The following is a 126,284-nucleotide window of genomic DNA, read 5'->3' as shown; positions in this document are numbered from 1 at the left end:
CAGAATGGGAGAAAAGATTTGCAAATCAGGTATCTGAGAAGGGCCTACTATCCACAGTACACAAAAGACTCATACAACTCAACGATAAAAAAAGATAGAAACCCGATTTTGAAATGGGCAAAGGACTTGAATAGGCTTTTCTCTAATGAAGATGCACAAAAAGCCAATGAGCACACAAAAGGAACTGAACATCATTAGCCATTAGGAAAATGCACACCCAGACCACAAGATACCACTTCATACCCTTAGTGTGACTATAAAAGTGTTTTTCTTAATGGAAAAGGACAAGTGTTGGCGAGGATGTGGAGAAATCAGAACCTTGTATATTGCTGGTGAGAATGTAAGATGGCGCAGCATCAACAATCCCAAAGGTTTGAGAGATAACTAGGAGCTTGGGCCCGGCTGAACAACGCAGTCCATCTCCTCCATGAGACAACTCCCTGAAGACTGGGGGACGTGGCCCCTTTCTCTAGGGCATAGAAACTAATAAAAGGAGTCAAGGGAATTGAAGTCTCCACACTGGCCCTTGGACAGCTGGAAATCGCTCTTCCACATCCGTAGGCAGCTCCCATCTGGGCAGACCCACTTTCCCTCCAACCTCTGGCTCACCAGACAAATGCTGAGACCCACTCTGCAGTCCCCTTCCTTCCTTTCTTTAGGGTCTCCCAGTGGTGAGGTAAGCGGTAAGCACTGGGAATAGCAGGAAGCCATGCTGTGGCTGCCCCTGGGAGGCCCTCTTCCCTGCTATTAGAGCCTGAGATTCAACCTCCACTGGCACCCCCTCCCCCTGATTACACAGTAACCTCTTCCTGTGGTCTTTTTTGAGAAATAAATGATGAGGGCTGAAATCTTAGAGTAATTTAATAGACTGAGCAGTCCCCCTAGACACCGGTAATTTAGGAGCATGACAGACATGGGGTGACGGGAAACCTCAAACAGGGAAGAGGCTTCCTAGACAGACTTGGATGACCTCATGACTCTGCTGTCTATGCACCAGTCCCATTGCTCTGTTCCAAGGAAGCTCCAAGCAGGTCAAAGCCCCGGGATGAGCCACTTTGAGTGTTGTGGGAAAAACACTGGTCTGGAAGTTATTTCTAGTCTTAGTTCTGCCCCCTCACTTGCTGGGTGACCTCAGGCACATAGCTTTCCCTCTCTGAGCTTCAGTTATTTGCTTTTGTTTTTCATTGAACTTGAGAGGGTTGGATGCAAAGGGCCATACTAGCCCCGCCTTTATGGGATCTGAATATATCAACTCCTTTACTAAGAATAAAATTAAAAAAAAAAAAAGAATAAAATTAACTTATTTTGAAAAAAAATTAATAGGAAAGAAATTCTATTTGAGTAAAGTTGACTCCCTCCCCCCACCCCACCCGCCTCGTTTTTACTGAGAAGTCATTGACATCCATCACTGTATAAGTTTAAGGTGTATAGCATGATGGTTTGATTTACATATATTGTGAAATGATTACCACAATTGGTTTAGTAAATATCCATCTTCCAGAGATAGAATAAAAAGAAAAAAATTTCTCCTTGTAATGAGAACTCTTAGGATCTACTCTCTCTACAACTTCCTTATACGTCACACGTGGTGTTAGCTGTAGCCTCGTGCTGTCCATTACATCCCTAGTGCTAATTTATCTTGTAACTGGAAGTTTGCACCTTTGGACTGTCCCTTTCCAATTGCCCGTCCTCCCCATCCCCACCTCTTGTATCCACAAGTCTCACCTCTTTTTAACGAGTTTGTGAGGGTTGTTTGTTTTTTAGATTTTACATGTAATTGAATATAAGTATTTGTCTTTCTCTGAAGTTGACCTTTTAAAATTTAACTTTCAGAGAGTTGGCTTCCTGCTGTGGGTGTGGGGTGGGAAGCAGAAGATGAAAGGTGGGGATGGGCGAGCAAAGAACCCCATGCCTCTCTCCCCCTGTTCCCTGGGGACAGAAGGAAGAAGGCAGGCTGGGTTGCAGAAGAACATTGGCACCAGAGCTCCTTAGAGTGTAGGCCAGAGCCAATGCCTGACCTGCAGGCCTGGCAAATAAAAAGATACCGTAAGTGGTGACCATGATTCATGTTTTTAAACATTCTACGTTTCAGGCTCAGTAGCAAATACTTATATGCATTCTCTCACTTTCCCATTAGCAGCCCCTAGGGGGAGCTTCCTATTTTCCCCATTCTGCAAAAACAGTTTAGCTTCAAGAGGTTCAAGGATTATAGAAATTCTCTGGGTAAATAAGTCGGAGTAACTCATATTATTAAACACTACCAATAACTAGTTATAAAATAGCAAAAAAACTTCCTATTCAACATTTTCAAAAATTTTTTTAAGTTTTTTTTTTTTTTTTAAGAGATCTTATTTATTTATTCATGATAGACAGAGAGAAAGAGAGAGGGGGGCAGAGACACAGGAAGAGGGAGAAGCAGGCTCCATGTAGGGAGCCAGACATGGGACTCGATCCCGGGACTCCAGGATCACACCCTGGGCCGAAGGCAGGCGCTAAACTGCTGAGCCACCCAGGGATCCCCAACATTTTCAAAATCTATAAAATACCTACAAATAAACTCACCTAGAGTATACAGAAATTCACTTCAGCTAGAAGTGTACAGAAATTTTCTGGGGGAAAAAAACTACAAAACTTTACTACATGTGTGGGACCCAGGAAATTTAACAAAAATCCCCTAGCCCTGGACAAGCAGAGCAGGACTAACTCCATTTTGTGCTACACCCGCCACCTCCCGTATGACCCCCACATGACCTGCTTATTGCTCAAGGCGCGGCCCCACCCTAGTCAAGCCGCTGGGCACACCCTAATCGGAAATCGGCTCATAACGATGTAACCCTGCTTTGTGCCCTCCAAAACTGTGCTCAGATTCTGACCAAAGTAATAGGGCAGCTCAAATGGATACTATAGGGTAAGATGTAATTCAATTGGCCACCTGCGTGTGGACCGACATGACTGTGCAACTTTCTGCGTATCCCATGGGCCACTGGCCCCTATAAAGCTGCTACGCTTCTTAGTCTCGGGGTCCAAGTCCCTGCTCCGCTGTGTTGGGTACACTTGGACCCAAGCTCGAGCTTGTAATAAACCCTCGTGTGTTTGCATGCGTGTCGGCTCCTTGGTGGTTTCTTGGATTCGCAATCTTGGGCACAACACATGACATTAAAAAAAAGATCTAGATACACTGTTTGAAATTTTCCCTAATAAAAAAAAGATTTTTTAAAAATATGCTCTTCCCCAAATGGGAAGCCTCCACAAGTTAAGGATGTCTATCCTGGCTAACATAATTTATATCTTAAATATAATCAGAATCAAAACTCGATGGGTTTCTGCAATCCCTAGCGAAATCATTGATTCAGGCGATTATCATTCACAGTTTCTGAAATCATGAGATGGTTTGACTGGGACCAGACGTTTATAGGGTGCCTAACCATCACCCCACAGTCTATTCACTGTTTGTAAGTAGGGCAGCACAACTTTTGAGTGGCATGTAAGGAGACCCCTCCTACAATACACTGACCTATTTTCACCACACTAAATGTGGTTAATGAGGCCTGTGTTCCTCCTGAGGTGATGTGACAGGAAGCACACAGCATCACCTACCAGATGACCTTGACAGTTGAATGTGAACCCCATGAAGCCTCTAGAGCTAATGTCCATCTCTGGGAAATAACACAGGATAGAGAAGTATATTAAAAGATATCATGGGGGATCCCTGGGTGGCCCACTGGTTTGGCACCTGCCTTTGGCCCGGGGCGTGATTCTGGGGTCCCAGAATCAAGTCCTGCTTTGGGCTCCCAGCATGGAGCCTGCTTCTCCCTCTGTCTGTGTCTCTGCCTCTCTCTCTCTCTCTCTCTCTATGTCTATCATGAATAAATTAATTTTAAAAGTCTTTAAAAAAATATCGTGGGCTAGTGATGTGGGACACACTAGAGAACACTTCATCTGTTTTGTTCAACAAATAAATAGGATGAAGAAGGAGGAGGAGAAAGAGAAGAAAGAGGAGAAACAGGAGTTGGAAGGAATGCTCTACATTAAAACAAACTTAGGAGACATTAAAACCAATACGACATGTGCACCTTGCTTGCATTCTGATTTAAACAAATCAGCCATAAAAGTTATGTTTGAGATAAGAAAAATAGGATACAAATAGAATATTAGATGTTAAGAAATTACTGTTAATTTTGTTAGATATGACAACAGTATTGAGATTATGTGGAAAAATGTCCTTATTTCTTTTGAGATACATACTCAAGTATTTAGGGGTAAAATGTGACATGCATTTGGATTTACATTAAAGATGTTTTTTTTATTTGAGAGAGAGAGAGAGCATGTGCAAGCGCGTGCACATGGTGGGAGGGAGAGAAAATCTCCAGCAGACTCCCCGCTGAGCGCAGAGCCCCATGTGGGGCTCCACCCCACACAACCTATGAGATCACAGCTTGAACTGAAATCACCATTCAGAGGCTCAAACGAGCGACCCAAGCGCCCCTTACATTGGATTTACTTAAAAATGTGTCAACCAGAAAAAGGATGGGGGTATACAGGAAGGAAGTGTTGGACAATGTTAATTGTTGGGACTTTTCATGTATAATATGAATAAGTTCCAGGGATCTAATGTACAGCATGGTGACAACACCTAACAATAGTGTATTGTATACTCGAAAGTTGCTAAGAGATTAGAGCTTTTTTTTTCTTGCTGAATTCTGCTCACTCTCCCCCTGCCCAAGTTCTATTGGCATGCAGCACAATATAAGTTTATGCTGTTGGCATAATGATTTACCTTAAATATATCATGAAATGATGACCACAATAAGTTTAGTTAACATCCACCATCTCATATAGATACAAAAAAAAAAAAAAAAGAAAATGAAAAAAAATGTAATGTTCTCACCATAACAACCACCACAGAATTGTAATTGTGTGAGATAGAGGATGTGTTAACTAATCTTATCTTGGTAAACATTTTGTAATATATATCACATATTGTGATGTATCAAATCATCATATTGGGCATCTCAAGCTTACACAGTGTTATAGGTCAATTATATCTCAACAAAGCTGGGGAAAAGTGTTAATTGTTGAATCTGGGTGATGGGTATACAAGGCTTCATAAAAGTACTTACTATTCTTAAAATATTTCATTTATTTATTTGAGAAAGAGAGGGAGAACATGAGTGAGCTGGAATGGGAGGAGAGGCAGAGGGAGAGGGAGAGGCAGGCTCCCCACTGAGCAGGCAGCCCGATGTTGGACCCCATCCCAGGACCCTGAGATCACAACCTGAGCCAAAGGCAGATGCTTAACAGACTGAGACACCCAGGCGCCCCAGTACTTACTGTTCTTTTGTGTAGTTTTGAAATTTTTATGATAAAATATTTAACAAAAAGCAACAAATTTGTTCTTGAAACTTAAAAAAAGATTATTACATTCGTCGGGAAGAATGGAATCCTTGTGCCATGGACAACTGAAAATGTAGATTAGCAAGGGGTGATGAACACTACTAGTCACTAAGATGTATTGTGAAATTTTACTTACAAAAGTAGTATTGGCAAAGGAATAAATAACCAAGGAGGAAAAAAAAAAAACAGAAAACCTGGAAACTGCCCCTGTTACAAATAAGACTTCAGTTTTTTATAAAGTTCTGAATTCCAAGCAATGCCAAAGTTTGAATTACTCACTAAGCCATACCAGGGCAGCTGCTTAGTAACTTCGAAAAAAGGTATTTCTATATGTCACACTCGCTATCCCAACATAAATGTCAGATGGATTAAAGAATTAACATGTTTTTCAAAAACACAAAAGAATTATAGGTAAATACAGTGAATATTTATCTGACATCAGAGTCAAAAAGACTTTTTTCAGCATAAAAGCCAAGGAAGGAAATATAAAAGAGTGGTTTGACAATTCCCCAAATTTAAAACTTTGGTACAAAGCAAAAACAAGGAAACTGATATTTGTAGGATGGGATTAAAATAAGCATTTATCAAGCTCATCTCATTCAATCCCCAGAACAATTCTATAAAATAAGTATTATCTCTATTTTGTAGATAAATAGATTGAAGTTAAAAAAAAGTTAAGTGACCTGTCCAAAGTCACACAGCTAGAACCTGGTGGCATTAGGATTCAAACTCAGGTCTGCCTGACTCCAGTTTACATCTGCTAACCATTTTACCATACTGCCTCTTGTGTATGACAAGTTAGTATCCCTAATATATAAACAGCTCTTACAACTCAACAATAAAAGTATCCCCAATAAAAATGGGCAAAGTGCAAAAACAGGCAATTCAAAAACAAAATACAGCTGTTCAGTATAAACAGATGAAGAAATGCTCTTTCACTAATTTCAGAGAAAGGCAAATTAAAATGAGATACTTTTCCATTGGCAAAGACTTTATATACTTCTCTTTTAATATCCTGTCTTGCTTTGGTGAGTGTATCTGTTAAGGATCTTTGGTTGCAAGCAGCAGCAACTGAATTTCAGACTGTTCTCTTTATAGCCTCCTGCCTCCTAGGTTTGGGATTTGCATGGAGGAGTGGGCTGGTGAGAGAAGAGTCCAGTTATTCAAACCTGAGTCAAGTGCCTTCACTTGTGACAGGAGAAGTACTTGGTGATTGGCAGCCAACCAGAATTACAGGACTCAGGAGCAATGACTTCACAAAGGGAAGAGATATTTGGCAGACAAAGGCAAGAGACGTCTGCTGCAGGTAGAGGTAGGTAGAGGCTCTCATACACTCATTTACTTCCTTTCTGAAATGCAATTTGACCAGATATTCAAAACCTGAAAAGCAATCGCTCCTTTTGACCTAGCATTTCTTTTTATTTGTGTGGGTTTTTATTTTATTATTTTTGAAAATATTTTGTTTTTAAGTAATCTCTCCACTCAATGTGGGGCTCAAACCCACAACTTCAAGACCAAGAGTCACACACTCTACCAGCTGAGCCAGCCAGGTACCCTTGTTTGGGTTTCTAAAAATTGATTTTTAGTTTTGAGTTTTCTTATTGAGATAGAATTGACATATAACATTGTATTCATTTCCAATGTACACATAATGATTTGATATTTGTATATATTGTGAAATGCTCACCAAAATAAATTTGGTTAACATCCATCACCACATAGAGTTATCAACTTTGTTTGTGTGTGATGAGAGCTTTTAAGATCTATTCTCTTAGCTACTTCCAAATATGCAATACAGTATTATTAATGGTAGCCTCCACTCTGTCCATTACATCCCTAGGACTTATTTTTTTGTAACTGGAAGTTTGTACCTTTTGACTGACCTACCATTTCTACTTTGACAAATTTGAACTAAGAAAATAGAGATGTGACCCAAAATGTATATACAAAGATTGTTGTCACAGTTTTATTTGAGTGAGAAACAAACTGGAAACCTATGTTTCATAATTGGAAACTTTATGTTTTAGCATATCAGTCCTACAAAATACCATGTAATCATTAAAAATGATGGTATTGTAGGATACTTCAAGACACAGGAAAACGTCTACAAAATCATCTCAGTTGAAAAAGCATTTATTCAATATACATGTATAGTTTGTAGTCAGGAAAACTACATAAAACTCTCCTCCTATTGCAAAAGAAACATCAGATTATAGAATATAGGGTCCCTCCTTTCCTGAGAGCTTAGAAGACAGCACAAGGGATTCTGGTTAAACCCAGTGAAGAACTTTCCGACTGTGAGGATTGTCCTGGAACAGAAACCCCTCCTTTCTTAGGGTCAGATGAAGTAATGCCTTGCTTCCAAGACCCAGTAATTAATAAGGATCATGGGGAGGCAATGATAGAAGTTCCAACTTAGTTGGGAATCAGCTGTGGGTCCTTGAGCCAGTCCCCTCCCACCTCTGGCCTATTGTTTCCCCATCTTTCAAGTGCGAGGGTGGCAAGGATGGTCTTGACCTCCTGCAGTCTTGGTAAGGTACTATGGTTCAGTGGGGATCTCTGTTTGGGGCCCCCTACGACCCTGAGCCCCAATACCTCATCCACCAAATGCAGGAGCCAGATGATGTGAAATCTAAGCTGCAGCCCTTGCCTGCGGTGACTTTTTTTCAGGATCTCTTAGGGCCAGGGAAGGGGTCCCAAAAGCCACCTACATCTGCTGCGACTGGAACCTCAGCCAGACAAACAACCACCCTGACAGCTGAGCCAGTCCTAGGCAAGGGGAGGTTCTATGATGCCACAGGAGGTGATTCACCAAAGGCAGGGCGGTCTCTCTCCCCCATCCACAGAAGTCCTGGAGGAGAGGCCATAGTCGGCCCCACTCACAGGGCCTGCCTGGACCCACATTCTCCAGCAGGGAGCTCTGACTTTAACCCTACTGCCTCCTAGGCATCTGGGACTCCGCCACCCCCTCCTTGCCATTCACAGCTGACTTCTGTCCCTTGCCTAAACCATTGCTGGGGCTTCAAGACCTTAGAGAGTCAGGAAAGGGATTATCTGTCCCAACAACCTTCATTCTTTATTCAGAGAAGAAAAACTGAGGCCCGAGGAAGGAGCAGACTACCTGAGATCAGAGCCTAAGTCAACAATACAGGCCGAACCGGATCCCACCCCCCGACACCCAGCACCTGCTCCCACCCCTCGTCAGTTCTTGCACAAGCACACTTGCACTGAGGCTCCTGGTCGGGGGTGGGGCCAGGATGAGGCAAACATGCACCATTCCATCCACCTCTTCTTCCTCCCCTGACTCAGCTACTCTAGCCTCCCTGGAGCTGCAGGTGTTAATTTAGGGGCCCCTGGGCCCTGGCCTCATTAAGAGCCAGCGGCAGAAACATGAGGGCCTGGAGCCTTCTCCTCTTGGTGGCCCTCCTGGTTGTGGGGAGCTGGCTGCCTGCGGCCTCAGCTAGGAGGAAGGGAGGTGAGTGTGGCTAGTTTCCTCTGATCCAAGGACTGGGTGGGGGTTTGGGGAAGGCAGGCCATGCAGTGTGATGTCTGTGTGTGTGTAGCTGGAGGCCTGCTTCGTGATGCTTCCAGCAGCTTACACAGGTCTGGGCTGCCAGCCTGTCCTGTCTGTAGCTGTGGATGTGTTCATGCCAGCTTCTTGGTGCTCATCTGTACATCTGAATGTGGATTGTGTGTGCATGTGTGTACGTGTGTATCTTTGTGTCTGCTTGTCTGTATGAACCTGTGTCTGCAGACATCGGTTTAGGCGTGGCTGCACACGTGTGTGTCTGTGTGCCCGTACCTGTGTGTCTCTACAGGAGGAGGGGGGAGCAAACCTGTCCACACCTGCTCTTCCGTTGTTATCTCCATGGATTATTAGGATCTGTGGGCCCCCATGACAGCAAGATGAGCCTTCCTGTCATCTTCTGTTGCTAACAAGGCTGTGTCTGGTCTGCCCCTGTCCATCTGCTTTCTGTCTTTCTCTGGTCCTTCCCATCCCAGAGACCAATCTGTGCAAGGTTCTCCCAAACAGGATAGGGGGTGTGGTTGCCTGTTGGGAGGCAGCTTCACCCCTACCTCTCCTCTCCCAAGCCTCCTCAAAAAGCTGGGGCTGACCTATCAATAGGTGGGGGGAGAGGATGGGGCTGCTGAGAAGCTACACGGTGACTCCCCTCCTGGGCAAGGCCTCTCTTCCTGCCTTTTTGGGGCTAGAACACTGTGACCCACACACACCCGGCCTACATACACCTGTGCATTCCTGGCTATGCCCTGCGGGAAGGGGACAGTAATGGGGACAGGCTCCCTCCTCCACAGGCGCTGGGAGTAGTTCTGTGCATCCTCTCTGCCCCCTCTTACCTAACCTATGCCTTCCTCAGAGGCTGGGCTCTCATTCCCTGGGGTGTGAGCTGGTTTGGACAGGAGAGTGTTGAGGCCTAGGCTGAGGAGAAAAGGATACTGGCAAGTTCCAGGGCCAGAGCCCTACTGGGTATGATTCAGGTGCCCTCACTGCATTCCTCCTCACTGAGATGCTCTGAGATTGGTACCACTATTATCCTATTTTGCAGGTGAGAAAACTGAGCCACTTGAAATGCCAGTTCTGACTCTCTTCCTGTCTGTCTATTCCTCAAGGCTCAGCTCCCAGCCCCTCCACCCAGAAGCTCTCCCGGTTGTATGACCAGGTCCCCAACACACCACCCAAGCCCACAGGGAGGTGCCTCTTTGACTCAGGCAACTCCTCTCGGCTCACTCCCTGAGGCCCGAGCAGCTTTGAGCACCTTCGAGCACCTTCGGCCAGGGCTACCCTGCTGGATCTCGGAGCCTTCCCAGGGTCCCCCCTACCTCCAGCCTGTGGAGGAGGGGCTCCTCCTCCCAGGTGGCTCCTTCCCAGACTAGCTGCTCTTTCTCCAGCAGGGGGCAGCAATTCAGTTTAAAACAACCCAGTCAAACGGGTGAAGCTGGTTTTGAGTGCTTATTGCATGAGTAAGGTGCCTACTATGTGCGTGGCCAGCGTCCAGTCAGGAGCCAGAGAGGGAAGGTAGACACCAGGTAAAGTCATAACATGTATCCAGCTGCTGCTGCGGGCTCTAGAAACTTCACTCAGATGCTAAAGTGAAGGCCTGGGACCAGCCTCCACCCTCCCCAGGGCTCTGGTGGCCAGAGCAGAGGGGCTGGAGGTCAGAGGACTCAGAGTCCTAGCCTAGGCCCCTGTGGGTCTGGACATTAACTGTCCTTCCAACCTTTGACTTCTCGCTCTAACTGGAAGAAGATTCAAGCCTTCTGCATGAAATCTGGAAATGGCCCAAAATTCTAACAAGAAAAATGGCTAGATAAGCTCCGGAACAGAACATTCTAGAGCTGTCAGAGGACCACCTCAAAGATCGAATTACTACAGATCCCTGACACAAAGGCCACTTGCAGCAGGACGAGCACACAGTGCAAGTGTGGCTCATAGTGCACCAGGCTTGTGATGCTGGATTACCCTTCAAAATCCTTTCTTTCAAAGAGTCGTTGAGCTGCTGGTGTTTTGCATCAAGGACTGTGCATCAGCCTAATGGTGAGAGAAGCAGGTGGGGGGAAGCCTATTCTCATAGCCTCCAGCCAAGGGAGAGAAACAGACAAATAGATGCAGAGTCACAAACTCTGAAGGCAAGAGTGCGAGGAGGGGTGGGGGCCAACCTAGTTAGCCTGAGGTCAGAGAGGTAGGGTCTCCCAAGGATGCGGTGTTTCCACTGAGACCTGGTAAATGGGGTGGAGAAGAGAGCACCAGGCGAAGCACACAGCAAAAGCAAGTCCCCACGAAGAGAAGCAGCTGAAAGCAGAGCAGGAGCTCCAAATGGAAAAGATGTTGATAAAAACAGAGAGGTGGGCAGCCCCAGACCAGGCATGTCCTGCTGGCCCAGGTACAGATGTTGAACTTCATTTTTTGCTATCCTTCATGTCATCGGAATCTCAAACCAGCCCCGGGAGATCGGAGTCCAGCTTCTCATTCCACAGAGAGAAAACTGAGGCTTTCAGTCAAAAAAAAAAAAAAAAAAAAAAGGCCAGCCATTTGCAACGACATGGATGGACTTTGAAGATGTTACACTGAGGGAAATAAATCAGCCAGACAAAGACAAATACTGTATGATCTCACACTGGATTTTTTAAAAAATCAAAACAAAACAAAAAACAAGCTCATAGATACAGAGAACAGATTGCTGGTTGCCAGGGGGCGTGGGTGGGAGGTGGGAGAGGTAGGTGAAGGGAGTCAAAGGAACAAACTTCCAGTTGTAAGAGACATAAGTCCTGAGGATGTAATGTACAGCATGGCAGCTCTAGGTAGTAATACTATATTGCAGACTTGAAACTTGCTAAGAGAAAAGATCTTAAAGTACTAGACACAAGAAAAAAATTTGTAACTATGTATAGGGACAGATGTTAACTAGACTTGTGGTGATCCTTTCCCAATATATAGAAATACCAAATCATATTGTTGCACACCTGAAGCTAACATAATGTTAGGTCAATTATACCTGAATAAAAAATATAAATGAGGGGATCCCTGGGTGGCGCAGCGTTTTGGCGCCTGCCTTTGGCCCAGGGCGCGATCCTGGAGACCCGGGATCAAATCCCACGTCGGGCTCCCGGTGCATGGAGCCTGCTTCTCCCTCTGCCTGTGTCTCTGCCTCTTTCTCTCTCTCTATGTCTATCATGAATAAATAAAAAAATATATATATAAATGAAAGTAAATAAATAAAAGCAACTCCAGGCCCCCCAGAAAACAAAAACAAAGAAACTGGCCAAAGGACAAGCAAGAAGTAAGGGGTAGAGAATTCAGATCTTGTGATTCCCAGATTGGTGCTTATTACATGAGTCGGAACTGCCTCCAGCTGCAAGATTTGGGGGTTCTCTTACAGAGAAATTTGGGGGCTGCCCGCCGGACGATGGGCCCTGCCTCCTTTCGGTGCCTGACCACTGCATGGATGACAGCCAGTGTCCTGCAAGAATGAAGTGCTGCTCCAAAGCTTGCTTCCGCCAGTGTGTCCCTATGATTTCTGGTGAGTATCCCTGTCACCCCTGCTGAGCACCCAAGCCCCGAGCCCCAGGGCTGGACACAGACAGGGCTCACCAGGCTCCTGTGTTGCAGTAAAGCCGGGCAGCTGCCCCGAGGACCGCCTGCAGTGCCTCAGCCCCGTGCAGCATCTGTGCCACAAGGACGCAGACTGCAGGGGCTCCAGTCGTTGCTGCCTTGGCGCCTGCGGCCGAGACTGTCGCAACCCCATCCAAGGTATGGTTCCTATGCACCTCGGGGCAGGTTCTTTCCTCTCTTAGCCCTGGCATTAGACTCCTTCCAGTTCAATAAACCTAACAGGACACCTGCCTTCCCAGGAGCCTGGGGCTGCCCATGTCAGGCCTGGGGAAGAGGTTGGGGTAGGAGCGTTGGAGGAACCGTGGAGGAACTGGCGATCCTCCTTTCTCTTGCTGAACTTGCTATGTCACCTGGACCACAGCCCTCCACTGCCCTGAGCTTCAGCTGGCCCTTGTGAAGCAGGCCGGGCCATCCTGTCTTACTGGGCACCAGGGCTGGGTTGATGTGGTAGACGGGGATCAAAGTTTCTCAAGAACCCAGAGCCCTGTGATGGGGGTGTAATCCTTTCCTTCTCTCTCCCCAGGCTAATTCTGGCTTCAGATCTTCAGGAGGGGTTCCTAGCAGGAAGAGATGATGATGGGGGCCTGGGACCCTGCCACCCAGATAGCACTATCTCTACCCGAGGCAGTTTCAACCTTCTGATGAATACCGATCTGCTGTCACTTCCCTTGCCACCCATCCATCCACCCCTGGTTTCTCCTCCTGGGAGTCAAGGTGCACAGATAGACTCCTATCACCCTGTGCCATAGCCACATCTCTTTGTCTATGTGTTTCTCCACCTAAAATGCCCAATTCGGGTAGGCCTCTCTTTGTGGGGTCCAAACCCCTCCATCAGGCAGCCCAGCCACCTTGAAGGTACGTTCTAGCAGAGTTTTCCAGACGTGATCTGTTCGCATACTCCTTTCCACCATTTTTACCACACCCTCAAAACAGCATCACAATATCTTGCTTACTGCCTATACTACTGTTTATCTAATGTTTTTCTTTAAACGGAATCACTTTTGTATATAAATAAATCTATTTCAAAAGAAAATCTTGATATCATCAGTATAAATGCATATGCAGGATCACTTGCCATGAATAAAATGTAATGGTAAAAGCAAATGCAACAAAAACAGCGAAGGGCTGTTAAAGGAGATGTGTCAGATTAAACAATATTAAATAATAGTATTAAATTCTACCTGGATGCTGCCACCTGCCAACACTGGGAACCTACCTGAAGGCTGCTCTCTGACTCTGGTAATAAACGAAGATTAGCAAGGGTTAAAGACTTGTTAAAGACACAGTTCTCAAAACCGTGGCCTCCTTCCTGGGATAATCAGAAGGACCGAGGAGAGAACTTTCTCAAGAGTCAATGTTGTATAATTTTGCATCCAGGTACACCCTAAGATGATTTCAGATTGCTCCACATGTGGGGAATGTTGCTTGAACAGTTGGGATAGCTTTATTTATGGGAGAGTCTGTCTCCCATTGGGTGATACCTCATTCACCTGGATTTCTCAAGGAGCAGTCTGTAGTCAGGGCCTGAGAGGGCGGGGAAGGGGTCAGTGAGGGAATGACAGCCATCCTAAGGGACATTCCTGGACCCAGAGTGCTGGATTCCTGACTGTCCCATTCATCTAGGACTCAGCTTTGGGGAGGGGCAGGATCCAGGCAGATTCCTCCCTGCTTTATATGCTGGGTTTCCTCTCATGTCCCAGTAGAATCTGGGGCTGGGCAGTCCACCAAGCAGGTTAAGTTGGGAATCCTGGGTCTTCTGTCCTTGTTCCCTTGACCTGGCAGTATGGTCACAGGCGAGTCACCACTCAGGGATTCTGTTTGCCCTGGTGGAATATGGAAAGAATTCACTGCCATAGTCCTTCTCATGGGGTTCAAGTGGTTGAACTCAAAGCAGCAGGTGCTAATTGTAAGGATACATGCTGAGCCCTAATTGAGGAGGGACAGGAGAATAATCTGTGAGTCACTGACTCCCTGCTAGTCTCCCATCTATAAACTCAGGTGGTCGACACAGATAATAGGGTACATTGTACTGTTTGCCCAGAGATACCCCTTCCCTCCCCACTGTTATTATGGCTTCCCTGGGGGAGAGCACACATTCCCTTGCCCAGGGATTTAGGGCTTGGCCCTGGGACTTATGAAATGTGGGTGCAAGTGACAGTGTGCCAGTTTCAAGGCAAGGCACCAGCCTTCTTGGAGCTTCTGCAATGAGAAGCGCTTGCCCAGAAGCCACTGGTCTTGGGATAAAGGATATCTGGGGCAGGCCAAAAATTGAGCTGCCAATCCTTTAACTTGAAAGAGCAAAATAAATGTTTGTGATAGGAAGCCAGTGAGATTGGGGGTGGGGTGGGCATTTGTTATAGATTTATGGCAGTGAGAGCTTGTTGAATTCAGATGATTGCTACTCTTTAGTGAATGCCCGTTCTGTGCTTCACACTCTAAAACATCATTTCACTCATCCATCCTATAACTCTGAGAGAGATGGGCATTCTTATTCCCATTTGACAAGAACTTTTGATATAAGTGACTTGCCCAAGACTCTTGGTTAAGACGTGAAGAAGCCAGGATTCAGCCATACTGTATTCCACTTTAGCAACTAATAAAGTCAACAACAGCTGAAATGAAAGCACTGATCCTGTCCAGCTGTCACTTTAATTACTTTACACATATAATCTCATTACATCCTTACAACCTCACCATGTAGGCTTTGTCATTTGACCCCATTGCACATATGAGGAAAACTAAGGCATGATGAGGTTGATTTGGCCAAGATTGTACAGCTGATAAGTAGTGGAGCTGGGATTCAATGCCAAGCAGTGGTGTGCCAAAGCTGACATCCTTACTGGCTACACTAGTTACACCTCATCTTCGAAAGTTCCTTCCAGCTCTCAAGACTGAGTTTGCACGCCTGAGACATGGGGATCAGAAAGAGCCAAGAAGGTTAAGTGACCAGCCTCAGTTCCATGCAGCTGGAACCCAGAGCATTGCCTTGTGTTTCTTTCCTGAAAGGCGTTAGGAGGAAAATTAGGGGACCTCAGGACAAGGATCCCAGGTGAGCGGGTTAGAAGGCTGCTTAGGGCCCCATGGTTGTCCTGAGGCCCTGAGGCCCTGAGGCCTGAGCTAGGATCCTGGAGCAACAGGAGGTGGCAGGTCATAGACCATGGCTTCTCTGCTACAGGTGGCAGCATCTACACAGTTTCTTCTGGAGTTGCCTGCTCAGCTTATTGGCCAACTGACTACCTGCTCCATCAGGTCTGGGCACCGGGCTTTGCAGTGCCAACTCTGTCCTCAGCCACCAAAGCCCAGCCCATCCAGCTCCATCTCCACTGCCTGTCTCCACCACCCTTCTGGAAAGTCTCCTGGGAGGCTGGACACCTATGTCCAGGAGCCTGAGTCTTCAACCTCTAATCTATTTTTTTTCCCCTCACTCACTCAGTTTGCTGAGCGCTTAGTATAGGCTCTACTTGGTATCATCACAAAGCTTGTGCACTGGAGGACAAGTGAGGACACTGGAGGACAAGATGAAGCCCCAGCTACAGAATTTCATGACGTGCTTCTAAGGGAGAAAGCCAGGAAACTATGGGAGGCCAGGGGAGACCTAACTCAGCCTGGAAACCAGAGAAGATTTCCTGAAGGAGGTGATATTTGAATATTGAATATTTGATATCGAATTTAAGTAAGAGCCAAGCATGACACTGCTAGTCACCCATTCTCCCCTTCTTCCATACCAACAGCAATGTCCCTACTTGGAAACATCCAGCCACCCCCCCAGGGTACTGGGATGCTGGTGCCAGTCTATATCTTGACTTGGGTGACAGTCACATGGATACATACACTTGTAAAAACTTAATTCATTTGTAATTTAAGATTTACTATAAGACCATTATGCTCCAGTTTTTAAAAGTAAAAATTAATCTTTTAAAAAATGTGTTTCCCTTGCAGCTAGGGATGACCATGCAACCCAGGACTGACCAGTCAGAAGTTTGGGGAAGTCTACTGGGGGTGAAGGGGGAGGCGGTTTCTCAGGAAGCCCTTGTTGTCCTAATGGATGAGACAGATCAGTCTTTTGCCCATCATCCATTTGCACTTAGTTCTTCTGGAACATGAATACTGCAGCTAGAACAGCTATCTGGTGACCTTGAGGATTATCTTGGGTGGGTTCCCTGGAATCAAATCTTAATTTTTTAAAAAAGATTTTATTTATCTATTTGACAGAGAGAGCACAAGTAGGCAGAGTGGCAGGCAGGGGGAGAGGGAGAAGCAGGTTTCTGGCCGAGCGGAGAGCCCAACTCTGGCTCGATCCCAGAGTTCCAGGATCATGACCTGAACCGCAGGCAGATGCTCAACCCCCTGAGCCGTCCGACACCCTGGAAGCAAATCTTTAGATGAAGATTCCTAAGATGGTGATGATTTGGAAATGATCTGGAAAAATGGGTCTGGCAGTGAAGTATACCAGAAAGAGGGGGAGGCCAGTAGGGGTGTGACAACAAGCAAAGTCCCACGGTGGGGGGGTTCCAGACATAAGAGTAGGTGACTCTTCAGAGTTGTCCCATGGAGCAAGAGAGCTGGAGCATTGATATCTCTGTACCCCCTCAGTCATCAGTTAATGACTCCTGGATGGAGGACATAAATCCCCAGGCACTTCAGGCTCTCCCTGTAAACAAACAGATGCACATCGCTGGCAGGAGAGAAAGCATCCCAGGAGCCAGTGCACACAAAAGTGGCAAAGGGATCTGCGGGGCCATGGGCAACGCACGAGCCTCCGCTGCTGCAGGGGTGAGAGCCACACAAGAGCAGCAGAGGAGGAAAAGACAGGGAGCCTGGATTTTCGGCACCATTCCTGGGCAGCTGTGCCCACACTGCCGGAAAAAGTCACTTCCTCTCCATTCAGGCCACCGGCTCACTGTGTGTTATTGTAACTAAATTGAATCTTAACGGATATGCTGGGTAAAGAAACGGCAGAAAGAGTTGTTCATGGAGAGGGAACAGCTTGTGCTACTTCTCACCACAGTTCTGAAAGGGAGGCGTTGTTCCCATTTTACAGATGAGGCACATACGAATCCACAAGGAGGCATCACTTGAATCATGATCCCACAGCAACTTAGTGGTAAAGGCAGGATGCAAACCCAGTGTATGTATTCTCTATTATTGTGTAGCAACTTACTGTGCATGTAGTGGCTTAAAACAACACACATTTACTATTTCATAGTTCCTGTGGGTCAAGAATCCAGGCACAACTTTGTTGGGTCCCTACTTCAGGGGTTCGCAAAGCTGAAATAAAGTTCAGCTAGGGCTGAACTCATATGGTTGTTGGCAGAGTTTCAGTTCCGTGAGGGTTGTAGGACTGATCTCCTCAGTTTCTAACTCACTGTTGGCCAGAAGTTGCCCTCAGGGCCTTGGCTTGCCAGCATGGCAACTTGCTTCAACAAAACCAGCAGGAAGTCCATCTTATGTTACCTAATCCTGGAAGCAACATCCTCTCCCCTTTGCCATAGTCTGCTCATTAGAGGCACATCAGTAAATCCTGCCCATGCTCAAGGGGAAGAGATTACACAAGGACATGAATACCAGGAGGCAGGCATCACCGGGACACACTCTAGAAACGGCCCACCACACCTAGTCTACTTATTAACAAAAATGTCTGTACTTTATGCAACATCAAGCTTACTCTTTAGGGTAGAACCTCATGGATTCAGATGGCCATTTCTGGCCAGGGACTGAAGGAGAATTTGGGGTACAGCTCATCCAAGGCACATAAAGGTTATGGATCCCCCTTTAGCCTAAGAGGTCCATAATGGCCCTTTCCCCATTTCTATAACTCATGAATTAATAAATGAGGTGAGGACTATAGGATACTAGGCCCAAGGCAAGGTCTCAATAAATGCTGGTTGTTATCACTATTAATGATTATTTAAATACAATTATTAATGATTAATGATTAATTAAATAAATTAATATTTGTGAAGTAGGAATTCTTTCTTGTATCCAGGTCCTGGTCTCCAGCACATTCTATCCAGTCTGACACACAGTAGGCACTCAATAAATGCTTGTGGATTAAGTAAACTTTTTTTTTAAAGATTTTATTTTTAAGTAATCTCTATACCCAACATGGAACTTGAACTCACAACCCTGAGATCAAGAGTCAGATGTAATCCAGTCCCCCCTAGATTACATAAAACCCTTGAAAAAACTCTTTGATGCAGTTGTCCCTTACCATCCCAAAGCACTGGGAAGGCAGAAATCAGGGACCCATGGCCAGGCGGGGAGACAGATCTTCTGAGGGGGCGAAATATCTGCTTCACGCTTCACAGCCCAGGGGGCTCTCGGGAAATGAGGCCATCTCCTCCAGCTCCCTAATGCAGATCTCCACCAGCAGTCCTGGAAGGCACGAGTTGCAATCCCAAGTCCACAGCACCAAGCTAAGTGACCTGTGCAGGTGACTAAGCCTCATCTGTCCCCATCAAGTCTGCAGCAGGAATAACTTGGATAAGTCCCCTGAGGTGAAGTACCTGGCACATACTAAGGACGCAATTAAGGAAGGTATTATTACAGCCGTTATTGTTGCTTTGTCAGCAATGCTCTGGCTAAAATCCTTCTCTCACTGGACCCCCTTCCCCTAAACGACCGCTCGTCCACTGGTCCCTGACTGGGGAGGATGTCCTGGCTCTCGGGCCCAGTCTCCAGACACCACCCCCACCCAATTGAGGAGTCAGGAATAGAAATCACAGCCTCCGGCAGCCTGCGGTCTCCCTCCCTCCCTGGCAGCAGCGATCGATCGATGTGGCCTCCGCTGCGGGGGACAGAGGAAGACAGGGAAGGAGGGGGCGGCAGGGCCTCCAGCAGCAGCGAGGCTCTGCGGGGCAGCAGGGGCAGAGACGAGCCCGCTGGCCAGCAGCTCCGCAGCCTCAGTGCCTTCGGGGACAGGGGACAGAGAGCCTGGCCCGAGCCCTGGAGGGGCCCTGACAGGTAAGGGACCTCTCTCGGGGAGGGGGGGTGGTGGCCCAGGAAGTGGTGGGGGCTGCAGAGTGGGTTCCTGCTCATGCCCCCTTGGTGAGACCACCCCCCACCCACCTGCCCACCCAGGAGGGAGCACTGTGAGGTGACTGAGTTCTAGGGTCAGTCCTGCTGGTTCATCCGTAAAATGGGATTAGAAAACCTCCCTGGCAGGGTTGGTGTAGGCATTAAACTGAGTGAAGTGTATGTGGAGCCCTGGGAAGTGACTAGTACTTAGTAGTTGTTCAAAATAAGTGTGTGGAGAGAGCCTTGGATGGAAAAGCCTAGTTTCCAACCTTAACTGTGCTGTGGACTAGCTGGGTAACATTGAGCAAGTCATTTAATCTTTCTTACTGAGATTCAGATTCTTGTTGGGGAAGGTTTGTGGAATTAATTATCCCAATTAACAGAGCAAGAGGGTGAGTCTCAGAAAGAGAAAGGGATTTGCCCACAGTCATGCAGCTAAGGGATGATGCAAGCGGGTTGGACGTTTCATCTTTTGACACTAAGTGCGGAGGAGAAGGTGGGAGCGGAGCTGCATCCCACCCGTACCCCAGGTGTTTACTGCACACGGAGTATGTACCGGGGGCCAGCGTGCTGCCTTAGTTAATCCTCATAACCTCTTGAGGAAAGCGTGATGCCCCCAGTTTACAGATGGGGAAACTGAAGCTCAGAATGGATCCTCTCAAGGCCACCAGTAAGAGACAGACTCAGAATTTGAACCCAGGTCTGACCAGAAGACAGTGCAAAGGATTGGCATTTATTGAGCACCTTACCATGTTCTAGGGGCTTTGCACACACACTCATAGTGTGTGCACCTTCCACCCCAAGTGTTATTCTCCCTCTTCTACAGATAAAAGAGCCAAAGCCCAGAGTGGGAGGAGACCGGCCTGAGGACACAGAAGTGACAGAGCTGAGGACACGACCCTTATCCTGACCAGCTTAACTCCAAGCCCAAGGTAAGTGAAGGGCACCTCACTGACTCCCTGCCAGGCACGGGGCCAGCTGCTTGATGTACACCGAATCCCCCATCACCCTGGGAAGCAGGCATTACTGATGGGATGGTGCAGATGGGCTCACCCAGGATCAGGAGGTGAGTCACTAGCCCTCAGCTCCAGCAGAGCTTGGAGACGTGGGCAGGGGAGGGATCTGACATTTTCTGGTATCAACAAGGCCAAGCACTTTCCACAAGCTACTTTAGTTCTCCAGCCTGCCTTGAGGGTAGGTGCTGTTGTCTGCGTAGGAAACGGGGACCTGGAGAAAAGCATCTTCTTCAAGGCCCCAGGTGCATCCAGGGTGGAGATAAGCGCCAGGTTTGGCTGACTCCAGGAGACAGTGAAACAGATGGATAATTTACTGAACCCTTTCTGAGAGCCAGGCCCCATAAATACAATAGTTCATTTATTCTTTTTAACCACACTCGGAGGTGGCTATTTTTATCTCCACTTGACAGAAGTTCAGGGAGGTGACATGAGTTGCCTCTCTGGTCACAGAAGAAAGTCAATGTCCCATCGGACTCCGCAGATGCCTTAAATGGTCTAAGCCAGTGACTCTCAAACTTGACCATGCAGCAGAGTCACCCTCCACCTTTGCCGAGCTCCGTCCCCACAATTTCAGTAGGTCTAGAGCAAGCTGAGAATCGGCATCTTTGACAAATTCCCAGGTGGCACTGATGCTGCCAGTGCAGGGGACACACTTTAAGAACTACTACTTTGTATCGATGCTTTTGACACCCCTGGAGGGTCAGCATCACTACCCCCATTTTGCAGAGGAGGAAACCGAGGTTCAGAGTGCCGGCATGTGCAAGATCCCATTGGAAGGCCCTGGCATATGAAAATCCAAGTTTGGGGGCAGCCTGGGTGGCTCGGCGGTTTAGCACCTGCCTGCAGCCCAGGGCGTGACCCTGGAGACCTGGGAATGGAGTCTCACGTCGGGCTCCCTGCATGGAGCCTGCTTCTCCCTCTGCCTGTGCCTCTGCCTCTCTCTCTCTCTGTGCCTCTCATGAATAAATAAATAAAAACTGAAAAAAAAAAAAAAAAAAAAGAAAATCCAAGTTTGGGAAAGGGTGATATCCTAGCTGAGCACTCCCCATCCCCGTCGGGGGTGTCAGCCTCTCCCGCCAGTCACTTTCATAATTGCCCCCAGTTTGTTGTGTGCAAATGAAACAGGAAAGGGTGATATCCTAGCTGAGCACCCCCACCCCCCTCGGGGGGTGTCAGCCTCTCCCGCCAGTCCCTTTCATAATTGCCCCCAATTTGTGCAAATGAAACGGGGGTGCGAAGGCTCTGTGATTTGGCGGGTCGGGGAGCGAGGGGCAGGCCCCGGGCCGCCCCCCACCCCCCGCGCCCGCGGCCGCGCCCCCTCCGCTGAGCATCCCTCCCCGTCGGCCCACAGGCCATGGTGAGCGAGTCCCCGGAGCCCGGCGCGCGTGCGCCCTGGCGGCGGAGCGGCGAGGCGCTGCGCGTGAACGTGGGCGGCGTGCGGCGGCGGCTGAGCGCACGCGCCCTGGCGCGCTTCCCGGGCACGCGGCTGGGCCGGCTGCAGGCGGCGGGGTCGGAGGAGCAGGCGCGGCGGCTGTGCGACGACTACGACGCGGCGGCGCGCGAGTTCTACTTCGACCGGCACCCGGGCTTCTTCCTGGGGCTGCTGCACTTCTACCGCACCGGCCGCCTGCACGTGCTCGACGAGCTGTGCGTCTTCGCCTTCGGCCAGGAGGCCGACTACTGGGGCCTGGGCGAGGGCGCGCTGGCCGCCTGCTGCCGCGCACGCTACCTGGAGCGGCGGGTGGCGCGGCCGCGCGACTGGGACGAGGACAGCGACACGCCGAGCAGCGTGGACCCGTGCCCCGACGAGATCTCCGACGTGCAGCGCGAGCTGGCGCGCTACGGGGCCGCGCGCTGCGGCCGCCTGCGCCGCCGCCTGTGGCTCACCATGGAGAACCCCGGCTACTCGCTGCCCAGCAAGCTCTTCAGCTGCGTCTCCATCGGCGTGGTGCTCGCCTCCATCGCCGCCATGTGCATCCACAGCCTGCCCGAGTACCAGCCCCGCGAGGCGGCGGCCGCCGTGGCCGCGGTGGCCGCGGGCCGCGGCGCGGAGGGCGTGCGCGACGACCCGGTGCTGCGGCACCTCGAGTACTTCTGCATCGCCTGGTTCAGCTTCGAGGTGTCGTCGCGCCTCCTGCTGGCGCCCAGCACCCGCAACTTCTTCTGCCACCCCCTCAACCTCATTGACATCGTGTCGGTGCTGCCCTTCTACCTCACGCTGCTGGCCGGCGTGGCGCTGGGCGACCGGGGCGGCGCGGGCGGCGAGGACCTCGGCGACCTGGGCAAGGTGGTGCAGGTGTTCCGACTGATGCGCATCTTCCGCGTGCTCAAGCTGGCGCGCCACTCCACGGGGCTGCGCTCGCTGGGCGCCACGCTCAAGGTGAGGCCGCTGGGGCCGGATGGAGGGGGGGGGGCGCGGAAATGGGGACGCGACGGTGGCCACCGGGCGGGTGGCCAGGTGAACTTAGAGGCGACCTTCCTTGTGCCAGACGGCGGGTGCACCGGCACATCCCGTTTGACCTTCCCAACAGCCCTGGGAGGGCTCCTTCTCAGGGGTGACACTTGAAAGCCGAGGCAGAGCTTTGCTTTTCTTTCTTTAAAAACAACAACAACAACAAAACCAAGAACCTAAGACAAAGGTTACTTTTGGTCTATGCGGGATGCTAACTGGCTTCTTTGCTGAGCCTTACTTCTGGCATTATGGGCAGGCTGGGGCGGGGGCGGGCACAGATACTGTCGGTCACCCTTCACGGGCCAAGGCCAGCCGCAGCCCCAGAACTAACACTTTTACTGAGGGCTAATTCTGTGCCAGTTTTACATCCATTATTGATTTCATTCTCAGGACAACTTCCTCAGGAAGATGTGGTTATTTATTCCCTTCCCGTAGATGAAGCACCCGCGGTCAGAAAGTTGGCTTTGTAAAGCCTGGTTGCAATTTCCAGAGCACCCTTCTGGTGCCAGGCCCTGCACTCGGGGGTGAATCACTGCTCCGGCAAGTTTACCCTTGAAGGGGTGAACTTGGCCTGGCGTGGGGACGGAGGGAATGTGAACAGCTTGGATGAAGGCCTGGAGAGAGGACAGGATGAACACTGGGAGGGGACTTGGCAGGAGGGGTGCCAGTTGATGAAGTTGAAGACGCGAGTGGGACGGGGTCCTGAAGGGCCATCATGCACTCTTGGCCCAGGATTTTGGATTTTATCCCAAGGTAATAGGGGATAGAGCCTGTGAGGGGTTCAAGCTGGGGCAAGGATTATTGTCACTACTTTGCAGATTGTACTGCAAAACAAGGCTCCGGGAGGTGACAGGACTTGTCGGAGGTTCCTCAGTAAGTTGCAGAGCCCAGAGAAGAACCCAGCTGTGCCTGACCCCAGTACCTCCTGCCCTTTCTCCTAAAGCTCCACGCAGCCCTCCTAAGGATCTCTAGGAGACCCTTGCCACCCATAGCTTTGTAAAGCCTTTTTATGCCCTCGTAGCAGGGCAGCCAGGATGCCGGGTACAAGCAGGGTGATGTGAGCAGAATCCTGGGCCAGTGGGCAGGTACGAGGAATTCACGTCCCTCAACTCAGGATCTCTCCAGCAAAGATCCTCCAGCCATGCAGGGAACTAGGGCCTGATGCCACCAGATTTTTCTGCAGGGAGGGAGAAGAGTGTTGACTGAGGCTGTCAGTGTCCAAGACACAGGTGAAGACTCCTGGCTGCTCAAAGGGAGGCCCCTGATCAGCAGCAGCTTTCTCATTACCTGGAGGCTTGCTAGAAATTCAGAATTTCTGGCCCTATCCCAGACCCACTCAGTTGAGTTCTGCCTTTTAAACACGATCCCAACATGATCCCTCCACATATTACAGTTTGGGACTAGGAAACTACAGTTCCAGACTGGGGGTCTTGGCCTCAGCACTGCTGACATCTAGGGAGAGATAATACTTTGTTGTTATGTGTGTGGGTGGAGGGTGGCTCTCCTGTGCATTATAGGATATTTAGCAGCATCTCTGGTCTCTATCCAGTAGATGCCAGTAGCACACCTGTCCCAGTTGTGACAACCAAAATGTTTAAAGACATTGCCATATGTTGGAGCGCCTGGGTGGCTCAGTCGGTTAAACCTCTGCCTTTAGCTCAGGTCATGATCCCAGGGTCCTAGGATTGAGCCCAGGGTTGGGCTCCCTTCCTCTGCCCCTCCTCCATACTTATGTGAGTACATGCTCTCTCTCAAATAAATAAATAAAATATTAAAAAAAACAAAAACAGGGACACCTGCGTGGCTCAGTGGTTGACCATTTGCCTTTGGCTCAGGTTGTGATCCTGGGGTCCTGGGATGGAGTCCCACATCGGGCTCCCCACAGGAAGCCTGCTTCTCCCTTTGCCTATGTCTCTGCCTCTCTGTGTCTCTCTCGAATAAATAAATAAATAAAATCTTAAAAAAAACCCAAACAACCAAAACATTGCCAAACATCCTCTGGAGGGCAGATTGCCCTATTTGAGAACCACTGCTTGGCCTCAGGGGCAGAGCAGATACTTATACCCATGGGCAAGTGCGTCCATGGTTGGTCTGGGGAACATATATCCTGGGAGCTTTCCTGAGAGGCAGAATCTATTTTTGTACTTGTCAGAAATGAGATAGACAAAAGTACATTAAATGAACCCTTTACATTGTGGAATACAAACTATGGTTGTCCCTTGTGTAAAAATCACAAGCTTGTTACTAACTGGCTGGTGCTGCTAGATCCCCCTGCATTAGAAGAAACCACTGTGGCTTAGCAGGGATTTTGGACAATGGAAGGTAGGCCTGTGTGCACTCCCAGGGAGTTGGCTGCCTCTTGTGGTTGAAAGATCTTAGTTTGGAGTCAAGGGACCTGGGTCTCGATGCCAGCTCTACTTTGCTCTGTGACTTTGGACCTGCCCCTTCCAGTCTCTGGGCCTCAGTTTCCACATATGCTTGATTTCAGGTCTTTGAGCCCACCCAGCTCTGACTTGGCTTCCTACGTTCTCTTCCAGCACAGCTACCGTGAGGTGGGCATCTTACTGCTGTATCTGGCGGTGGGGGTGTCCGTGTTTTCTGGCGTGGCCTACACAGCCGAGAAGGAGGAGGACGTGGGCTTTGACACCATCCCCGCCTGCTGGTGGTGGGGCACGGTGAGCATGACCACCGTGGGCTATGGGGATGTGGTGCCTGTGACCGTGGCTGGCAAGCTGGCAGCCTCGGGCTGCATCCTTGGGGGCATCCTGGTGGTGGCGCTCCCCATCACCATCATCTTCAACAAGTTTTCTCACTTCTACCGCCGCCAGAAGGCTCTGGAGGCCGCCGTGCGCAACAGCGACCCCCGGGAGTTTGAGGACTTGCTGAGCAGTGTCGATGGGGTGTCAGAGGTGTCTCTGGAGACGTCCCGTGAGACCTCCCAGGAGGGAAGGTCTATAGACCTGGAGGCCCAAGCCCCCAGTGGACCTCCAGACTCTCAGGTTTATTAAAGTCAAGGCCTGGTGTCCCCCTTCCCACACCCCCTACGGTCAGCTGAAACAGCAGAGATCCCTCCCTGCTTACGGCGTTCATGGTGGCGGAACTGCTCAGGATCATCCACCCAGGCCTGAGGAATGAGACTGAGGGGCTACGTCTGTTCCTCCAAAAGGTCCAGGCCAGGATAGTGTTGCCCAGATTCCATGAGCAACCCAGTGGACTGCATAAATGGACCTCCAGGCTACCCAAGAAGCAGGCATGCGCCAAAGAGAAAGTCAGAAGGATGCTAACCGTTCCTGAGCACCTCCAGCCCTTCACATTCGGCCCTGAGTCAGAGGAGGAGAAAACTGAGGCTCGGAGTGGGGCCAGGACTTGCCCAAATGTCACCCAACTGGAGGGGGTAGAGCCCAATTTGGAATCCAAGCTCGTTGGTCTGCCAAGACCAGTGTTCCTCGCATGCTGTCTCTCTTCTGCCCTCACAAAGTTTGCATGTGGCTTGAGGGGGTTCTCTGGATCTCCAGAGTTCATCCATAGGGTTCAAACTCTCTATCAGAGTTAGGGAAAGGACCAGTCAGGGGATTCCGATGTAGGAGTCCTGTACCTTAGCAGTGGTTCTTTTCCAGGAGTTTCCAACAAGAGTCAGCTCTCAAAGATGAGGTCTGGGAGGAAGGAGAGGAGCTGCCTCCTTAGCTGGTGTGTAAGATTTGCTAAGCAGTAGTCCTGCAGCTTCCTTGAGCTGCAGACTTTGAAGGGGCCCTGGTCTGTGGCCTGAGGTCTAGACCCAGCTATCCTAGGACATGACGTGTGAAGTGGGCACACCCTTGGCCCTGTCTCCAGATCTCGGCCCATCTGTCAGCTGGTCACAGTCTGCACCCCAGACGGAGATGGAAACCAGATGTGTAGCAGGGAATTACTGATTTAAAGCCAGCCCGGTTCTGAAATGTTGGTAGCAGGGAGTTGCTATGCATGGACACTTGTGACCCCTGGGTTCCCCCCGTCTGACTTTGGCAATTCTCTTCCCACCATGCAGACCTCGAGCCCTACCTTGAGTTACTATCCAGGCAGATGCTGGGGACCTCTGCCCCCTTCCACCAGCTCCAGCCATCTCATCCTTGCTGGGGGCACATCTCTCACACTCACCTGCTCAATCCTCTACTTGGTGGGAAATTTGGGAGGGAAGGATTCCCCTAGCCTTATTCACACACTGTTCCTAGAACACCTGTTACTGTACTGTCCTTGCCTGGCTATGGCTCTGTCTGTCCCACCAGGCTGAGCTTCAACATGGAAGACATCATCTGGTTGAACCGAGACTTGGGAGGAGAAGGTATTTAGTGATACTTACTAACGGATCCACCAATTCGTCCAGCGTACTGCGTGCCGAGTGCTGGGCAGGCAGAGGAAATGACCAGCAGAGAGGTCTTGCCCTTGAGAGGCTGTAGACAAGAGTGAGCAGAAGATTCTCCTGGTTCTCCCCCGCCATTCTTCTTACATTATGAGGCTTTTACAGTGATTTCCTTGTAGGTTCTTCACTCATTCGTTCAACAACTATCTTTTGGAAGACTCACAAGCTAGGGCTTCATGTGTAGCCTGTAGACATGTTTCATTTAGCTTCATTTTCATTTCTCTCTTCTTTGTGTATATATAAGTGTGTATTTTTTTAAAGTTATCTCTACACCCAACATGGGCTCAGACTCAAAAACCGTGAGATCAGGAGTCACATGCTCTACTGACTGAGCCAGCCAGGTACCCCTTAGTATGTATTTTTTTAATTTGAATGCTTTTGTATGAGGTACACACTGTCACTGCCCCATAATGTGCCCCCGACACACACACAGAGACACACACAGAACACTACTGTGGTAGTTCTACCACTTCTCAGATTTACTTGACATACCTGGGCTCTGAGTCATTGACTGCTGGGTTCACAAGGTATAATGGGGAACAAAATATATGTCTCTGTATTCGTGAAGCTTACAGACTAGTGAGGGAGATGGATTTTAATCCAATGGCCACAGAAACATGTAACAGTTCGGCTAAGTACAGGGAACTAGAAGCACATAATGTAGCAGGGACCATTAAGGGGGTCAGAGGAGGCTTTCTTGAGGGTGACATTTTAACCTATGGTCACACAGATGCACAGTTAATTAGGCAGTGGTTCCAGGAAGTGTTTCCAAGCAGGGGGCACAGCATGGGTGCATGCATTGTGTAGACCCCCACGTGTGGATGGAATCCGAGTCTCAGGATGGAGCAGAGGCAGAGCTGAGCTGGGAGTGCTGCTTGTGACTCCCCAAGTACACACCGGCCCTCTCGCATGCTCCCCTTGTAACATCTAGGCCCAGCTCTGCCTAGGCCGGGGCACAGAGAGGGGAGGGCTGCATGCACCACCCTTGCCGAACTGCTGAACATCCCAAGGTGCCAGATAGCTTCCAGACTTTCTGACCCCACAGACAAGGCCCCCAAAGCTAGTGCAGGGAAAGCTCAGGGGGAGAATCGTCTGGCCTGCATCCATCACCAGGTTATGTGTTGTCCTGGCAGAAAAGCGACAACTCGCTTCCACTCCCATGTGTCAAAACCATTATGCAAATAAAGAGGTTGGGTCCAGAGACCTGCTTCTGCCTGTACTGGAGCTGGCTGCCTGGCGTGCTTTCAGGGTGAATTGGGGGGGGGGGGGGTGTGTGTGACTCAGAATCCAGATTCTCTGGTTCCAGTCTTGGGTTTGGCACAGGTTGCCAGTGACAGGAATCCAGCTGGAACTAACTTGGTCGAAAATAATAATTCATTACAGGTAACTGCAATGATGAACAAGTTACCATTAAGGTTATTTGCTTACAAGCAATAGAAACTATCTGAGACCCCTGGGTGCACAGCAGGCTGAGCGTCAACCATGGTTTTGGCTCAGGATCAAGAGATCAAGCCCTGTGCTGGGTTCCAGCTCAGCGAGGAGTCTCCTGAGGTTTCTCTCTCCCTCTCCCTCTCCCTCTACCCTTCCCTGCACTTTCCCTCTCATTCTTTCTCTCTAAAGTGAGTAAATCTTTTTTAAATATTAAGAAAACCTATCTTACAAAAAAAATTTATTGGAAGGTGTATTAGTTTCCTGTAGCTGCCATAATGAAGTGCTATTTAACCTGATGGCTTAAAACAATAGAAATTTCTTCTCTGACGAGTTCTGGAGGCCAGAAATCCAAAGTCAAGGTGTCAGCAGGGCCACACTCCCTCCAGAGGCTCCAGAGGTGAATCTTCTTGCCTCTTCTAGCTTCTGGTGGCTGCTGGTGTTCTTGGCTTATGGCAAGAACATTCTCTGCCCCTGTTATGATGTCACTTTGTCCTCTATATGTGCCAATTGCCCAGTGCTACTCTCTCATAAAGACTTGTGTGATGTCACTAGGGCTCACCCAGCTAATCCGTGCTTTCTTATCTCAAGACTCTTAAGCTAATCACATCTGCAAAAAGATCCTTTTAATGAATAAGGTAGCATTTACAGAGATTAGGATGTGGATGTATCTGTGGGGCCACCATTCAGCCCACTACAGAAGGGTATCAGCGAAGTTCATCCAGTCAAAGGAAAAGCTAACTGAGCAGGCCTCAGGATATGCAGGGATGAGGGGAGCTCTAGGGCCATCAGTGGTGGGACTCATGAATCTTCCGTTGAGGACACTCCCAGCCAAATGCTCCCCTCCAACTCCCCTCAGCTCCAGTCCCAGCTGAGAGGTTGATTTGCCCAGCTTGTGTCACATGCCTCTCCCTTGGTAGAGATGGAGGGCAGGGCACCTGGATTAACATCTGCAACAGACCACATGGGATGGAAGAAAGGCCATGTGACATCACCAAAATAAAGGAGGACATTTTTTTGGCAAACTAGCAGGTATCACTGCATTCTGACCCTTGGCCGCCCAGCGCACAATATGCTCACTCTTTCTTCCCAGACACACAGTTTAAAAAAAAACGTTTCTAACATAAGGAACCTATCATATATATAACCTAAAGCACACTTTGTGCTCTCCAGGCCCTATTAATGTGATTTAATCAGTGTAGTGGATCAATTTGGTATCTTGGGGATTAGGACAATCAAAGTCTTTCTGGTGCAGAGCTGGCGAACTAAGGTATCTCTGAGTTGAATAGTAAAGAAAAACCGTTATCCCTTCCAACTAATGGCAAAATGCTTCCAGTGATTTCTGTTTCTTGGAATAGAAAAGGAATCCAATAGATGCATATGAGCTCCAGGAATTATACTGAGGAAAGTGTATCTAACCAAGCGACTGAAATTGAATTGCCACTTGATTAAAATAGTCCACTGCCATTTTCCAAGACACATCTACTTTTGCACCAGCCAAACGGGAAGTAATGGTGTTCTGATGGGAGTCATCACCCTCCAGGGTCTTTGGTGGAGGGTTGTCTCTGCAGCCTCCCCAAAGGTGCGGTACTGCTTTGAGTTTTCTATTTCGAAACAGTTGTTCACTTGGATTCTATTGGCCTTTTATTTTATTTTTTTAAAGATTTTATTTATTTATTCATAGACAGAGAGAGAGAGAGAGGCAGAAAGACACAGGCAGAGGGAGAAGCAGCCTCCATGCAGGGAACCTGACGTGGGACTCGATGCCGGGTCTCCAGGATCACACCCCATGCTGCAGGCAGCGCCAAACTGCTGCGCCACCGGGGCTCCCCTCTATTGGCCTTTTATATTACAAGGGCCTCCCTGGGTCAGGGAGCCAATGTGGGGATCTTTTCCAACTATCACTCAGATATTGGAGATCTAGCCCTCCAGTCACATAGACAAAGTTCAAAATATTTTTCACATGGTTGATGGACCTATGGTGGTACTCTCAAGACCCAAGAAATTGGTATTAGCTCAAAGTTCTTCATCCAAATCGTCCCTGAATGGTTTGGGTGTTTCCCTTTCTTCAGCACCCAGTTACCCCAGTAAATGGCCACGGCCCTTTTGGAGAAGACAAGAGAAATGTTCACATTACACTGGTGTGAGAGTATAGCAGAGACCTTCCCTAAGAGCAAGTAGTGTATCCTTCATCCGGTAAATGAAATCAAGGCTAGGTGTTAGGTGATGATCAGTTTTTGTTTTGCTTTGCTTTGTTTTGTTTATTATGTTTTATTGGTTATACAAATTAAGTAATATTGGTGGTCAGCTTTACCTTCTCAGGGCCCTCCAGCAGAGATCCTGCCTCATCCAGAACCTGCTGAATATTTTGATGACCACTTTCACTTAATTTCTGAGGCACTTAAAGGCCAACACCTGGCCTCCCACACCTCTGCATTCTTCCTTCCCTTAGAGATCAGGGAACTCTTCACCAAGCACTCCTGATGTAGACTTTCCTCACAGCAAAGGTGAAGTGTTCTGGGTTCAACAAGGGCCATAGAGATATTTATGGGAAGGAGGCGCCAAATAAATCCAATCCAGCATTCCTGTCTTTGGAAATCTTTGAGTCCCTTCCTCTATATGATGCCAAGGGATTTGGGGCCTTTTTCATTTCATGTGGGCCAGCATTTGGTCCAAGTTTGCTTTAGCCAATCCATCAATGGTCAGAACCCAGCCAGCTCCTGGAGCTAGCACAGAGAATGCAGAATCCTGATCCACACATCCATATTGAGATCAATCTGGCCCAACATTACATTTCCCTTTCCTTCATCAAGCACCACAAAACTTCATTCCCACAAGTATTCCCTAGATTTCTGCTGGTACCAATGAATAGTTTTTGTAGTTCTGTAACAGTCCAAGATTCTTTCCTACTCAGTCTGTTCTTCACCCTCCAAGCCAAAACTCATCCCCACCATCCAGCTATGCAGCCCTGAGGGGTGGCTAGAGCAAGCAGGAACTTGGAAGCTTCCTCTATAAGGAAGGTGGAGACTGCTTCTAGCCAGTGTTTGAGACCACCTTGGGTTCCTCCCACATCTTCTTGTATGGCCGGTCCAGGGGTCAGAAGCCATACATAAAAGTGTAGCAGGGTGGTCAAGTCAGCCACCTACATCATCAGTTGCCAACTTTGGTGTTTGGAGATCTCAGCCCTGCAGTAAGTCATGAGGTTCTTTCACTGTGGTCATAGAATTGCTCTACATTTCATTCTCTCCCTGCCCCCAACACACACACACACACACACACACACACACACACCTATTTGAGCTTGCTTTGTTGACTTTTCCCTACATCCACCTCTATCCCACAGCCTGGGCATTCCTCATCTCCTTAAAATTGAACTGTGACAGGAGGTCAAATGATACCACGCAATACAGGAAACAGCCCTCTGCTGCTGTATCCCATGGACTGCTCTCCAGGGCTGGGCACCAGGAGCAACCTCACTGTTTTGCCCCAGGAAAGGCCACTTTTAATACCCCCCACTTCCTGGAGGATTTGGAGAACTCCATTCTACTTCCAATTTCTCTTTGAGTTAGAAGTCTTTGGTTGCAATCAAGAGAATCCAACTCCGAAAATCTTAAGCAAAAAATGGCTGCATTGGATAGACACCAGATTGGATCAAAGTCAGATTAAACAAGCAGGCTTTGAGGAAGATAGGAATGAGGGCAATATGGAGATTGAGGTACTTAGAGCCCATGAATCATCCTGTTAGGGGGTCCTGCAATTAAAATGCCTAAGTGACAACACTCTAGCTAAAAACTCCCAGAGAACTGAGTCTAACTGTATGAGTTTGGTCACATGCCCACCCCATGGCTGGAGGATGATGGAGGAAGACCATCTTGCAGATGGTCTCTCCAGAACACAGATGGTGGAGGTGTAGTTTCCTGAAGAAAAAGTGGGATGCTTTAGTTAAAATGAGGGAAAGGGATCCTGGGTGGGCAAAACCAACAAATATCTATTCTAAAGCCACGCAGCGGGAATGGTAGCTAGGTGGCTTGGCTTCAGCAACAACAGACACCAGGAATGAGAGAGACAGACTCTGGATTGCATGGCAGACATCTCCTAGCTCCGTATCTTGTGGTGCCTCCGCCAGAGACCTTCCCAATTCCAAATTGAAAAATGCATCAGAGGAGCGGACTGGCCTGTCCTGGATGGGGTTGCTGGATCACTCCACTGTGGCAGACGGTTGGGTCTGTGAGAACATGGTAGCCACCATGTGAACTCCCAGCTGGTGTGGGAATCGAGTAATTTCTAGAAGAGTTAGGGAGTATTGGGCAGATCCCATAGTCATCCCCTTGCAGTCTCGCTCTCTTGGGTCTGTTTCATTTTCTATAAAATGGACAGATGACGTCCAGAGGTGCTCAGGAGTAACTGGGGCCCTGGATCTGGAGGCTACACAGGACAGCTCATGTCGTTGGCAGCTCTGGGATGTGATGTCTGTGGTAGCTTCTCTCTGCTTGCAATGACCTTGGGGTGTGGATTTCCCTGTTAAGTGAGACATAATGTTCCTCAGGGAGGATCCAATTTAAGATCTTCTCCTCCCCCGCCTCACATTATAGATCAGAAAATGGAGATCCAGGGAGGTCCAAGGTCACACCTGAGTCTCTCTGTGAAGAGAAGAGCTTTTTCGCTTAAGTAAGGGCTGAGTGTTCACATTGGAGAAGGGGGTCAGAGGGGATCTGATGGCCTCCTGAAGTACTTCTTGGGTCTCCCAAGAGTGAAGGTAACCTATTAACTAACAATAATAACCACCCTCACAAACCCGTGGCGCTCCACAGTTTACAGCATGATTTCACACCCATTATCTCATATACTTCTCACAAAGCAACAATGAAATAGAGTGATCATTTTTGGACAACTGAGGAAACCATGACCCAAAGTGGGATGTTCAGAAGGATTCAATGTTCAGGGATTCAAGCTCAAGCCTCCAAATATGAGGCTGTACTCACCAGGCACCTGATCCCGCTGGTCCCGCTCTGGTTGGCAAACTGAACTCCCCAAGTGCCACCGAAGGTAGGTGGCTTTGAAATGTGGGGCCTGTTATGAATTTCTCCTCCCACTCTGGACATGGCCCTCAGGTGCTAGCTGGGATGATCCTTGATGACTACCAGATCTCACATTCCAGGACAGCCGGGCCCTGAGCCTGAGTGTGGAAAGAATTCTCCAGGAAATTTAGTAAGTGGAGAAGCTAACCTTATAAGGTAGCTTTTTTTTTTAGGTAGGACCTTTTGAGATGAAAAGGACAGTGTCTTCCAGAATCTTGTCTGCTGGAAAACAAGAGGATGAGGGGAGATGTAGATTGGTGATTAACCTGTTCAAACAGAGTGGGTTCAGAACCTTCAGGAAATTCATGAGTTCAAGGGCAGGAACTGCTCACACCTTGGTTAGGGAGTCAGGTCTGGATTCCAACATTGGCCCTGCCACTTACCAGGTGCTGGACTCTGGATTGGACCTTTGATCTCCATGGAGCATGTTTTGGCGTTGACCTCCATCCTCCTCCACTCAGACTGGTATACAAAGCCCTCCCCCCACCTGCATCTTGTCCTACATTCTTGGATGGGTAAGGAATCCTTCAGTTACAAGTGACAGAAACACAACACAATGGCTCAAGTTCAGGTGGATCCAGAGGTTTGACTGAGGTCATCAGGTCTCTTCCCTTATTGCCTTCTTGGCCCTATATTCCCTGTGTTGCCTTCATTCTCGGGCAGGGGATTACTCCAATTCTTTGAATAGGATGGGAGAACATGAGCGATACCATGTGGGATACGGGAAAGCCTATGGGCCCTGAGGCCTGATGGACTTGCACTTGAATCTCTGCTACCTACAAGTTGTGTGATCTTGGTTGGGTTTCTTTGCCTCTCTGAGCCCATTTCTTCACTTGTCTTGATATAATAACACCTGCACCTCAGAGTGTTGATGCCAAGGTCAAGTGAGGTAACGTGTGAAAATGCCTGGCATAATAAATCCTAGGAGGAAAATTAGAAATGCATAGGAAGGAAAGAGAAATCCAGCAGCGCTCTGGTTTTCTTTGGGAATGGTAAAGCAACTGTGAGCAGAGGAAAGGAAGTGGCCTATATGCGTACAGATCATAAACCAGATTCACTCTTGAATTTGAGGCCACAGTTGGGGTCTCAGCATGAATAGCAGGCTCAAAAGTCTGGGTTTGAGTCCAGATTCAACATGGCCAAAACTTGAGTCTTCACCACACTGTAAGGCTGCATGCTGGCTGAGAGTGAATACACCTGACATGGCACGGTGGGGTGGCTTCCCTCTGCTTCTGTCTCATCATGAATGACACCCAGACCTCCTCCCATAGACCACAAGGCTCCGCACGCTCATCCTCACTCACCTCTCTGATCTCACTGCCACCTACCCTCTCCTTTGTGTGCTGTGTTCCAGGCATGGAGGCCATCCTTCCAACAGATCCAATCTCTGTGCCTGGCTCAGGGCCTTTGTTCTTGCTGTGCCTTCAGCTTGGAATGTATACCATCCACGTGTTCCGCCTGGCTGGCTCCTTCATGTCATTCAGGTCTCACTTCAAAGCCATCTCTTCAGAGACCTGCCTGGATCACCCCATAAAGCTGCCTCTCCCTGCGCATGTGTGCATGCATGTGTGTGCACACATATACTCACACACATGCACATGTGCACATATTGCTCACAGTCTCACTACTGTTTTCTTTGTGGCACTTCATCCTTCTCTGAAATGATCGTTTATTCATTACATGTGACACACGCTTGCTGTGAATGTGACAGCTATAAATCTAAACTGTGTTGTCTTGTTGTGTGTTGTCTTGCACCAGTGACTCAAATATTGCCTGTGCCGCTGCTGTGGATAGTTGGCAACTCTCGGGAAAGCTCCAAATGAAGCAAAACCATGAATGTCTCTATTCTGCATGGTTCATTCTTGGAAAATTAACAGTAAAACCTTACTTGTACAGAGTATTTTGTGTTTAGATGTAAATGAGGTTTGGTCTAGCATCAGGTGTTAATAAACAAGTTTCTCACCAACGTAAATGTCCAGTGGGATTTGTCTATGGTGCTGAGCAGGTGCAGGACTGTCCCAGAATGCACGGCAGGACATCTAGCATCCCTGCCTCTGCCCATTAAACCTGCGCTCATGGTTACCACAAAACCACTCTGCCACATTTCCAGAACACTACCCAGTGGGCAGTACCGCATACTATTAGAATCACATATCTACAGAAAGGGTGCAGTACTAGAGACCTCAGAGTCTGTGCGAAAAGGTAAGACCATCTAAAAGGCTCTGCCCCGAGTCTCACGTAGGAAGTGCTTGGTAGATGTGAGTTTACTTCACCTCCCCTTCCCTCCTTTTGGCCTCAGGTTCTCAATCTGAGCAACAGGGAACACCCGTCATCAGCGCTGGTAACAGGAAAGGAAGACACGCAGACTATTTCAGGGAGTGCGGTGAGTCAATCAGGCAACAAGAAACAAACCCCCACACCCAGAAAGGATGACAGAGTGGCATGACAGTTGGGCACACAGACTGTGGGACTATTGTATTAAACCCCAAAGGGCAACTTGACTCAAGAGCCTTATGCTGTTTGGTGTAATTTTATTCCTTCTCTGTTCTGGGGTAAACTTTAAGAGAACCCAGGGTCAGGTGAGGGAAGTATTTCTGGATAAGGATGGGCCCTATGAGGGCAGCTTTCCTCTGAATGCTGGGCCGCAGGTGGCCCAGCTTCATGCAACAAGAGACAGGGATGAAGGACACCAAGATGGCCACTCTCACACTGGACCCTCTGCAATAGGCTGCTCATGCTGTCACTTCTTGCCCTCTCCAGACCTGGCCCTCCTGCACTCATTTTTAAGTTCAGGATGTATTCCCTCCTCCAGCAAAGCTTTGTGGGACATGCCAGCAGGGTTGATGGTCACTCCTCCTCCTGTGTCCATGGCCCATGGACTTCCTTCTCCCAAAGGTGCTTGACCAGCTCCCCACCTGGTCTGCAAGAACCATGTCTGGTTCATCTTTATATCCCTGACAACCAGCTCAGTACCTGGCACACAGGAGGCATCAGCAAAAGTTTTCTCCCTATCCTATCCCTTTCTTCCCCGGCTTTGGATTCTAGAATCAACACACCACAAAGTCAGCATCACAGAGCTTCACAACATGATTATCCAGGCTATAGAGGGAGGATCTCATTTTTAAAAAGAAGAAAGTCTTGGGTTCCAAAGGACAGTTTATTTAAAACAAAGGTGACCACGTGTAGGAAGGAGGGAGAACAATTCTAACATAAAAACACACAGGAAGCACCTCAAATTTTAAAAAAATGGGGGGTGCAGGGAGGAAGCTATGTCTCCTACATATACAAACTGCTGACCTCGATTGATTATTTACATCCAAACTTTATAAAATAGCATTTCAAGTCAGCACTTAAGCCAGTGTTATTAGTTTTTATTACAAAAAGTTAAAGCTACAAACTTCACATTTTTAAGTTGTACATCAGCAACAGCATTTAAGCTTTTTCCAAGTTGGTTCGAGTGAAAGCTGGTGGAAGAGATTTTTTTTTTTTTCTCTAGAAACAAAAAAGAACAGAATCCAAATACAATGAATACAATCCTGATGGAAATACACAGTGTGTAAGAAAGGATGGGATGGGAGGCTGAGGAGCTCCAATTCTTAGAGGCAACGTGGTATGCTGGAAAGGGCACTGGAATAAGAATCAGAAGACCTGCATTTGAATCCGAGCTCCACCATATTTTAGTTGCATGGCCTTGAGCAACAGACTTTATCCCTCTGAGCCTCAGTTTCCTTATCTGTAAAATGAGGACAATAATACCTATATCTCCCAGAACTATTAAGTTTTAATAGATACAGCGCTATTCAGATTATCTACTGAATGAGCTTTGGTGTTTTGTATCTTAAAGGGAATTTGTCCATTTTATTTAAATTGTTGAATTTATTAGCATAGTTGTTCAAGACATTTTCCATAGTCCTTTAATATCTGTAGGAGCTATAATGATGTCTCCTCTCTCATTCCTGAAATTGGTAAGAGCTACTGAAATTTGAATGGTGTAATAAACCTCTGGCATTTGGCAGGTGCTAAAGGTTTCCTGGATCAGAATACACAGTAGTCTCAAGGGGTTAAGGCTACAGCTCTTAAGTTGCTTCTGACTATTGGTCTAGGTAGCTAGCCAGCCAGCCAGCCAAACATTCATTCATCCATCTATCCATCCAGTTGGTGGCTGGGAGAAGGGACAAAGGAAAAAGCAAGGGAAATCTGCTTCAAAATTACTGATGAGGAAGCAATCAAGATATTCTTAGAGAATTTGAGATTTTTTTTTTTAAAGATACAATTAGGTGTGGGTCATTATTTCTTAAAAAGAGAGAACAGATGAGGGGAACAGCATTCCCTGGGAGCTTAAGTCACAGATGCCAACACTCAGGGCTCAAAGAAAGCACGCTGACCTATGCTGGAGTTAGCATTCAAGGGGAAAACAACTAGGACTTGCCCCGCTGCCTTTCTGTCACCAAGAAACAAATGCACCTTGTCAGGAAATGGACCTGGTCCAAAGAAATTGACTTTTGGCCTGAGGGCTTTGTCTAGCTAGACTGGTGAGCAGTGTCCTTTGCTAGAACAAAATAAACTCCGGATCAAGATTCAGGACCCAAGAATATTTATGGGGAAAAACCGAAACCTTCTTTTACTTGGATCTAGCTTAGGAAGGAAGAAATGGGCAATTCCCCTCCTGTCTGGCCAAGTGCAAAGTCCTCTCTATAATGAAAGAGGTTGAGGCAGGCCTGTTCGCGAGCACAGTATATGGTGTGGTGGAAAGCACGCTCCATGCTGAGGTTGGTGACACTCACTTGGCTGTCACACTTGATTACTAACTCGGACGTTTCCCAACCTAAAAATGCCAGCTGGAGTTATTTATTCTGTGCAAGAAAAGGTGGTCCCTTCATTTTAAAGACTTGTGGTCTTCCTTTTAAGTCAGTAAATACTTGGTCCCATGTGGTGATGCTATGAGTCCTGACTCTGTCACTTACTAGCTGTATTGCCTTGGGAAATACATGGTCTTTCGCTCTCTCAACTGATTTCTTCATCTATGAAATGGAGATAAAATACTTAACTTAGAAGTTCTTGTGAAGTTTGGATCTGACATATATAAAAAGCCCACCTAGCTCAGTGCCTGGCATATACTCAGTGGTCGACACCTGCTAGCTGCCATTGGTTATTCCAGTGGGATCTTCCAACTGTCTTCTGTTCTATCTGCCACATAACTGCCTAACTGGCCAAACCCTGCAGACCAACCACTGCCTCTTACACTTTTTAAAACTTGCTTTTATTGCAAAGAACAGAATCTGGCCAGAGAAGAGGGACGTTCCCTGCCACTCCATTGATTCCCAGGTTTGGGAAGCAAAAGCAATTATGGAGTCAAATTACACTATCCTTATGGAGTCAAATTACATTATCCTTACAGATCTTTATTATTAAAAAATAAGCAGACATCTGCCTTTCCTGTCTTCTATTTGCTGTGGACTACATGACATGTGGCCATGAGCCAGTGCCACAGACGGATGGTTCAGCCCTCTGATCTGCCTGCGGCCCTAGGTTGCCCACGTGGTGTGGTCTGCTGTCCGGCCAAGGCTGCAGAGCTCGTGGACCAGCCAAACCTGAACCTGGCTTCCCTAGGGGGTCTCCACTGAGGAGACCAGGCAAGAGCAAGTTTCCCTTGGTAGGGTGCCCTGGGACTACTTAACCCAAATGGCAGAGCTTTCTCCCCTCGGGGAAGGGAATGCTTGGATCAGCGGCCCAGGAGTGAGGAGTTCTGGTCCAGTCCCAGCTCTTGCTTCAATTTGCTTTGTGATTTTGACACTCTGTCACTTCCCCTCTCTGAGGCTTGGTCAGGCCTGATGATGCCTGTGGTCCCTTCCAGCTCTGACATTCTGCGGGGCTGGATGGAGCCTCCTGGAGAACAGATCTTAGTCTGATATTTGTGTCCTTTCCAGACCCCTCAGCAGTAAAATAAAAAAAGAAAATAGTCACATACTGGAAAATGATCACAAAAGCAATGCCCTCTACCCCTGTCTGTAAGGAATGTGGAGCAAAATGCCCCTGTGCGATCTTCACATGAACAATGAGAACTCTGAAAACATTTCTCCTTCTGCGGACTGCACACAGCCCCGTGTTTGTGGAGAGGTCCTGGCAGGCCCATCCCCACACTGGGTCATGTCTCCTCTTAAGGCACTGGGCAGTATCTGTGCTGTGACTGCAGGCGGTTGGGAGAGTGCAGATGGGTGAAAGGCATTGAAGCCACAAGGGGCAGTTTGCAAAGAGGATACCAGACTTCTCCTGGGACTTGAGAAGTATACACAAACTCTCAAGGCTTTTCCTCGGACATGGTCCATAGCTCCAGAAGCCAGAGATGACCCACACAAGGCTGAATCCATGGGAAAGAACTGGCCCAAACCAAATTTTTAAGTGCAGCCCTGCAAAAGAGTGAGGTTGGTTCTTGGGAGCTGAGTGACCCCAAGAGCCTCCTGGTGCCCCTGCCCTCGTGTCCCACAGTACCATAATCTTACAGAAAAGAGGCCAACTGTTTAAAACTGTACCTGTACAGAGATGCCACCACACTCAGTGGGGAATCCAGTTATAATTTATATATATGTGCATATTTATATATTTTTAAAAAGTCTTCCAGAAAGAACCTTTGAAAGCTATTGGGAGAAGAAAGACAAACAACATTTAACACTTTCCCAGCTATCACTCATCCTAGAGTCTCTGGTTCCTGGGGTTTAAAACTCTGAGTTTAAAAGCGCCGATATGAATCCTTTGAAAAACATAACTGACCAATTTAAATCCATACACGAGGCGGCACACTGATGGCAGGCAGCCCTTCCCACTGGCGCACGTCCTGAGTTCGCGAAGGTGAAGGTGCTGTGGGGAAACAACGGGGCAGACGTGTCGGCCAACAAGCCGAGTGGCGAGCAGCCCGGGTTCACCGGAGGCCTGCTGTGCGGGCGGGCCTCCTGGCCGGGCCTCCCTCAAAAGTTCTGCTGCCGCCGCTTCTTAGCCTCGATGGCGTCCAGGATCGGCTGCCTCTTGGACTGGTACTTTTGCCGGATCTCTTCAATCTCTTGCTCCATCATGGGGTCAAGGGCCAGGAGCCTCTTCTGAAGGTCCTCCACCGTCCAACTTTTAAGCTAGAAGAAGGGGAAAGTACGGTCATGACAAAGCCCAGGTCAGCGCAGAGCCAGGAAGCCCAGCCTGTCCGGGCACCCAGAAGGGAAGGCTCTGTGCTCGGACCCAGTCTGGGGTGGCCGTAGCCAGAGAGTGATAATTCATTCACAGTGTGCCCCAAACTCTCTGGAGACAATTTATCCCTGGACAAGTTCTAAGTGCTAATCTCTTCTTCTTCTTCTTTTTTTTTTTTTTTTAATCTCTTCAATTTACTCAGCCATAACCAAGAACTTAACTAGTAATACTTTCATCTCTCTAACTTTTCAATGAATTGCATATTGATGCATTGTTAGGACATTAAAATAACAGCCACTTGGTGTACACAAAATAATCTTTGCCCTAGTTCTTGTTCCCCCCATAAGATGAGCCTCTGGATGGTGACTGTGTCTCTGTCTAGATACTGTACCAGGGAGAGTGGCTGCTCACTAAGGATCAGATGCTACCCCTCTCCACGCACCTCTACCCCCAGTGTCTTGGGCACTGCCATACTGATCATCATTAACATTTATCGGGAATCATACACCAGCCACTTCTTGAAGTGGTTCATATGGATTACCTACACAAGTGTCTGGAGAATAGAGATGCAAGCCGTGGGAGGGATAGTTAGAAACCTCTGAGATTAAGGGTCCGTCATCCAGAGGGTACAAGAGGACATGATATATAAACTAGTAGCGAATGCTAGTGCTAACATAGTGCTTTCTATGTGCCACTCAGTGCTCTACATACGTCTGTTCATTTAATTCTTGTAACAACCCTATGATTTGCATATATTATTATTATCCCCATGTTACAGATAAACGAGCCAAGGAAGAGGGTGGTAAAGTAACTTGCCCAGTGTCTCGTGGTTAGTAAGTGGCAAAATCAATATTCAATTCCAGGCAGTGAAGCTCCAAAGTTCATGCTCTTACCTGGTACCACAGAAGAGCAGAGTAGCAAAACCCAGGTTTGAGAACCAACTTAATCTGTAGTTAAAACATGGCTCTGCCTCTTGCAATGCTCTGAGACTCAGGCAAGTCACCTATCTCTCACCCATCCTCACCTTCAGAAATGGGACAGCCATGCCTCATCATGCTTATTATTAGAATTAAATGATATCATGGCTGTAAAGATACTGGCACAGTGCCTGGTGCTTAAGAATGCAGTGTATGTTACAACCCTCTCTCTTTACCAGAGCCCAGAAGTGTTATTCATGTTCAACCTGTGTCTGCAGCTGTGGAGCATGTGGTTTCACTGCTGTATGTATGGAGTATCACTGAATCCAAGCAAACCCAGTTCTAGCTGGCACGGGTGGGAATGAAAGCCCACATTATCCACAATGGGTGGTGATTAATTCCGTGAGCTTATAACCAGTTTAATAGGTGCAGTGTTCCAAGAACTCAAAGGCTTACTCAAGTCTTCAGAGAGATTTATGGAATCACCATGTCCCTCAGCCCCTTCCTGAGGCCCCCACAGGGAAGTGGTGTATGAAGGAGGTGAAGGAGTCTCTTTCTGTCCACCCTTCCTTTCCAGGGTGGGGTGTGACCAAGTGTGAGGGGCTACAGTGGCCTCCCCAGGAATGGTTTAGTACCTGTCGCCACAGGAATTTGCCTTGGCCTGCTTCAGGGAGGTGGTCTGAAAAGCGTAACAGTTCAAGACGAAAGGCTCTTTGTGATGTGAGAATGTAGAGCCTAGAGTGGGGGGATGCTGGAAAGCTGCGTTGGTAAAACCACATCTCGTTTCCAGCCTGTGGTTTCAGACCAGCTGGAGGGTGTTCTGAGTCCCGGGACTCTCCAAAGAGCAATGCTTGCCTTATTTTTGGCCTTTTCAGTTTCTTCTCCAAAAAGAAACTGCCCCAAACCTAATACCAAGTGTTACTGGTAGTTGGGGTATTAATCTTTAGGATTCCAGATCGTTCATCCATAGTGGCTGTTCAACCCTAGACAAGTGACTACACCTCTGAGCCTCAGTGTCCTCCTCAGGAGATGAGACCCCAGTTCCACCATTCTTGGGCTCTCATGAGGATCAGATGAGTTAATGGGTATGACGTCTGTAGCACAGAATGGCATGCCTTTCATGGACAGTAAACATTCCATAAATTACAGTTATCACCACAGTTATTAATAACTGCTACTGTTGCTGTTATTAACACTAGTTATTATTAATATTTTGAAAAGTCTGTAATTAATTTCCCATAAACAAATTGTTCCTGTAACCCCTGATCTAAGCCAGAATCAAACAAGTAAAAAAGAAAATATTCTACTCTATTTTGGGCTAACAATGCCTTAGGGTTGGCATTTTCCCACAGCATCCATTAATTTATTTATAGTCAAACAAAAATACTTTTCATCCATCCATCCATCCATCCATCCATCCATCCATCCATCCAATATTCACTGAACAACTACCAGGGGCCAGACACTGTCCAGGGCACACAGGATACTTCAGTGAAAAAACCCAAAACCCCAAATCACTGCCTTTGTGAAGCTTACATTTCAGTGAGGCGAGACAGAGACCTGAGAATGAACACCGTAAACCAGAGGATTGCTCTTCCGTGAGAGGGTGACAGGGGACAGGGAAGAAAAAGCACAGTAGAGGAAGGGGAGGTGGGAATTGGGGGACTTGCTCTTCATCATCCATCAGGATGAAACATCAACTGTGGGATGAAGACATCAAAGTTGGGGAAGTGGTCCTGGCTTCAGACAAACCACCCTGCCCCCTAGGCCTCTGTTTCCCCACTTGGAAGAGAAGGCTGCCGAGATGACCTCAAGTCTTGTTAGACTCAGTGTTTCTCTCTGGAGGACCCACAGATCATGAGCACCAGCATCACCGGTTTAAAGTTCACAGTTGTGAGCGACTCAATCACCATCATTCAAGCTACTCGAGTGTTTCTTGTCATTCCTCAAGTCTGATGAGACTGCTTCTACATCCTCGTTCTTGTTTTTCTCACAGCAAAACCCTCACAAAGTAATTGCTGCCTGTCTCCGGTCAAGGCTTCTAGGTTTCCAATTTCTCTGCAGTCCTTCTGCCCTTGATCTAATCTGGAGGCACCAGGCACCCTTGCTTGCTCTCCACCACCTTCACACTGATTTCCTTGCCCTCAGGCCTTGGGCTTAAGTTACACCTGACCCATTAAAACACAGCCAGCCAGTCACCGCTAATGCCTCAGTCACACCCCAGATATGGATTTTTCTGAAAACAAGCTCACAGAATGGTTTTGTGGCGCCAAAAGTAGCATCTCACCTTCCTGGTCCTTGGTGGCATAAATAAATTTCAGGTGGGTATCTCACAGTAGAGTAACTGTGGTTCTCCAGTTCTGCTGCAGCCAGCATCTTAGAGGAGCAAACACTCCCCCAGTGGAGCTCGAGCTGCTGACAGCAGCTGCAGGACAGTCCCCTAGTATTTACACATCCTCTCTATACTGTGACACCCATAGGGACATCTCTAGACCAGCATTCTCCTCGCAACTCCAGGTTCCCACATCCAGGGCAGATCCTACTTTATATTTCAGTCCCAGATCGGCTCAGGGAAATCCGGCACCTTAATCCAACCAAAACAAAACTCTCAAGTCCCAGCCCACCCTCACCCCTAAACCCGGTCTTCCCCATCTTGGGAGTGATAGCACCCTCCTGCCAGGTGCACAAAATCATCCCTGACCCTTCCCTCCCCTCAGCGGTCCCTGCCCATATCCCGTCCTTCAATCTCTATCTAACTCAATCCAGGCCACCTGCATTTCATAGCCACAAGCATAAGTAAAAATACAGAAATTAACTAGATCACCCCCCCCCCCTCATGTTTCCTGTTGCACTTGGAATCAAAGTGCACACCAGCACTACAGGTATCCAATAGCACACCAGGGCTACAAAGGCCCCCCATCTCTAGCCCCACTGTCCCCTTGGACGTCATCACCCACCACTCTCCCCTCTGCTCACACTTTCTAGCCACCCTTAACTTCAAATTCTCAGACAAGCCACACTTTTTCTGGTCTCAAGGGCTACACAGTTACTGATCCTCTGCCTGGATGGCTCGTCCCCCTTTCTTCCTTATGTTTTAGGCCTTAGCTCAGAGGGCAACTCCTCAGAGAATTGAGCAAGCCTTCCCTGAGCATCTTCCCTCAAAAGGTTGCCTCCCTGACACGTCGAGTTCTCTATCTCAGCCCCTCATTTATTTCCTTCTTTTACTTGTGTCTTTTACTGGGACGAAAGTTCTATGAGGGAGGTTACTTGGTCTTGTTCACTATACTGCAAATCATACTGGTTGAAGGAATGAATAAATTGCCCTTTGTTTCCAGTCAAATAACAATGGAAGCCACTGATACTTCTAGCTTCCCGAGCGCCACCATATGCAACAGGGCTCCAGGCAAGGTGCTGTGGGGACCCAGGGTGGAACAGGGAGTGAGTTCTGCCCTCAGAGGGCTTCTATTCCTCTCAACATTCTTTTGAAATTGAAGGAAGTCTCTGCTCCCTTGATTCCCACTTCTGTGTTTGATACTGGATGATAAGAAGCAAGTCGCCAACCATGGCTTAGTCATCTCTGACGGGCATGTCCATTTTAATTTTTTATTCCAATAAAAAAGAACTATTGCTCTGGAAAGAATGAGATGATCAAAAGAAGACATGATCCTTCTGGATGAGACAACATGCCAAGACCAGAGTCACAGGCTAATCCTTAATGAAGTTGGGTTATGCTGAAGAGAACAGACCAAGCACAGGGATTTTTTTTGCTCTCTTCCCGGGAGAGGTCACAGAAGGGAGGAGAAACTAAAATAAGCCTCTTAACCATGGTTATTTAGAATCCTCCAACCACTTGGATGCTAATCAACACATCAGTCTTGAGTATATGGACAAGGATGGGCTCTGAATCTGACAGTACAGGTGCTGTGTGGCTGTAGGCATTCACTACTATCTAACACACGCCTCGCCTCGACTCCACTCACTGTTACCTTTCGCCCTGTCTGATGTCTGTCCAATGTCTGAGCAAGCAAAGGCAACAATGTATGTGCAGTGCAGGTGAGATTTCTCTGCAAGGCTGTGGTCTCTGGAAAGTGGGCACTTTTTCAGCCTGAACTTCAGCCGGATACAATGCTGTCTCACTATGAGATGCTACACTTAGACACGGAGGCAAGACGTTCATTACTAGCGTGTGTGCCATGCGTCTGGCACTGAGTGAAGCAGGTGTCTGCAAAAATCAACTCATCTGGAAGGTAGATATTATTCCTGTCCTCCCTTTACAAGTGAAGTAAACAATGATAAGAGTGAGCAAGTAACTTGCCCAAAGTGATACAGCAAGGAACTGGAAAAGACTGTAACCCCCATCCCCAAGGGTTTCTGGAAACAGGCCTGTGTTAGTGATAAACACAGGAAGATGGGAAGAATCACGAATTTGGCTGGTATCACATATATCAGATGGCCCTCGCATTCAAAAGTGCCACTGCGGGCAATAATGGTGACTTCAGGCAAGTCACCTGACCTCTCTGTGATCAGGTTTCCTCATCTGTAAAATGGGGATGGTACTGTCTACTTTGTTGTCTTTCCTCAAGTAAACCTGCACAAGGGCCTACTATGTGCCAGGCACTGCAGCTGAGGGGCAGTGACCCAATTCAAGGCTACCAAACAGTATTCAGATGGAATCAACCAACTTTCCCAGCCACTCGCCTGGGCCAGGAGCTCCACTAGGCAACATGAATGTAAAAGGCAGTATATGTTGGAGAAGCAGCAAGGTTTTAGGCAAGAGCGCTGGCTCTGAGTCACATGGACCTGGGTCCCACTGTAGCTCTGCTCTTGGGGGCTCTTCCCTTGGGCAAGTCACCTAATATGTGCCTCACTTTCCTCATTTTTCAATGGAGGACAACAGGATTTATCCAACAGGGGAAGTTGTGACATCCAGAGGTGCTGGTAAAGTCTATAACATAGTGTCTGGTGCACACCAAAATGAACGTGGTTCAGTGGGAGCTACCACCTTAAATTCTTTTTGGGAAAATGTTTAAGTAACATAAATGTTAATATAATGTTTAAATAATACAGCTGCTGCTGTAGGAACTGAGCCTGATGGGCTCACAATATGGTATAGGACACATACCACAAATACAGAGGGGCCTCTGGTGAACTCTGTGTGAGAAACCCAAAATCAGATGAATCTGGCTTGTTTCCTCTGGGCCAGACCACAGCACAATCCTCAGATTCCCAGCATTATGGATTCCCAGCATTATGAATATATGAGTACAGAAGGCTAATGGGAACTGGTTTCTTCTCAAATAGCCACGATAACTCTGAAATTCCGAATTACATGAAGTTCAAGCAGCCTGGAGAACAAGTGGGAAGATCCAGCTGAAGTTTCATTACAAGAAGTAACTCATGGGCATTAGAGTGACAATTAGCCTATCATGCATGAGCGGAGTCAAGATGCACTAAACACAAGGCCCACAATGAACAAACGGGTCTGGCCCATAGCCAAGGTACAGGGTTCAAAGTTCTGCTCCTCTGTTGCTAGAAACTCACCTCAGAAGTCTATTGCACTAGTAGCGTTATGCAATGTCCCCCAAAAACCATCAGAGAGACTTGACAAAGCTTTTAAGGACAAGCCTCAAATCTGTACACACTATATTTGCGCATTCATAATTCTGCATCCATTATTACAACCAGTCTCTCAAACACATCATCCATTCTAGACAGGTGAGTCAGGCTGATGCCCTGTCACAGGTGATGCTTTTATAGTCGCCCAGAATGAGGAAAGAACACACCTTTGGAATTTAGCAAGACGACGGGGAAGCTTGAGAGAGCTGAACAATGCCACCAAAATGTCATTCCATAACTTCAACACCAGCCACTAGAAGGTCAGCGAAAGTGCAATAGGGAAAATGTACTAAGGTCAGTCAAAAGCATCTAAGGTGTTGCTTTAGTTCCACTGATGTGAATCTGTCTCTATCTAGCCATGTGGATTCTAGACCAGGGAGAGGGGAGTTAGTCAGATGCTCAGGTGATGCGGTAATCTCTCAGCAGATGAGTGAGAAGGTAGCCAAGCAGAGAAGCAAGCAAGCTGACAATCATATATCAACTCTTGCAGGTGAAGTAAGTACTAGGCCACTCAATTTCAAAAGATCTTGCTGTTTAAATGAATCTTGTGGGAAATTTCCTCTGATTCAAATTATGGTCATGCCAAATCATGCTTCCATCAGCCCCTTGTAAAATCTTTCTAATGCAAAAACCTAGTATTAATGCTTATTTCGATCCCACTTTGAGTTTATGATTACTTTCATGGAATCAACCCATGGAATTGTTATCAGAACTTCCACGTTCTCAATCCACGGAACTGTTCACCAGAATTCCAACCAAAGAAAACATGGCTGCATGTATTTAAGATATTTACCAGAAGGACTGGAATGAAGCGCAGACCTTAAGCCTGGGTAAAACAAAGAAATCTGACTCCACACAGGCCCCTGATGTAATGACACAAGCTTTGACATGGCTCAGGAGACTAGCTTCAAACAACCTGATGGCCGCACAGGGAGCCTCCCGCCCACAGGGCGCAGTGCAGGGCACATGTGCGTGTTTGTGGGTGTGCAGGATGCACTCTAATATATGGTATAAACAAAAGAACAAAAAGCAAAAGTTTTTTTTTTAATAATGGGGTTTCACTATAATACAAAGTTCATAAGGTTTATATTTGCATATTAGGTTTTTGTGATTTATCAAAAATCATCCTTCAATTTACATGACAAAATTAATTTCTGAGGTAGTACTTTTGCATGCTTAGATTTACTCCAATTCTGTTCTGCCATGAACTTTCACAACTTACCCTGAAAATCACAATGCTCCTGCTTTTGTTGTTGTTTTTGTTCTGAGAGTTTTATAACAGTAAGTTTTGACCAACCCCAGCTTTTCTCCCCTACCATCATGCCTCTGGCTTTCCACAGCAAGAACTCATAAGGAGCTTTCATACCTCAAATACCGAAGAATAATGGCTCTTAAGAGGCACTGCATTGCTGCTGCCTACCATTATATATTTAATTATAAAGATGTAGGGAGTACCTGTTCAGTGTCAGACACATGTACCAGGCCTGGCTGGGGCAGGAGCAGGGATGATAGAGGTGGGGGTGAGTAAAGGTGTGTGTGTGTGCGGGGGGCAGAAAGCATACAGCAGGATCCCTGTACACTAGACGTGGAGCAAAGTGAGGTCAGCAAATCCTGAAAACAAGCTACAGTCTATGGTGTTATTAAGTGACTCATGATTGCTAACAGTAATCAGGGCTGCTTTAATTGAGTGCTATGTACTCAGCACTTTACATGCATTATTTCTGTAATTTTCAGAACAGTCCACAAAATAAGTAGTAGTATCCCCTTTTAGCGATGTGGAAACTGAGACTTAGAGAAATACAGGAATTTGCTCAGTAAGTAAACGGTGGAGTTAAGCTATGTGCTGTAGTATGTCTAATGGCAAAGCCTTAGCCAACCTTGTGTCAAGGAAGCAAGAAAGAATCCTCATGGTCAGTCTCTGAGAGAAAGGCCTTGCCTTTTTTAAAAACATATGCATTTATAGTGCAAAGAAGGAGCACTCATTCTAATTTAGGACAAAGTCTGAATTGTCGAATATTTTTAAATGACATGCAAATCTTGTTTCAAATATCTATTGCATTTGAAATACAGAGGACTGATAAAATTAGGTTAAGTAAACAAAAACATTTATGAGTTCATATCTCATATTACTAATAGCTACTCAGAATTCCTTCAGGCACTGTATTTTTTCACACCTCGATGTGTCCGCTGAATATAATCCTGTCTTCAGTTAAGGGAATGCCCATTTAACCTTCCAATCCAGTCCAAGCTCTAACTCTTCCCTCTTCCCAACTACCTTTTCCTTTCCCTAAAGTGGGAGCTATTTAAGAGCACAAACTACATCTAATATATTTTCAGAGAGTCAGGCCAGCAGAAAAGAGTTCTCAATAAATATTTAATAAAGAAACATATCCCTAATCTTTATTTGAAAATTATAACTGACTTTTTATTCGGTTCCCTCAAGAAGCTTTGGAAATATGTAATCAATAAATAAACCTAAAAGTATACTATAAGTTTGTTAAATAAGGCTATGTCAATCACTCCAAACTGACCCATGCATGCCAAAATCAAAATGAATAGCACATCCAGTGTCATGATTAAAATAAAGCCATAAATAAATAAATAAATAAATAAATAAATAAATAAATAAAATAAAGCTACAAGGGAAAATGGACATAAAAATTCACTCTGGTCTTTGTTGTTGATAATACTCTTTAAGAAAAATTCTATTTTAAGAGCAGCTCTACATTAGTTTATAAATTTCACACTGAAGGAAACTAAAGTGTGAGAGGAAAACTTTCAGGAGGTTACTAAACACCTAATCTAGAATAATGGTAAATGTCTAAAGGAGGTGGAGTATAAGAATAGAGCAGAATGTGATGCTCCTGATATCTGAAAGCAGTAATGGGAGACATCCAACCTATCATCATTCTTGTAAGGATATTAATCTTTCAAAAGGTATGAAAACCTAAAACACAAACTGTGCCAATTATTAATGTAGCTTAATAATTCAGGAAAAGAGCTAGCTGGTCACCTAAGACTCCCTGCAAGCTGTGCCTCTGTATACTTCCTTGGGCTGGAAATTTCCAAGATAACAAAAAGGCCAAGCCTTCTTCTCTCATCTTGCCAAATGAAAGAAGCCCAAAGAATCCCAAGCAAAATGAAAGCTAAAATACAAATTGATCTCACTTCATTTAATACAGGCAGTCTTAAAAGGTATCTCAGACTAAAAAAGATCCAATTTAAATACACCAAAAGAACAAAACGTTTATGGAAAAATGGTTGAGAATGCACCAAAGCTCTCTGAGGAAGCTACTTGCAGGCCTGAATTTTTACATTTTGGGCTTTCTGATGCGGGAAGACTTGTAAGTGAACAGTGCTCAATTTCTGGAAAGTATATAAAACTCTGTAAGCCCTACTGCCGAGTACTCCCATGTAATGAAGTGTCAGAGATTTACAACCTAAATATCCAAAAAGAAATATTCTCTCAATATCCCTCAAGAAAAAAAGAATTCTACAACAAAGGCAGACTAGTTCTATCTGCAAAGCATGTCACAATCCTTCTGTAATGGCCATCAAGTCTTGGAGACCTGAACCCCCTGCAGTATCAGAAATATAAATAAGGGATCCCTGGGTGGCGCAGCGGTCTGGCGCCTGCCTTTGGCCCAGGGCGCGATCCTGGAGACCCGGGATCGAATCCCACATCGGGCTCCCGGTGCATGGAGCCTGCTTCTCCCTCTGCCTGTGTCTCTGCCTCTCTCTCTCTCTCTCTGTGACTATCATGAATAAATAAATAAAATCTTTAAAAAAAAAAAAAAAAAAAAAAAAAAGAAATATAAATAAGGTTAGAGGGGTAGGGATGTGTGTGTGTGTGTTTGTGTGTGTGTGCGCGCGCGTGCACACACGACACTTTCAATTCTGGCAAAACCACGTAACTACTAAATAAAAATTTGTATTTTTCTGATTTACGACTGTCTACAAAAGATGGCTTTATTCCTTATTCTATAAAAGCATTAATATGTATACGTTCTTGGTATTTTGAGATGGCCCTTTATTCCTTTCAACAAGTATTTAATTGGGAATGGATAATCAAATGTGCTTTAATGTACGCCATGGTAATACTTTTCACATGTGTATAAATTCACAAACCAGAAAAAACTCTTTGTAAAGACCATGTGTCCTAGTTTTTTGGTTCAAAAAGGATGATCACCATATTCCCAGTATTAGCTCATTTAAGCTCAGAGTTAAAAACACTTAGCTTTTAAAAAACAACAAAATAACACTAAGGTTTTCTGGTATGAAACTTAATCTAAAATTTTATACTAAATTTTTCTATAATAAGCAAGCACCATGAAGAAAGAAACTGCCTCCAACCTCAGGTCTGACCAAAAATTTCAATCTAGAATGATCATGAAGGGGGAGAACCATGATGTGTGTGGTAATATACCATGATTAATAAGATATATATAAACTTTTTCTTCGTAAGTTTCCCTTGGGCATGCTCCCTGAGCCCTAGGGAACCACACAAAGTTTCCCTAGACCTTAGAATTACTCTTTCATCATAAGCAATCATTCCTTGTATTAAACTGCCCTTGGTTAACTTACTTTGTGGCTTCTGTCGCCTGACTGGCCCCAGACTGCTACAGGGGGAAGGGCGGCAATGAGTACACATGAGCGCAGGCTTGCCCACTAATGGAAAAACTTCCAAAATGCCAAACCCCAAATAAAAATTTAAATGTAAAAAATGCCCAGACAACCTCAAATGCAGAATAGTTTTGAGTATTTAACAGCCCAAGTGCAGAATTAAAATACTCCCGACTTGCTCCCACTGAAAACTGTATTACTGGGGAATAGACAAATTGTGGTTTATCCACACAATGAAAACTCCACAGTAATCAAAAGGAACCAGTCCATATACAGTAACATAGATGAACCTCACAACAGTATGCTAAATTGACAGCCCAAACACAGAAGGCAGTATTCTGCGTGATTCCATTCATTTGGCACTGTAAGAAAGGAGACAATCAGGACAAAAACCGAGCATGAGGAAACTTTCAGGGTGATGTAAATGTTCTAGATCTTCTTTATGGTGGTGTCTATACAATTGTATCTATCAAAACTCATAAAATGGTCCACTACAAAGGGGGCAAATTTTATGGTATGTAAATGAAGCCTCAATAATCCTGACTTTACAAAACAAAAAAAAACTACATATCAAAAACTGTGGAACGTGTTTAAAGTAATACTTAGAGGGAATTTTATAGCCTTACATGCATATACTAGAAGAGACAGATGATTAACGACTGACAAACTTAACTGTCCAACTAAAGAAGGAAAAACATCCAGAATAAACTCACAGAAAGAAGATAAAGAACATAAAGCCAATGCCCAACAGCACAATTAAACCAAATATGGTGGTTCTTTCAAATGACTACAAAAAAGGAGAAAATCTCTGCTAAAATTAATTTTTAAAAAAGGAGAAGAGGGACGCATGGCTGGGTCAGTGGTTAAGCACGACTGCCTTCCGCTCAGGGCGTGATCCTGGAGTCCTGGGATCGAGTCCCACATTGGGCTCCCTGCATCGAGCCTGCTTCTTTCTCCCTCTGCCTATGTCTCTGCCTCTTTCTTTCTGTGTCTCTCATGAATAAATAAATAAAATCTTAAAAAGGAAGAAAAAACAAATATTGGGAATAAAAAGCAAGTTGGAATTACAGATACTACAAATTTTAATATCCAAAACTTTGCCAAAGAATGAAAAAACTTAGATGAAATCAGGGTTTCTAGGGGGGAAAAAGTGACTAGATTTATCTAGAATAAAACCATAAAGACCACAGACTAAGAAATCTGGACCACAAGGACAAAGTGGGAGGAGCTGGACTGTTCACCGGGTACACTGAGATGAAAGAGCCACAGAAGATGAAACAATCTTTGCAAATACACGCAACCATGAATTACTGTGCAAAGATGCTGCCCTACAAGCAGGACAAACACATTCATTCCCAGAACTTGAGGTTCTGACCCCAACGCAACCACGGAGATACTTCCCAGAACTTCCTCCTAGGAAAGAATGGGGAAACTTCCAGGGGCCAGAGATAATTGTTTGCATACCCACCTCCCTTCCTTAGAATGAGAACACTGGTCTTCCCAATGAACCAAGAAAGCATAAAGAAAGGTAGGACAAATAGTATGCCTTGTCAAGAGGGGCCAGCAGAAGCCCTGCCGGTACTGCCTGGTGTGGAATGCAGGATTTAAGGGCTTTGTTGTACAATGACAATAGTAATAATAACCGTAACAATAATTAAGCCAGTGTTTGAAAAAATACTATTATTAGCTAGTCACTACATTAAGCACTCTTCTCATAATCTCATTTGATCTTAAATAAATCTACAACTATAATTATTAATCTGTTCTATAGTTGGGGAATTTGAGGTTTGCAGAATTCCATAATTTGACATTACACAGTCAGCAAGGGGCAAAGACCAAAACTGAATCTGGTTCTGTCAGACCTTCATCTGTACTCTTAATGGAATATCATCCACTATCTACTATTGGTCACATGCTTTTCCCCTCAAGGTCTGAATTATAGAGAGAATAAAGCACAAAGCTACCATCAAAGCAAAACTGAATACAGAGAATACCCAAGATTTCTTTGCTTGCCTTGGTAACAATGATTTAGCATGAAGACTGGCAAGGACTCAAGTCAAGTCACCATAATACCAAGTGGTTATTCTTGCTTTGTCTACCTGTAAAATGGAAAAGTCCGATAATCCCAACTGATTGTAAAAGTCTCTGTGAGAAATAATCAAAATAAACACATGGGTAGAAGATCCCGAGACAAATTTTGGCGCAAAATAAAAAAACACAGATCTTCAAGCAGAGCTTTGGAGGTGGACTACTTCTCCACTGTGGAATTCCTTCTTCTCAGAAATGACCAGACCTGGTCAAGAAAACGTTGGACAGTGCCTCTTGTTGGAGATGCAGCAGGAGCTGGCACATGTACTCTGTAAGGACCCTTTTGGCTCTGACAACCCATCATTCTCTGACTGAGACAGTGCTGGAACAGCTTACTGAGAGACAATGGCTTCAAGACACCTGTGCTTCTAGTGAAGCCACAGGGAATGGACCTCAGGACCTTGGTGCCAAGACACTACATGCAGGTCTTAGGATCCATTTCTGATCTTCCACTCAGCCACCTAAATCTAAATTCTTTCTTTTCACTGATCATCCTACCACTACCAAACTTGCAAAATGCACGGTCTGCACTCTGCTCACCATGTGATTGAGATAAAAATCCTCCTGTATTTTAACAGCAGAGAACAAGCAGCCATGAAGAACGAACTTTAAAGGACCAAGCTGCCAAGCAGCCACAAATCAAGCGGTCTCAAGCCAAACAAAAGAAAGGAAAAACAGTGTCAAGCTCACACCAGCTGATACCATTTATGCAGCCACCTGGGGTCACAAACCACCTTGCTTTCAGGGCCATTTCAATAACTGACTTTAAAACTAAGCTCAAATCAGCCAGCGTGATTCACCAGCAGAACCAGGCTGCTGTGACCTGAGACAAAGACGACATTCATTTGCCATGTGGTTTCTCAGAAAGCATATCTAAACAGCAGGTTTCCCTGGCAATGCTGGATACATACTTCTTTTTTAGACTGCTATTCTTGGCTGGTTTTCTGAAAATAAAAAGTACAAGATCTCATTATATTCCCAAGTACAAATGAATTCAGCCTTAACATACTTTAAATCCAGCTTTACAGGAAAAATAAGAAACTTGAAAGAAAAATAGTATACCTTGTCAAGAACAATTTAGGATAGTCTTCTTACCAGAAACTGCTCAGTATGATTACCCAGTAAAGATCTATTAACATGCAACTGGTGTTTATCCTGGCTACCTCTGGGGCATCCATCCATCCATCTACAGCACTGTAGATTTGGAGACCCCAGTACTAATGATGGTCTCCATTTATCTTTCCTCCAGTGCAGGATTATGAAAAGAAACTCACCAAAAAAAGATTAAAAAGCCAACAAGTATGGAGATATTCCAAAACAGAAAGGAAAGAGTCTGAGGGGACAGGGTCTCCTGTTTCAAATGCTTCCTGAAATCACACACTCAACAGACAAAATGACAAATGCGAACACAAAGCCTCAACTCCTAAACCTGTCACTGACAACAAGAAACCGGGCTTTGTAAAGCAGAATGACCTAAACGCAACCTAATTCCAATCAAAGAAGTTCCAAATATCAAACGCCAAATAAAAAGAGAAAAATTAAGTCAATCAAAAGAATACAATGTGGGAGATTATCATCAAAAGTGTCATAAAAAAGTGATAATTTTATAAATGTTTTCAATGATAAGTGGAAAAGTTTAAGATATGTTGAGAAAAAAAGCAAGATGCCATATTACCATACAGTATAATCTCAGCTGTGAAAAACAATATACAAGTATAAAAACCCAGAAGCAGCTCTGTTAAAATGTAAACTGATTCTTGTTAGGGGTCACAGAACTACAGGAGAAATTTTCTTTCCTGGGCTTTTCTTTAATTTCTAAACTTGCTGTAATAGGCATGTATTCTTTTTACACTAAGGGGGGGAAAAAGAGCATTGCCATCTCAGGAGGGCAAAGCAATACTACAAAAGAAGATGAAAAATAACATTTACCATGTGCTTCCTGTGGGCCAGGTACTGTCCTAAGAGCTTTGTGCACATCATCTCGCATGATATTCACAACAGTCCCACAGTAGAGACAGGTGTGATTTTCATCCATTTTTGACAGGTATGGAAATAGCATTAGCTGGGTGACATAACAGGTGCAAAAGATGGGATATGGTGCCTAATGACACTGGTGGTTTCAAAAACTCTGTATACTGCCTGTCAACCACAATCACAGAATCTGCCTCCCTGCCTGCAATCTGAACCTAAAACCAAGCATCAATGATAAAATCTACTTTAAAAGAAATTACAATAATTTAGGAGAATAGGATTACAAAAGAGCAATCTGCCCAGATAGATAGTAAAATAAATTTTTAAACTACTGAAAGCACCTCTAATGAAAGCTGTAAGGAGAATCTATGTGACAGAGCAACCCATCACTGTAGGGGGAAATATACCAGCCCAACAAATCCAAGCCACAGCTAAACTCCACAGTACAAGAAGAGAAAGCTAGGACTATCTGTCAAAGAAAGACTTCTGATATCTAGTCATCAAACTGCCAAGGGGAAAAAAAAAAAAAGCATTTGAAAGATACAATTAGTAGGACTTGAAAAAACAGGATCTGAATTTGCCCTTCCCTCCAAAACACTCCTCAGCAACAAGAGGCATTGACCATTGGAGGCTAGAGAATAGAAAGAAACTTAAGCATTATACTTGATGCCAAATTATATAACCTACAACCAGTTCAGGAGGACCCCCTGACTCTTTTCTCAGTCCAACACTGAAGCCCTTGTGGTTAGAAATAATCAATTTTGCTTGGCAAAAGAACATCAAGACATAGAAGTACTCTGGATCAAATTCTGTAAAATCAGCCTATTTCAGATGCATTAAAGTGAATGCCAAGACCAATATTCTTGGTCTGTTCACAGCTCCTTTCTAGAGGTTTTAACTGAAACTCAGAGTTTTAAATGGAAAATTTCTATCTATAAAAACAGCCACTTTTAGATACTAGAAGCCATCAAGATTTGGTAACTCCCAATTCCCCATGTATATTAAAAATTGTTGGTTGTTAGGAAAATTGGCTAGCTGATTAGAAAAACATAAAAGTGGACTGCTACCTTATCCTTTACATCCACACAGATTCCAGACAATAAATAGTGAAAAAGAAAAAAAGTACACATTCTAAAACAAAGTAAGGATTAACATTTTTATAATCTTAGGATGTGAGAAACTTCCAAACATGGCATAAAATTCCAGAAGCCACAAAGGAAAAGCTGCTAAATCAAAATACACAAAAAATTTAAATATCTGAAGAGTTAGATACCACAAAGTTTTTAAGAACTGGGAAAATCCAGATTTTTTTTACATGCACCCCAAAGTTTATAGCAGCATTATCAACAATAGCCAAGTTATGGAAAAAGCCCCAAGTGTCCATCAACTGATGAGTGAAGAAGAGGTGGAATGTGTGTGCGTATATATACACAGACACACACACACTATATATATATACACACACAAATACACACACACAAACATATACAATGGAATAGTACACAGCCATCAAAAAACCTGAAATCTTGCCATTTGTAGCCACGTGGATGGAGCTAGAGTACACTATACTAAGCAAAATAAGTCAGAGTAAGATAAATACCATATGATTTCACTCATATGTGGAATTTAAGAAACAAAACAAATGAACATGGGGGGCGGGGGGGGGGGAAGAGAGGCAAACCAAGAAATAGACTTAACCATAGAGAACAAACTGAGGGTTAGGGAGGAGGTGGGTGGGAGATGGGGGAAATAGGTGACAGGGATTAAGGAGGGCACTTGTGATGAACACTAGATGCTGTACAGAAGTGATGAGTCCCTAAATTTGACACTTGAAACTAGTATTACACTGTATGTTAACTAACCGGTACTTAAATAAACATTTGGAGAAAGAAAAAATAAAATAAAATAAAAACTGGGAAAACATCTTTACCATGTATGTTAAAAGGCCTGAAACCTTACTTTGAAATTAAAAAAGAAAATAAGAATTCCATTAATAATTACATAAATAACACAAACTGGCACTTCAAACACCAAAAACAACAGGGAAATCTGACAATATGTATCATAATTTAAAATTTATAAACAGTTTGGCCCAAGCATTCTACTTGCAGGAATTAATTCTAAGGCCATGTATATAAGGCAAAGATGTTTATTAAAACAACTTTTAATATTAAAAAGCTGGAGGCCACCTAAATGTTCATGATTTGGGCACCTGGGTAGCTCAGTCGGTTAAGCATCTGACTTTGGCTCAGGGCATGATCCTGGGGTCCTGGGATCGAGTCCTACATCTGACTCCCTGCAGGGAGCCTACTTCTCCCTCTGCCTATGTCTCTGCCTCTTTCTCTGTGTATCTCAGGAATAAATAAAAATTTAAAAAATCTTTAAACGTCCATGATTTGGGGACTTGTTAAATCAGAGGTCACAAAAGCCAAAGTTTTTAGGGGATGGCACAGGAAATAAAAGTAAGCTCAAAAGGCCAGTTATGGAACAGCAAACAGGAAGTGGTATGTTCTGTGGTGAACTGGAACACTCCTACCCATCTCACTAATTCAAACTGTAAACACATATGTGCCCCCGCCAAATTGGCTCTCGCTCCCACAGGCCCCCCACCTGCCCAGGACTCGACGTGTGATCCACAGCCAGGGGATGGGTACTGCTGCCAGGGACTATTCTGGGAGCAGCCGGGGAGGATCCCCTTCCTGTGAAGGACCCTATCACACAGCAGCGGCTACGATCTCACACTGAGCTCCCTCGGGGCTACAAGTCACACAGCCTTGTTCAACAGGCCCATGCCCAGAGTGCAGAGAAGGGAAGGCAGCAGTCAGGGAGCGAAGACTAGGCCTTCTGTGAGGTCTTCCTCTTCCACGGGAATGAAACTGAGATGGGAGGAGAGGTGGTAAGAGCGCATGGGGCGGACACGCACAGCACGTACCTTCTTCCATAAGGGTACAGAAATCCCCACCTCATGCTCTCACCCCAGGAGCTGAAGCACCATTTCTGAAAATGCTCACACAAAATGTGAATTCATGGGACCACTGCTAGACACTCCTGCAGCAGGAAACCTCTGGGTAGCGGCTGCCTTCATCAGCCAAGCAGGCACAGAGAATTGCCACAGATAAGGAGACAGGTGACATATGGCATTTTATCACAAGGTCTGGACTCCTGCCAGAAACCAGTTTAAACTAATCCTAGAGTGGTTAGTTTATCATTACAACAGCACTTTAAAAGTGGAAAACATCTACGGGGATCTGGAATAAGTACATCTCTTCACAATGTGTGAGGATGACTCTGTGCTTGGTCCTGCAGTATCTGGGGGAATGAGAGCCCCCAGAAGAGGACATCAAATTTCCTGACTTCATTTGAAACATCACTCCCTGAAGATTTTTTAAACTCCAAAAGAGACACATCAAATGGAGAAGAGATTAGTTGCCAAGAGTTAGGAAATGGGGTGTGGAGGGTGTGCCTATCAAAGCCAACGGGAGTGCTCCTTACGGTGATGGAAGTGTTCTTTATCTTGATGTATTAATGTCCATATCCTGGTTGTGGTAGTGCACTATAATTCTGTAAGATGTCATCAGTGCGGAAACTCAGAGTACAAAGGACCTCTACATATTATTTCTTATAACTGTATGTAAACCTATAATTATCTCAAATCTAAAAAGTTTAGTTACAAAAAAGAATATAGATAAGATTAATAAAAAGATACATCCATGTCTAAAGGTTACAAAATCCTGGAATAGTATTAAATATTTAATAGGATTTTCCTAAATAAAGAGCACATGGAAGGGACTGGTGGAGTAAAGGGGATCTGAGTTTGCCCCTTCCAGCAGCTGGCCACCTTCTGCTCCTACATCATGTGATGTGCAACAGAAACCATCATTTCAAACAGGAGCACTCCCAGGTGTGAGCTCCCAGGTACAGCTCTCTGTGTCTCTCTGTGGGTCTCTCTTTTTCAATGATTCCGTCTCTCTCTCTCTCTCTCCCTCGCACAAGCTATTTTATATTAACAATGGCACCACTGGGATTAAAACTGTTTTGAAAAAGAACATTGGGGCACCTGGGTGGTATGTCTGCCTTCAGTTCAAGTCATGATCTCAAGGTTCTGTGATCAAGCCCATGGCGGGCTCTGTGTTCAGTGGGGAGTCTGCCTCTTCCTCTCCCTCTGCTGCTCTCTCTCCCTCTCCCTCTCAAATAAATGAATAAAATCTTAAAAGAAAAAAAAAAGAAAGAACATCAATGTGGGAACTTTCCAGGTCTTACAGCTTCCAGGCAGGCACAGAAGGGAAGCAATCTGATCAGAGAACAGACAAAAGGCCTGTTTGAATCAGTGTGTTTGATATTTAAACCACGTGACTAAGAAAGTCACAACAGAATTAGGCTCATTTTAGGTATGAAATACACACTTCAAAGCAGACATTTGACCAGAAATGGGAGCCACTACAGTAGGACCCTCAACAAAACCATGAAATAAGCTGGGGGCCTGACTCCCCCCTTTCTGCTTTGGGCAGCCCACATCATTATCTTAACTTTCCCCCCGGTGGTTCATCTCTCCCATGTAACTATTACACGTGTAAATAAGATTTACTAAATGCCTGCTATGTGTCAGGTACTCTGCTAAGCACTTTAAGAGCACTTTCTAATTTAATCTTCTCAATAAACCTGACGTAAATATGATTAGTATCTCCCTTATAGGTTAAGTGACTTGCCTAGGGTTACATATCTCATAAACAGTGAAGCCAGGACCGAATCCAGGTCTACTTGGTTCTTGGTCAGTCTATAATACTGGCTCCTATGCTTACTCTGGTCTCCAGGGCATCTCCCTGCATTTTAAAAGGAAAACCCCTGTGTAGACTGAGCATCTTTTATATGCTTTACAGAGGCTCTCTCTTTAGGGCTCAAATAACCCCCATGCCAGGTATGTATTATCTCCATTTTAAAGACTAGCAAACAAAGAGAGTTTGAAGGCTCTTGAAGACTTTTAACTCACCTTTATTTAGCAGATGAAGAAACAAGAGCCCCAAAAAGATTAGGTGGCTCGCTTAAGGATACAAAGCTAGTTACGGTCAGAGCTGAGATCTGATTCTCAATGCAGAGCTCCCTTTAGCTACATCTAAATTGTTGCTCTGAAAGGAACCAACATATGAATAATAAAGGAGGACTGCCAGGCACTTTGCTAAATGCCTTTCATGCTTTATCCAACTCTGACAGAGGGGATTCCCAACACTGCAGCTGCTGTCAACATTTTCTACCAACACCTTATTGAAGAAGCAAAAAATTTAGACTGCACATCAATCCAATTTATAAGCTAATTAACATGCTCCTATACACACAGATGAATGGCTTTTGCAAAAAAGAATTATGAAAAGATTTGGAAACCTTTTCAAAGAATGTGCAATGATTTCAAAGAGCATGAAATCAACACGTTCTGAGCACCTGTGTGCCATGGCTAGTTCTGGGTATGTCAGAGAAAGAAAATATATGGAGCCTCTGAGTTAGACAAATGCTCACCACCAGCGCATACACAACACTTCTCACATAAGTTGTATTATGCTGAGAAAAACAATGGTCTTGTCATCAGAAAATCTGGATTAAAAAAAAAACCTAATGCCTAATGCTGTCACTTATTCATCTAGAGTCTCTGAGCCTCACTGTCAAGTGCATGGGAATATAATCAACTGTCCAAGGATTCTGTGAGGGGCAAAGGGCAGGGGGGAATGTTTACAAGAACTGACCATACCACATGCATTCAATAACTGCTACTTTCATCATTTTCTCCTCAAATTCTATAAACTTAAGAGAGCAAGTGTCCCTGCCAATAAAATTTAAAGTGTGACAAGACAAAGAGGAAACAATAAGGTATTAGTCAAAGGGCACAGAGCCTCAGGCAGACAGGATGATTGTCCTAGGGATCTACTCTAATGCATTGTGCCTGTAGTTAACAACTCTGCAGGTTACACCCAAATGTTTGCCAAGAAGGTAGATCTTATGTTAAGTATTATTATCACAATAGCAATAATAATAGTAATAAGTTAAAGAGGATGAGAGGACAAAGATGATGAGCAACCAACATGAAGATGACTACAAATATTCAGTATCTACCACTAAGGTTAAAAAAAATAGTAAATTTACAGAAAAACTAATATTGAATAGATGAAGAATATGAGAGAAGAAAGTGGGGACTAAGTGCCTGAATGAGACGACAGGCAGGCCATGACACAGATATGACCCTCAGAGAAAATATCGAATGTTTGCCAGAGCCACTAAGACTCCTCTCCTCCACAATAGATACCTTTGTTTTCACAGAGGTTCTAGTTGGTCCAACTGAAAGTTTTCTGAAAATAATAATGCCTTTTTGGTTAGCATGACATTTCCTGAACTACAGCATAATTACTGTACAACCCATAGTTACAAAGTAAATAGTAAAAGCAGAAGAAAGTAAAAATTAAATTGTTCCAACAAGGAGAATTATTTATATAAATAATTAATGAAACGCAAAGCTTGTCAATCTGCAGTATTTCTGAATAAGCAAGAAAAACACCATTTGAGTCGGTCACAAATATATTCCTCTAATGTCACAAAATTCCAGTAATACACACTGAAGCTGAGACCATTCTTCCTTTGTCACTATAATCCCCATCACACATTATCTGAAAGATGATTCTTTTACTGCTTTGGAACAATAACTAACTACCTAGCATGTGCCTAGAGCCCATGGTTTGTCTTGTTTTGTTTTTCATGTAAGAAAGCACTCAAGGATTAACAGATTCGAAGCAACCTGGGGATCTGGGTTCTCACCTCATTCTGGCATTAAGTAGGAAAGTTGTGTTTTAAGGTCTCTGGACTTCAGATCCTCAAAATATGAAAGGCTGAAGAAATCTCACCTTCCTCCTTCACAGGAACACTGTAAGCATCACCAAACTAAAGAGAAAGTATGAATGCATCTTTAACTATATTAAATGTTATATTGACCTAAAGTGATGAGAATGTTCCTGTTATCGGCAAACAAAGGCCGACCACAAGTCTGGGCTTACCTACTCCCTTGGTCTTTTCCTGTGTTTGGATTATTTGTTACTGTTCAAAGACACTCACACACACACACATGCACACACACACACACACACATATGTATTTTTACTAAATAAAATAAAAAGTGAAATACTAATAAGATCAGTAATAAATATAATGTGAACCCAAACATCAACAGTCTGCTAATTCTCTGCTAGAATTCTACCAAAGTTCTTTTTAAGATTTAATTTATTTATTCATTAGAGATGGGGGGAGTGGCAGAGACACAGGCAGAGGGAGAAGCAGGCTCCATTCCATACAGGAACCTGACGTGGGACTCGATCCCAGGTCTCTAGGACCACACCCTGGGCTGAAGGCAGCACTAAACTGCTGAGCCACCTGGGCTGCCCTCTACCACAGTTCTAATTCTACTTGGTTCAAATGACTCCAAACTCCATTTCATTTGACCCTTCCTGTAACCCCGTGCAAAAACCAGTACAGGTGGTATTATGCGTTTTACAGACCACAAATCTGAAAACTCAACAAAGGAGTGACCCATCCACCATCCCAGCTGAAGCGAGGGCCATTCACCCACCTTCTGGAATGTGTGAATGTTTCCCTTACTTGCTTCACACAATGTCCAGCTTCCAGGATGATGAGCTAGTTTTATCACTCATTTTTCTGCAGCGGCCACCTCTCTGTACCATAAGGGAGCTCCAAACCAGAGGCCGCACACACGAGAAGTCAGAGGGTGGCATCTATTGGCAACAAGTGAGTGCTGCAACCGAAGCGGTCTGAGCAGTGAAATTTGAAAACTATCAGTACCTTAACAATTTATGAAGTGAGGGGTGGGGACACAGAAAAACTATATGGAATAGAGATGTAAAGGACAGCAAGCAAGCATGAGAAGCTCTAAAAATGACAGCCGTGACCAAGAGGTCATAGTTAAGGGCAGGTTCACATCAGTCTCTTTGGGAGCACGTTTCTTGGGGGAATGTATTTCTGGTTTTGAAACAGAAATCAGTGTCAAGTCATGAGGAAAAGGAGTCTACTGCAATTTACTCCTGTCTGCATTTATAGACAATGTTTTAAGAAAGGCAGGGAGAAGGTAGGGAAGGAGGAGGAAGTTAACATTTATCAGGTGCTTTACGTTGAAGGCACTTTATGTGCATTACCACATTTAATTCTCATATGCACACAAAATCCATCCGATGGGTGCCAGTAATACCTCCATGTTGCAGATGAGGGAACTGAGGCACAAAGAAGAGAAGAAACAAGCCCAAAACTATACCCAGGAAGTGCTGCAGTCCAGACTGGAACCCTACAAGTCTGACTGCAGTGATCTTCACTACCAGCCATTACTGCCTCAACCAAAGCAGCAAGCACGTAGGTACAGGTTCACGGAGGCATCAGAGATGTTCCCACAAACAGGCCCAACTGCAACTTTGTAAGATCTCCTAAACAAATGTGAATTATAACATTTTCCTGTCTAAACACTTGGATGTACAGAACGACCAATACATCCAATGAGCTGTATACACCCAATACACCTTTATGAGCATTTCAATAAATTACTACCAACCGTTCCTCCTGTCTGAATCCTCTTCTCCATACCTCTTCTGCCCTACAGTGTCACCTCAAAATCTCAGTCACAACAGCGTCCAACTCCAACAGTAAGGTGAAGACGGGGGAAAAAGAGATGCGCCTGCCATTCAGAATTACTGCTGCTGGGAGTAAACACATCATGAGAGACCAAAGATGCTCGATTCTGCTGTATTTCATTTAAGTGGTGGAGCATCAAGATTTTTAAGTAAATGTGCTCATGCTGGGAGAGGGAATGAGGAGAAAAATGCCACATCATGTTTTTTCCTCCAAAGGCACGAGGCTACATGAGCAAATACGACTTTCAGAATTCTAAAAGGGATCCTTTCTTCAGATGGGGGTGAGAAAATTGGCATAAATTTCCTTGTCTTCTCAACACTGCATGTCCCAGGAATATAGATTACTAAAGTGTTAAGAGTCTGTGTGAGAACAAAGTGGGAGATGAAGGTGAGAAAGATGACTGGAAAAGTATCTCTCAAGCTCAAGGAAGAAGAGTGAACAAAGACACATCTAGGTGAATCAGATCACAATTCAAAGTCATAGCTGTGGGGATCCCTGGGTGGCGCAGCGGTTTGGCGCCTGCCTTTGGCCCAGGGCACGATCCTGGAGACCCGGGATCGAATCCCACGTCGGGCTCCCGGTGCATGGAGCCTGCTTCTCCCTCTGCCTGTGTCTCTGCTCTGCCTCTCTCTCTCTCTCTCTGTGACTATCATAAATTAAAAAAAAAAAAAAAAAAAAGTAAAAAAAAAAGTCATAGCTGTGGAGTCAGCAATAAGAAAAACAATTTACATTCATCTTAAGCAAGCTGAAAATTTCAAGCTCTAGCTTTCTAGGTTAATAATTAATTTACATCAAAATATTTTTTTGGCTTTGGAACCTTCTAACTGATGAAGAATAAATAATCCTGAACTTTTTCTAACTTCAAATTTTTAGCAAAATTAAAGGAACTAAACCAAATCTGGCTTTGGTTGTAATGAGATTCATACTTAAGAAATTTCAGGTTTTGATTACAGCAATTAGGAAACCCAGTCCTCCAGGAACCTCTACACTTGTTAATATCAACCCAAGAACATTTTGACACCTCCAGCATCTAAAAGTGTTTGCTGGGAGACTGATTACTCACCTTCCATTATATAGGTGTTATGACTACATTAGAGTCTAATTAGTTTATATAAACAGCACCAGAATGTGGCAGAGAGAAACCACTGAATAAATCTACTTGTTACTAATAAAATAAGAAAACAAAACAAAAACAAAAAACTAACTACAAAAAAAAGAAAAAAGCTATAAAGGCTTGAAGTATGTAATCTGCTTCTCAAAACTGAAAGGTGAAAAGCATGCACCTTACAAAAGTGACAGTTATAGAAAGATTCTTTTTTTTTTAAAGATTTATTTATTTATTTATGATAGACATAGAGAGAGAGAGAGAGGCAGAGACACAGGAGGAGGGAGAAGCAGGCTCCATGCCGGGAGCCTGACGTGGGACTCAATCCCGGGACTCCAGGATCGCGACCTGGGCCAAAGGCAGGCGCCAAACTGCTGAGCCACCCAGGGATCCCCAGAAAGATTCATTCTCTGCTTACAAATAGGTTTATGAAGTGACCAACTTTAAAATCACTACAAACAACTTAAATGTCTATTGACAGAGGACTAGCTGAATAAACTATGGTTCACCTGCACAACAGAATATAAGCATCAGGAGAAAAGGAATGAGGACTATCTCTATACAATGCTATAAGGTAACTTCTAGGTTATATACTTAAGTGAAAACAGAAAGGTAGCTGAAAGTGTGTGAACTACCACTTATCTAAGAACAGAAGTATAAATATACATGCATTTGTAAATATATAACCAAAATATAACAAGAAAAATGGAGGAAACAGTAGAGGGTTTAGGAATAGAAGCTAAGTCCAAATAACTCTGTTCTGTAGATTTACCTTTGAAACTGAATAGTTTATATAATTATAAACTGAAGTAGTATCTACAAATAGAAAACAAAACAACAAATCTATCTGCTTATTATGTCTGTGACATAACAACATCCACAGAAGTTATTGCAAATGACCCTAACATATAGTGATTTGTGCATCTCAGCTGGGATATGGCCTAAGGCTACCAAGAGAACTGCAATACAAGTATTAAATTGTTTTCAGTAATTATTGTTGGTGGAAGTGTTGGTATTGTGATTCTGAGGATGGCATGTGTATTGTGGGATATAAAGCAGATAAGCAGTTACGCTGTTGTTGCTGGGAAGTGAGATATTTAGCATGAGGGAATGAATTACAGATGTAGAATCAATGTAGTTATAAATACAAGTATTGTACTTGTACTAGAAATAGCATAAGAACTCACGAGTTTATAATAAACATACTCTCTGGTTTTATCCATTGAGAAGGCCTAGAAGAAAATGACCTAACTGCAATGAGCACACTTTGTACCCAGACTGTGGTCTCTATCATTTCCCACTAAAAGTAAGCAGAGTTCCTTCAAAAAATGGCTGTGTCCATGAACTCAAAAAAAAAAAAAAAAAAAAAAAAATAGAATGGTGATTGCTAAGGGCTGGAGGGCTGGAAAAAAGGAAAGATGTTGGTCAAAGAGTACAAACTTCCAGTGATAAGATGAATAAGTTCTGGTGATCTAATGTATGGCATGGTGACCATAATTAACAATACTGTATCATAGAATTGAAAACTGTTAAGGGAATATATCTTTAAACTTATCACCATACACACACACACACACACACACGTAACTCTGTGGGAATAAATGTGTTACCTAACCTGATTGTGGTAATTTCACAATATGTACATGTATCAAATCATCATGCTGTATACCTTCAACTTACATATGTTCTCTGCTAATACTATCTCAATAAAGCTTTAAAAATGTGCTATTTCCAGGTGTGGAGCAGGAAATGTCCAACATGAGCCTGGGACATCTCATCATACTAGAAAGAAAGGAAGCTATGAGAAAAACTACTGGGAAGTATATATATGTCACTAAACCAGACTTCTTAAAAAAAAAAGAACAAACCATCAGGTTCACATCGATATCGAACAATCTGAATATAAAAAAATAATAACTGCAAGGATTGAAATGAACCAAATATTTTAAACCCATATTGCTATTTTTCCTATATAAATTATAGCTGAGATTACAAAATTAATGAAACGCTTCACTATAAAAATATTTCAGCTGGTAAATGGCAAAGGAATGATCAAATGTCACCGCTTTGCAATGCTGAATAAAATAATGCATCTAAGCAATGGCCCTCAGTGTCTGATACAAGAGAAAAAATGAGATGAGCATACATCCAGGTATTCCGGACCTCCTGATGCAAGTACACATGACATCCATGAAATATCCTTGCCAAAAGAAACTGATTTTAATCTCCGAGCAAGCTTATAGATCAACTGTTCTCCAACAGTGGCCTACGGACCCCTGGGAAACCCTACATGCCTTTTTTTTTTTTAAATAAAGATTTTATTTATTGATTCATGAGAGACACAGAGTGGGGGGAGAGACACAGGCAGAGGAAGAAGCAGTCTCCATGCAGGGAGCCTGACATGGGACTCGATCCCAGGTCCCCAGGATCATGCCTGGGCTGAAGGTGGTGCTAAACCGCTGAGCCACTCGGGCTGCCCACCCTAAATGCCTTTTTAAGGAACCTGTGAGATCAAACTATTTTCCTACTAATATTGAGATATTATTTGCCTTTCCTAGTGTGTTGGCATTTGCACGGACAGTACCAACACAACGGTGAGTGAAAGTGCCAGCCTCTCTGTATGAATTAAGGGGTACCAAATGGCACTAGCAGCTATTAAATTTTTTGTGACCACAGGCTCCAAGTAGAAAAACAAACCAACAAACCACCAACCAAAAAACAATTTCCTTAAGAATGTCCTTGATGAAGTAGTAAAAAGTATTAATTTTATTTAAGTTCAACCTTTGATTATATGCCTTTTTATTATTCTCGGTGATGAAACGGGAAGTTGGCGTAAAGCACTCTGCTGTGCACTGAAATATGATGGTTGTCTTGAAGCAAAGGACTCATGTAAATAAGCTATGACCTAAACTAGCTGCTTTTATCCTGTAAACACCATGTTGACTTGAAAGAATGGCAAATTGGTTACTTGGATTTGGGCGCTTGGAAGCTATTTTCTCAAAAATGAGCAAAGTGAGGCTTGTCACTCCATGGGACACAACAGTGTTTGTTGCCAGTGATAAAATTCAAACTTTCAGACATTTGGTTCTATCCTGCCAAAGGAGGCTGGGAAATTTAAGGATGTGCACTAATCTTTTAAAACTCATTTCAAAACAAAAGGACAATACGTTCAAAAACAAAATGGGGAGTACTTCTTTTGTTTCTATAAAATGGCAGATAAAGTTTCAAGTTGTAGATCCCCGGGTTCCCAGAAAACATCAAGATGAATCATTAATTTAAAATGAATAAACAAAGCATCCCTGCTACCATATCAATCATGATTTAAATTACAGGGCAGCCTGGGGTGGCTCAGCAGTTTAGCGCCACCTTCGGCCCAGGGTGTGATCCTGGAGACCTGGGATCAAGTCCCACATCAGGTTCCCTGCAAGGAGCCTGCTTCTCCCTCTGTGTGTCTCGGCCTCTCTCTCTGTCTCTCTCATGAATAAATAAAATCTTTTTTAAAAAATTACAAATATCGGGCAGCCTGGGTGGCTCAGCGGTTTAGCGCTGTCTTCCACCTGGGGTGTGATCCTGGAGACCTGGGATCGAGTCCTGTGTCAGGCTCCCTGAGTGGAGCCTGTTTCTCCCTCTGCCTTTCTCTGCCTCTCTCTGTCTCTCTCTGTCTCTCATGAATAAATAAATAAAATCTTTTAAAAAATTACAAATAAAGTAGTAGTAATTCCCACCTCCCACCAAATGCCTAATTTCTGAAGTATATAATCAAAAGTAAAATGTACAACCTTTTAAACAATGAGCGATCAACTGTGCCCTGACAGCTTCATAAAGCTTCTTTATAAAAAACCCACAGAAATTTCTACTTCACAATCCTATCTGAAGCTCTGATCTAGGAAAGAAGGGTTAAGATAAAGTTTCATCAAATCACAGGCAGTTGTCACCCTCCCAGGGCAACCTCAGTACTAAAATTTATCCTTCCCTACCACAAAGAGCCAGCTGAATGGCTTTAACTACCCAGGGAATGCAGGCAATCAATCTTGTTCAGGTTCTGTTACTTTTATCAAATTAATTTTGAATTGACAATTCCATGGTTTTACATCCTGATGGCCCCATTATCACACAACTTCAGAGAGGTATTAGCTTAGCCTTTGGGCTGCATTAGGAGTCTATTTTTAATTTCTCCAGTACACTAAGGAAAAATCTAAAAGGGTACTAAATACTTCCCAAAAAGAAGGGCACACTGGGCACAATTTTATCGAAGAGCTGGCCTTCAGTCTATCGCCTCTCTGCTCATACACACACTCTCTGGGCCCCGAATACAATCTCTCAGTGCTTCCTGGCATCCCACATTCTTCAAGGCCTACACGCACGCGCGCGCGCGCGCACACACACACACACACACACACACACACACACACACACACACGCTGCCCTGTCTCTGCCTAGAAGTCCCTTTCCCTCCTCTAGCTCTAGAGAATTCCTATTGCCTTTCAAAATACCCTTCAAAGGAATCTTCTGGATGTTCCCTGGAGGTCCTGCTGGGATTCTGGCTCCCTCTTCTGGGCTTGTACAGCAATTTTTATATGTACTTTGCAAACAATTGACCAGATTAGCCTAGAGAAGGTGGTTAAGAGGATGGGCTCTGGAACCAAACTGCTTTGGTTCAAATCCCTGCTGTGCTACTTACTGTCTATACAACTATACTCCATTATTTACTACCTTTGGGCCTCAGTTTGCTTATCCATAAAATGGCAGCAACATTATCTGTCTCGTGGATGGTTATAAGGATTGAGCTAATACATATAAAAGACTTAGTCCAATGCCTGGCACATAGTAAGTGCTCAATGAATGTAAGCTATTGTTAGCACAAATGTATCAAAGTTATTTGATTACCTTTTTTGCTACACTATCAACTTTCTCAGCCTCAACTATTTGTTGAATTAATTCAGAGACTGTGTCAGCATTTAATCAAAATTGGTGTGGTAACTTTAAGCGAGGCAATTGTTAGGTGTTAGGAACACAAAGATGAGTTAAATCAAGTCCTGGCTGTCAAGATCCTGCAATCTTGCCTATTTACACAAAATATATACAGAAGATTTCAATGAATAGAGATTGAGTTGATGTGGAGGCCAGCTACTATCAATTCTGTTTACAGAATGAGTCATAAGAAATCTGGAAATTAAAAAAAAAAAGAAATCTGGAAAGAACTTCATTTGAATAAATAGGTAACTTACTCCAAAAGCTAATATACCAGGAGCTAATAATCAATAATACTTGCAGTTATTAAGATTGGAAAGTACTAGATCATTTAGTTCTGCAGAAGTTCTGGCTAACTCTATTTAGACTAAAACCAGGAAAATCTACATAGAATTTTTATTTTATTTTTTTCATAGAATTTTTTAAGACATTGTATTTTTTTTAAAGTTTAAGCAATTAATACATTAGTCTTGCTGTAAAAACAGTTAAAACTGAAGTTTTCCTCAAAGGTAATGACTCACCAAATAATTTCATATACTGTATTTTATTTCTGCATTTGCATGTGTGTGCATATATACAGAAATATGTAGCATGTTTTGTGGTTATTAGAAAATTTACATAAATGGTATCATGGTTTGTATTAGTTTGCATTTTACTGCTATTACAAATTCCTATTATACACAAGTATGTTTCTCGACTCTGTTCTCTATACACTAATCTGTGTTCTATTCTTGTGCCAATTATCACCATGCTTTCATTGCTCTGGTTTTGTACATTTTCACATCTGGTGGTAAAAGACCAACCTCACTGTTCTTGTTCAAAAACACCTTGGATACTTTACATTTCCATATAGGAAGTAACAGTGGCATAATGTTTCAACATCTATGGATCTAGGTTTTCAAGTGTAGGGATGTCAAATCATAAATATTCTCTTACCACTCTAATATTCTTTTGTCTTTAAGAAACACTCCCTTCCCTTTGTTCTCAGTTTTTTGGGACCTTCTTCCTTTTCAATTTGATTACTCTGACAAATGTCAGGTCCTTTCCCAGAACCAACGTTTAATTATACTAATTAATTTTGTTGTTTTTTAATTCACTGAATTCTGTTTTTATCTTTATCCTATTTTGTCTTATTTACAATCTTTCTTGTATTCTAAAAAGAAAATACATTTAAGGCTATAAATCTCCCTCTCAGTACCTTCTTTGCTGCATCCCATTGGTTTAATTTACAGAGATCTAAATTCTGTACAGTACTTGTAATTCATTTCTAAATAGTTTACAACTTCTACTTTATCTTAAAAACAAATACTTGGAGATATACTCTTTAAATTTCCAAGTGGAACAAAATGGTTTTATCTACTTTATTGTTAATTTCTACTTTTCTTGTGTTTTAGTCAGTGAACATGGCCTGTGTGATTTCTGTATGAGATTTCTGAGCACTTTAAAACATAGTCAAATTTTGCAAATATTTCACATATGTTTTCAAAGTGTCATGAATACTTGAAAAGTGTTCCTATATTCTGTTTTATCAACCTTGTTAATTGTGGGAACTCTTGTTTTTTTAATCTAACTGAAATGTCCATTTTTGAGAGAAGACTAAGGCTTTAGCCACAAATGAAAAGGATTTTTAATGCTATAATTCTTGCTGGATAGCTCTTACCTTTACCCCAAATCAAGCATTTGAAAGAACAGCCTCAGTTTCTTAAAGTGTCATCCCCAGACCAGCAGTGTCAGCATCACCTGGAAACTTGTTGGAAATGCAGACTGTCAGGCCCCACCCCAGACTCACTGCATCAGAGTCTCTGGGGTCAGCACTGAGTAATCTGTGTTCTAACCTCCGTTACATGTGATTCTACCTTGTGAAATTCTGATCTAAATGATTTTTAGGATATAGCATATTTTGATATGTTTCTTCTTTCTTTCCTATTAGGTACTATAGAAATTCAGAGATAAGGATGTATTAGTATTTTATTAGCACTGCATGATTTTTTTAGCTTCCTTTTTATTCTCCTTTTGTGTCTTCCGTACTCCTATTGGAGGTACCAAAGAAACACATAAAAAAAGAAAAATGTCCTTTTGTAAGTGACATTTGGCAAAGAAAGAGCCAAACTGTTGAGTGAAAAAAATACTCAGAATAATTTCACTGAGCTTGTAGAAGGCTTTGTGTCAGACTAGCTAACATGTCTCCCTTAGCAATCTCTTAGAGACTCTCTGATTTCCTAATAGGCATTTAACAGAATTTAGTTATGAAATTTAATACATTTAAGAGGTTTTAATTATGAAAAAGATATTCTCCTTTCCTCCTATGAAGGCAATTGCCACTTTGAAATGAACTTTTTACCCAAAATGGCAAATAGGAAGCCATTTCGTCAGGAATGATAGCATTTAATACTGACAAAAACCATCATATTTTTCATCTGAAATTGAGTACTTTTGCATTTCTAAAATTGAATTACTTTATTTGCCACGTTGGAAAAGCTTTAACAAAGGTTTCCTTTAACGTTTAATATATATTGTGATAAAAGTATAAATAAAAGATGTGTGAAAATGCAATATTTGCTAAAGTTGGTATTTGATAGTCTAAAAACAGACTGCATGCAATGAATATCAATTCTAGGAGAATTCAGACCCTGAATTTGGCATTCATAAAGCCACAAAAGGCTGTAAACTTAAATCCAGCTTGGCTCATGAATCCCCCAGAAACATACTGCAATCTTTTAGTCTAAGGGGGTGGAATGCCAGGAGGGGTGAACATGACAATGAGGCCGCGCTGCCCTGGAGCTTATGGTGGTGAGGAAAATAGACATTAGGTCAGGTAACCTATCTATTCAGGTAATAATGGCTAGTTAAAGGGAAAAAAGCCACAGTAAAGAGATAGTGTGAGAGAGGACCTTACAGAAGAGGGGACATTCAGCTAAGATCTGAATGAAGAGGGCAGCCCGGGTGGCCCAGTGGTTTAGCACTGCCTTCAGCCCGGGGCGTGATCCTGGAGATCCGGGATCGAGTTCCACGTCAGGTTCCCTGCATGGGGCCTGCTTCTCCCTCTGCCTGTGTCTCTGCTTCTCTCTCTCTCTCTCTCTGCCTCTCACAAATAAATAAATAAAATCTTAAAACAAAAAAAAAAAGATCTGAATGAAGAGAAGCAGCACCTACAAAGGCTCCAAAGCAGGATGTGGTGGGCATGTGTCAGGAGAGAATGAAGCCTGTCATGGCTGGAGGAGAGTGACAAGGAAGACAGCAGCACAAATGTAAACACGTAATCAAAGTACGTGTGAACACATTAAAATCACCTGGGGCCCCTGGGCGGCTCGGTCAGTTAAGCGTCTGGCTTGGACTCAGATCATGATCCCAGGGTCCTGGGATTGAGCCCCACAGTGGGCTCTCTCTGCTCAGCAGAGAGCCTGCTTCTCCCACTCCTCATGCTTGTGCTCTCTCTCCTTGTCTCAAAAAAATGAATAAAATCTTTTAAAAAATCGTTTTCATTTGATCTTTGGTATTTTTTGGAATAGCAGCTCATCTATACCCCACCTACACTTTCTTATATTGCTTAGTTTGCAATTCTCTTAAAAGAGAAATTATAAGTTAATTCTGTTTGATATTTTGACAGTAAAAATAGAATAAATTTTATATGGCAGGATGGGATTGGTTCAGGCCCAATGTGAACACACATCCAAAGGATTTACAGCAAGAATCCCAGTGTTGAATGACCCTAAATGCCAGACAGGTCAGTTAATACAAATGAATGAAGTAAGCTAAACACTGAGAAGAACTGGACCTCAAGAGAGCAGCTGTTGCTCAGCTCCAGACAATTGTCCTCCAACCATGTAGGTTTATTATGGCTGGGTCTTCCAAGTTTTCAAAAGAAGGCGGAGAGCCAACATTTTATATAAAAGCTTTCAATTTTTAAACACAGGCAGCTATAGAAAGATTTGTAAACACTGTATAGGGCACACAAGAAGGTCTACATGCTGCATGCTGTTAGCTTCTAAGCTCTGGTGTAGAGGATGGTCTCAGGACCTCCTCCTGGGCCAGGCACCATCCAGGCTGGGCAATGGGCTCACCTACTCATGGTACTCATGGCCACTCCCTCTGTCCAGAATGAAAAGCATGCTCTCTTAAAGACCTACTAAAGCCGCTCTGCAAAAGCAGCTTGCCCGCTGAAACACGTTCTCTGCCAGTGATGCTAGTCTAGGGAAACTATGGCAGAAAGAAGTGAAATCTTCTAACACCGGAATTACCGAACTGAAAACAATGATTAGAATGACAGGACATTCAAGATCATTTGCTTCTATAACATTAAAAAAAAAAAAAAAAAAAAAAAAAGGGCAGGAGGCAGCCCGGGTGGCTCAGCGGTTTAATACCACCTTCAAAAAAAAAAAAAAAAAAAAAAAAATACCACCTTCAGCCCAGGGTGTGATCCTGGAGACCAAGATCGAGTCCCATGTTGGGCTCCCTACATGGAGCCTGCTTGTGTCTCTTGCCTCTCTCTTTCTGTGTGTCTCTCATAAATAAATAAATAAATAAATAAATAAATAAATAAATAAATAAAATCAAGAAAATAAAAAAAATTTAAAAATGAATAAACAAACAAATAAATAAAATCTAGAAAGAAAGAAAGAAAGAAAGAAAGAAAGAAAGAAAGAAAGAAAGAAAGAAAGAAAGAAGAAACTGCAGCTAGGAATCCAGATCTGAGGACTCTGCAGCTTTCTATCATGATGATATCTGCTATCCAGAAGCTGTTTCATCTGCTATCCAGAAGCTGTTTCATCTTTGCCTAGAGACTCACAAAACTGAGAAAAGCAGTCCTGACAAATACGCTCAAGACAACTCTGTGGGCATCACAGAATAGCAAAAATAATTCAAATCTCATGAGTAAACTAATAATGGAGTGAAAAAATAGCTGATAGTAACAAATGAATGCACACCTGATAAAGCAAAGGCTGCTGGGCTGTAACATGGCTTCAGGGACTTATCTGTCAAACAGCCTCAAGTGAGTTATTGTGGTCCTCAAACGCTCTCTATCACCAATACTATCAACTCCAACATTCCTGCTACTGTACAATAGTAGACATTATGTTATGTAAGAAGGATGTCATCACCTTGAGGCCAGTGAACAGGAGAATGGAAAGCCAAGATAGAAAGGCCTCCCAGAATCCAATTATGATGCCCAATCTCAGGTCTTTTATAAACAACAACAGAACCATGACAGAATTTGAAAGTATAAAAGTGAAAAAATCCCTAAAGAGAACATTCTTTCCTAAAAATATTCAGAAAAGGAATGCAGACTCCTTAGCTTACTTTTCCCCCCAATTTTTTTATTGCTTCTACTCATTAAATCTCTGTGAACATTACCAAGTGTCTGTGGTTAAGGGAGAATGTTCCATTGCAGAGAAGGAAAAACACACCCAGTTTTTCATTAGACACTTTGGAACAATTTAATATTCATCCTTAGGCAAAATTCAGAGTGATCCTCTCCGAGGGCCTAAAATTAGGATAATGGTTAGCAAAACAGCAAAGATGCTACAAATCAGCATGAGCTGCTCTCCAGTCTCACTCTTAAAGTCACAATCCCAAATAAACTACGCAAAACAGTGCATCCTCACTCGGCATTTCTTTTACTGTTAACAATGCCAAACTCAACAAAAAGAAAAATGGCAAGTTAACAAAGGATTTTTAAAGCTAAGAAGATGCCACTAATCAGGAGTCCCAGAACTGCTCAAACGTCGGTTAAAATGCAGTCTCAAACCCATGAGGCCCTCAGCCCGGGGGGCTGCTGCCGGGAAGGCCAGAGGCTTGCACCGTACAAGAAAACGCTCTGGCACTTTTGGTGAAGTGACAAAAGTGGATGTGCAATATGGCAAAAAACCGTCCCCAGCAGACACAACAGTTCACTTCGAGCACTACTTACGAACTCATAGTCTCCATCCTGCGGTACTTTCCAATCCGAGGAGTTCCTCAGGGGGCCAGGGACACTCTGGCCAAAGCTGTGGATCTGGTTTTCTTTTTCTTTTTGTTCAAAATATTCAAGGAAAGATGGTTTTGCAGGCTGCATGGTCTCATCCCTTCCTGAAAACCAAGAACAATAAAAGGCAAAAAATAGTATCTTCGATTTCAGAGTTTAATGAATACAGATGGGCTTCAGGCTCTGTGTCAGTGGCTTTTTACTAGATAAGGACTTCCAGGAGAATTTAGTGAAAACCACAGGAAAATGAAAAAATGCTCACACCACCTGCTTCTCACAGAATTTCAAAGGATTTATGGGTCCCCTTAAATACATGCAAATATTTCCCCAGGCACCGTTTTTCTGGGGTGATATAACAATTCTGAGTAAGCTGCAAGTAGTACTTTTGGGGTCTCCTATAGCAAAAAGTTCCCATGATATTTAGACTGAAAACAGAAAAGCAAGCACAGCTACTTATCACCTACGTAGATAACATTTTCTATAGCTAATGGAATAGGGAAGGGGGATAAGACAGTAGAGTGACTTCCCTTTGAGATTCTCTTGATCCAACTGGACTAGAAAGATATGCACAAAAAAGCAAATATAAGTAAATCATATTCCATCCACTCCAGGAAATATTATGTAATTTTTAAAACCCTATTCACAGGGGCAATTGGGTGGCTCAGTGGTTAAGTGTCTGCTTTTGGATCAGGGTGTGATCCAGGTCTGGGGATCAAGTTCCACATCGGGCTCCCTGCATGGAGCCTGCTTCTCCCTCTGCCTATGTCTCTGCCTCTCTCTGTGTGCCTCTCATGAATAAATACATAAAATCTTTTTTTTTTGTAAAAAAAAAAAACCCTATTTACAAATGGCTTACAATAATGCTAAAAATTGAAGATAGGATACAATATTATATACAGAACATGATCTCAACTCTGTAAAATCATATACACAGGAGGAAAAAAAATGAAAGAAAAATACCAAAATGTTAACAGGACTTGTCTCTCATAGTAGATCTCAAGATCTCATGGGGAGATCTTGTAAGCTGGGGTGGTTAGGGAAGATGGGTAGGGGGTACTTAGGCTGGACCCTAAACATACCTGAGGAAAGATTCAGCAGTTACTAGTAGCAGCTGCCAAAGGGAGCAAACTACAGAAGTTACTGGTTAGTGGTGGCAAAAAGAATACTTTTACCTGGCATGACTTACAGCCTAGCTAGCTGAACATACCTACTTCACATGTCCAAGTGGTTTCTGCTTCTGATTAGTATTTTAATACTGGGAAGTATGGAAGTTTTTCCCATTGCTTTCCATGAACATGTGGGTTTATATCGCCCTTTTTCCCAATAACCAGGAAAAAAGACCAGAAGGTTCAAAGCCCTAACAAGTGGATGGGAAGGGAACTAGAATATAGAGACCAGCACATGTTTCTCTCCAGACATTCTTGTTCCACGTACTCTTATCTGCTGATGTCTGCCTGGTCCAGCTTCAAGCCAGCACCCTGACTGCCTCTCAGACGTTTGTCATATCACTTTGACCACTGCCAAGTTCAAAGCAGCCAATCCCAGATTTGCCCACTTGCAGATGCTGCCAAAAGCCTATTTCACTGTTGCCTCCTGACTTATTAGTGATTAAACACAGTGTTTGCTAAGACCAGCCAATAATTATGTGCTAAGTGTGTGTTGTTCTGTTTATTCTAGGTGTGATGTTAAATGTTTTTCATGATTGTTTGATTTAATTTTTAAGTTAAATTTATGGTATTATTTTATCATCTAGTTCTGAAGGAACTACAACAAAATAAAACCTGTATTAAGTAGAGCTGTTTGGGATTTGCTGACAAGTCCTCTTGATCAGTCCCCTCCCCCTGGACCAGAAAAACCCTCAGCAAGCCTACACATGGTCCTACACAGAAAGAGCATTTAGCGAGCCTCCTGGAATCACACGAGGGTGGTGGTACTACCGACTGTTACCACATACAGTATACAGTGTTCTTTCATATGGAATCTCGTGGCTAGACATGTCGACCAACCAGCTGAACAGAGCAGAAAGTCTTGAAGCAAAATAGTGAGCCCAAAGGCTTTCCAAATAGCTAGTTATTTGGAAAAGGACTGAATTGGATCTACACCTCACATTTTAAACCAGGAAAACTCCACATGGGTGAGAGCTTTTACTACAAGGACGGGAACTATAAATACTACAAGAAAACTGGTGTGGATACACTTGAGGCCTGGGTGTGGTTTCTGACTATGAAAAAAAAAACCAGATGCAATGAAACATGGATAAATAAAAACCTTTTGTGTGAAGAAAACCCCATACATTTTTTAAAATTAGTAAGTACACATATAAGCCAAGACAAAAGACAAATGGAGAACTGGAAGAAAATATTTGCAACGTGTACCATAAATTTTTTTAAAGAAAGCTCTTTAAAAAAATGTATGAGTTGTTCTTGGTATGAGGCAGGTAAGTTCCCCCCCCCCCCCACACACACACACATTTCCTAAAATCTACCAAAAGAAGACCCAAAAAAGGTAGAAAAATGGGCTAAAGCCTTGAAAGGATAGTATGGTTGACCCTTGAACAAAGCAGGGGTTAGGGCACTGACTCCCATGCAGCTGAAAAATCATGTATAAGTTTGGACTCCTCCAAAACTTAACTATTAATAGCCTGCTGTTGATCTGAAGCCTTACTGAGAACATAAACAGTCAATGAACATACATTTTGTATAAATATTATATGCTGCATTCTTATAATAATGGAAGCTAGAGAAAAGAAAAAGTTATTAAGAAAATCATAAGGAGGGGCCCCTGGGTGGCCCAGTTGGTTAAGTGCCTGCCTTTGGTTCAGATCATGATCCCGGAGTCCTGGGATAGAGCCCCGCATCTGGCTTCCTGCTCAGTGGGGAGTCTGCTTCTCCCTCTCCCCTTGCTCGTGCTGTCTCTCTCTCACTTGCTCACTCTCTCAAATAAATGAGTAAATCTCTCTCTCAAAAAAAAAAAATCATAAGGAAAAGAAAATACACTTACAGTACTATACTATATTTATTGAAAAAACCTGCACATAAATGGGCCCACAGAGTTCAAATCTGTGTTGTTCAACCATATACACAGAAAGTTATTCAATTAGTCCTTAAACATGAAAAAAAATGCGTAGGTTCACACACAGTAAGAGAAACTCAAATCAAAACCATTTAGAGATGTGATTTCTTATATTTCAAAAGGACAAGAATTCAAAAGCTGTTGGTAAGGCTGTGGGAACACAAGCATACTCATACATTGCTGAACTAGGAGTGCAAAATAGTACAAGTTCTAAAAGGGGACGTGGCAAGAGCTAAACATCAAAGTATGAAATAGGGAAGGTACAAAGAATCCTAGTGTGTTGTATTTGAACTGGAGGTATGAATGTGAGCTCATACTTAGAAAAAAAATTCCAACCTTCTTTCATTAAAGTCTTAAAGCAGTAACACCTCATTATCAATGAGCACACCTGGTGCTCAGATCTTGGTTTGCAAATCCCATTCCCCACTCAGAGGAACTAAAGCTTCTTAAGGGAAATAGCTAACTCCAGGTCTAAGAGTGGGCCTGGAACATTTGTGCCATAAAAAGCAAGCAAGTACTCAAAAACTAATGGGAACATATCACCAGGAAATAGAAGCCACCTTGAGGGGCTCCCACTGGTAAATTGTGGGGCACTTTCAGCACCAAAAAGATCTCACGGAATAAAAAGATTACTCATTAAGCTAGGAGTAATAATCAAACAGTGAAGGGGTTTGGGAGAGGGAGGTACTGTCAAAAGAGACTGTACCACTTGAAAACTGTTATTATCGTAACAAAAGGGTATCTTCTTTTTTAAGAAATATACACAGATTATCTTCTTTCTTAGAAAAGACACAATGTTTGAGAGTAAGCTACACACATTCCACACCAACTTCTCATTATTTCTATCATTTTATGTTTGTTTACCCATTCATCTTTATATATGCACAGAGAAATGACTTAATTGAGTTCAATAAAAATGGCAACTCTGGACAGAAATAACAGATAATTTAAAATATGTTCTCCTGTGGGATTGTTACAAAAACCACAAAGATAATCATTTTTTTAAAGCATCACATCCAATGATAAAAATTGTGTAATTGTACTCTATATTGCTCTGATGCTTCATTTGCTCCTTTCAGTTGCAATACAGGTGTATCTTAGAAATTCAAGTCTCTACACCAGGGATGAAACATTAAAGATAATAGCCTTTCTATGGTCTAATTCTAAACCATATGTTTAGGTTTGTTAGGCTAGAGTATAATCATTTGTCTAATTTCTATCACTGGTGGATCCCTGGGTGGCTCAACGGCTTAGCGCCTGCCTTCAGCTCAGGGTGTGATCCTGGAATCTCAGGATCGAGTCCCACATCGGGCTCCCTGTGAGGAGCCTGCTTCTCCCTCTGACTGTGTCTCTGCCTCTCTCTCTCTCTCTCTCTCTGTCTCTCATGAATAAATAAATCTTTAAAAAATAAAATAAAATAGGAATTTCTATCACTGTTTAGAAGAGAAAATGAAACACAAGTTTTCTTTAAATTTGAGTTTTTTTCTCTTATTTGATGACGACAGCCCTTCCCAGGTCAGCTGAAACTTTCTAATACTTTTGAAGGTAAATTACCAACTATTATTTGTCTCTTTCAAAAGTGAAGGGTTACAAGTAAGAAACTATCTAAAACATCTTTGCTTTCATCTATTTATATTAATACCAGGGACTTGATTATACCTGACGTTTATTAAAGACCAAAGCTCCAAAACCTAGAGAATTTTGTAATAAGATAACTTTGGTCCAATCCCACATTCAGACAGAACTGGAGGTAAAATTCACACATGTATAAAAAACATAATTATAGTCAAGTGATTAAATGGCCACATGTATGAGATTACAGTAAGGCTAGAGTTGATTTTGGAGACAGCACTAAAAAAATCCCTATCCTGGAGTTCAAAGATCTAGATTTAGGTCTGACTATAAAATCCTGGGAAAGCCATAGATTCCAATCTACAAAAAGAGGCCACTGGATCAATACTTCTCATGTTCCTTTGCAGCTCTGAAAATTTCACAATTCTATGAGTTGGCAGTAGCTTATGAAAACATATTTGTGCTCAGTTACCAATAACCACTGAAAAACAGTTCTTATCTCCAGAGGGATCATGACACTTGATAACCTCTGATCTAAAATATGCCTCAGGGGTGCCTGCGTGGCTCAGTCAGTTGAGTGTCTGACTTTTAGTTTCAGCTCAGGTCACAATCTCAGGATCCTGGGTTCAAGCCTACATTGAGCCCCACATTGGACTTCCATGCTCAGCACAGAGCCTGCTTGTCTCTCTGCTCCTCCCCTCGCTCACCCATGTTCTCTTTTGAATAAGTATATAAAATCTTTAGTAGGGGATCCCGGGGTGGCTCAGCGGTTTAGCGCCTGCCTTCGGCCCAGGGCGTGATCCTTGAGACCCAGGATGGAGTCCTGCATGGAGCCTGCTTCTCCCTCTGCCTATGTCTCTGCCTCTCTCTGTGTGTCTCTCATGAAAATAAATAAAATCTTTTAAAAAAATCTTTAGGGGATCCCTGGGTGGCGCAGCGGTTTGGCGCCTGCCTTTGGCCCAGGGTGCGATCCTGGAGACCCGGGATCAAATCCCACGTCGGGCTCCCGGTGCATGGAGCCTGCTTCTCCCTCTGCCTGTGTCTCTGCCTCTCTCTCTCTCTCTCTCTCTCTCTCTCTGTGACTATCATAAACAAATAAAAAATAAATAAATAAATAAATAAATAAATAAATAAATAAATAAAATATTTAGTAAATAAATAAATCAAATATGCCATAATTGAGATGTGTATGGGCATAAATCAAAGACCAGACCAAAGCAAAAAATGGGACTTAATAAAATACTTGTGACAAGACTGTCTCTGACTCTTTGAGTTTTGTTGTTGTTAGTGGGGTTATTTTGGAGGGAGGGAAGGAGCAGGGAATAATAAATAATAAAGATATTATCTAGAAATGCTGGTTATAAAAATGTTTTATATAACTAAAGCTGAAGATATGAATGAATGAGCTGGTAGGGGAAGCCAAAACTCAACTGGCAAGAATCAGCATACATTAAAAAAAAAAAAAGGTGTATTTGAGATTCCTGAGTGATTCCAGAAATTAGCTGCCTGTATCACAAAACTCTTTATGTGTTAGAGGGCTTCTTGGATTAAGTTTATATGGAGCAGTCAGCACCCCTACTGTGACCAACATTTTGGCACAGTAATTAAATTACAGCACCTGTTCTCACTCTGATTTTATAGATGATAATTATTCTAAATAAGGGGCACCTGCCGCTTTTTCCCATGTTCCTTTTTGGAACATGGCCCAATCGTGGCCAGTTGATTAGGCGTCTGCCTTTGACTCAGGTCATGATTCCATGATCCAGGGATGGAGTCCTGCGTCTGGCTCCCTGCTCAGCAGGGAGTCTGCTTGTCCCTCTGCCCCTCCTTCCTGCTTGTGCATCCTACTACCTGCTTGTGCATCCTACTACCATGTAAATAAACCTGAGCCCGCTGAATGGCAAATACCATGTGAGCTCCAGTCAACAGAGGTCTTCATGAGTCAACCAGCCATGGCCACCATCACATCAGCTGGCATCAAGCTTGGGAAATAAGCTATATTCACCACTATACCACCACAGCTGCACAGCCAGGCCACTAAATTAGAAGTGGTTTGTTACAAAGTAAAAACTAACCAGATGGTGTCTGTTGTGTCTCCTCCCACACACACACACACACACACACACACCACTGTCTATCTACAAAAAGTTCTATTCTTTGAGAACTCAGGTTCAAATTTAACTAAGGTTTATAGAATACCTTCTAAGTTTCAGGCTGTTTACTCGGTACTTTTGCATGATGTTCCTAACCAAACTTCATGAATAACATGTAAATGAAGTAGGAGGGAGGAAGACCTGCACTTATTAGGCACCAAGTACTAGACGATGTACCATTTCACTTAATCCTCAAATCTTTAGAGGTATGTGTTATTATTCCCACCTTACAGATGAGAAATTTGCCTAAAATTATGTAGCTCATTATTAACAAGGACAGGACTGAACCCTGATCATCAGATTTTAGGTTTGGTGAGCTGCAAATCTTATATTGCAAATTTTCTGACATCAAAATGAAAACTCTTTAAAAAAAAAAAGAAAAAAGAAAACTCTTGACATGTCAGAACTGCCATTGAGTGTAGAATGAGTAGGGGAATGGAATTTTCCCAGTAACCTTATCTTTGAACTTTTCTTTAGCCCTCCTGAGCTAGATGATCAAGTGTGTTGGACAATAGCCTGTCAGTACTGAGAAGCATAACAGAATCAGTCCAAGCTGATTAAAGGCAATGCTGTCCCCAGGGCTTCAGATGGCTGGTGGGCTTTCTGTTTCAATGTGAGCCAGGGTATTTTTTCAGATGTATCCCAGGAAATAAAGACGCTCAGCTGACTGATAATGCCAAAAACCTGAAGCTATGGGGGGACTGGACAGAGCAGAATAGTCTAATTTTCCAAACAGCTGTCCTTTGCTCTGATTCTTTTATCTGACACAGGAAGTGCATGAATTCCTATACTATGACTGACTCATTTTTCTTTGTAAGCAGCACATGGTAAGCTCAATGGACAATCTGTCTAAGCTCACAGACCAGGAGTTAATTCCCATATTCATTTTTCTTTGGAAAATGCTAAAAACAGAAGGACCCAATAACCCAATGTCTATCAGCTGGAGAATGGGTAAATAAAATATGGTATAACCATACAAGAGAATATTATTCCACAATGAAAAGGACTGAAGTACTCACATGGGCTACAACACAGGATGAACCCAAAAAGTATTATGCTAAGTGAAAAGAGCCACTCACAAAAGACCACTATTCCATGACTCTACACAAATTCAGGACAGGCAAATCTGTAGAGACAGGAAGCAGATTAGTAGCCAGCCACCTAGGCCCGTGGGGTGAACGGGTGGGATGTCAAGTCACTGCTAATGAGTATGGAGTTTCTTCTGCTGATGACCAGAATTCTCTAAAATCAGAGCATCAACAATATAGAGTATCATCCATACAATGGGATTATTCAGCCATAAAAAGGAATAAAGTGCTGACAGATGCCACAACATGGATCAACCTTGAAAACATTAAGTGGAAGATGCCAAACACAAAGGCCACATTTTGTAGGAGTTCATTTACATAAAATGTCCAGAATAGGCAAACCCATAGAGATAGAAAGCAGATGAATGGCTGCCTGGGAAGAGGGGCAGAGGGGGTCATAAGAAGAGACTGCTAACAGGATTGTGGGTTTTGGCGGGGGCATGAAGAAAATGTCTGAAATTCAACAGTGGCTATGGTTGCACAACTTTGTTAATACACTAAAACCTCACAGGACTGGATCATTAAAATGGTGATTTTTTTTATGATACGTAAATTATAGCTCTCTTTTGTGAATCGCATCTCAATTAAAAAAATACATCTTTAAAAACTACATTGTGGTGATGGGTGCACAACTCAGTAAGTATACTAAAATCCACTGAACTGTATACTTTAAAAGAATCAACTACATGATATGTGAGTTATAGATCAATAATTCAATTTTTAAAAAAGAAGAAAGACCCCTGTCCTCTACAATCTACTTTGATTTTTGGATTCATACAAGGTATGACACAATGCCAGGGTAGTCCTAACTGGGACAGAGCTTGACCAAAGACTGAAGCCACCTTTGCCTTTGGAGTGACCACCCGGTTGACATTGAACTTTATGTCCTTTCATGTTCATATTCATTTTTATAAGACTGACAATACGTAAAGCATAATGGTCACTACTCTGTCCTTAATTTCCACAATAATTCTTTTCTACCTTAATAGTAATTAATTTTGTTTAAAATTAGAGAAGTAGAGTCTGCATTTTTTTCTGTTTCATATACAAATATTTGTGAGAAAAAAAATAAGTTTTTTTTTCGAGTAATCCCTCAAATGTTTTCTTCTGGCTTGGAATAATATGCCTTATCAGAGGATTGTTCGTTTTGATTTTTAATCTAACCTTTATTAAACTTTGTTTTTGTGTGATTTTTGTTTTTGTTTTTGTTACTGGGCACTTAAGTGCTTTCCACGTAGTAACTCATTTTATTACACAAGTTATTATCCAAGTTTCTATGTCTGCTCATAAATATTCCTCTGAAGGCTCTTTGAAACCACTAAGAACCGCTGGAATCATCAGTTATATGATTCCCTGGAGGCCAACTGGAATAACTCTCCTAGTTAACTAATTTTGGCAATTGCCTCTATGTAAATCAATGTGACTTCTGGGCAGTGGTCCTTACTTCCTTAAGTCTAGTGAGCTGCCACATATCTATTCAAACAGATCTAAATTCAAATTTCAAAAGATTACTAACTAGAGCAATAGAGGTAGCACATTTAAAAAGATACAGAAGGTTGACAAGTAAGAATGATCCATACCTTGATTATTACAAACATTTCCTAACTGGTCTTCTCTTTTCTGGCCTTTTCAAACTCCACATCATCCCACTGACTCTCCTAAAAAACCATCTTGTTCTATTACTTCTCTGATCAAAATATCTTTATATTACCCTATTTACTACCTGCTGAATCAGGTTCAAACTTCTTTCTGTGGCATTCAAAGTCCTTCAATGTCTGGTCAAAACCCACCTCAGCCAAAATGAATATTCAATATATATATTTACATTTCTGACTTTGCACTTGCTAAAATAGCCTCACTCAGGCTGCGCATCTAAGTCCTTTGTTTTCCTTCTCACAAAACCTTTAATACTTGTCTGTACCGCTTGCCCAGCATTTGGCCTAGTATTATACCACCTTCAATACATAGAGGTCCTATATTCTCAACTAAGTTATGTCAACATCAAATATCATAATCTGAATCATGCAGAGTAATGTCCCAGGCATACAAGGAATGACAAAGAATAGTTACAGTACAGCAGGCTCTCCATAAATATTAGGTAATGGCAATGACAAATGTCATCCTTCCCCTTTAAACCTATAAATTCCTGGTCAGCAACAATGCCTCATTTGGCTTTTGTACATTACACAGTAAGGACATAAGTGACTACCTAATAAATACTTTTTGGCTGGCATTAGATATTTATGTTAATAAATAGATTCCAAGTTGATGTTTCTTACAGCATGAACATTTAAGAGAAGCACCTACTTTTTCTATATCGAGCCATTTAAGTTGATCAAAATACATCTCCATTCCTTTGCTGAACAAGAGTAGGCAGGTCAGAACAGCTTAGAGCACCAGAGAAATACATTCCCCTAATCAGTCAGAACTGATTTATCTGCCTCTTAGGCATTAGAGCCAAAGCATATCTTTTAGGACTCACTTTCCCCTGTTCTTCATTACTTTCATGCTACTGCTCTTAGAAAATACACTTCCCACATGGCTATTCTTGGCTCTCCTTTTACCAATTTAACTATAACGGAGCACCTTTATCTTCCCAAAAATATAGACCTTGAGCCCTTCACCCAAGTCACACTGAGATCTGGTACTTTCATATCCTAATATGTGGTCTGGCAGGGTGTTTCAAATGAATTTTCAGGCACCATGTGTCTGTGTTTTTTGGCTCATCCCAAAAGAATCAAGAATGTTAATGGTTTCCAAAGATAAAATTGAGCCCAACATCTGGACACAATTAGAAAAACTGCACAAACAATTAGGATTTAGTCTCAATTCAGGATGACCTTGACTTATTTGTGCAATTGTGAGAAAAGACTAAGGACCAAGAGTCTGCTCTTTTAGTGCAAATCCCACCCAGGAGAAAGCTTATGATAAGTGCATGGTGAACCACAACTATCTTTTGGGGAGAGAAAAAAAAAATCGAGTCAGTAATAAATTCCACAGTATTAAGATAACAGTTTGAAACTTAACAAAGGAAGGCTCAGGTAAATCCAAAGCCTAGCCTCTTTAAAATCTGCCATCGTGTATTTTGAGCTATTTAACAGATTCTCAATGCACCTGTATCTTATTGCCAAGGAATGTGAAACACACACACAGTCACTCTCTTTCTTTCACTACACACATTTTTAAAACATTACGGAAACTGACAAAATAACCTTCCTTTAGATCAACCATTTTCATGCCAGTTGCACAGGCAAAGAGGTGGTGTTTACAAAACACCATTAATACCAAGAATGAAACATAAAAACATAGCAAGCAAGAGAAAAGGAATGAGGATGAGAAAAGCAGCCTTGGTCCAATTAAAAAGCCACTGTCATTCATCAGGAGACTCATAAATGTATATTACTTACCATTTTTAAGCATTTACAGGCTTAGTATTTTATTTATTATTTTATATCATCTTAACAGTACTATGAAGTAGGAACTTTTATGCCGCATTTTTTCAGACTATGGAAAAAGGCTCAAAGAAGAGGGAAGTAACCTGCTGAGGCAGAATGAAGTATGTAAGATTCTGAGCAAGTTTCAAAGCAAAGACTGAATCCAAAGATTAATGTTCTTTCCACAGTCCCCTTTTCTTTCTCTTACCTTTATTAAGAGATACATTTCTAACAAAACGAAACGTTTTAAAGTTTTAGCTTTGGTGCCAATGCATGCAACACTCTCAGACACTGCAGAAAGTGGCAAAAACACATACAGATGCGTAATATTGTCCAACAATAGTTTTAAACACCCTGAGGGGATCAGAAATTGTATAGTAAGGCTATTGTGGTAAAATAAAATGTTAAAATACCTGCAGTACTTTATGTCTTATTTACCACCCTTGCAAAATGCTATCAATGGGGCCAGGGAGAATGAGATAGGGAACACACGAGGGAAGCAATGTTTAAACAATCCCCTCTAGACAACTGCAAGTGTAAAGAAACTAGGCTTTGAGTCAAGAATTTCCATCTTCTGCAACTCCGAAATTAGTATCTGATGGACGGTGCTGAAATAAAGTCATTTCAACAAGAGCTTGGGCTTTGGTTTTGACATGAGGAAACTTATGGCAACAATTAGGGCCTTCATGAGACTTAGGAACTTCTGGGGAACTACAAATGCACAGTGTTTTCACCACATAATACTATCACAGGAATTTGCCCAAACCATGCTCTTGAGTTGTCTTAACATAAGTATGCCACTCGCTTTAAAATCCTATTTCCAAGAGATTAATGTGGCCATTGCTCTAGAATAAAAATGGGAAGTTTCTGAATGATATGTTAGTTTTAAACAGAAACCACCCACTCACTCCCTTTTCACAGAGTCTAATTTGAAAGGCTTGAGTCAGAACTTGGGCCACTGGGAGACTGAAAGATTGATGTCATGGACTCAAGCCTTTCAAACAAGAATGCCCACTACCACCTCTACCCTTCAACACTGTACCGGAGGCCTTGGTAAGAAAGAAAAATATATAAGGATCAAAAGAAAGAAGTAAGACGGACTTCTGGGTAGTGTGGAAACAGATTAGTGAAAACTAAAGAGGCAACAAAACTGTAAGCTGCCATTGTTAATATTTACTTTGATATGCAAATAACATCCCCCAAGTCACCACCACACCAGAATTTTAAGTTTTAACATTTTATTTAATTCCTTGGTTAGTCATTTTAGCTCATGATGGTTGCAAAATTACATCCATGGTGCCGTGCTGCAGAAAGAAAGCGTCAGTTCTGGTGAAGGTCTACTGAGAAATCCGGGAAGAGAGAGAAAAAGTTTAAACTATTTTGAGACATTTTGGCAGACTTCCGTCTTATTTGAATTTTGCCAAGTATGAGGTACCCAATTTCCTACCTAAATCAAATAAAGACACTGTCCTAGTGTTGCTGCGCTTACTTAAAATAGATTTTAAAATAAATAAACGACAGTCTTGATGGAGAATAAAGCCTACCACAGAAAGGGGATTTGTGAATGTGGATGGGGACACCGTTCTAACCATGATCTGTCACAGAGCTCCCTCTACTGGTCCAGAAAAGGCACAACAATCCTGACATGGACCTAGAACCTCTCCTGTCACTTCAGATCTTCTAGCAGCGTTCTTCTATAGATAGCCTTTACCAAAAAAAAAAAAAAAAAAAAACACACTTATGTACACAAATAGAAGAAATCTTCCCAAATCCCCATACTGATATTTTATCATGGTTTTTCACGGTTCTTAACAGATGTTCCTGAGGTCTCTTTGTAAAATGGCCAGATCTCACTCCCACTCGGATCCCCTCCCCCAGCTACAACTGGATTCTTTATTGTATATTCAGATATACACAACTGAAACTCCCTCAGATGGAACACACCATTAAGCCCATCATCGGAGCAGGACCCCTTTGAGAACCATTTGTCCTTCTCTTCTGGACTCCTGGGGAATTGTAGAGTATCCAAACAACCAGCAAGGTGGGGTACATTATTGCAGGCTGAGGCTCACCAACATATAATCTGTAACATGAGCCTCAAAAACTTAATAAAGAGGCTCTGCTGAAGTGGAATAGAACATAATAAGCTTTGAAATCAAACATATCTGGCTTCAAGCCTTGGCTCTCCTATTAATCACTATGTGATCACAAGCAAGTTACTTAATCTCTTTGCAATTTTGTTTCTGCTGCAATAAAATGGGAGGTGGTTCATGATTAATACATGAAATGTTCACAAAGGATTAAGCACAATGCCTGATATATATTAAGGGCCTAATCATTAATGATTATTATTAACAGTTATAATGCCTAGTCTCCTGAGTATAATAAACAAATCATATATAATACATGATTGGTTCTAAAAAAAAGTATATCTCTGGGATCTCCTCAGAAGCCAATACGTGACTTAATTATGAGTTTTGTTGCACATTAGATCTAATGCCCATTAATGTAAGGGTGGGCGGCTTCTAAAACAAACTGGAAGTTCCGTGTAATAAAAGGAGCATACACTCTGAACTTGTTCAGCTTATCAGCACTGGCATTTACTAGCCATGTGACCATGAGCAAATAACAACCTCTCTATAAAGTTTTCCCTGGTAGGGAAAGTACAGGCATACCATCACTATAGACAGGTCAAAATGGCTGAATGAGCTGAAGCACTAAATGTCCCCACTCCTGCTCTAAACACACAAAAATCCAAGACTTAACAAAACAGAAATATTATGGTCCTCAAAACTAGAATAGGAAACTCTGCAAATGGAAAAAGCAACAAAGGAACACACAGCACTGAAGTGAATGGCCCGCTGGGAAAACTAAAACATAGAGACTAGTTTTAAACCTGATGAGGGAACAGGAACCAGGATACTGACAGAAGCCAAGACATATCTATAAAAAGGAAGCTAGTACGCAACCCCCAGCACAAAGATAGAAGCCATGACAAACTCTAACCACAAGCTCAAGGACATGGCTTAGGAATGGCTTCTGCCCATGTGAGGAGTGGAAAGAATCAACTTCTAGGAAGGTAATTTCCTTGGCTGTATCACAAGCACACTACAGAAATGAGAAATAATCTAAAGATTCCACTGGAATGAAATACCCCTTAGGGCCTTGCTGGGATACCTATGCAACTCAAGGAACATTAGAAACTTCCAAAGAAGATACTTCCCACTGAATATAACCACACAAACAAAAATCACAAAGTATAAAAAAAAATCTCACAGTATAAGAGATAGCAGACACAATAAACAGCAGAAATTAGATCCAACAACTCAAGATAACAGATTGATCTAAAAAATACCTACAAGGTATACAAGGACCTAGGTCCTCAGTCAGTTAAGTGTCCAACTCTTGGTTTTGGCTGGGGTCACGATCTCGAGGTTGTGGGATTGAGCCCCACATTGAGTTCTGCACTAAACTGAGCATGAAGCCTGCTAAGGATTCTCTCTCCTCTCCCTCTGCCCCTCCCCCCCCACATGCTCTCTCTCACTCTCTCAAAAATATTAAAATATACCTTGAAATAAAGACATTTATAATATTCAAAGAGAAAAAGGAACATTTGTAAGACAAGACTAGAACACTGCAAAAGAAGAAAAACCAGATTTAAAAATAACTAATTAAAACTTTTAAGTGGGGAGCCTAGGTGGCTCGGTTAAGTGTCTGTCTTCAGCTCAGGTCATGATCCTGGGGTCCTGGGATCAAGCTCTACATCAGGCTCCCTGCTTAGCAGGGAGCCTGCTTCTCCCTCTGCCCCTCCCCTGCTTATGTTTGCTCTCTTCCACATAAATACATGAAATCTAAAAAACAAAACAAAACAAAACTTCTAGGAAGTAAAAAAATTTATCCATGGAAATAAACTTGTCTGGGTCAAACCACTGATTCGATGTGGCTAAAAAAAAGAATGACAGAGTTAGAAAATAAATCTAGAGAAAACACCCAGAAAGTGGCACAGAGATTTAAAACATGGGAAATAAAAAGGAAAAATGGATATAAAGGAAGAAATCAAGTGTCCTGATAGCTGCTTTTAGTCTTGTGGAATGTGAAGTGGTATAAACTTCAGAGGACACAGTATGGCAGTCTCACAATAGGACAAATACACATGAAACTATTCAAATACTTCTGAAAACTTATCCTAGGAATACTAAAAAGAAGGAACATTTATATGCAAGATGTTCCCTGCAGAGTTATTTATAACAGTGAAAAATTAGGAACAACCAAAATGTCCAGCAACAGGTAAATGATTTAAAAAAACAGTTAAGTATGAAAAATGAAAACAGGGACTTTGCAGCGACATGGAAAATGCATACCCTTATTAAGTGAAAATAATCAGAAAACAGAGTATCTATGTAAATTATTACTATTATTATAAGAACCATACAGGCACATGCTCAAAAACAGGCCTCCAGTGCTTCATCTCATTCAATCATCTTGACCTGTCTATAGTGGTATGTCTTCAGTTCAATATTAGTCATGTTATACAACCTTTATAAAGGTGTGGACTATTTGAACCATAAAGGACAATGAAAGTACATAAGTTTCATAATTCTTTAATTTTACTGATTAAGGCACGAGGAGGCCCGTACAAGGAAAGTGACTTCTCCAAAACAACACAAATTGCTAGATCTGAGCCAAGCCTGGTCAGATACTTTCCTTTAAATGTTTAAAACTAATTCTAAAGAAATGGAATGATATATGAGATTTGCTTTAAATTAACTGAATTTATTTTCTTTGAGGAGGCTGAAATATGATGGGCAGTGAATTAATCAGGTTTGAAACTGGGTGACAGGACACTGGGGTCATTCATGGTATTAATTTGTGCAATTATGTATGTTTTAATTTCTCATGACAAGAAGTTTAACTCCTAAAACCATAAATGGTAAAGATCTCAAAGTAAGTGGCAAATCTGTCAAACCTGTGGCCTAAAAACTGAATTAAAAGACCTGTAGCAGATTAATGATGAACTGAGTTTATTTAATGTCACTCAGATGTGATTGCTGCGGTTTTTAAACAGTTTTCCATCATGACTATAAAAAAGAGGCATGTTTCTCATTAGACATGCTAAGCCATCCAAGCTCAGAAACTGAACAAACAACCCACTGAATTAATTAGCACTTTAAATACATTTGGAAAATTACATTTGGAATAAAATTAATTCTTTAAATAAAAAAAGGGCAGATTTTCCGTAACATGTGCATGCACCACACATGTTATTGGGCCAGCCTCCTTACACTATAAGCGATTATAATCATCTGTATGATTAAAGCCCTTAAGACAAGTAGAAGAAGATAAAGCACCAGAGTTCGTGAAAAGACTAGAGGTCAGCAGCTCCCAACTATGAAACAAACTTTCCTAACAAATCACACTGGCTACTGAAAAGAAAAAGAAAAGAAAAAGAAAGAAAAAGAAAAAAAAAGAAAAAGAAAAAGAAAAAGAAAAAGAAAAAGAAAAAGAAAAAGAAAAAGAAAAAGGAGAAGAGAAGAGAAGAGAGAAAAAAGAAAAAAGAAAAAAGAAAAAAGAAAAAAGGAAAGAAGGAAAGGAAAGGAAAGGAAAGGAAAGGAAAGGAAAGGAAAGGAAAGGAAAGGAAAGGAAAGGAAAGGAAGAAAGGAAAAGACAAGCTAAATTTAGTACATAGCATTCACTTGACAATTTACATAACACCAAATGTATATCTAGGGTGTTCTGATCTCAAGTGCAGGGGATGAAACACACCTAAGAACACTGAATGAGGTTAGAATTTAAAGGGACTAGCAAGGTGACAATGTTTTTATAAACTCTTATAAATATTCATTTTTAAGGCCATAAAAAGTGAGAAGAAGAAAGAGGGAGGGGGCAAAAAAAAGTTCTTAAAGTAATCCAAAGTTCGAAGCCCTAGTTTATAGGACACACAATGACACCAGCAGTATTTTTGGTCAGACTTCTTTACTGAAAATAACTTTAGAAAATAAATAAAATTTAACATACTAATGATCCTATTACCAATTATATTTACTTTTAATAACTGATTTATTTACCCCCAGCTGTTGCAATACTTTTTTACAGTCTTTCTCCTAAGTACACATTAACATATGTTAATTTATCTTTTTACTTTTGTAAAACTGGGGAATGCTATAATTCTGCTTCCTTCTTTTCTCACTTTACAACATATCATAAGTATTTTCCTAACTCACAAAGTATTGTCCCAAAACAGGATTTTTAATATTTTTGTATTGTATAATTAGTCCCCCTTATGGATGTATCATAATTTATTTGACCAATCATCTATTAAACATTTAAATTAATCCAATTTTTTTTTATAATTATAAGTAACATATCTGGAAAAATTCTTAAATATAATTTCTCTATCTTCAATTATTTTCTTGGACCTGATTCCTAGAAGTGGAATGTACTGGATCAAAGGTCTGAACTTTTTAAACTCCTGATGCATACTACATTCCAGAAAAGTTATACCAATTTACACATCCATCAACAGCACTATTACTCTTTCACCACCTGTACCCCTCTGACCAGAATCCTAACACAGATAATGAGTCTTGGCCCCAAAAGAGAAAAAAGAAAAATAGAAAACCTTTTCTCTTCATAAACAAAGACTTGATTATAAACACATAGACCTGAAAGGTGAAAAGCAGAGTGGGCTGCCTGGGGCCCACAGCCTAGACTGGCTTGCTCCAGTCACGATAAATGGGCTATGGCTCCCCTGTGCTGATCTACCCTTCTCTTGCCTATAGGACTCTGTGTTACACTGCTCCCTCTGTGGAACACCTCCACCCACCCTACTCCCTGCCAACCTTCCTGCCTTCTCCTTCAGAAATTCTTCAGTAATCCCTAATCCAGACTGAATACTCTCATTCTGCTTTACCAAGCCCCTGGATTAGCTCTATTTTCGAACTTGTTTCATACACTGACGTGTCATTAATTAGTGGTCTGTCCCCCACACAAGACAACGAATTCCTTGGGTGCAAGGACTGTTTTTTCAGCATCTAGCAAAGTACTTGAATACAGCATTGAAGAAAAATTCATGAAATGAATTAATCACAAAGCAAAGGGTCTAGAGCAGGGGTCACAAAACTTTTTCTGTCTATAAAGAACCAGAGAAAAGCAGTGAATGGCCCCATTTCAGGCTTTGGGGGCCATACAGTCTCTGTCACAACTGGTCACTCCGCCTCTGTGGTACAAAAGCAGTCAAAGACAGTATGTAAATGAATGGATATGGCTATGTTCCAATAAAACTTTATTGCCAAAAGCAGGTAGTGGGCTGGATTTGCCCTGTGAACCATAGTTTGACAGTCCCTGTTTAAAGGAAGGACTTTTAAACTTTAAAAAGGGGGGGGGGATGGACAGATTATAAAAAGATCATAATGACTTAAGCCTATGCAAAGCTCAGACTAAAATGTGCATCCAGAGCTCAATTAGTACCATTTGTATCCCCAATTCCTTTCCTCTGTGATACAGAGATTAAGGGAAGGGAAGCAACAGAGGAGCAGAGTGGCAGACAGCACCCTGAGAGCCAAGCACCAGTGTCAGGACAAGGCCACAGGCCAAAAAGGAGAGTGGGATAAGATTTCAACTAGAAGGGACTTGATAGGATTTTCAAAGCTGTACAGTCATCCTGACTACAGACTGAGTATTGGTAAACCTGGGTTAGATCCACAGAAAACAGAAATCGACTGAAGATACCTATAGTAAATAGCTCAGAATCACATCCCATTTTGAACTATGTATCAAAACAATACAAATATATTTGCCTCCACAGATCAAAGAAAAGGAGAAAATGACAACATTCGATGAGAGGTGGCTATTCCAACTCAAAAGAAAGACCTTCCTCATTGCTGATGCTTTCTTGCCTCTGATGCCTCAGGTCAGCTCTCCCCTCCTGCACCCACCCCTGCACAATCAGAAAGTGACTCCAGCCTGAGTCCATGTGGACCATGAGAGCTTGTTTTCTCTGGAATTTGCAGGGGTTGTCTGAGAAGGGAGTATATTTAACCAGAGCCTTACTTTTCATGGTCCCTTCCTCTTCCTCATCCTCTGTGTTGATCACCATGGTGCCCAGCTGTGATGGCAATGTGTCCCCGTGCTCAATCATAGTGCTGGCCCCATCACTTGTGGTGCTGGCTACCCGGACGGTGCCCATCTCATCACCTGCTGCTCGAACCATTGTGCCAGAGTCCATCTCATCCTCCTCCTGTGAGAGGACAAACCTCAAATCAGGGCTAACTGGATTGAAAGGTTTTGAATTATTATTCATCTCGGGGCAAGCATTTCTGGATTTGACGCTGATTGGGATTCTAGACCCACAGAACTGAGGGTCTTAGAACCTACTTAACCAAAGAAGACCACAAAGTCAGGCAAGCAAGAGCCAGAAACATCCTCCCCCTCTCCCCTTCCTATATCCTCTTCAAAGTTTTATAACAGAGGGGCATCCGGCTGGCTCAATCAAAGGAGCCCTCAACTCTTGATCTCAGGGCAGTGAGTTTGAGCCCCACATTGGGTGGGGAGATTATAAATAATTTTTTTTCTAAAAAAAAGGGGGGTTTACAACATAGATCTAAGAAGCTGAGGTGCACACCCTTGGAATCTCAGGCTTGTGAGGGAGTCCATGAGTGTAAAATCTACATTTTAGTATGGATCCTTGATTCTCCAAAAGGGCACACAAAAAAACAAATCTCCGATCCGAGCATTCGTTTTTCCGAATAAAAAAATTGAAGAAAAAAATAAATTAAATTGAGAAAATGATATGGGGCAAAACAGTAAAATTTGAAAGTGTCTTAGGAAGCGCTATAAGAAGGCCAGCCTCAGCAAGACATTACCAGTGGCCAGGACAGGACATAGTCATTCAGGAAGTGTCTTCAGCTCCAGGCGGACTTGTTAGCCCCTACTCATCTCAACTGACCCGGCAATCATAAAATAACATGCATTCATGCCTGAGGCCCACAGCACTGCCTGCCACTCACGGAGTTCTCTTCATCATCCTGGTCCACCTCCCGCTGCTGGGCTTCCTGGCGTTTCAGCTTCACATCCATGGCCTCGTTAATTAAGTCCCGCAGTATTGACACTCCCTTGGCACTTTTGACAAACGGGTGCTTAAAAGAGAAAGTAGACAACACTGGCAATGGTTTATAGGGCACCAGTGCATACACAGTACCCAGCACACAGTAGGTACTGGATAATAGCTGCTTAATCAACAAATCTCATCTTTCTCTATTAATAGCTGTGAAACCACACTCACTCTATCACTCTGACTGCACATTCAGGCTTTGCCCATCTTTTTCAGCCTGGCTGCGAAGTCTCTGTTTCTGTCTGCCAAATCTAGAGATTTTCAACAGAGTGGTACCACCCCCTAGAGGAAGTTTTCTAAACATGTTGGGAGCTTGTCACCATGTTTGGAGAACACCAATGGTGTGTGAGGAAAAGCAGGGACACCAGCACTCCTTCCAAGTGTGGAAGAGTCCTGCACAACAACGAACTGGGGCACTTTGTGCACACCTTTCAAATGTCTCAGAGTATATGTATACTTTAGTAAATAATACCAAAAATGTTTTTCAAGAGACAAGCAAAAAGTCCGGTAATTTAGGGGATGATTTTGGAGGGGGCTTAAATGTCATAAAGACATTGTTTAAATATCAGTGAACAATTTATTCATCCCGTTTATTCCTTCCATACAATGTACTACACAGCATTTCTGACAAAGTTAGATAAAAAGGGATTTTAACACAAAAGCATAGTTACTACAGAAATACTAAAACTGGTCACAAATATCTAACAGATGTAAACTCAAATATCAATCAGCAAAGATACTTGAAACACAAGGATACTGTGGAATTTCACTTATAAAAAAAAGGCTTGAATATTATTAATATTAGCACTACCTTACAATTTTCTTATCTTGCTTGTTGTACAAGGAATCCATGCTGTGAAAGTTACCTATGGAAATTCCTTTTTTTTTTTTTTTTTTTTTGAGATTTCATTTATTTATTCATGAGAGACACACACAGAGAGAGAGAGAGAGAAGCAGAGACAGAGGCAGAGGTAGAAGCAGGCTCCATGCAGGGAGCCCGACGTGGGACTCGATCCCGGGTCTCCAGGATCATGCCCTGAGACAAAGGTGGCGCTAAGCTAAACCGCTGAGCCACCCGGGCTCCCAACATATGGAAATTCTTTTTGAGGGGTTTCCTGTTGTCTTCTCAACTTATTCTGTGTTGTCCCCAGTGTTTCTCTTTGAAACTCGTTCTCTATCGCCCAGCACCCACCAGAGGATATGGTCTCTAAATGTTTGTAAGTACTCAAACTGAGAGAATGCCTCAGCATGTGCTGGGGCTGCAAAAAAGATTTCCATAAAACCACCAATACCCCATCCTGGCAGGAAAAGAATGTGCCAATACACTTAGAAATAAGAGCCAGCTCATTTGGAAGAATATCATATTTCCTTGTTCTCTCTTCTCTTCATTTGGAAAAATCTATGACTATTTCCCTCTTCTTATCAGATACAAATAAGCCTGGTCTGTTATTATTTAACATCATTTTTATGCTAGCATCTACCCATTCATTGTCCTATATAGCTTGAATAGAATGATTTCTGTTCTTACTGCTTCTAAATCTAAACTCATTTATGGGGGACGCCTGCGTGGCTCAGTGGTTGAGTGTCTGCCTTTAGCTCAGGTCATGATCCCAGAGGCCTGGGATCCAGTCCTGCATAGAGCTCCCCACAGGGAGCCTGCTTCTCCCTCTGCCTATGTCTCTGCCTCTATCTCTGTGTCTCTCATGAATAAATAAATAAAATCATTAAAAAAATAAAATAAACTCACTTATGATTCTAGGTCCAGGTATATAACTATCTCATTATATCTGCAGTTTCAGTCAAGCTAGAGCCTATTGCTATACTGACAAATATTTAATTATAAATCTTTATGTCTCCATTATATCATACACATTACACTAGCTTTTTTTAAATTATGAACATAAACAGATTTCATGATTTATGAATTTCAATCCAGAACAGGAGTAGAAGTATTAAATATACATATTGGTTAAAAAAGGGGGAAGAGGAGAAATACTGGGTCTGACACAGCTGAAAACCATTGGCCTAGCCCAAAACAACCATAGATATTTGTCAAATCCACATCATACTACTTTTAATATGGGTAAAACAGCATTCAAAGTTATACACATTATGCCACTTAATCTTCACCATAGAAGAGGCAGATAAACTTTGTCTCCATTTTACAGATAAGAAAACTAAAGCAACAGAGAGGTTATATTATTTGCCCCAGGTCACAAAGCTAGTAAACAGGGAGCCAGGATTCAAATCTGGGCAGTGTGATTCCTAAATCCAATCTCCTAATCACTGAGCAGCTGGCCTGCAAACTGTTCCCATCCTTCCAGGCCCACGCTCCGAGGTGACCTGCTCCAGGAGAGCAGTCTCAGTACCGCCAGCCCTAAGTGGCCTCCTCTCATCTGGACCTACAAGGGCACCTACCATTAATCTCAGTTCCTCATCAGAACAGGGTAGATTAGTGGGCACTCCTGCTTTGGAACCTAGAAGACCTAGGCTCTAGTTGCAGCTCTGTTGCTTCTCAGCTGAATGACTTTAAATAAGTTAACCTTTCTAAGCTTCCATTTTTTCACCTATGAAACTGAAATAATACCCATCCCTCACAGGGCCTCTATGATGATTATATGGCACCCAGCACACAGCAGGTGCTTACTAAATGTCAGTTCCCAGTCTCTGACCCCCACAGAGCCCTCCATTTTCTTGCACTACTGTCTTGTTCAATGATTTAACATTCTCTCCTACTCTGTTAGATTCAAAGCTCCCTAGAGGCAGAGAATGTCTTATACTTCTTTACCATCTCCAAGCAGGTGAGTTGACATCTTTTGGCCAGTACGTGAATGAAACAGAGGGAGGCAGCATCGTGGGGAGACTCATACCTGTAGGAGTTGAGTGGCTGTGGCTCTCTGCTCAGGGCTCTTTACAAGACATTGCTTCACAAAATCCATGAAGTTATCGGACCATAGCTCTGGCTTTCGAAATGTAGGGGGAGGGTTGGTGGGAATCATAAAGATGGCCTAGTTAAAAAAAAAAAAAAAATTGGTTTTCTTGGTAAAAGTGGTGTACTAATAAAAATATGACTAGAGATACCTCTGAAATTGGAAAAAAAAATTTTCCTCTTATCCACTGATAAGCCCATCCAACACCAACAAAAGTCTAAGTGTCTCAAAGTGGGAAGTATGACAATTAGAGAAGTTGATATAGCTCTCTCTCTCTCCCTCTTTCATATGTATTCTTGTCGCCTCAACCTCACGATATCTAGCAAGGTTTTTTTGGTTGTTGCTAACCACTGTACGCTGGCTTTCAAAGTGAAAAGGCAAGAGCTGAGAGAGCATCAATATCCTGACAGTAATCTCAGCCCCACAGTTGTCAAAGTTCCCTCCCCCATAAAGGTCATCATCACCACAGGATATGAGCAGTAACTGCAAGGAGATCATAAACCTGGAAGTCCCACAAATTACAAGGAATTCATTAACCTCCAGGCCAAGCCAATTTAATGTATTTGAAAAAACAAAAAAAAAAGCCAAAATACCGGAACACCACATTGGAGTTAAATTCTAACTATTTTAAAAAATTAAAACTACTATTTACTGAGTTTCCAATAAAAGAAGAGCCAGAATTTAAAAAAAAAAAAAAAAAAAAAACCTCTATAATAAGCAGCTTATATTCTTTAAATCTACCAGTAAATCCTCTCACCCTTCCCCACTCCTCCCCCTCAAAAAAGAGGGAACTTATCTTTGAACACATGAGTACTTGAGTTGATCATTGATTACAACTAGTGGAGTCTATACTGACAGTTATCAATTATATACAACTCATTCATTTACTGTTAGATATCTAAATCAAGTAAGTAAGTAAGTCACTAACTTTCTAATGATGACCAGTAGCTAATCACCCTGCTGGTGTCCTTACCCTCATTGGATGGATATCGGCATATGGGGGCTTTCCCTCAGCCATTTCTATGGCAGTTATTCCCAATGACCAGATGTCTGCCACACAGTTGTATCCAATTTCCTGAATCACTTCTGGAGCCATCCAAAATGGTGTCCCTATCACTGTATTCCGTTTGGCCATGGTATCCTAAAACAGAGAAGGGTAGAGATTAACGTTAAGCTTTAAAACTATCGAGGAAAGGAGACTTTTCGAACAATAAGAAACATCTTGTACTTGGAATATATATAAAAACCATACTCAAGGCATGATCGAGCAGGTCACAAAAAAAATTCAAATGACCTAGAAACATAGAAGACTTTGAATTCTTAAAACACACACATTAAAAAACCCACAAAAATAACAAACACTAAAATGAAGTTGACAAAACTTTCAAAGATTAATAATAACTAGTGTTGGTAACAGTACAGAAAGTCAAGCACTGGGCAGCCCAGGTGGCTCAGCGGTTTAGTGCCACCCTCAGCCCAGGGTGTGATCCTGGAGACCCGGGATCGAGTCCCATGTCAGGCTTCCTGCATGGAGCCTGTTTCTCCCTCTGCCTGTGTCTCTGCCTCTCTCTCTCTCAGTGTCTCTCTCATGAATAAATAAATAAAATCTTAAAAAAAAAAAAAAAAAAAAAGAAAGTCAAGCACTACTTGACTCTAGCATTACTAGAGTATAAATCAGTACAAGTTTTTCTGGGCAATTTGGCAATATTTGTCAACTTAAATATCCATATCCTTTGGTCTGAATCTTTTTCCAGAAATGTATCCTATATGCAGGTACCTAAGATATACACACAAGTGTTAGAAAAATATTTGTAGGAGAGGTGGGAAAAATAAAAAGGAAATAACCCAAATGACCATCTAAAAGGGGGTAAATGAAACACAATAAATATCCACCGTATTTTTTTTTAATTTTTATTTATTTATGATAGTCACAGAGAGAGAGAGAGAAAGGCAGAAACACAGGCAGAGGGAGAAGCAGGCTCCATGCACCGGGAGCCCGACGTGGGATTTGATCCCGGGTCTCCAGGATCACGCCCTGGGCCAAAGGCAGGCGCTAAACCGCTGCGCCACCCAGGGATCCCTCGTATTTTTTTTTTTTTAAGATTTATTTAAGGGCGCATGAGTGGCTCAGGTGGTAAGTGAACAGGTCTTGATTTCGGCTCAGGTCATGATCTCAGGCTCCAGGGATTGAACCCCAGGTCCAGCTCCCCACTTGGCAAGGAATTTGCTTTTCTCCTTCTCTCTCTGTCCCTCCCAACCTCCCCCACCTTCATTCACTTTCTCTCTCTCTCTCAAATAAATATATTTAAAAGATGTATTTATTTATTTGAGAGAGAGAGAGTGCATGTGAGTGGGGGGGGGGCCAGGGAGGTGGCAGGGGCAGAGGGAAGAATGCTCTCTGCTAAGCATTGAGTGCTGGCTCAATCCCAAAACCCTGAGATCATGACGTGAGCTGAAATCAAGAGTCAGGCCCACTGAGACACCCAGATGCCCCATCCACCATATTTCTTTAAAAAGGAGGCGTGGAAAAAATGTATAAGACATATTATAAAAAGAAAATTAGATGGCAAAATTATATATAATATATAATCATGTTGCATACATTATATGACAAATCAGTAACCAATAATAATAAATACTGTTGTTATATGGCTAGCAAAAGAAAAATCTCAATACACACTGAACTATTAACAATAGTTACACCTAGAAGGTAGAATCACAAAGGACTTTTACTTTCCATCCCATTATTTCTACAACACTCTGATGGTTTACATGGAGATACAGAACAAGTGCTGTCAAAAAATTAAAAAAGAAAAATCATGTGTATGTGTCTATGTATACATATAATTTTTCTTTTTATTATATACATCAATTTTATAAAATGTATATATAAAGTCTTAGTTTGAGGCTTAAAAAATATGAATCTAGCACACATAGGCAAATAACTATTTGCCTACTTCCCCAGAATGGTGTGGCCTTAATGAAAGAGAACCTTTCCAGAGCTCCTGTATTTTAGGAAGAGGACGATTTTAAACAGAACTAAATATGCAGTAGGAGTCCCCATCATCATCATTCCTGTTCCTTCTGAAATGCCTGTGGCTTCAGTTAGGCTATGCCAGTCAGGAACAAATGACAGGTGATATTTTTAAATTGATCTCACTTTGTTGATTCTATGTAAAAAACTAGCACAGGAACTACCTTAGTGCTTAGTCATTTCCTTTGCTCTGAAACTTAAATTTGCAGTTTTCAAATGGTGGTACTCAAGTTGTTTTTGAGGATTATATCCTTGAAATACTCATCATTTAGAAAAGAGTATTTTGGATACCTAGAAATTTTCTGAAAACTAAGATTAATGAGTGGATACTAACCCAGCCTGATCTGTATTACAAAGTTATACTAATGCATAGCATAACAAGGGAAAATATTAAGTTCAGAACAGACTATGGCTATGTATGTCTGTATTTATACATATACATAAACACACACATATATAACTTGAAGATACAATTAAAATGTTACTCCAAATTACCAAGCAAAGGACAAAAAAGCAACTGGGCATCAGGCTAGTCATTTGTAAAACTCTATACTTAATTTCCTAACTTATACTTTTCACCAAAAAAAGTTCAAATAGGTTGAAAATTTAAATACAAAGCACAAAACCTAGAAAGTACTAAAAGAAAGTATAGATGAACAGCTATATAATGTTAGAGCAAAAAAAGACTTTAAAGGTGACATCAAAGGCAGAAACCATAACATGAAAGGGAGGTGGATTTCCCTATATAAAATTTGGAAACTTTGGTGTTTAAAGAAAAATCATAATGAAAGTAAAAAGATAACTAGCAAACTACAAAAAGATGTTTCAACATATATAACATAGGATTAATAATTTTAATATAAAATTTTTAAGTTTTGATTTACCTTTTTCAGCAGATTTTTTAGAAGGTCCAACACAATTAGGAAAATTAAGATGAACAGTTAAGTTCCAAAAGAAGAATTATAAATGGCCAATAATCAAATGTAAAAATATTGTTTCAAAAATGATTTAAAAATACAACTTATTGCTCATTCAGCATTGGCAAATATGAGAGAAAATGAATACATCCTTTTTTTAAATTAATTATTTTATTTATTTAAGTAGGCTCCACACCCAATATGGGGCTTTAACTCATGACCCTGAGATCAAAGGTCACATGCTCTATTAACTGAGCCAGCCAGGCCCCTCCAAAATGGACACATTCATATATTACAGTTGGGAGCATAAACTGTTCCCTAGAAGCACTTTATGTGTTAACAACAAAATCTTTTGAAAGGTCAGAAATTACAATATGGAATAAGTTTCTGATTTTCTTTTTTAAACAGCAAAGCAATTTTTGTGCCATTGCAATACCTATTAAACTCCCTAATATAATCTAGGCAGATTTAAAAACAAAAACCAAAAAACTCTACCTGATACCAACTCTAAACAAACAAAAAAATATTTTTTCTACTGCCCAAGAAAACTGTTTGATATATTATATTGTTATGAATTTTAGTACTACCTGTCCAGAACTGTTTCTATTTTTCTACTTCTATATCATATATACTTAGATATTTTTCAAAACCAAATAATTCTACATTTCCTGTTTTGAAACGTGGTTTTTTTCAATGCCATGCCCTGGTGAGGTGGGAGGAGACTCAAAAGACTATCCTGGAACCGGACAAGGAGAGTGTTTTCAGTAAAGTAAATGCCAACTGCTACCGCGTTGAGATGGTGTTACATCTTATTCTGCAAGGAAAGCAGTTTGGACTGAATTTTTCTTCATTTTGTAAATTTAAACTTCTACTCTATCATTTCTTGTTTCAGCTTTTATTTTTATCAAAGTTCAGTCACGGGACCTAAATGCCAGGAAAGGACCTAAAATAACCTACTACCTCTTTCGCAACTTAGTGGCACCTTCTATAACCTTTTTATGAATACAATGAAATTGCGTATTTTATTTTAAAAAATTACTAAATGAAAACAATTCCTTCTCAGGATAGAGCTGAAAGTTACCAGAAGTAACATTTTTACTTACTGTAAGTTGACCTGCTACCCCAAAATCTGCAAGTTTTGCATGTCCTTCTGTATTTAGCAAAATATTTCCTGCCTTGATATCCCGATGTATTTTTCTCATAAAATGAAGGTATTCCAGTCCCTTAAGTGTTGATTGTAATATTGTAGCTATCTCATCTTCTGTTAACTAAAAAGAGAATGGAAAATTAAAATTCTATCAGTTTATATCATTTTACATTCAAAAAAGGCAAAAATTAGATCCAAGTGCCCTTCCTAGAATATAAGATCGTATTCAACCTGTGACAGCATTTGACAGCTTACACCATCACTCCATTAACCCCTACTAAAGTTACATCTCCTATCCCATCTCTCCCCAAACATCAGATTCATGTACCTGACCACAACATCTTCAACTGAATACCTAACAAGCATCATGTAAGCATAACATGTCAAAATCAAATTTTTTATTTCTACTGTTACCCTACTCATCTACTTACCACTCGCCCAACCTACTTATTCTTCCCACAGTCTTCTCAGGGAAAGGCAGTTTGAATTGCCCTGGCTGAAAACCTGGAGGTCATCTTTGGTTCTTCCCTATGTTCAAAATATATCCATATATATCCTCTGTAATCACTAATCACTATGGTCCAAGCCACCAGCATGCCCTGCCTAAACTATCCAAATAATTTCCTAACTGGTCTTCCTAACTGCTTCTGCCCTTGACCCTTGACAATGTCTTTTCCACATGGCAGTGAGCCATAATGAGCCAAAATGAAAGCCAGGTATGCTCAAAATTTTCCAATGGCTTCCTGAGCCACTCAAAATTAAAGCCAGTCCTTATCAAAGTCTTACATGATCTAGTTCCCAGCTACCTTCATCCTCTACTACTTTCTATCTTGCTCATGCTGTTCCAGCCTTCCTTGTTGTTCCTCAAACACTCAAAGCACACTTCCAGTTCTGGACCTTTTCATCTCATGTTCTTTCTGCCTACACAATACTCTTCATGCAGAAAGTCAGAGAGGCCTTCCCCAGTTCCCTCCGTTCCTAGATCATTCTCTATTCATTGATCCTACCTTGTTGGTAAATGCAGTATTATATCCTCATCTGATTTACACATTTGTATACCTAACATGTGATATCTTCCCTATTAGGAACATAACCCCATTTTAAAAAGTCTTTGGGGGCTCCTGGGGGGTTAATATATCAAGTCAGGTGGTTAAGGGCTTCTAACTCTGGGTTTCGGCTCAGGTCATTATCTCAGGGTCATGAAATTGAGCCCCACATCAGGTTCCATGCTCAGTAGGGAGTCTGCTTGAAGAGTCTCTCCCTCTGCCCGTCCCCCACTCATGAGTGCACCTGTGCTCTCTCTTGCTCTCTTTCCTTCTTGCTCTCTCTTCCTTCTCTTTCCTTCTTGCTCTCTTTTCCTTCCTTGCTCTCTTGTTCTCTTTCCTTCCTCCTTACAAATATGTAAGTCTTGGGCAGCCCAGGTGGCTCAGCGGTTTAGCATCACCTTCAGCCCAGGGAGTGATCCGGGAGACCAGGGATCAAGTCCCATGTCAGGCTCCCTTCATGGAGCCTACTTCTCCCTCTGCCTGTGTCTCTGCCTCTGCCTCTCTCTCTCTCTCTGGGTCTATCATGAATAAATAAATAAAATCTTAAAAAAAAAATGTAAGTCTTCAGACTTATTAAAAATAAATAAATAAAAAATAAAATGTCTTTGGTTTGTTTACTATTGTATCCCTAGCACCAAGAAAGCCACCCAGGACATAACAAGTCCTGAAAAAATATTTGAATAATGATGAATAAATGAAAGCAAGAATGCTGATCAACACAGAATATCTGCTCAGTTCCATGGTGATTTGGGGCAGACCTAACTCTAGTGCTAACCAAATGAAATCCATCAGCAAACTGTCTCCCTTTTGACAAACAACTCATATTTAGAAGACAGTAGGCTGTGGTGCAAAAAAAACCATGGGAATCGGGATGAGAAAGACCTAGTTTTTACCCTTGGCTCTACATTCTAGCTGTATGACCTAAGCAAGTTATCAAACTTCTCTTGGCCTCGGTTTCCCAAACTATAAAATAGGACTATCACCTTTCTTCAAGAATGTCATGGAAATCAGATGATGTAAGTCATATAAGAATACACACGGCTTAATAACTACTATGTTACCAGTCAATGAACAAATAGTTAACAAGCATCAATTATGAGCTAGGCACTCTGCTAATAACATTAAAAATAGCATTTATTGTATTGTAAGCACTGTTTTTGTAATTTTGTTAAATCTTTACAAAAATCATATCAAATAGGTACTATTATCATCACCATTTTATAGAAAACGAAGCTGAAGCACAAACAAGTAATTTGTGCTAACAAACTATAGAGCTCTTATTGTAGTCCAAGCAAACACTACTGATAAGGTTGCAAGCTAGAGTTTGAGTACCTTCTACAGTGGAACAGAACAAAGTTCATGTGACTTATTACGCCTTATTCTAACCAGTTAAGCAAATCAGTTAAGGGAGCAGTGCCCAATATTAATATAATGTGAACCACAAATACAACCTTTACTTTTCTAGTAGCCACATTAGAAAAACAAGCAAAATTGGGGTGCCTAGGTGGCTCAGCCAGTTGAGTGTCTGCCTTTGGCTCAAGTCAGGATTGGGTCAGGTCCTGGGATTGAGCCCTGCATTGGGCTTCCTGCTCAGTAAGAAGTTTGCTTCTATCTCTGCCCCCCTCTGCTCAAGCTCTTTCAAATAAATAAATAAAAATCTTTTTAAAAAAAAAAAACAGCAAAATTTAGGGATCCCTGGGCTCAGCGGTTTGGAGCCTGCCTTTGGCCCAGGGCGTGATCCTGGGGTCCCGGGATCAAGTCCCATGTCGGGCTCCCGGCATGGAGCCTGCTTCTCCCTCCTCCTGTGTCTCTGCCTCTCTCTCTCTCTATCACAAATAAATAAATCTTTAAAAAAAAACTATATTGTCTGTAAAAAAATAAATAAATAAATAATAAAAAATAAAAAGCAAAATTTTAAAAAAATAAAAATAAATAAAAGCAAAATTAATTTAAATTAATTAATTTTTTAGTAATCTCCAAATCCAACATGGGGCTCAATCTCATAGCCCCAAGATCAAGAGTTACATGCTCCTCCAACTGAGCCAGCCAGGCACCCCAAAATTAATTTCAATAATATATTTTAATCAATTTGTCCAAAATATTACCATTTCAACATGTGATCAATATATTAAAAATGTAAAGTTTTTGTTTTTCTTTTTGCAGTAACTCTTCAAAATCTGATATTTTATACTTATAGCACATCACAATTCAGACTAGGCACATTTAAAGTCCTTAATAACCACACATAGCTATTGACTGTCATACTGCACAAAACAGAATTAAAACATTTTACAAAATAATGTGTAATAATTAAAGATTAGCACTTAATAGCTTAAAATTACATAAATACAATAAACTAATATTAAAACATGCACCATCAAAATTCATTTTGGATGGTTTCAAAATACCTGAAACAATAACTTAATGCTGCACAGAAGGCCTGGAACCAAATTTTTTTTTAAGTAAGTTCCATGCTCAGCATGGAGCACAATGCAGGGCTTGAACTCACAACCCTGAGATCAAGATCTGAGCTGTAATTAAGAGTCAGATGCTCAACCAACTGAGCTCTCTCTGGAGCCCAATTTTTAATTCAATAAATTACTCAAGATTTGGGACTTCTTTAAATATATCTTATGGTAGGACATAATTCCTAGCTAAAGAATTTGCTATTTGATTAGAAAAAATTACTAATTCTGAATAATATAAATTAAGAAAAGGATATGGTCATATAGATAACCCAAAGTTACAACTGAGTTTTATTTTTATCGTTTTTGTAAATTATTATTATTTGAATTCCAGTATAGTTAACATACACTGTTATATTAGTTTCAGGTCTGTAACATAGGGATTCAACAATTCCATATATTACTCAGTGCTCACCATGATAAGTGCGCACTTACTCCCCTTCACCTATTTCACCCATCCCCCATCCACCTCCCTTCTGGTGACCATCTGTTTCGTTCTCTAGTGTTAAGAGTCCATTTTTTGGTTTGTCTATTTTTTCTGTTTGTTTGCTTGTTTGTTTCTTAAATTCCACATGTGAGTAAAATCATACAACACTTGTCTTTCTCTGACTGGCTTAGTTTGTTTAGTACTATACTCTTTAGATCCATCCATGTTGTGGCAAATGGCAAAATTTCATTCTTTTGATTGAAATTTGGTTGAATGATTGGTTGAATGATATTTATAAATATATATACACATATAAGGATACACCTCACATCTTCTCTATCCGTTCATCTTCCAATGGACATTGGGCTGCTTTCATGATTTGGCTGCTGTAAATAATGCTGCAATACACACAGGGGTGCATATATCCCTTCGAATTAGTTTTTGTATTCTTTGGGAAAATACCCAGTAGTATGATTACTGGATCTTAGGGTAGTTTTATTTTTAATTTTTTGAGGATACGACTTGAGTTTTAAAATATTCTTAACCTTATAATTTATATAGTGCCTCACAATATCCAAAGTACTTTCACATATTTAATTTTCACAATTCTGCAAATGCTTAATATAGGTATTATTCCTGTTTTTCTTATTAAAACAAAACTAACTAACTAACTAAAGGCTAAGTTGTCTCTGGCTTCTACTTTTATCCATTCACAGTCCACACAGAAGCCACAGCAGCAACAGCTTCTTGTTGTAGTTGGAATGAAAGTCAAACTCATTACTGTGGCCAACAATACCAACAGGATCCAGGTCTGCTCACCTATCTCACATCATCTCCTACAGGTTCCCCCAACCCTCTCCTCTTTCCTCACAGCAGCCTTCTTTATGTGCCAAACCTGTTCTAGCCTCAGGATCTTTGCACTTATTCCCCTACCTAGAATGTTCTTTTAGAAGTCTAGCTCCATCTTGTCATTCAAGTTTTACTTTAAATGCCACCTCCCTGAGTGGCCTTTCTCCATCATCCACTCTCAAGTAGCTCACTGAACACTCCCCACCAGTCCTGTTCCTTCAAAGAAATTCTCACTATCTGGTATTTCTTTTCTAGTTACCATCAATTGGCTTTTTGGTTGCCCTACTAGAAAATGTATAAGCACAAGAACAGGGTTGTTGTCTTCTTTACTACTGTATCCCTAGGGTTTAGAACAATGTTCTAGAAATATTTACTGTATAAACAACTAAATCTGAATTAAAGCCCTCGACTCCTAGCTTTTATTCTAGTGATCACAGTAAGGGCAAATAATCTTTCACAGAGATTATTCTCTAATTAATAGAATACAGACATTGTAAATCTATAATCATGCTGGGTAGGAGAAGAAAACCAAATCTAAATTTAAACATTTAAAACTCATTGCTTCACCAAGGTTTGATAGTCACTATTTTCTTTCCCACTATGAAATAAGCAAAACATGCTAAATATCACTGCATTGGGCTGATGTCAAAAACACCACTTTTAGGAGGCACCAGAAATAAAGGGGGAAAGAATCATGGAAAAGAGGAAATTCAACAGTCATCTTTCTTGGTACGGCAGTAGGAGAATGCCCAGGAATATAAGGCCAGAGACTAGCTCAGCTGCATTGTTCTAGAAGGTAAACTTACCGTTTTATTCCGTAATCGAATGATATCAGACACGGAACCAGCCCCACAGTACTCCATAACAATCCACAAGTCTGTGTTCTTAAAATAACTGCCATAATATTTGACTACGTGAGGGCTAAAGAGAGAGTGACAACAGAAATAAGTGAACAGCCTTCTATACATGAAAATTAGTTTCTCTGCTTAAAAGATCAATTATTCATATTTAAGGTTAAAATAGATGCCCTCTTGATAAAAATGTAAATATGAAGTAATTATCGTTTTCTAAATAATAAATAACCAAAGTGAAAAAATGTATGGGTACTTTAACCTGCATTTCTAGGTCTACAGTTCCTCCCAGGAAGAGAACTATAGCTATTCAAAAATAAATAGTTATCATCATAGTACTGTTTATAACAATAAAAACTTAGATACTATCTAAATGTCCAACAATAGGGAGTTTAAAAAATAATGATATAGCCATATAATGGAATAACCACAAATCCATGGAAAATATTATAGAAGAATATTTGATGACATAAGATAGCCTGCTTATAAAAAACAAAAAAGAAAAAAGAAAAGAAAGAAAAAAGAAAAGAAAAGAAAAGAAAAGAAAAGAAAAGAAAAGAAAAGAGTTACATAATAGTAAGCACAGTGAAATTCCAAAAAGAGATATGGAAGGATACATATACCAAGTAGTATTTAAAATGATTCTCTCTCCAAAGGGAAAAGTAATTTTCTTTTCTTTTTATTTACATTTTTCCAAAAAGTCACATGTATTTTATAATAAGAAAAAAAAATCACACTATAGTCTATCATAAAGAAAAAATATTCAAGGGGAGCCTAGGTGCCTCAGTTCATTGAGCATCCAGCTCTTGATTTCTGGTCCGGTCATGATCTCAGGACCCTGGGATCAAGCCCCATGTCGGGCTCCCTGCTCAGCAGGGAGTCTGCTTGTCTACCTCTCCCTCTGCTCCTCCCCACTGCTCATGTGTGCCCATTTGATCTCTCTCTCTTTCAAAAAATAATCTTTTAAAAAAAATTTAAAAAGAAAAAATATCAGTATCAGACCTGGAATTTTGGGTCTCAAGCTTGAAGAGAGATACCAAATGAGATTTCAGAGAAAAGTCAAATATCCTATTAAAATGAAATAATCTGCCCACTGAGAGCTACTAGCTTTAATTAGATTGTTATCAAGGCTAAATAATGTTGCATTATTACCAAAGATGCTAAAATGTACCCGGTTTCATCAATGCTCAGAATTTCAAATGTCCCTCACTCTTGGGAAACATGCCAATGACAAGGACAGCAGGAAATACACACGATTAATGAAGACATGGATGAGTTAAGCCTCTGAGGTACAGGTTCCCACATCTGCTCTCCCTCCCTTAAATTCCTATAGTATTTACTGCCTTTACAAGGAAGTAATCTCAGCTATTTACTGTTGGAATGTCTTCTATGTATCTTGTATCATCGGCTAGATTTTCCCGTACATATATAGGCCTGGTCTACCCAATTTGTCTCTAAACTCCCAGAGAACAAGAACTCTGCCCCGTACTTCTCTGTACTCCTTACCATGCTTAGCAGAGTAGGCTCTTCGAAATAACTCTTCTTTAATTAGACATATTTGCATACTCTGTTTGAAACATAGCTCTTGTGTAACCTAACAGAAGAGTCAAAGTCCCTTGGGGCGCCTGGGTGACTTAGTTAAGCATCTGACTCTGGATTTTGGCTCAGGTCACGATCTTGGGGTGGTGGGATCAAGCCCTGAGTCAGGCTCTGCGCTCATGGGGAGTCTGCTTGAGATTCTCTCCCCTTCTCCCCCTGCCCTTCTCTCCAGCTCTCACATATTCTCTCTTTCTCTCAAAATCAATCTTTAAAAAGGAGTGGCAAAGTTCAATGTGCCAACTGGAAAGAGCTTCTATACTGTATGTATCTCATAGAGGTGGGAAAGGAAAACTTCTACCAAACTATGGTCCATCCAGTCAAGAAATACATTTCATCTAGTAGAGAATAACCATAAAAGTGTAAGAATAAAAGAAAGGAAGGGAGGGAGAAGAAGAGAAGTAACTGCATTCACAAGCCTGTGAGATCTAAGGGCTCCTGGGCAAATTTCCTCATAGGCAGCCTCACCTGCCCCAATGCTAAAACTTTACAAATTGGAGATCCTAAGCTTTCTGCTGACCACAAGAGCTTTGGGAGGATGGATGCAGCCTCTGGAGCAAGACACTCTCATTCTCCTTTCCACTCTCTAGAGCTGGCATTGCCCCTAAGTTTGTATATCTCTCAAATTTAAACAGTAGTGGGGAAGCCAGCTCCATCACTGCAACCAACTCATGTTGTGACTGAATTTCAGAAGAGATCACGTGCCTTTCTGCGGCTGCCTGGTGGCCTGACTTCCTGCTTAAAGCATTTGACAAATCTTAGTTCCTCAAAAATAAAATTCTTAACTACTCTGAGCTTGAAGAATTCTTTTTTAAATGTGAAGGAACAGCAATACATTTTAAAAATGCTCTTTTTTATGGATCTATCTGATATTCTAATGTTTCTACAGCTAAAAGTATTTTGATTATCTCTTCTTAGCTATCTCTACAGAAATGTTTTCTCAATAGGAAGTAAAAGAGATCATTATCAGACGGAGGAAAAAAAAAAAAAAAAAAAAAAAAAAGCCAGCCCCACCACCTTCTGCCTCTCTGGCTCCTCTTCCTAGTTTTGAAATAGGGAGCTTACTGCAAAAACAAAACAAAAAAAATCTATGCAGAAACAGAAGCTATAAAAATTTAGCTACTAAAACACATTTTTTTTATCAGATTTGTTTCTGAAAAGAACATGCATAGTGATTCCACCTAAACTTTCTCTTCCGCAAAATCTCTAAGTAAATACATCTGTACGTGTTAAACTCCAAATAATCACAGCTAATCCAAAACCACGTTCTGTCCAAAGTAACACCACATGCCTTTACCTGTCACATTGCTGCATGATAGAGATTTCTTTGATTATCTCCTGTAGGTCTGATTCCACTGGAACTTGCTTAATTGCAACAATCTGACCAGTCTCTTTGTGAATAGCTTTGTACACACTGCCATAGGACCTGTGATTGGGGGAAAGAGAACATTTATAAAGGCAACGCGAGTCCAGAGATAAAAAGTGGTAAAACAAAGGCAACTCATGGTTCTAATTTATATCCCTAAGTGCCTAATACACCTATATTATTTATAACTGTAAAACTGAAATAGCTAAAGTACTTTGGGGAAAAAACTGTTAATTTCACATTTAATCTTGACTGAAGGTATTCAATTAAAATAATCACTATTATAGTAACTATCATGCATTGCCTGCCTGATGTCTGCTAGAAACTGTGCATCATCCTAATTCATCCTTACAAAAAATAAACAGAAGAAGTCATTAACCCTATTTCAGGGATCCCTGGGTGGCGCAGCGGTTTGGCGCCTGCCTTTGGCCCAGGGCGCGATCCTGGAGACCCGGGATCGAATCCCACGTCGGGCTCCCGGTGCATGGAGCCTGCTTCTCCTTCTGCCTATGTCTCTGCCTCTCTCTCTCTCTCTGTGTGTGTGACTATCATAAATAAATAAAAAAAAAATTAAAAAAAAAAAAACCCTATTTCATAGAAAAATGTGTAAAGACTCAGAGGTTACAGGACTTGTCCAATTTCAGAGGTGAAAAATAAGTGGCCAGGCCAGGATGTAAATCCTGATGTGTCTGAATACAAAGCTTATGTTCTCCCCATATCTACCCAGACTAGAATGCAGAAATGGAGATCTATGTATTCTTGTGTTCACTCCAGTACCACAAGGTCCTTCCATCCTTGCTCCTTAATTGCAATAATACTTAAAACATTATGGAAACTAATTCAAAATATAAGTCCCTTCAAATGTGAGTATCATGTGAACACAGTACACACAAAGCCTTTTATTCCATCTTCCCTTAGGAACTTATTATCAAAATAAATACAAAGCTATCTGTCCATTCAGTTTGGGGCCCAAAAGAACATGAGACTTAGAATAGAAAGACCAAGGATTTGCACCCTACCCTCATGACATATTGGCCATCATTTGCAAACATATTAACCTTCTCATACCTAAATGTTCTCACCTGTAAAATGACAACTCAAACTACAAGACAGTTGTTATGGTCAAATATCATCACCCCACACTGATTACATTTTCAATGGAAACCTTGATGGCTGTCAGTGAAAACACAATTGAGTCTTTCCTTCTTCCCAAACCCACCTATTTCTTCACACTGTCTTGGCGAAAAAACAACAGAACAGCACCACCTGATGTATTAAAGTAGCTGAGAGCTCTAGCTGCCAAAATGATGCTCCAGAACATTTCAAAGTGAAAGTAAGATAAAACTAAAAAAAAAAAAAAATATGCAAAACACATTTTAAAATTTCCATCCCATCAGACCCCCTTATGTTGGCAAAACTAGTATAATGATCCTTAAAAGTTACATAATTTTTTTTCCCAGAGAAAGGCAACCACTGACCGTGTATGGAATACCTGCCTGCTGCCCCTTCTTCCTTATGAAGATAAAATTCTGATTCACTGGGACAGCCAAGGCTTGTTCCTAGGGGATAAAATACGGCAGTCTAGATAGTCAGCATTCCTATTCCTTCTGCTGGTGACTGAACTAGTAGTAAGCATAGGACCTAGCTCTGGTCAATGAAATTTGAGGGGAATTCTGAAGGGATTCTGTGAGAGGCTTTCTTCCCTGATGAGAAATGCACAAGAAGGCCCATTTTTACCTGCCACTTCCTTTCCTACTTTGGTTACCATTTTGTAAGGCATGATGGGTGAAACTAATGCAGCCATCTTAAGATAGAGAATTACAAAAATGCTAAACCATTATCAAGCCAGTTCATCATTCATCAACCCCAGCTTTATTATTACTTAGTTGCCCTTATAAAATGCCCTTCTTGGTCAGCCATTGCTTGTTGGGTATTCTGTTATTCTATAAAGTTATTCTTGATAACACTAGGTCCTGTATGTATGAAAATGTCCGTATTTCACATTCTCATTGGAATCAGTTCTGCTGGATAGAGAGTTCTTGGACAATAGCTTTCCCTCAGCACCCTTTCTACAGTTTTGCAGTTTCTATTAGTTGCTAAGAAGTTGGCTATCATCGGATTATCACCTTTCATAGGTAATCTCTCTTCCGGTAGCATTCAAGATTTCCTCCTTATCCTTCACATTCTACAATTGTACTATAAAATAACTAGGAGTTGATTCATTTGGCACTTCATAAGCTTCTTCCATTTGAGGGCACAGGTTTTTCTTCAAGTCTGGATATTCTCAGCATTATCTATTTCCTATCTCTTCTATTATCTCCTCTAGAATTCCTATTAGACTTATATTGCAGCTCCTCAATACATGCTGACCTCCTGATTTCTAACAGTTATTTCTCTGTCCTGCATTTTGTGATCAGTTTCATTTCTATCTCTCAATTCACAAATTCTTTCAGCTTGTCTAGTTCACTGTTTTTCCAACTTCTTGGGCTTCCAGAACTTCAATCATTGCCAAGATTCCCAACTTTAATTTTTCCTGTAACTATCTGCTCCTGTTCATCACCCGGTATTCTTAAGGATGTTATTCCCTCCTTGTATCTTTTTGAAAATCATCAACAAACATGTTAAATCCCTTCTGAGATTGCTTCATTGTTTCTATTTCCTTAGATGTGAATTCTCCCATTTGTTCTGCTCATTATTCCATAGCAGTATATTCCTTGATTGGGTTTTCTTTTATCTCAAATGATTTTCCTCTTCACAGTGCTAACTGCCACGAGCATTTCATGTATCTTGATGGTTTCATGGTTCTCTCATCCAGTTAGCTAGATGCTACAACTTGAAGTTGGTTTTGTGTTAGGAGTTGGGGGATTTTTGCCTCTCTAAATCCCAAACCTGAATGCAGTCAAGGCCCAGTTCCTATTGTCAAACCAGTACCTCCACTTTTTTCCCAGGCCACAGGCCAATGAGATTTTCTAACAGTGATCAGGCAAATTTATTTCACCTTTAGTTCATAGATGGGGAGCCTCATCCATCCCACAACTTCATGTAGGAAGCACACCTACCATCTTCTGACAAGGACAGGGCAAGCTTTACTCTCCTCTTACTATTACATAGCTTTTCCATCTCTGGTCCATAGCTGGCCATGTGTGCTTTTATTTAAAAATTTAATTTTCACTCCTTAGTTTTATCTATTTGAAATGGAAAGAGAGGTCTCTGCACATACTCAGCAGTCCTGACCAGAACACTTCCCACACCTTCCTATACTATCTTGAGAGCAAAGAATACTCCAATAGCTTATATGAACAAGTAAGATTCATGATTCCACATATCGCACTTACAGTAACCTGAAGAGAATTTAGAAGGCTTCAGTAATTGTTGCTTTTAGGCAAGTCCTGTAAGACCTGATTCCCTACATAATAAAAACTACAGTGACTCAATGAATTTTGACCGGTAGAGAACAAAAATGATGGGAAGTAGGGGTTCTACATGAGCCATACAAAGCAAGGATCAATTTGGAAAAACAGAAACAATGTAGTATCTGAAGCCAAATTAATTAGATATAAGTCTTAACAATACCACTCACTAGCTATGAAATGAGGAGCAAGATGTTTTTGTTATCCTATGACAAAAACTTGAATGAGTCAAGGTGTAAAACTTTAAGTATAATAGAAGGAAAAAGGTGCTAAGTTCTTATTCAAAATACTTTCCAAGCATGGGTCACTTGTCCTGGTCTGGAGTGTTGGATCTACTCTGCCACAGATCCACAGGACTTCCTCCATATACAGAACAACTGTGGGTTCCAGGGACTCTAACACAGTCCATCAGGCAGAGCTCATTTCATAAGGCACAAGTCAGTGAGTGTTCACAATCTACTCATTTTCCAGAACAATTAAAGGATGGCATGGCAGTTTGTATTTCAACAGTTAAATGGAGTTAAGGTCTTCCTCCAGGATTCTGTTAGTTCAATGAAGCTTGTTCAGGTTCATTCAGTCACGATGACAGAAATCCAAGCATCTGTGGTAACACTTAAAAGAACACTATGGATAAAACAAGGAGAAAGATCTGAAGCTTTATTTCGATTTTCTTGCTGGTTTTATCTTTGTAAGGAAATTCCAAGTTTCTCGATGAAGCCACGCACAGATCTAAAAGACAATTAAAAACAATCATAATTAGCTTAGTTGCCCCTTCCTATATTATCAGAATATATTACTGAGATATTTTCTGTCTGTAGTTTTCTTTTGGTGTTCCCCAAACCCAATCAACTCAAACAGGGCTCCTTCTAGGAATGCCTAAATATACTGAGGATTTAAGATTTAACTGTAATTTGATATGATATAGTCTGAAATATGCTTCAGTGGGTAGACTTAACAACAAAATAAGCATAGCTGCCATTTATTGAGCACTTACTATGTGACAGGTACTATACTCAGTACTTTACCCCTATTATCTTGTATTTTGGGTAATGCTGGACATAACCCAAATGATGGGTATACTAATATCTCTGCTTTTTAGCTGTGGTTTATGAAGCTTCAAAATATTAAGTAATTTGCTCAAGCTCACTCATTTATTGTAACTAATAAACAGTAGAGCAAGGGTTTTAACACAGGTATAACCTCAGAGTTTATGCCCATACTACTGTAACACACTTCTATCAAAAATGAAAGAAACTAGTTAAAAAAAAAAAAAAAGAAAAGAAAAGAAACAAGTTAGTTACCCATTTAATTATGCCTACCATGCTTTATCTTATTCAACCTGTAAACACTGTGAGATGAAGGGCATTAGACTCACTTCATTGAGGAAACTAGCAAGGAGACCAAGCTACAGCTGAAAAGGACAGGCAAGAGATGTGGAAGGTCTATCACTTTCCCATACCTTTAAGGATGCCAAGTCAGCTTGCAGTCTTCGCATTCATTTTGTACTTGTCTTCTAACAGCACAGCTGGTGGCCTCTTTTACTTCCCTTCTCTGGTTGATGTCTTCATTCCAAAGAGTATTTTTCCAACTTATAAAAAGATGACTAATGTTTTTTACAAGGAGGCAATCCATGAAAACAAAACCTATGCCATGTAATCCAGGATCAGGTTTAACATTGCTGACCTATATTAGACATACATAACACTAAACCCCAAAATAATTTAATGACATATAAGACTTGATTCCAAGGACACACAACACTTAAACAATAGACATTTTAAAAAGTAAGTATTTCAGGTCTTCTCTTGAACTATAAGTACTCTTGAGAGACTGAACATATAGACACACACACACACACCTGTTTATTTATGCAGAAACTATCACTGAAGAATACACAAAAAACCACTGTTACTAAATACCATTTCAGCAGTATTTTATACACTTATTCACAAATTTGGATTTCAAGTAGTCCGCTGGTTCCCAACCTGGAATTGTCAACCTCTTGGAAGTTGTGAAGGTAGTGACAGTCCTTGATTTACTTACTATACTTCACAAAGCTACATTAACTAAAAAGCTGAATTCCATTTTATTGAAACAATAATTGTTACGAATTAACCAGAAACTCTGAACAGCAAATAAAAATGATTAATAAAAATTTTAAATGAAGTGTAGACTAGTCAATGCTGTTACGTAAAATCATGTAAATTATGGATTCTATAAAAGAGAAACCAATAGATGCCCTTGGTGTTGGAAGAGGCATCACTAAATCTGTCTATAATAGTAACTGGAGGAAAAAGGGAGAGGGCATTTCAAGCTATATAAATTTACCCACCCCCCCTACCCAGAGCAGTGTCATATGTAACATTCCTCCTCCTTAGGTTTGTGAATTATTGGCATAAGAAAGGCTCAGCTCCTTCTGGTGTTGGAGGAAGAAAAAGATTGGGACCTACCAGTCTACCTGTATTTTCTGTACACTTACCCTTCTCCAAGTTTCTCTAAGACATCAAATACTTCTTCTGGTTGTTTAGTTAAACTATCTTCATCCAACTTTTTCAGCTGCCTGGGAATGAAGAAATAAAAACAAAATACTTTTTGCTTGCTAGCAACTAGACCACAAAATGCATTATATTACAATTAGCATCTTAGGAATTACTCTATAAAGCTTCTACTAGTAAACAACAACAAAGGCAAGCTAACAGACTTTTTTAAAAGCTTTATTTATTTAAGTAATCTCTATACCTATTGTGGGGCTTGAACTCATGACCCTGAGATCAAGAGTCCCACACACTTCCGACTGAACCAAACAGGTGCCCCAAGCTAAGAGTCTTAAGGGATGCTGAAAGGCTGTCTATGGCAGTATTCACCTGTCCTGGGTCTCTCTGGTAAACATAATCAGGACGAGAGGGTAAAGAACTACCAAGCGTCATACTACAGTTCAACAGATATAAGAAATTTTCTAACAAAAGTTGTTCTCAAATGGTTTTGACTGCCTTAAGAAGTCCCTAGTTCCCCATCACTGGAGAACTTAAACAGAACATGAATCATCATTTGGCTTAAATGCTACAGAGTTGATTCAAGCTTTGACAGAACCTTTGAAATCCATTTAAATCTTGAGATTCCATGAATTAAAATAGCATAATTATCTCTTCAGAAGAGATGTTTAATGTAAGGTTAACTACGAATTAAAACATGGTCTCAGGGATCCCTGGGTGGCGCAGTGGTTTGGCGCCTGCCTTTGGCCCAGGGCGCGATCCTGGAGACCCGGGATCGAGTCCCACGTCAGGCTCCCGGTGCACGGAGCCTGCTTCTCCCTCTGCCTGTGTCTCTGCCTCTCTCTCTCTCTCTCTCTGTATGACTATCATAAATAAATAAAAATTAAAAAAAAAAACAAAAATAAAAATAAAATAAAACATGGTCTCAGACTGGAGGCTGAGGAAGACAGAGACTCTTGCTCTCTCTAAGCAAGATTTTGGTAATTGGGTCAAAACATAGGGATTCTTTTTTTTCTTTCTTTTTTTTTTTTTATGGTGCCAATTTTAAATGGGATTCTATTGGTATCACAGAAACAGAAAGTGGAAGACAGAGACTCTTGCTCTCTCTAAGCAAGATTTTGGTAATTGGGTCAAAACATAGGGATTCTATTGGTATCACAGAAACAAAAAGTGGAAGGTATACATTTAGACATGATCAAACGTGAAAAAGAACTATGCAGCTAGGAATTTCAAAAGACTCAGAAAGAGACTCTCCCATGAGCAGCTGTGTACCTCCAACAAGTCCCCAAAATCAAAGATACATGGCTGCCTATAATTTCCAGATAATTCAGACTTTTCTGACTATGCTAGACATAGTAAATAACATGAGAAGTTATAAATTAACAATTTTTGTAAAACTCTGAGACATCTGAAATTTATTAATGGGCTTAAAGGAGCTTACCAAGGAATATTTATGTGTGTGTATGTGTATATCTTCTACACAATGGTTTCCTGAAACTACAAAGGACAACAAAGAAAAGAGAGCTCAGGAAATGGTGAAATTATGGAAGTAATAATACTGGAAATTTCTTTGTAGAGAAAAGGTTTAAACTAGCTGGACAATACCAGTTTTTACAAGAAAAGACTTGAATTACACACATACACACACACACACACACACACACACACACAATGTGTACCTTCCTGGAGGAAATAACAAAACCAGAAGAAAAGACAGAAATCCCTGAACACACTGAGTGTATCCACCCATAAACACTGATCCCTGAAGGACAATCTCGCATGATTCTATAAATGTCAAAGATTACACACGAGAGAAATGGTGAAATGCTCCAAGTCAGTAATTGCCACAACTTGAAAATTAACAAAATGACCACAGTGACCTTTGAAAATCAAAAGGTCCTAAACATTAAATTCCAATGACATCATAAAAACTAGCTTCAAAACAAAAAGGGCTGAAGTGAAACTCCTCTTAAACTTCAGAAGTGAACTCAGACCTCAGAAAGAACATCGCATGAACCAGGGAGATTTTGTGTGTGTGTGTGAAGTACTGAATTCATAATTGTATAAACAATGGACAATACCTCATTTCTCAAGTATAATTAAACAGCTTATATAAAGGAAGATGAAATGTGTTCTTTTGAAGTGTTGACTTTGTGGTTTATAAAAAGCAAAACTCACTATTTCAATTACTCTGAGACCACAACATAACAAAGGAAACTGCCCCAGGCATAAGAAAAACAGCTGCAAGCCCCTGATAATCCTCTGACAGACAAACTGTATATACCTGCTCAGAGACTTCTCTAAAACAATCTACTTGAGTTTTTTGTTTGTTTTTGATCAGGGCTTAATAGATCTTTATCTCTCTGCCTAATAACCCAGAGGTGGCTAATAAATATCTCCTAAATGGATCAATGAAGGTACTGATCAGAACCCCAAACTTTTATTGGCAATCCTTGTCAGTTTCCGAAGAACAGAATTACCCCCTAAAAAGGATTACCAGATTATCAATAATTAAGATTTCTATGGAAAATCTTTTGATAAGTTACTCTTAATGATATTTTATACCATAAGTCTTCATGGAAGAAGCACAAAACAGCCTCACTGATGAGTCAGCTTTCAGCTGGGACTTCCCCAGGTCCTAGGTAGTTTCACTGCTCACTCATAAAAGAACAGGCCTGGCCAACACAGCGTCTGTGGACCAAACACCAGCAGATGCTCCTCTCCTAAGTCAGATGGCCACATGGCCAGCCAAGCATCCCAGAATTGCACTCTACATCCTCCACCATACTATCATTATCTAACTCCAGCTCGCTTTTAAAAATCTTAATCTCCTACATAAACCATCAGCTTTAATCTCCCATCATTCAGTCACACAAACGTCAAGCTCATGAACACAAAGAGCATTTCTTGCATTGAGATTGCTATCCCTTGCTGGAAACACATGCCAACTGAATCTCTGAAAAGCCACCATATCTCTCCAAACATAAACAAGGGTATTTATGAAGTAGTTACTCACAGGTTTGGCTCACTCTGAAGCCTCTTTCTCCATCTTAGGACTCTTATAAGGTTCATTTTATTTATGTATACCTATCCCATTTTCCATTCAGAATTTGCTATGGGTACAACAAATGTGTAAGATAAATTGATGATTTTTTAAAAATGATAATAAATGAATATTTGTGCCCCTCCCTAAATTCCTCTGTTCAAGTCCTAAGCCCCAGGACCTCAGAATGTGACTTTATTTAGAGACAGGGACTTTAAAGAGATAATTAAGGTAAAATAGGTCATATGGGTGGGCCCTAATTCAATATGACTGGTGTCCTTATAGGAGATAAGGACGCATAGAGGTATAGAAAGAAGACCATGTGAAGACACAGTAAAGAGACAGCCATCTAATGCAACTAATAAAGTTAATCTGCTGCAGATTAGGTACTTCACTAGTAATGATGAGCAGGAAAGCACCAGTCATTCAAGAATTCAGCCCTGCAATGCCCTTCTCTTTCTCATTTAATAAATTTCTTAAAATCCAAAAGATCCAGGAATGAGCATGCCCAAAAACAAAAACGTGTACTCTTTTGCCCAAGATTATATAACACAAGGCAAACGTAGAAACAAAACTCAAGATTCTTAATTCTCTTTTCAATTAAACCGAATGCATTTCAGAAAGAAACATCACCAGTGTACATTTATAGCTGGATCACTATGGTGCTCTGGCACTTGCTAACATACACGGGCCCTGTGGAACAGGGGTACTTCCAGGGTAGCATCAGAGGGAGCAGTTACGAGCATGGACTTTGAACCAGACCGCCTGGTTTAAAACCCCAGCTCTGCCACTTAACTAACTGTGGAATCTTCCACAAATCACTTAAAACTCTCTGTGCCTCTGTTTTATCACCTGTAAAATAGAGATCTGGAGATAACCACCTTGTAGGATTGTTGTGAAGACTGAAAGAGTTATAATGAAGTGAACCACACAAAATTACCATTTTTATAGGTCAATTACGTGTGGTTCACCAGGAGACACGGAAAGCACTGAGAACGGTCCCCGGCACCCAGCTAAGTGCTGTATATGTAAGAATCATTATCATTTCCGTTCAGCACGCTACAGTAGGGTGAATTATGAGTCCATCTCAACCAGCTATTTGCCTTCTGCAATATTTGTGTACTTCAACTAAACCCCAAGTGTGCAGCCCAGGCACCTCTCCTTTGCCCCACACTCCCACACACTGAACACTTCCTAGTTTAGTGCTCATTCTGCTGCAGGAAGTCAGAGATCTCTGTGAAATAGAAGCTAACTACACTGCACCGCAAAGAAGCATGACTCTCTTGATCTCTGCTCTCTCCCTCTTTTTCTCCAGATGTGGCAAAGTGACACCAGACCCCAGTGTCCCCAGAGCAAATCAATGAGACAGCCAAAACCAACAACGCAAGAGTTCACACTTTCTAGGACCAGCCACATCCCTGATCTCGACTTAAAACAATTCCAGGTAGCAGCGGGATCTGGAGCTGATACAAAACAATAGAGGCCTGAAAAGGGCCCAGTCTGGTCAGGTCATGACCCAGACCTACGGCAAAGAAGGAAACACCTAGGACTGTATCTCAACTCTTCTGGGCCTCTATTTGCCCTTCTTGAAAATATCCTCTTACTTCCTAATCCACCTCCTAATGTCAGGTTCGGAAAGCTGAGGATGTAAGGAAAACTAGGAAGGCACGGGCCATCAGGAATAAAAGATGTCACACTCCTCCCAGAGTGCAGACCCTACCCAGAAGACGCTCTAAATGCTCTCCTGCACGAAGCCCTCCCTTGCTGCACCTTCGCCCTTTCTCGGTGTGCCTTCAGCCTTAGGCGCAAAGCTTTCCCCCTCCACAGATTCTCCCCACCGCATCCCGCAAGTGGGACCCCTTCCCTTAGAAAGTCCGCCCAGCCTTTCTCTGCTCGTACCTGACCCACACTTTGGACCCCTCTAGGTTCTCCTCCTGCTACAGCATCGCCCCTACCCCAATGAATGGGTCCTAGGACGGCCTCCCCCCGAGCCGCCCCCGCCCTCGGCAGGTGCTCTCCCTAACTCGTCCCCACGTCCCTCAACAGCTGCTCCCTTCAGCAGTGCCCCCTCCCGCCAGGATCCCCCCCCCCCCGCCCACAGCAAGTGCTCTCTCTCCCCAGCCAGCCCCACGTTTATCACCCTGGGCGCGTGCTCGCCTCTGCTGGACCCCCTCCCACTCAGCAGGTGCCAGGATCGCCTAGCCCGGCTGGTCCCTGTCTCCGGGGGCGCACCCGGTGCCTCCCCTCCGCCAGTTCCCGCCTTTCCCGGTCCCCCACCCCCTGCTCTCAGCCGGCCCCTCACCGGCGCGGCGGGTTCCTCAGCTGCACCGTCTCCATGGCGCTGCCGGCAGCCGCCCAGACCCGCTCACTGCTCCATCCTCCCCCGGGACCTCCCCGAGCCCGCCCCGCAGACCCTCCCACACTTCCGCTTTCCGCCCCCACCGGAAGCGGCGCGCGGTGCGCGAGCGGGGCGGGGCGGGGCGGGGCGGCCGGGCGCTGGCCCGGACCACGTGGTGCGGAGCGTGAGTCACGTGGCGCGCGGCGCGCGGACCCGGAACCCCGAGCGTCCTTCCCCGGGCTGGGCTCCGTCCGCGGCCGCGCCTTGGGGCGACTCTGCTCGCCCGGGACACTCGGACTCGGGCCGACCCTCGTTCCTCGGAGATACTGAGGCTTCCTGCGAAGCGCCGGCGATTCCTAACCCGCCGAGTCCTACGCGATTCCTGGGAAGCGCTGCTCCAGGGACTCCTGGAGGTATTGGTGGGTTCCTGCCGCTCCAGCCGGTTGCATTCTCGTCCCAGACGGAGGCCGGGCCGCCCCTGGATGTCACGGAACATCGGGCTGCAAATTGCTCAGCTTCTCTTCTTAACGGCCTGTCACCTTTGAGTCCGTTTGCGGACCTAAAGATAATCGTGATTAAGTGCTTGCCAGGTGCCAGCTTACCTGTCTTATTTAATCATCCTCATACGAACCCTGTAACGTTGCACCCAATTTTTTTTTTTTTAATGTATTTGACGCACAGTGCTTACCACGTTCTCGGTGGTTTACTAGAATTAATTCATTTAATACTCCTAATAACCCTGTAAGGTGAATACTATTATTGCTCTCTTTTTTAAAAGTCCCTTCCTAAAAATACCGATTTGGAGATTTAGATACAGGTCAGACCCAGTGCAAAGCAAAGCCTGCACTGAGTCTGACCAAACTGGACAACCATTGATGTGTACCCTCTGTTGGGGCGTGAGGGTCAGGGTCTCCTCTCCGCTCAAGAGCTCTAGTTCCAGCT

At 42.4% G+C, this 126,284-nt stretch overlaps 3 protein-coding genes across 11 annotated transcripts in view; 2 read left to right on the top strand and 1 right to left on the bottom strand.

The window, feature by feature from the left end:
• WFDC5 (WAP four-disulfide core domain 5) overlaps window positions 1-13,556 on the top strand; it is a 33,088-nt gene extending 19,532 nt beyond the window's left edge. For 2 of the 5 annotated variants that reach the window (XM_072801189.1, XM_072801187.1), the window contains exons 2-5: window positions 6,493-6,706; window positions 12,291-12,431; window positions 12,521-12,661; window positions 13,047-13,556. In XM_072801189.1, the coding sequence (XP_072657290.1) occupies window positions 6,643-6,706; window positions 12,291-12,431; window positions 12,521-12,661; window positions 13,047-13,051 (351 nt within the window). In that variant the 5' untranslated portion in view covers window positions 6,493-6,642 and the 3' untranslated portion in view covers window positions 13,052-13,556. Of the gene's footprint in view, window positions 1-6,492; window positions 6,707-8,547; window positions 8,870-12,290; window positions 12,432-12,520; window positions 12,662-13,046 lie in introns of those variants that run through there. The other 3 variants (XM_072801190.1, XM_072801188.1, XM_072801186.1) reach the window with 2 other exon arrangements.
• Window positions 13,557-21,910: 8,354 nt separating this feature from the next.
• KCNS1 (potassium voltage-gated channel modifier subfamily S member 1) lies at window positions 21,911-29,860 on the top strand. Of its 2 annotated transcripts, XR_012018631.1 has the most exons (3): window positions 21,911-22,936; window positions 25,546-27,161; window positions 27,271-29,860. XR_012018631.1 is itself a non-coding variant. In XM_072801176.1 (2 exons), exons 1-2 carry the CDS (start codon window positions 21,911-21,913, stop codon window positions 26,014-26,016), a joined length of 1,497 nt encoding a protein of 498 aa, XP_072657277.1. In that variant the 3' UTR covers window positions 26,017-29,860. The 2 variants fall into 2 exon arrangements, 1 of the variants encoding a protein (XP_072657277.1); XM_072801176.1 differs by having other exon boundaries at window positions 25,546-29,860.
• A 7,188-nt stretch (window positions 29,861-37,048) lies between these two features.
• Window positions 37,049-125,456, bottom strand: STK4 (serine/threonine kinase 4). Of its 4 annotated transcripts, none has more exons than XM_072801177.1 (11): window positions 125,307-125,456; window positions 119,949-120,029; window positions 113,991-114,119; window positions 111,053-111,167; window positions 105,416-105,580; window positions 101,335-101,502; window positions 100,302-100,439; window positions 97,328-97,456; window positions 96,372-96,558; window positions 76,950-77,107; window positions 37,049-41,031 (listed from the first exon to the last, which is right to left on the bottom strand). In XM_072801177.1, the coding sequence occupies exons 1-11, from the start codon at window positions 125,339-125,341 to the stop codon at window positions 40,873-40,875; spliced, it is 1,464 nt and encodes a 487-aa protein (XP_072657278.1). In that variant the 5' UTR covers window positions 125,342-125,456; the 3' UTR covers window positions 37,049-40,872. The 4 variants fall into 4 exon arrangements, with proteins under 4 accessions (XP_072657278.1, XP_072657281.1, XP_072657279.1 ...); XM_072801180.1 differs by lacking the exon at window positions 125,307-125,456 and adding an exon at window positions 115,556-115,618; XM_072801178.1 differs by lacking the exon at window positions 125,307-125,456 and adding an exon at window positions 115,538-115,618 and having other exon boundaries at window positions 119,949-120,025.
• Between the last annotated feature and the right edge of the window lie 828 nt (window positions 125,457-126,284).

The sequence above is a fragment of the Canis lupus genome, chromosome 26 (assembly GCF_048164855.1).
Source record: "Canis lupus baileyi chromosome 26, mCanLup2.hap1, whole genome shotgun sequence".
NCBI lineage: Eukaryota > Metazoa > Chordata > Mammalia > Carnivora > Canidae > Canis > Canis lupus.
Note: the sequence above shows the minus strand (reverse complement) of the source record. Positions and strands in the feature narration are given on the sequence as shown.

Bases quoted from the DNA above. Each gene is read 5' to 3' on its own strand.
- KCNS1 (XM_072801176.1), top strand. From the start codon at position 21,911: ATGGTGAGCGAGTCCCCGGAGCCCGGCGCGCGTGCGCCCTGGCGGCGG. The intron at 22,937-25,545 runs GTGAGGCCGCTG...GTTCTCTTCCAG, and splicing joins CGCTGGGCGCCACGCTCAAG to CACAGCTACCGTGAGGTGGG.
- STK4 (XM_072801177.1), bottom strand. From the start codon at position 125,341: ATGGAGACGGTGCAGCTGAGGAACCCGCCGCGCCG. The intron at 111,168-113,990 runs GTAAAGGCATGT...CTCTCTCTTTAG, and splicing joins ATCATGCAGCAATGTGACAG to CCCTCACGTAGTCAAATATT. The intron at 96,559-97,327 runs GTGAGTGGCAGG...GTCCTCTCACAG, and splicing joins AGGATGATGAAGAGAACTCC to GAGGAGGATGAGATGGACTC.